General features: G+C 44.1%; 6 protein-coding genes, 1 long non-coding RNA gene and 1 pseudogene across 14 annotated transcripts in view; 3 read left to right on the top strand and 5 right to left on the bottom strand.

Moving 5' to 3' along the window:
* Nucleotides 1-709: 709 nt before the first annotated feature.
* On the bottom strand, nucleotides 710-62,240 carry LOC115201071 (formin-like protein 1). Of its 5 annotated transcripts, none has more exons than XM_029764309.1 (26): nucleotides 61,288-62,240; nucleotides 41,133-41,216; nucleotides 39,981-40,064; nucleotides 39,676-39,749; nucleotides 32,955-33,038; nucleotides 27,688-27,813; nucleotides 25,915-26,023; nucleotides 25,533-25,609; nucleotides 25,040-25,133; nucleotides 23,177-23,251; nucleotides 22,858-22,968; nucleotides 21,043-21,192; nucleotides 20,761-20,862; nucleotides 20,386-20,638; nucleotides 7,107-7,361; nucleotides 6,833-6,957; nucleotides 6,306-6,508; nucleotides 5,665-5,899; nucleotides 5,469-5,537; nucleotides 5,281-5,361; nucleotides 3,712-4,005; nucleotides 3,117-3,218; nucleotides 2,789-2,893; nucleotides 2,538-2,643; nucleotides 1,114-1,224; nucleotides 789-891 (listed from the first exon to the last, which is right to left on the bottom strand). In XM_029764309.1, exons 1-25 carry the CDS (start codon nucleotides 61,444-61,446, stop codon nucleotides 1,133-1,135), a joined length of 3,249 nt encoding a protein of 1,082 aa, XP_029620169.1. In that variant the 5' UTR covers nucleotides 61,447-62,240; the 3' UTR covers nucleotides 789-891; nucleotides 1,114-1,132. The 5 variants fall into 5 exon arrangements, with proteins under 5 accessions (XP_029620167.1, XP_029620166.1, XP_029620170.1 ...); XM_029764308.1 differs by having other exon boundaries at nucleotides 2,538-2,646; nucleotides 61,288-62,238; XM_029764307.1 differs by lacking the exon at nucleotides 1,114-1,224 and having other exon boundaries at nucleotides 710-891; nucleotides 61,288-62,237.
* LOC115201073 (uncharacterized) lies at nucleotides 50,922-53,011 on the bottom strand. Its single transcript, XR_003879678.1, has 4 exons — nucleotides 52,689-53,011; nucleotides 52,357-52,418; nucleotides 51,845-51,985; nucleotides 50,922-51,455 (listed from the first exon to the last, which is right to left on the bottom strand). It is a non-coding gene; the product is annotated as an uncharacterized LOC115201073 (long non-coding RNA).
* Nucleotides 62,241-65,718: 3,478 nt separating the features above from the next.
* Nucleotides 65,719-67,851, bottom strand: LOC115200838 (putative protein PTGES3L). The gene is made up of 7 exons (XM_029763965.1): nucleotides 67,676-67,851; nucleotides 67,459-67,572; nucleotides 66,958-67,024; nucleotides 66,651-66,752; nucleotides 66,237-66,326; nucleotides 66,084-66,146; nucleotides 65,719-65,954 (listed from the first exon to the last, which is right to left on the bottom strand). Exons 1-7 carry the CDS (start codon nucleotides 67,714-67,716, stop codon nucleotides 65,946-65,948), a joined length of 486 nt encoding a protein of 161 aa, XP_029619825.1. The 5' UTR covers nucleotides 67,717-67,851; the 3' UTR covers nucleotides 65,719-65,945.
* A 12,653-nt stretch (nucleotides 67,852-80,504) lies between these two features.
* On the top strand, nucleotides 80,505-83,310 carry LOC115200793 (alanyl-tRNA editing protein Aarsd1-like; annotated as a pseudogene).
* An 866-nt stretch (nucleotides 83,311-84,176) lies between these two features.
* LOC115201070 (glucose-6-phosphatase) lies at nucleotides 84,177-88,132 on the bottom strand. Its single transcript, XM_029764305.1, has 5 exons — nucleotides 87,825-88,132; nucleotides 87,456-87,565; nucleotides 86,339-86,450; nucleotides 85,839-85,954; nucleotides 84,177-85,724 (listed from the first exon to the last, which is right to left on the bottom strand). Exons 1-5 carry the CDS (start codon nucleotides 88,052-88,054, stop codon nucleotides 85,216-85,218), a joined length of 1,077 nt encoding a protein of 358 aa, XP_029620165.1. The 5' UTR covers nucleotides 88,055-88,132; the 3' UTR covers nucleotides 84,177-85,215.
* A 1,554-nt stretch (nucleotides 88,133-89,686) lies between these two features.
* Nucleotides 89,687-94,471, top strand: g6pc1a.1 (glucose-6-phosphatase catalytic subunit 1a, tandem duplicate 1). Its single transcript, XM_029764304.1, has 5 exons — nucleotides 89,687-90,033; nucleotides 90,218-90,327; nucleotides 92,487-92,592; nucleotides 92,948-93,063; nucleotides 93,580-94,471. Exons 1-5 carry the CDS (start codon nucleotides 89,816-89,818, stop codon nucleotides 94,086-94,088), a joined length of 1,059 nt encoding a protein of 352 aa, XP_029620164.1. The 5' UTR covers nucleotides 89,687-89,815; the 3' UTR covers nucleotides 94,089-94,471.
* A 12,646-nt stretch (nucleotides 94,472-107,117) lies between these two features.
* LOC115201068 (proteasome activator complex subunit 3) lies at nucleotides 107,118-113,036 on the bottom strand. Its single transcript, XM_029764303.1, has 11 exons — nucleotides 112,890-113,036; nucleotides 112,410-112,442; nucleotides 112,236-112,298; nucleotides 112,035-112,139; nucleotides 111,891-111,939; nucleotides 108,397-108,515; nucleotides 108,220-108,288; nucleotides 108,032-108,099; nucleotides 107,885-107,939; nucleotides 107,607-107,693; nucleotides 107,118-107,501 (listed from the first exon to the last, which is right to left on the bottom strand). The coding sequence occupies exons 1-11, from the start codon at nucleotides 112,929-112,931 to the stop codon at nucleotides 107,421-107,423; spliced, it is 771 nt and encodes a 256-aa protein (XP_029620163.1). The 5' UTR covers nucleotides 112,932-113,036; the 3' UTR covers nucleotides 107,118-107,420.
* Nucleotides 113,037-113,097: 61 nt separating this feature from the next.
* The window catches only part of LOC115201067 (next to BRCA1 gene 1 protein), a 9,456-nt gene continuing 657 nt past the window's right edge, over nucleotides 113,098-121,896 (top strand). Inside the window, exons 1-21 of one of the 4 annotated variants that reach the window (XM_029764300.1) lie at nucleotides 113,098-113,325; nucleotides 113,526-113,588; nucleotides 114,231-114,249; nucleotides 114,377-114,399; nucleotides 114,531-114,719; nucleotides 114,951-115,028; nucleotides 115,129-115,376; nucleotides 115,541-115,660; nucleotides 115,793-116,020; nucleotides 116,325-116,484; nucleotides 116,751-116,999; nucleotides 117,257-117,388; nucleotides 117,503-117,578; nucleotides 117,722-117,832; nucleotides 118,074-118,223; nucleotides 118,548-118,703; nucleotides 118,885-119,425; nucleotides 119,666-119,751; nucleotides 120,063-120,144; nucleotides 121,013-121,112; nucleotides 121,417-121,896. The exon at nucleotides 121,417-121,896 is cut by the window's right edge and continues 657 nt beyond it. In XM_029764300.1, coding sequence (XP_029620160.1) covers nucleotides 113,224-113,325; nucleotides 113,526-113,588; nucleotides 114,231-114,249; nucleotides 114,377-114,399; nucleotides 114,531-114,719; nucleotides 114,951-115,028; nucleotides 115,129-115,376; nucleotides 115,541-115,660; nucleotides 115,793-116,020; nucleotides 116,325-116,484; nucleotides 116,751-116,999; nucleotides 117,257-117,388; nucleotides 117,503-117,578; nucleotides 117,722-117,832; nucleotides 118,074-118,223; nucleotides 118,548-118,703; nucleotides 118,885-119,425; nucleotides 119,666-119,751; nucleotides 120,063-120,144; nucleotides 121,013-121,112; nucleotides 121,417-121,632 — 3,129 coding nt within the window. In that variant the 5' untranslated portion in view covers nucleotides 113,098-113,223 and the 3' untranslated portion in view covers nucleotides 121,633-121,896. Of the gene's footprint in view, nucleotides 113,326-113,525; nucleotides 113,589-114,230; nucleotides 114,250-114,376; nucleotides 114,400-114,530; nucleotides 114,720-114,950; nucleotides 115,029-115,128; nucleotides 115,377-115,540; nucleotides 115,661-115,792; nucleotides 116,021-116,324; nucleotides 116,485-116,750; nucleotides 117,000-117,256; nucleotides 117,389-117,502; nucleotides 117,579-117,721; nucleotides 117,833-118,073; nucleotides 118,224-118,538; nucleotides 118,704-118,884; nucleotides 119,426-119,665; nucleotides 119,752-120,062; nucleotides 120,145-120,637; nucleotides 120,832-121,012; nucleotides 121,113-121,416 lie in introns of those variants that run through there. The other 3 variants (XM_029764299.1, XM_029764302.1, XM_029764301.1) reach the window with 3 other exon arrangements.

The following is a 121,896-nucleotide window of genomic DNA, read 5'->3' as shown; positions in this document are numbered from 1 at the left end:
TATGAAGTCCATCCATGGCCAAGCCCTTACTCCACTAACATTATGTAGAAATAGGAAGTGTTTACTTCAGTAATAAAGCCCGCGGGGGTGTGGTATATGGCCAATATACCACGGCTAAGGGCTGTTCTTATGCACGACGCAACGCAAAGTGCTAGAACACAGCCCTTAGCCCGTGGTATATTGGCCATATATCACAAACCCCCGAGGTGCCTTATTGCTATTAGAAACTGGTTACCAATGTAATCAGAGCAGTACAAATAAATGTTTTGCCATACCCGTCGTATACGGTCTGATATACCACGCCTTTCAGCCAGTCAGCATTCAGGGCTCGAATCACCCAGTTTATGATGAGGAATAGAGTGTATTTACTGTAGGTGTTTGTTGTGGATCGGAGGGGTATTAGGAGACAGCACCTCACAGTTTAATATTCCTAAAGCTCTACTTAGAGGGTGGAGGTTTGCTGTGGGTAGAACCACAGGTAGAACCAATCACCTGCCATGCTGGGCTAAGCCTAGGGGAGCTATTTCAAGTTTGTGTGTGCTGTATGTCAATGAATTTAAATGAGGGTGATGCTTTGAATGGTGTGTGTGTGTGTGTGTGTGTGTGTGTGTGTGTGTGTGTGTGTGTGTGTGTGTGTGTGTGTGTGTGTGTGTGTGTGTGTGTGTGTGTGTGTGTGTGTGTGTGTGTGGTAAGCGTGTGTATAAGCGTGTAAGCGTGTGTATAAGCGTGTGTGTAAGCGTGTGTGTAAGCGTGTGTGTGTGTGTGTGTGTAAGCGTGTGTGTGTAGTGTTTCACAGGAAGATGTCGGAGGAGACTTGGAGCTTCTGTCTGGGCTTCCACTTGGCGCTGACTCGGGACCCGTCTGTCCGTCTGTACGGCTGGTTCCTCAGGTCTAGCAGGGATAGTGATGGATAACAACAGCACTGTGAGACCACAACACGGAACAAGTCTGGTCTAAACAGGCTTTTGTAGTGACACCGCCACGCAAACAAAGACAGACAGACAACTGCATCAAGAGACAGAGAGATCCACAGAGAAACATAGTGCTACACTCTAGTGGTGTGCATAGGAGACACAGGCATCTCCAGAGACTGAGAGAAAGCAAAAGACAGACCTATACAATTCTGAGGGGACTATGTAGGGCTGTCATCACTGAAGCCAGAGTCGCAGAAGAGGCGAGAGGAGCGCTTGCCAGAGCGAGCCGTGAAGGGCACAGCCTTTAGAGCTGAAAACCACAGAGAGGGAGAGCGAGAGCGAGAAAGAGAGAGACAAAGGGAGAAGAGGGTGACGGTAAAGACATAACCAAGGGGGAGGAGAGATATGCACAGGGGAATGACTGGGAATGACATGAAAAAAGGAGTGAAAAAGGGTGTGAAGGGAGAAGATGAATGTGGATGTGACAGATGCAACAGGATAATGTAGGTGGTGGTGGATATTGCATGACGACAGTTAGTTATAATGTTTTTGCGGAAATGGATAAAGGCTACAGAAAATCAAGCATCATCAGCAACCATCACTCCTGTTTTCCAGTGGCACGTTGTGTTAGCTAATCCAAGTTTATCATTTTAAAAGGCTAATTGATCATTAGAAAACCATTTTGCAATGATTGGGACAGCTGAAAACGGTTGGCCTTCTAGGCAGAGTTGCAAAGAAAAAGCCATTTCTCTGTCCAGTGACTGTTCTTTTGCCCATCTTAATCTTTGATTTTTAACTGGCCAGTCTGTGATATGGCTTTTCTTTGCAACTCTGCCTAGAAGGCCAACATCCCGGAGTCACCTCTTCACTGTTGACGTTGAAACTGGTGTTTTGCGGGTACTATTTAATGAAGCTGCCAGTTGAGGACTTGTAAGGTGTCTGTTTCTCAAACTAGACACTCTAATGTACTTGTCCTGTTGCTCAGTTGTGCATCGTGGCCTCCCACTCCTCTTTCTATTCTGGTTAGAGCCAGTTTGTGCTGTTCTGTGAAGGGAGTAGTACACAGCGTTGCATGAGATCTTCAGTTTCTTGGCAATTTCTAGCATGGAATAGCCTTCATTTCTCAGAACACGAATAGACTGACGAGTTTCAGAAGAAAGTTATTTGTTTCTGGCCATTTTGAGCCTGTAATCGAACCCACAAGTGCTGATGCTCCAGATACTCAACTAGTCTAAAGAAGGCCAGTTTTATTGCTTCTTTAATCAGAACAACAGTTCTGCTGTGTTGAGTTATGCTAGTTCAGCTGTGCTAACATAATTGCAAAAAGGGTTTTCTAATGATCAATTAGCCTTTTAAAGTGATAAACTTGGATTAGCTAACACAACGTGCCCTTGGAACACAGGAGTGTTGGTTGCTGATAATGGGCCTCTGATGCCTATGTAGATATTCCATAAAAAAATCTGCTGTTTCCAGCTACAATAGTCATTTACAACATTAACAATGTCTACACTGTATTTCTGATCAATTTGATGTTATTTTAATAGACAAAAAATGTGCTTTTCTTTCAAAAACACACACACAATGAGTGTACTGGAGACCTCGACCCATTATCCCTGACCCCACCTGTGATGATGTCCTCGATGGCTCCATCCTTGCCCTCCCGAACCAGGGGGGTCACCTGCCGCCTCTTCAGCTCCGCTATCAGATCCATCTGGGGCATCATGGGTACCTGCTGTGGGAGGGGGGGGGGGGGGTCAAAGGGCAGGCAAAAAGAGTTGGGGTCTAAATTATACACGTGTTGAAGGTAAGTGGAGTGAGTCAACTCTCCCTGTGTCTTATCGCTCCTACGTGGTTGGTAAAGTGTCACGGACTACCTTCTGGGATATTTCAGGCTTAGGCGAGGTCGACAGTGGCCTAGTTTTCCATTCTCTGGACAACACATCCTGCTTTTTCCTCTGCTCATTCTCCTGCTCTGCTTGCTGCCAGGGGGGGTGGGGTTATAAAGACATTTGTAATCATTTATGTATGGAACACTGTCACATTAATGCAACAGTAACTGTTTGATGTGTGGCAAAGAGCTCAGTTTGTCTACGTTGATACATGAACGTGCTTACGCTTTAATAGTCGGCTGTATAAGTACTGTATGAATGATTGAATGAATTGAATCAATGAAAAACGTAATCAGTCAATGTGGTGACTAACCTTATAGGCCTTGATGAACCTAACAAATACGGGGAAGAACATGGAGGGAGGTGTGGTTTTAGGGTTCTCTCCAAAGTACTCCACCGCTGATTCATACACATCCTAAAATGAGAGAAGAAAAAAAAAACGATCATACCTCGATTACACCGTACCTCATTGCTTTCTGTAGCAGTACTGTTTTCCAAATATTATTAGCCTCCTAAATTAATTTAGTATAGTGCAATAAAACTGTTAGCCACTGTGATTACTATTATTTGACCCTGCTGGTCATCTATGAACGTTTGAACATCTTGGCCATGTACTGTTATAATTTCCATCCAGCACAGTCAGAAGAGGACTGGCCACCCCTCAGAGACTGGTTCCTCTCTAGGTTTCTTCCTAGGTTCCTGCCTCTCTCAAGAGTTTTCCTAGCCACCGTGCTTCTACATCTGCATTGCTTGCTGTTTGGGGTTTTAGGCTGAGTTTCTGTATAGCACTTTGTGACATCGGCTGATGTAAAAAGGGCTTTATAAATACATTTGATTGATGTATTAGGCTGTACATTTTTCCACACTGATTGTCAATTTTTTATATATATTTAGTAGGGAGATTTGACCTGGGCTGTCTTGCCATCTCCTACTACAGAGTCCAGCAGGTCATTGTTGCTGGTGAGGAACTCCTGCAACACAGAGTTGTCTTCGTGTATGGCAAACTCCTTCCGGGTCACCTCCATGCCCCTCTCCAGGGCACGCACGTCCTGCAGAATGCTGTCCAGGGACACCAGAGCAGCCTTGTCCAAGAAGTACAACTCACTGTGGAAGGCTTGGAGCTCGGGGTATTTCTCCTGGATGATGTTCACTATGAAGTGAAGCAGAGTCTGTCTCCGGTCTGTGGACTTAGTGTCTAACAGCTAGATAGAATAAAAAGAAAGAAAGAAAGTTGCAAACGCTATACAGTATATGGTCCAAACTACATCATGGGTAAACCTAATAACCAAGAAGGTACCATGTTGCCAAAACTTTGAAGGTCAAATGCAGCTGTTTTTATTGAAATATCAAATACTTTCTGGGTAACAGTTAAGTACCTTACTGTGCTTGTCTACAATTAAAATGGTCAACAAGAAACAAAAATACCTTCTTAGCAAAGAGCAATTTCTCAAGCAAGAATTTAGTTAGGACTGCCTGGGAGTGGTCTGAGTGGGGAGGGGGAAAACTGAAAACTAGCTGTTATTGGCAGGCCAAAACTCCATCCCACCAAAACAGGCTGAAATTTCAGGTGCTCTTTTCAAACCACTCTTATAAACTTAAATAATCATCTTATAATAGTCATTTTCATAACTTCACAGTATTATTCCAACCTCATAGTGTGGAAATATATATATATAACACAGGAAAATCACGTTTTTGAGCCATATTAGTGGGAACCAATCGAGGGGCAGCAGGTATCTAGCGGTTAGAGCATTGGATAAATAACCGAAAGGTTGCAAGATCAAATCACTGAGCTGACAAGGTAAAAATATGTTGTTCTGCCCCAGTTAACCCACTCTTCCTAGGCCGTCATTGAAAATAAAAATCTGTTCTTAACTGACTTGCCTAGTTGAATAAAGGTATAAAAAAGGATACAAAGTCAAAAGGTTAGCCTGATCTCAGATCTTTATTCGCTTTAGGACAGTGGTAGTCAGAGGGGTCTGCGATAGCACATACAGATCTGAGATCAGATAATCAAGTGATACAGCACCCCATCAAAATGAGAAATACAGTGAGATCAAGAGCGAATGTGTCCAATCCTGATCATGTTGTTACTCGCCTCCAATGAAATCCATTTTGACATTAATTGATGCTTTGGGTAACTCTGCCTGCCATTGATTATCATCAGCAATCATTGTGAGTTGAGACATCCTCCACAGCTCCAACTCATTCAGTCACTGTGGCTAATTTCAGAGTAGGCCTGTCACAATCGGTTATCTCCGGATCTCTCACTGAGGTGGAGTCCCATTGGAGTATATTACTGTAGATAATCAATTAGACGCTGTGCTAATATGACATTCTGCTAACCCAAGTGAATCTTCCGTACTAGGGTTGGAGTACAAAACCCATGTGCCTCATCGTAGGAAAAGGAACACAAAATGAGCCTCTAACATTTGGTTGATAAATATAGTATGCTTTATGTTTGAAGTCTTTCTCACCAAGTCGAGACTCTGCAGGCGGAACCCATAGGCTGAGCCTCTCTTACTGCTGTTCATGTAGTTTCCGAAGGCTAGGATGATCTTAGGAACAGAAGAGGCATACCAACGTTGTGTCATCATACAAAACGAAACAATATAACCGCATACCATCCACGCAGTTTATCAAAAGAGCAGTCCCCTAACAGTACCTCAAGGATCTTCTTCAGCTTGCTAGAGGACTTGATTGACATTGAGGCAGCGATGATTGCATCGAGTTGCTGTTGGAGAGATGGGAACATATTATGGTGAATTCTGGTGTTATGGGGGAAGCTTTGCGCATCTGACTAGATTATAAAAAAATGGAAACAATCTTGAAGTAACATTGTTTTCAGTATTTCTACTGACCGGCTGGATGAGCTGGATGCTCTCTGGGAAGTTGCCCATGAAGGTGAGCGTACTGATGCGCTGGGGCAGGCGAGGGATCTTGCCAAAGCGTACCATAAACCGGTCCTCCTCGGGGAGCTCGTCCAGGGGCCTCCCGTCTCGCTCGTAGTTCTGGATGAGCTTGACTTCGTACTCTGAGGGGATGAAACGCTCCAGTAGCTCCAGGAAGTCCAGGCTCAGAGCTTCCTGGTTGTACCTGTAGGGAGGGGCAAGAGAAAGTGGAGAGAGCAAGGGTTATGTACAACTACTACTTAATACTACTTGTACAACTACCCCGCTGTTCATACACTTCGATTATTGTAAACTGACAATAGAAGTGCGTTATGAGTGTCGTGATCCTTCACACATTTCACACTGGTTATAAGTTTATCAGTTACTATCACATGCTTAGTAAAACCATAGCTACCTATACATTCCTCTCTCTGGCTGTGCATAGACACTACACAAAGGTATACATTTAACATTTTGGCCATCTGACCGCTCTTATCCAGAGCGACTTACAGTCAATGCATTCAACTATATATAGTAGTACTACTTCTAGTCTTACGCACAATTTACATGTAGTATAGTTTTCTTATAACAACTTGATAACAGACACATACGTCTCTATGGAAGTACAAATGTCTGAGGCGGCCATGCCTCCCTTGCGCAGGGTGATGGCGAGGTTCTTGGCTCTGTTGGGCTCCAGTAGGGACACCTTGCTGGGGGTCTTCTGAGCCACCTTCGCTCTCAGGGTCCCCACGTCAGCCGGGGCAGTCTGGGACTTGGTCTTAAACTGCTCCTCAAAGGCATCCATGTTTAGCTCCTAGGACATGGAGTGGAGAGGTGGATGACTAATGCAGGAGCTGTTGGTAACGTCCAAACTATGCGATTTACAGTGAAACAAGTCGTTGATTCGGCAGGAAACGTTGTCATACGACGGGAGACAGATCAGATAGAGGGAGAAATACCAAGGATTTCAGGATGACAGAAGAAAGAGAAACGAGAGAGCGGCTGAGACAGAGAAAGAGGGATGGAAAGACTGGAAGGAGAAGAGAGAGAATCAGCAGTCACATACAGACGAGGACAGATTGAGATGGACAAGAATACAGATTGTAAGCAGATAGCTAGTAGACTACTGTGGTCTCACCCCCAATACGTGCTCATCATCCAGCTCATTGAAGACGGTTCCAGACACCTGGTTGGGTTTAAGGGCCTGCCAGTTGAGTGAAGGCATACGGTACTTAGTCTGAATGGGCTTCTTGTTTCTGTTACCTGTCCAGAAGAGGAACACATCATTTTTTTCATTGTGTATAACCATTTCTAATGGGCCAGTCCTTGTTAGCGGGATCCAATTAACTGAACGTTTTGTCATTAGAAACACGACTGACAGAACTATCTTGGCCTATCGCGTGTTAGCTTACCAGTGTGTCCATCAGGCATACCCCCAAATGGTGGGGGCATTCCACCACCCGGAGGTGGTGGGGGCATACCACCCCCTGGAGGAGGTGGGGGCGGAGGAGGTGGTGCAGTCGAGCATGGAGGAGGAGGAGGTGGAGGAGGAGGGGGAGGAGGAGGGGCTTGTGCTGTGGCCTCTGTTGTACCAGGTAATTGTGGAGGAGGGGGAGGGACTACTGACGTGGGAGGGGCCACAGGGCCCTCGACAATCGTGATTTGTTCTGTGGATGCAGGGAAAATGAAACAATGTCAATTTTTTTATGATGAATTTGATTCCATAAACCAAACTAAAGGAATATTTAAAGAGTTTATTTCCAAAGCAATTTTTCACATTTGGGTTTTTCATCAGAAATTATTGCCGATGGGTACCTTCATTTGTGTGTAAATATGACTGTTCTCAGATTTTTTATTCATAGATTTGAGATGTGTATAAAAAAGGTTTACAAAACGCTACATATTCATTGTTTAGCTGGAATGTTTGTATCCTGTATATTTGACTGTGATATGTGGTTGTCTAACCTATCCATCATATAGGCTGAGTACAGTCAAAAACATGATTTCCTGTGTTTTATATACAAAATAATGGAAACACTTGAGTAAATGAGAGATACAAAGTATATTGAAAGTAGGTGCTTCCACCCAGGTGCGGTTCATGATTTAATTAAGCAATTGACATCCCATCATGCCATTATTTTGGCTACCATGGCTCTGCCCCCATAGGAAAACAATGCCCCCATACACAGGGCACGAGCGGTCCCTGAACGGTTTGATGAGCATGAAAACGATGTAAACCATATGCCATGGCCGTCTCAGTCTGTCGTGCTCTAGATGGCACGGTATAGTTCAATTGACAATGGAGACTGAAGTACTATAACTTTTACCTTTATAGCTGAAGCATGGTAAGAACTAACTCTGTGCATGCAGGCACACATTAAACTGCAAGACCGCTCATTTACATATCCCCTTGACCTTCAACCTCAAGAGTGATACTGATTGGCTGTTACACACAAGAGAGGTATGGACTATCATTAAAATGTGTATTCTCCATATATTACATGGAGAATAGAGCTTACAAGCAAACATACCTTTTTAACAATACTTTTTTTTAATCAAGAATATAGTATTTTTAATACTGCTGTAGAGTCAATGGTAGATGGTGGTCTAGTTCCACTTACAATGCCAGGTTTTACATCTGACTCACTCAAGCGCATAGTCCTGTAGCCTCGCTGGTAGTTTAGTACACCTGGCTGCTCTGGTGCACTGACTGGTGTGAGTCTTTATGACAGATGGTTCTGGTGCACTGACTGGTGTGAGTCTCTATGACAGATTGTTCTGGTGCACTAACTGGTGTGAGTCTCTATGACAGATGGTTCTGGTGCACTGACTGGTGTGAGTCTCTATGACAGATGGTTCTGGTGCACTGACTGGTGTGAGTCTCTATGACAGATGGTTCTGGTGGTGTGAGTCTCTATGACAGATGGTTCTGGTGCACTGACTGGTGTGAGTCTCTATGATAGAGGGTTCTGGTGCACTGACTGGTGTGAGTCTCTATGACAGAGGGTTCTGGTGCACTGACTGGTGTGAGTCTCTATGACAGAGGGTTCTGGTGCACTGACTGGTGTGAGTCTCTATGACAGAGGGTTCTGGTGCACTGACTGGTGTGAGTCTCTATGACAGAGGGTTCTGGTGCACTGACTGGTGTGAGTCTCTATGACAGAGGGTTCTGGTGCACTGACTGGTGTGAGTCTCTATTATAGAGGGTTCTGGTGCACTGACTGGTGTGAGTCTCTATGACAGATGGTTCTGGTGCACTGACTGGTGTGAGTCTCTATGACAGAGGGTTCCGGTGCACTTACTGGTGTGAGTCTCTATGATAGAGGGTTTTGGTACTCTGTCATTTGTCATGTTCTGTCTGTGTTCATTTGTGTCTCTTTGTGTCGCCTCAGTCAGTGATTGTGTCTTCTTCATTATCCCTGTACCTGGCTGTTCTGTCAGGTCTGAGATGCTTTCTGTTTCTGCGGTAGCGACCTCCTTCGGGTGTGATGATATCATATGATCTCGGTTCATCTCTGATTCTCACCACTGTTGCTGGCTGCCATCCTTTTGCCGTCTCCGTGCACACTCTCTCCCTCTCGAAACGAAGGAAGCGGTGACGCCATTTTGTCATAGCTCGTCTTCTGCTGCAGCTGTCTACGTTTCAAGCCATGCTGGACATTTTTGGGAGTCGCTGGCTGAAGGGCTGCTTTACTTGTAGTTAGGTTGGAGCATAGGACACGCCCCATGAGTAGCTGAGCAGGGGAGTACTGCAGACCCCGGGACAGGTGTGTTTCTCAGGTTGGGGAGAGGTGCGTGAGGGTCGACACCTGTCTATGATGCCAACTTTAGCACGTTTTTTCACTGACTGTTTCCGTTTGACTGGGGAAAACCATGGACTAGAATGAGTGATTTTGAAACCCTAGATATTTGGAGTAGTAGTCCACTATCAGAAGCAATGAGCGTCCTTGGAACTTAAACATATCAGCGGCGATTTTTTTGCCATGGAGTGTCAGGCACTGTGTGTGGTAGGAGTGGTTCCTTTTGGTTGCTAGGCGGTTTCTCTTGACAGGAAGTGCAAGATTCGACCATCATTCAGACATCATCAGCGAGGCCTGACCAATACATGCGAGCTCTGGCATGCGCTAAGGAGCGTCGAATGCCCCGATGTGCAATGTGGAGCCTCTTAAGTACCTCAGCTCTAAAAGTCTTTGGGAATGATAATACGTTTGTTTACCTGGGAGTAGTCCATCTTCAATGTAAAGAGAGTCTCTGATGTGCAAGTAGGTTTGCTCTTTCAGTGATGCACTTTTCTTCTTGTCTGGCCATCCATGTCCGTGTAGGTTCCTCAGCAGCCGCATCTCACTGTCTGCATCTGTGACAGCACCCTCCAGTGGCTGATGTGTGGAGACTTCCTTAATGACTTTCTCGTCACTGAGGTCGCACTCTTCATGTGTGGCAGTCTGGGGTACAGCCCTGGATAGCGTGTCTGCTATTAACATGTCTTTTACCTGGGGTGTAGACGATTTGAATGTCATATTTCTGTATTTGAAGCAGCATCCTTCAAAGCAAGGATTGGCAGGCGCCTTTCCAATAGGCTTGGTGATTATAGCCTCAAGTGGTTTGTGGTCAGATTGAACTCTGACCGGGAAACCACAGACATACTGGTGAAATGTCTTCAGTGCAAACAAGATTACCAGGAGTTCTTTTTCTATCTGGGCATAATTTTGTTCTGCCCCAGACAGAGCTCTGGATGCAAAGTCTATAGGCTGTTAACCTTGCATCAGAACAGCTCTAAGTCCCTCTTTGGGTGCATCAGCTTGTATTTCAATATCTTCCTGTGGATTGAAGAGTTTCAGCAGCGGCGTAAGGGAGATGGCTTTCTTCAGTCTCTCCAGTGCTGCTTGTTGTTCTGGGTGCCACTGTCATGTCATGTCCTTCCCGAGGAACATTCTGAGTGGTGCAGTGAGCGTGGCTTCATCTTGGATATACTGGGTTAGGAAACGTGTGTCATACCCAGTAATCTCTGTAGACGTTTTCTGTCTTCTGGTGGGGGCATCTGTGTGACTGCTGTCACCTTGATGACGGGCCCCATGCACTTCACTTCACTCACCATGTAATGTATCTTGTCAGCATTGAACCTCACATTCAGACGGATGGCTCTGTCCATCACCTGCTGTAGAACGCGGTCATGCTCTTCTTCGGTGGCTGCTGCGATTGTCAGGTCATCTGCAATTACACAGACACCATCAATGTCACCAAAACTCTCCGAGTTAAACTGCTGAAATACCTTCGCTGGCACTTTTTACGCCAAAAGGTAAGCGATTTTACCGGCACCTCCCCCATGGGGTATTAAAATGTCCAAAGATCAGCTGATTTTTGCCAATATCCCTCCTTCTCATCTAGGATAGTGAAGCTCATCTTGCCTGCTAGTTGGCATTGCACATCCTCTGAGGTGGGAACGGAGAAGTGTTGGCGCTGTATGGCCTTGTTCAGGTCCTTAGGATCCAAACACACACTAAGAGAGACATTTTTATTTTGTGTTATGACCAGGGTGTTCGCCCACGCTGATGGTTTTGTTACTTTGCTGACCACACCCCTCTGCTCTTCAATGTCCAATGTCTCTTTTAGCCTGTCGAGCACAGCATATGGGATTGAACAGGAGGGACTTTTGGATCAATGTAGATGTGGTGCTGGCCTGGAAACTCACAGAGTCCTTTAAACACAGAAGCATAGTGCTTGAGTAGCTCTTCCTTGGATCATGGCGGTAGTGGTGTGTCAGAAGCACTCAGGCCTCTCTGCCTAGTAGTGGTATGTCAGATGTACTCAGGCCTCTCTGCCTCGTAGTGGTGTGTCAGATACCCTCAGGCCTCTCTGCCCTAGTAGTGGTGTGTCAGATACCCTCAGGCCTCTCTGCCTAGTAGTGGTGTGTCAGATGCACACAGGCCTCTCTGCCTGGTAGAGGTGTGTCAGATGCACTCCGTCCTCTCTGCCTAGTGGTGTTGTGTGAAATGCACTCAGGCCTCTCTGCCTAGTAGTGGTGTGTCACATACCCTCAGGCCTCTCTGCCTAGTAGTGGTGTGTCAGATGCATCTGTAACACAGAACTGTAGATGGGCTTGTTTGTGCACTTGCTATGTCATTATGCCCTTTGGTTTAATGCGGGTGCCTCCATACGCTATGAGTACAGTCTAAGCCTCTTTCACTTTGAATTGCTTGGGCAATTTGTCTCCTATTGCGTGTTTCGGAAGCACATTGGCTTTAGCTCCTGTGTCTAACTTAAAGTTGACCGCCTGTCCCCCTTTTTTGCATGCTTGTGTCACTGCACCTATGAACAACATGTCTACTTCCTTGACCTCGGTTTTAACAGGAGCAACATCTGTCCCTGATGTACACACTGCTGCTAAGTAATTTCTTTTGCCATATTTTTTTACACTCAACGTTAAATGCAGGACACCTCTTTGATTTGTGTGTTTTTCCACATTTGCTACAAGTCTTTGTCTGCTGCTCGCTGGTGAAGTGCGCGGCCTGCCTTTGTTCTGACTGTGCTCGTGATTGCTTAAGATGGCGGCCCTTTTTTTCCATAGCACGCGCAAACTGTTCTGTGCTATTGCTAGCTGACAGAGCTATAGCCTGAGCTGATGTAACTTCTTTTGCACGGCAAACATCTATGGCCTTAGCTAGGGTTCAATCTGAAATGGAGAGTAGCTTCTCTCTTAGTCCACTATCTGTGACACTAAACACAATTTTGTCCCTTAGCATTAGATCGTCAGAGTTCAGACACTTAGTCTTAGTTCGGTTATACACTTGTCAATACCTGCCTGTTCATTGAACTTGTGTGCCCAAAACGGATGTCTCTGGAACACAGTGTTCCTGCGTGGAGTAGTTTTCAAACGCTTTCATCACCTGGGTCAGTTTCTTGTTTTCCGGGTCGGCATATGTGACCTCCAGCTTATTGTATATCTCCGGCGCGTCTTCACCGATGCAGTGTAGCAAAACTGCTATTGTCCTAGCCTCTGGCTTGTCATTTAGACCACTGGCTAAGTAGTACAAGTTCAGTATTTGTTCCCATTTCTGCCAGTTTTCTGCGAGGTTTCCAGTCAACAACAACGGATATGGTGGTGTAATTGACTGCATTGCTGCTAATCTCAAACTTGATAGCTAACAATATCAAAGTATGTTTTTTCCCTCACGTTAGCGTTAGCCTGCTAACTAGACACTCGTTTTAGTAGTCTGCTGGTGAAGTCATCATTCTCACTCATGCAGTTCAATCTACTGCCACTTCTGACACCACATCGTGCTCTAGATGGCACGATATAATTACATTGACAATGGCAACTGAAGTACTATAACTTTTACCTTTATAGCTGAAGCATGGTAAGAACTAACTCTGTGCATGCAGGCACACATCAAACTGCAAGACCGCTCATTTACATATCCCCTTTGACCTTCAACCTTAAGAGTGATACTGACTGGCTGTTAAACACAAGAGAGTTATGGCCTATCATTGAAAAATAATTATTGGACCTTTATTTAACTAGGCAAGTTAGTTAAGAACAAATTCTTATTTACAATGACTGTCTACCAAAATGCAAATGGCCTCCTGCGGGGACAGGGACTGGGATTAAAAATACAGAAAAATAGGACAAAACACACATCACGGCAAAGAGAGACACCACAACACTACATAAAGAGAGACCTAAGACAACAACATAGTATGGCAGCAACACATGACAACACAGCATGGCAGCAACACAACATGTCAACAACATGATAGCAACAACATGGCAGCAGGACAACATGGTAGCAGCACAACACATGTAACAAACATTACTGGGCACAGACAACAGCACAAAGGCAAGAAGGTAGAGACAACAATACATCATGCAAAGCAGCCACAACTGTCAGTAGGAATGTCCATGATTGAGTCTTTGAATGAAGAGATGTTTGTTGCAGCTCGTTCCAGTCGCTAGCTGCAGCGAACTGAAAAGAGGAGCGACTCAGGGATGTGTGTGCTTTGGGGACCTTTAACAGAATGTGACCAGCAGAACGGGCGTTGTATGCGGAGGATAAGGGCTGCAGTAGGTATCTCAGATAAGGGGGAGTGAGGCCTCAGAGGGTTTTATAAATAGGCATCAACCTGTGGGTCTTGAGACAGGTATACAGAGATTACCAGTTTACAGAGGAGTAATGCAGTAGTAGTTCTAGCTCTAAACCCTCAGAGGTAGTAATCACATCGGTTGGGAGAGGGGCATTCTTCTTACCAAACCACATGACCTTTGTTTTGGAGGTGTTCAGAACAAGGTTAAGGGCAGAGAAAGCTGGTTGGACACCAAGAAAGCTTTGTTGTAGAGTGTTTAACACATAATCCAGGGAGGGCCAGCTGAGTATAAGACAGTATCATCTGCATATACATGAATGAAAGAGCTTCCTACTGCCTGAGCAATGTTGTTGATGTAAATTGAGAAGAGCGTGGGGCCTAGGATCGAGCCTTGGGGTACTCCCTTGTGACAGGCACACTGCACTTCATACACTGCACTCTTTGAGAGAGGTAGTTAGCAAACCAGGCCAAAGACCCTTCAGAGACACCAATACTCCTTAGCCGGCCCACAAGAATGGAATGGCCTACCGTATCAAAAGCTTTGGCCAAGTCAATAAAAATAGCAGCACAACATTGCTTAGAATCAAGGGCAATTGTGACATCATTTAGGACCTTTAAGGTTGCAGTGACACATTCATAACTTGAGCGGAAACCAGAATGCATACCAGAGAGAATACTATAGACATCAAGAAAGCCAGTCAGTTGATTATTGACAAGTTTTTCCAACACTTATGACAAACAAGGCAAAATAGAAATTGGCCTAAAACAGTTAGGATCAGCTTGATCTCCCCCTTTAAATAAAGGACACCCCGTGGCTGCCTTCCAAGCAATGGGAACCTCCCCAGAGAGGAGAGAGAGGTTAAAAAGGTCAGAGATAGGCTTGGCGATAATAGGGGCTGTAACTTTAAAGCAGAAAGGATCTAAAGCATCTGACCCAGATGTTTTTTGGGGGTAAAGTGTAAGGAGCTCCTTTAGCACCTCGGAATCATTGACTGCCTGCAGGGAGAAACTTATTAGAAGGGGCAGGGGAAAAAGAGGGAGGAGCATCGGGGCTAGTGGGATTAGAAGGGGTGGGAGATGAGGAAATGTTGGACGGGCAATGAGGCATGGCTGAGTCAAATAGGAATCCTGACTTAATGAAGTGGTGATTAAAGAGCTTAGACATGTGCTCCTAGTCATTAACAGCCACATCATCAACATTAAGGGACATGGGCAGCTGTGAGGAGAAGGGCTTATTCTCCAGGTCTTTAATCATTTTCCAGAACTTATTGGGGTTAGACCCACTTAGAGAGAACTGCTCCTTAAAATAACTAACTTTGGCCTTCCGGATAGCCTGAGTGCAGTTATTTCTCATTTGCTTGAATGAGAGCCAGTCAGCCTGAGTATGCGTGTGCTGAGCTTTTCTCCAAATGTAATTCTTGAGGTGGAGTAACTCATCATTAAAGGTGTATAGCTCCATATATTACACAGTCACCAGATCTCAACCAAATAGAACACTTATGGGTATTCTGGACCAACGCCTGAGACAGCGTTTTCCACCACCATCAACAAAACACCAAATGACGGAATTTCTCATGGAAGAATGGTGTCACATCCTTCCAATAGAGTTCCAGACACTTGTAGAATCTATGCCAAGGTGCATTGAAGCTGTTCTGGCCAACACCCTATTAAGAAACGTTATGTTGGTGTTTCCTTTATTTTGTCAGTTACCTGTATATTCCATACTATGAGGTCGGAATAATACGGTGAAATTGCGACAAAATTATAATAATGCCCTTTTAGAGCAAGAGTTGTTTGAAAAGACCACTGAAATTACAGCCTGTTTTGGTGGGATGGAGTTTTGGCCTACCTGTTGACATAATTATTACAGCCTGAATTTAAAATGTATTACATTCAGATATTTTTGGGTCACTGGCCTACACACAACACCCTTTAATGTAGAAGTGGAATTATGTTTTCCGGTTATGGACAGGAGTTCCGCTAGCGGAACCCCTCGCCAATAGACAATGTAATAGCAGGGCGCGAAATACAAAAGAGCAAAAATCTCATAATTCAATTTTCTCAAACATACAACTATTATACACCATTTTAAAGATAATCTTCTCGTTTATCCAACCACATTGTCCGATTTCAAAAAGGCTTTACGGCGAAAGCAAAACATTAGATTATGTTAGGACATCAACTTCACAAGAAAAACCACACAGCCATTTTCCAAGCAATGAGAGGCATTACAAAAACCAGAAATGCAGCTAAAATTAATCACTAACCTTTGACGATCTTCATCAGATGACACTCCCAGGACTCAATGTTAGACAATACATGTATGTTTTGTTAGATAAAGTTCATATTTATATCTAAAAAAAAACTTTTACATTGGCGCGTGATGTTCAGAAAATGTATTGCCACCCAAAACTTCCGGGGAATGAGCACATCAATTTACAAAAATACTCATCATAAACGTTGATAAGCTTTACAACAGTTATTAAAAGAATTATAGATACACTTCTCCTTAATGCAACCGCTGTGTTAGATTTCAAAATAGCTTTTCGGCGAAAGCACATTTTTCAATATTCAGAGTACAGAGCTCAACCATCAAAGCAAGCTATACAGTTACCAGCAAAGTTCTGGAGTCAACTAAACTCAGAATTAGTATTATAAATATTTACTTACCTTTGCTGATCTTCGTCAGAATGCACTCCCAGGACTCCTACTTCCACAAGAAATGTTAGTTTTGTTCGAAATACTCCATGTCCAAATACCTCCTTTTGTTTGCGCGTTCAGATCACTATCCAAAGGCATAATGCGCGAGCGTAAATCCAGACACAAAACGTCAAAATGTTCCATTACCGTTCGTAGAAACATGTCAAACGTTGTTTACAACAGCCCTTAGGGTCTTTTTAACATAAAACGTCGATAATATTCCAACCGGACAATAGCGTATTCATTCCAGAAGAAAAAGAAGGAACGGCGTGCTCGTGTGCTCGCGCATAATCAAGTCCTTTGTCCTCAGGCAGTCCACTGATAGACTGAGCTCCTATTCTCTGCCCAGTAACAGGAGAAGGATGAAACAAGTTTCTAAAGGCTGTTGACAGCCAATGGAAGCCTTAGGAGGTGCAAGGTGACCCCACAGACACTGTAGTTTCGATAAGGATTCCAAAGAAAAACTACAATTCTCAGATTTCCCACTTCCTGATTGGATTTTTCTCACGTTTTTGCCTGCCATATGTGTTCTATTATACTCACAGACATCATTCAAACAGTTTTAGAAACTTCAGAGTGTTTTCTATCCAAATCTACTAATAATATGCATATCCTACCTTCTGAGTCTGAGAAGCAGGCAGTTTAATTTGGGCACGTTTTTCATCCGAATGTGAAAATACTGCCCCTATCCTTAACAGGTTTTAATAAAAAATGAAAAGCTGAAATGTCGTGTCAATAAGTATTCAACCCCTTTGGTACAGTTCAACTCAAAAAGCAGCCATTGAATATCCCTTTGAGCATGGTGAAGTTATTTATTACACTGTGGATGGTGTATCAATATGCACAGTCATTACAAAGATACAGGCGTCCTTCCTAACTCAGTTGCCGGAGAGGAAGGAAATCTCTCAGAGATTTCAACATGAGGCCAATGGTGTGTGACTTTAAAACAGTTACAGTGTTTAATGGCTGTGATAGTGGAAAACTGAGGATGGATCAACAACATTGTAGTGACTCCACAATACTAACCTAATTGGCAGAGTGAAATGAAGGAAGCCTTCACAGAATACAAATATTCCAAAACATGCATCCTGTTTGCAACAAGGCACTAAAGTAGTACTGCAAAAAATGTGGCTTAAGAAACTAACTTGTTGTCCTGAATACAAAGTGTTACAGTATGTTTGGGGCAAATCCAATACAACACACTGCCGAGTACCACTCTCCATATTTTCAAGCATAGTGGTGGCTGCATTATGTTATGGGTATGTTTGTAATTGTTAAGGACTGGAGAGTTTTGGAAATGGAAGAAATGGAATGGAGCTAATCACATGCAAAATCCTAGAGGAAAACCTGGTTCAGTCTGCTTTCTACCAGACACTTGGAAATGTATTTACCTTTCAGAAGGAAAATAACATAAAACACAAGGTAGCTACTTACCAAGAAGACAGTGAATGTTCCTGAGTGGTTGAGTTACAGTTTTGAATTAAATTTACTTGAAATTTACTTGAATTTGAATTTAATCTATGGCAAGACCTGAAAATGGTTGTCTAGCAATGATAAACAACCAATTTGACAGAGCTTAAATATTTTTTTAAAGAATAAATGGGCAAATGTTGCACAATCCAGGTGTGGAAAGCTATTAGAGACTTAAAGACCCAGAAAAACTCACAGCTGTGCTTCTACTGTCACGACTGTCGTATGAATAATTGGACCAAGGCGCAGCGTGAGTAGAGGTCCACATTTAAATGATAGTGAAATTTCCAAAACAACAAAGATATAACGATCATGAAATACGTAGCGCACATAGGCACTCCTACAAAACAATATCCCACATCGCAGTTGGGAAAAAGGACAACCTAAGTATGATCCCCAATTAGATGTAACGATTATCACCTAGTCCATCAGCTGGACTAGGCACTGGCGCAGAGGAAGGCTCCGGCCATGGAGCGGGACTGGACGCCGTGCCTGGACTGAGCACCGGCGCAGAGGAAAGCTCCGGCTATGGAGCTGGACTGGACGCCGTACCTGGACTGAGCACCGGTGCAGAGGAAAGCTCCGGCCATGGAGCGGGACTGGACACCGTGCCTGGACTGCCATGGCACCGGCACAGGAAGCTCCAGGCCGTGGACCGCCGCTGGAGGCTCCAGGACCGTGGACCATCGCTGGAGGCTCTGAACTGTGAACCGTCGCTGGAAGCTCTGGACTGTGAACCGTCGCTGGAGGTTCCGGGCTGTAGACCGTCGCTGGAGACTCCGGACTGTACACACACACTGGTGGACGAGTGCGGGGAGCCGGCACAGGTTGCACCGGACTGATGACACGCTCCTCAGGGCGAGTGCGGGGAGCCGGCACAGGACGTACCGGGCTGGGGAGGCGCACTGGAGGCCTGGTGCGTGTAGCCGGCACAGGTTGCACCGGGCTGGTGACACACTCTTCAGGGCGAGTGCGGGGAGCCGGCACAGGACGTACCGGGCTGGGAAGGCGCACTGGAGGCCTGGTGCGTGGAGCCGGCACGGGTTGCACCGGACTGGTGACACACTCTTAAAACGCCTGCGCTGCAGCATACTCCTAGCCAACACCTCTCTCCGATATCCTTCCTCAAACTGCTCCATCGACTCCCAGACAGTCTCTGGCTCTCTCCTCGGCTGACCGCCCCTTGTACCCCCCCCCCCCCCCCCCTCCAGCCTTGGGCTGTTTGTGGCCGCGGACCACGGCGTCGTTGCTGTCCTCCTTTACTCCTCGGCGACTCCCGCCAAGGAAGGGTCTCGCATCCACCTAGTATCTCTTCCCATGACCAACTCTCCTTCACCTCCTGGGCACGCTGCTTGGTCCTGTAATGGTGGGATATTCTGTCACGACCGTCGTATGAATAATTGGACCAAGGCGCAGCGTGAGTAGAGTTCCACATTTTAATGATAGTGAAATTTCCCAAACAACAAAGATATAACGATTGTGAAATACGTAGCGCACATAGGCACTCCTACAAAACAAAACAAAACAATATCCCACATCGCAGGTGGGAAAAAGGACAACCTAAGTATGATCCCCAATTAGAGGTAACGATTATCAGCTGCCTCTAATTGGGAACCATACACACACACCAACATAGAAATATAATACCTAGAAACCTGCCTAGTCACGACCTGACCTAAAACACCAAAGAAAACCCAGAGGGCTCTCTATGGTCAGGGCGTGACATCTACAAAGTATTGACTCAGGTGTGTGAATACTTATGTAAATGAGATATTTATGTATTTCAGTTTCAATAAATGTGCAAACATTTTCACTTTGTCATTATGGGGTTTTGTGTGTAGATTTAAAAAAAATCCAAACCTCTCTGCCAATAATAGCTAGTTTTCTGTTTTCCCCTCCCCACTCTACTCCTAGACAGTCCTAGCTAAATTATTGCTTGAGAAATTGCTCTTTTTATTTATTTTCTTACCATTTTAATTTAAAACAATCAAAGTGAGGTACTTAATTGTTACCAAGAAATGATTTGATATTTAGATAAAAACAGCTGCATTGGACCTTTAAGTCGCCTTGGATCAGATATTCTGCTGAATGACTAAAATGTACTTATTTGCTACTTTTGACTGTGAAAAACCTAGCAGTACTACTTATTTCTCTGAGAGTGAGCCGGGTACATAGCATTGATAACATGATCATTTGTCTCTCTGAAAATAACCAGTGATAGATTTAAACAAATACCTGTCTGTCATTAAACAACCCCATGCCATGACTAGATAGTGAAAAAAACACACCAATCTCTTTCATCATTTCTTTAAACAATAAAAGCTCATTTACCAACATTTAAATTAAAATTTAAAAAAATTAAAATTGATATCTAGCGTTTTGCAATGAAACTCTTGATTTCTGACATGGTTTCTGAGCCCATGTGTGTGGCTTGTAGCTCACCTGTTTTTGAAGGGATGGAAACAGGAGAGATGACAGGGACCACATGGAGGTCCAGGTGTCCCGAGGACGTGCGCTCCATTCGAATCAGCCCCTGGCACACAAGCCCCTGAACTTTCTCCTCCAGCTCCGCTAAGGCCTGGGCCGAACGATCTCTATCCCTCGCTCGCTCTTTTTCCCTCTCTCGTTCTATCTCTCTTTCTATCTCCCGCTGTTGTAGAATGGTCACCTGGTCACAGGACTCACGCAGACTCTCCTGTTACACAGACAAACATGTCTGTGTGTTAGCCCTCTGAGCTTTTGCCTAGGCATTAGCTCTGGATCTAACGCAAGTCTTCTTTGTGAATGTAATGGACCGTAGTTCGATGATAAGTCTACCTTTAGGAGCTCCACCTCCTTGGTGGTCTGGATGAGTTGTTTCTCCAGCTCAGACACTTTCTCCAACGCCTCCCTCTCACTCTCTTCCAGTCTGCTGCTTATCTATAACGCACGCATATGCACACACTTATGTAGCCGTACAGACACGTGTAGAAACGCACAGCACATCTACTTACTCTAAACCTTCAACGTGCGTACAAGCAAAGCGTCATGTTCACCCAGGTGCAACACATCAGAATAAAGGTTACATAGAGGACGTGTGTTCTTTTATGGTATGGTCACCTGTGCATTGTGCTCCTGCAGCTCCTCCATGTGTTCCAACAGGGCGTTCTTGGTCTCTGCATCCTCCAGCAGAGCACCCACATCAAACACGTTGTCTAGGTAGGCCTGGATCTGCACCAGCAGCCGGTCACTCTCCGTGAACTTTAACCTCTGTACATGACAGAGGGACACATACACACATACAGTGCATTTGGAAAGTATTTAGACCCTTTCACTTTTTCAAAATGTTGTCACGTTATAGCCTTGTTCTCAATTTGATTAAATAAGAAACGGAAATATCACATTTACATAAGTATTCAGACCCTTTACTCAGTACTTTGTTGAAGCTCCTTTGGCAGCGATTACAGCCTCGAGTCTTGATGCTACAAGCTTGGCACACCTGTATTTGGGGAGTTTCTCCCATTCTTCTCTGCAGATCCTCTCAAGCTCTATCAGGTTGGATGGGGAGCATTGCTGCACAGCTATTTTCAGTTCTCTCCAAAGATGTACGATTGGGTTGAAATCAAGGCTCTGCCTGGGCCATTCAAGAACATTACGAGACTTGTCCCGAAGCCACTCCTGCATTGTCTTGGCTGTGCGCTTAGGGTCATTGTCCTGTTGGAAGGTGAATCTTTGCCCCAGTCTGAGGTCCTGAGCACTCTGGAGCAGGTTTTCATTAAGGATCGCTCTGTACTTTGCTCATCATACCAGATAATCTTGTTTCTCATGGTCTGAGTCCTTTAGGTGCCTTTTGGCAAACTCCAAGTGGGCTGTCATGTGCCTTACTGAGGAGTGGCTTCCATCTACCATAAAGGCCTGAGTGCTGCAGAGATGGTTGTCCTTCTGGAAAGTTCTCCCATCTCCACAAAAGAAATCTGGAGCTCTGTCAGAGTGACCATTGGGTTCTTGGTCACCTCCCTGACGAAAGCCCTTCTCCCCTGATTGCTCAGTTTTGCCAGGCGGGCAGCTCTAGGAAGAGCCTTGGTGGTTACAAACGTCTTCCATTTAAGAATGGTGGAGGTCACTGTGTACTTGGGGACCTTCAATGCTGCAGACATTTTTCTGTACACTACCCTAGACCTGTGCCTCGACACAATCCTGTCTTGGAGCTCTACGGACAATTCCTTCGACCTCATGGCTTGGTTTTTGCTCTGACATGCACTGTCAAATGTGGGACCTTACATAGTGAGGTGTGTGCTTTTCCAAATAATTTCCAATCAATTGAATTTACCACAGGTGGACTCTAATCAAGTTGTAGAAACATCTCAAGGATGATCAATGGAAAACAGATGCACCTGAGCTCAATTTAGAGTCTCATAGCAAATGGTCTGAATACTTATGTAAATAAGGTATTTCATTTTTTTTTTTTTATACATATGCAAACATTTCCCAAAAGCTGTTACGGCTTTGTCGTTATGGGGTATTGTGTGTAGATTGATGAGGATTTTTATTTATTTAATCCATTTTAGAATAAGGCTGTAATGTAACAAAATGTGGAAAAAGTGAATGGGTCTGAATACTTTCCGAATGCACTGTATATATAGGCAAACAGAGATACATTACTATTGTTCTATTTAATGATGTGCCCACACATGCATAACTGGTTTACCTTCAAATGAAGTCTCCTATGACAACAAAAACATACTCATTGGAATTATGCGTCCTTAGGTTTTTGGTAATGATAAGGAAAGACAGCTGTACTAATGTAATCTCATAAGGTATTATAAGTCATATTCTTAAAAAAAACTGGGGGTATATGTGGATATTTTCTGAAAAAATCTGACCACGGGTCAGTGGTTAGGGGGCAACTTCTCTCTGTGATTCTGTATCACTCACCTCTAGATAGTCATCCAGGCCATGGTGGGTAAACTCATACTGCAGATGGACCCTAAAGTTCATGTTCTCCACTGAGTGGACCACAATGTTGATGAACTGCATGCACGCCACCTGGTGGACATAAACAGTAGGAGATGGCATGGTACACTGTGGCAAAACTATGCTAGCGTAACTTCAATGGTTTACATCAATGAAGTCGAGTTGACATATAGTATAACTTGATTATCAAGTCTGAGCATGATCTCGTCTGTGTACAGATGGAGATGGACATAATGAACACCTAACGAACACGAAGTGCGCACTTTGGAGCCAGACTCACCATAAAGTCAATGTTGCTTTCTTCATTGCAGAAATACTCCATGAGCTTCTCAAAGCGGCTCTTCTCTCCACATACCTTATGAACGACATGGATGGAAGGCGAAAAGGTTTTCGATTGGGCACTTAATTCTGCACTGCAACACCACAAATATGCACGGGGGGAGGGGGGGGCAGGGTATGCTTAAATACAGCCATCTGTACCCCATGCAGTCTATCTTTCACTTGGTATGCCTCTCCTCTCTCTCACTCTCTCTACCCCTAGGCTATCGCAAATGACTTCAATAATAGAAGTAAACTGACTTTAATAATGGAAGATAAAACATCAGCATTGCTCATACATACAGAAGTGGGTTCAGAACACTCTGCACTCTAGGAGTAAGTAGTGTGTTTGAAACGGAAATATATCAGTTGGACAACTCGATTGTGTGATGTCCATTATCGGCACCCTCTGAACATGTGTGATATGTCTTTAAGGACTAACGCCGCCTCCCCCCTACCCGCTCGTGTCCACTAAATAATGCAGGCCTGCACTTCAACCTGCCAGCCTGTACCCCAACAATGCCCACGCTCTGCCACTGTGGGCAACCGGAGCCAGCCTGGCACGCCGCATTCCCGCCTCCGCTACTTCACTCCTCTACAATGTGCTATCTGTCATCTCTCGCTCTCTCCCTCCATTAGTCTCTCACCCACACAGTCCCGCTGCGCCGTACCAAAACAAGGACCACTCACTGTGCCACTTTTGATGCCAGCTCTGTAACTGATACTAGGATACTACTCTAAGGTATTGCTTAAACAATGTGTGCGGTTGGATATGAGAAGGCGAGAGCTCTGGATACCGCAATTATTGATGACTTTTATCGAGCTGATTTGAAAGAGGGTAGAAAAACTCAATCCCTCTTTAAATATTTCACAACTTTGTGTGCATTGTTTACCCGATGCCTATCTCTGAGTGTCATATTATAGGTCTTGAAAAATACGGACTGTAAGTAACCAACACTGATATATCATGTGTTCTGATACTTCCTCAAGCCACCAGACATACGTCATAGGAAACGAGTGAATGTGAGACCTTTTGATAGAGAGTTGTCTGCTCTGGTCAATGTCCATGTAATTATCCGCTCTAGGGAGAGGTTTCACATAACTACTTGTCTAGGATCAGCTTCACTCACCCCATTCTTACTTATGCAAACCACGACTTCAAAGACAAAACTGACCACAGATCAGTGCTTAGGGGCAACTATCCCTAGGTTGCAGTGGGGGGCCTCAAGTACGAAGATCTAGCTTCCCCGACCTTGCCCATTGCTAATAATACCCAGGTCTACATCACAATGTCTGGGTAACCCTATTCATGGAGGTCTTTTTCTGTTGGCAACAGTTGCTCCCTTGACAGACAGTGATGAAAGGTCCACAGAAAGGTTCAACTGTCACGTTGCCAACAAATGTTACGAATGTTTGTGCTCCCACACCCTCCCGCCCCTTCCTTACTTTGTGTCTGCTTATAGGGGGCAACTGCCCCGGCAGCTGCCATGGGGGTCGATGGGGGTTGATGTGTGAAGGGGGTGGTGGGGTTTCAAACTGAGACAGGATGTCTTTGGATGGGGGTTGAGAGGTTGACTTGGAGTGTGCCGTGTTCACACTAGTGTGAGTCAAGGAAAGCATGCAGACGACTGATGGCCACATCCTAATTTTTGGAGAGATCTCTGCATGTAACTAATGTAAGCTTCGCATAAATTGTGCACTGACGTCAATGGGAGACTTGGGAAACTGGGAGCCTCTACGACATGTCATATGATATTGAGAGAAGGGTGTAGGGCTTGACAGGACTTGTTGGCGAAGAGACTGTCGCCTTGGATACCCCTCTAACCTCTTTGAAGTTGTCGAAGGCGGAGAGGATGATGTCATGACCCCCCCTCACTAGACACACGGCAGCCAGCAGCTCCAGCACCAGGGCCTTGGTCCTGATGGGTAAAAGTGTACATTATAATACCCTCATACACACACAAACACGCACGCACGCACGCACACACACACATTTGTTTTACTATCCTTGTGGGGCCCAAACAATTGGTTCCCATTCAAAATCCTATTTTCCATAACCCTAACCCTTAACCCCAAACCCTAACCCTAACCTTATTGTAACCCTGACACTAAACCTAACCCCTAAGTCTAACATAACCTTTTTCCCTCTGTGGACTGGCGAAATGTCTCCACCTCTGGTCCCCACAAAGATAGTCAAATTAAAAACACACGCACGCACACACATACACACACACTCAACAACAATGTTATTTTACACAACAGACAGACATACAGACTCAACACACACACACACACACACTAATAATACTGGTCCTCACCTGGGATTCCTGTTGTTGAGGCTGAGCGTGATCTCGTTCACACAGCATGGGTGGGTCATCACCAGGTTAAACCCAGACTGAACACACATACACACAGCTGTCAGTCATCACCATTGTCAGTCATATGACATATACTGCAGTGTAGACTTGACTCCTACTGACACAAAGCCTGTCAACTGTCACTTTTGTCAATGGACACTGTCTTCCAGCACAGGAGAGAGGCATCAAGTTAAGGTGTGAAAAACCACAAACTGTGAGGCTAAAATAAACGTTATTCCTAGCTAACTCTATTGAGTCACGCTGTTTTAACAGTAGACATAAAGGTGAATAGGCCTACCGGTTGAGTAAAGGTTAAATGAGGTTTCCATGGGGCGGTATGTACCTGGTAGTTCATGATGGCACGTAGACACATGATGCAGAGGTGAACGTCGTCTTTCTGACTGACAAGGCGTGACTTCCTCAGCGCTTTCCTGTTGTGGAGAGAGTTGAATCTGCCAGGTGAGAAACGTAGCTGTTATTAACATGTTATTACTAATGCATAGCGCTATGCATTGTGCAAATGTGGGGTTGTTACATAACACCAAAGCCGCAGTAGCCCATTTTCATTCAAAGCCCTTGCGGTATGTTTAAATAACTACACAATGTAAACTCTGGGTGTTTCTAATGTCTACACACTTCAAAATTGTTCATAGATAAGAGTTACTCCCTCGCCTACATTTTCAGCGCTAGAGTCATTCTTGTTAACGATGAACTAAGAAATGTGCCTTTATTCACATTCTCAACACCACAACGAGAGGCAGAATGGCGGTGTGCATGTTAATAGTCCCTTCAAAATGACAGCCGAGTTAGTAAGAGCGAGAGAGATGTTAGAGAAAGAGACAATCCAGCATGAGAGAGAGAGGAGGCGATGAATGAGACATGGTTCTTACACACCCCTCTTGGAAGCATCAATGACAGGCAGTGCCCCAAAATGGACGTCAAGATGTCTGTCGATGGGTGGAATGTCTGATGGTTTGGCCCTAGTCAGATATTGCTCACATGTACACAATGTTTACATTTAGACAGACTACATTGTTGAGAGGGAGGCACGCTGCATCCAACATTTACCCAACAAAACAGTTAGTGTGACAGGAACGTGGCTCCTCCAGATGAAAAGGATTATAGAGGTGTGTGAGTGTGTGTGAGTGTGTCCGTCCGTCCGCCTGTCTGTTGACATGGTATGTGTGTGTGTGTGTGTGTGACAGCTTGGGACAGATTGGGACGGCTTGACGCCACAGGTTAATCTACAGTATGTGCTCACTGTCTCAGCTGTACCAGTTGCGCCAAGGTTCTCATAATGTTAATGACCAATCAAAAACGTTCTAAGACATTTTGAGAACATTTACCACAGACAAAACTGAGATCACACTGTTCCAGGAATTCGAAGCACAGTGCAAAGGATTTATGTTACTTAAGAAGAAACATTGCCCAAGGTTTGCTTATGGCATAAGCTTTGTTCCATGGCAAGGAATGTTACACTGACCACGTTTACATGCACACCAACATCGCGTTATTATTCGGGATACTCAAGTATTCTGTTTTTGAGTTGACACAACATCATATCCCGTTTACAATAACCCGAAAAAGCTTGTATGCCGGTTATGAGAAACCCGGATAAGATGCCTGGGATATGCTGAGCTAAAATGGGATTAACATTTTATCCCGTTAACCGTTGTTTTTGCGGTCTGCGCAAGGTCAGTTTCGCATACCATGGGTCTTGTGTGATGATATCTGATTGTCAAAAAAATCACTTCAAAAAGTAGGCTACCTGCAAAATTCAATCCACCATAATAATTCCATAATAATTTAGCTTACTGTAATTAATATACTATCATTTAAATTAAGTTTCTGCTTCTAATTTCCGACATTTGGTAGGCCTTATTAGAATTTCGACATTTGTTAGGCCATTTGTTTTTCAACTCTAGTTTTATGGCAGGGGAAATGGTGTGTGTGTATGTCACAATGTGTGTGGAGAGGAGTGGGAGACATTGTTCTTTCCTCACAATTAATGCCCATGAATCTAGGATGCAAGAAGTACAAGTGTAGTCCAACCTCAGTCCCATCTGACAGACAGAAGCTCATGTCCATTCTTCTACCAATTCCTGCTAACACTCACCTCACAGTAAGGGCACGAGCAGCTTTAGAACCACCATGGGTTGGAGAGTTACTGGCACTCCTCGTCAAGTCCTCCACCGATTTTTCTGGTGTGGAAGTCCCATTGTCCAAACTTTCCATGTCATAGCTGAGAGTCCAAAGTAGCAGGAATTTGGACATGAATGGGAGAGTTGACCCAATATTATCAATGTGGAATATTAAAGTTATGTTAAATGTTAAATCTAAAGCTCTCAGATATGTTTCATTACTAAAGTGTCCCAAAAAGATGAAGGAAAGACCCAGAACTACCATAAAGACCTACGTAAAAATCGAAACATTTTCCTCTCAGATTGTCCCATTCACATACAAGTGCCTTCAGAAAGTATTCATAGCCATTGACTTATTCCAGATTTTGTTGTGTTACAGCCTGAATTGCAAATGTATTAAATCTATGTTTTTGTCTCTCCCATCTACACACAATACCCCATAATGACAAAGTTAATTTTTTTTGACATGTTTGCACATTTATTGGAAATAAAATACAGCAATATCTCATTTACACAAGTATTCAAACCCCTTTTCTATGGCACTCCAAATTGAGCTCAGGTGCATCCAATTTCCTTTGATCCTCCTTGATATGTCACTACAATTTCATTGGAGTCCACATGTGGCTAATTTAATTGTTTGGACATGTTTTAGAAAGAAACACACTTGTCTATATAAGGTCCCACAGTTGACAGTGCATGTCAGAGCAGAAACTATAACATGAAGTCCAAGGAACTGTCTGTAAATCTCAGAGATTATGATGAGTCATATATCTGGGGATGGATATGAATGTCACCGCCCTGATCTGTTTCACCTGTCTTTGTGATTGTCTCCACCCACCTCCAGGTGTCACCTGTTTTCCTCATTAGTCCCTGGGTACTTATTCCTGTATTCCCTGCTTGTCTGTTGCCAGCTCGTCTTTTTTTTGTCAAGTCAACCAGCATGTTTTTACCGGTCTCCTGCTGTTTCCTTCGCTCTGTTTTTGCTAGTCCTCCCGGTTGTGACCCTTGCCTGTCTGGACTCTGAACCCGCCTGCCTGACCATTCTGCCTGCCCTGACCACTGTGTACTTCCTGAACTCTGACCTGGTTTTGATCTTCTGCCTGTCCACGACCATTGTCTTGCCTACCCTTTTGGATTATAATAAATATCAGGGACTCAAACCATCTGCCTCTCGTGTCTGCATCTGGGTCTCGCCTTGTGCCCTTATAATGAATCAATTTCTAGAGTGTTGAAAGTTTCCAAGAGCAACATGGTCTCCATCATTGGTACGTATATATTGAAAAAATATGGAACTACCCTGACTCTGCCTAGAGCTGGCCATCTCACCAAACTCAGCAACCGGACAAGAAGGACCTTGCTGAGGGTGACAAAGCACCCAATGACCACTCTGACAGAACTACAGAGTTCCTTGGCTGAGATGGGAGAACCTGCATGAAGGACAACAGTCTCTACAGCACTTCACCAATCTAGGCACTTCAACACCCTTCTAACACCATCCATTTTGTCCATCCATTTTGTGAAGCATGGTGGTGGCAGCATCATGCTATGGGGATGCTTTTTAGCGGCAGGGACTGGGAGACTGATAAGGATAAAGAGAACAATGAATGGGGCCAAATACAGCCAAATCCTTGATGAGAACCTGCTTCAGAGTGCTAACAACCTTAGACTGGAGCAAAGATTTATGTTCCAATAGGACAATGACCCCAAGCATACAACCAAAGCAACGCTGGAATGGCTTCAGAACAAGAATGTGAAAGTCCTTGAGTGGCTCAGGCAAAGCCCAGACTTGAATCCCATTGGAAATCTGTGGAAAGACTTGAAGATTGCTGTTCACCCCAGCTCCCCATATATCTGTCACGTCCTGACCATAGTAAGTTGTTATTTTCTATGGTAGAGTAGGTCAGGGCATGACAGGGGGTGTTTGTCTGTTTTTCTATTTCTATGTTTAAGTTCTAGTTTTTCTATTTTCTATGTTGGGATTGTTTGGGTTGATCTCTAATTGGAGGCAGCTGATCCTCGTTGCCTCTGATTAGAGATCATATTTAAGTAGGGGTTTTTATTCCTGGGTTTTGTGGGTAGTTGTTTTCTGTTTAGTGTATGTTCACCTGACGGAACTGTTGTCAGTCGTTTTGTTCTAGTGTCTTCATAATAAAAGTGAATATGAGCACTATACACGCTGCGCCTTGGTCCCCTTTATACGACCCACGTTACACTATCTTAACAGAGCTTGAGGAAATCTGCAAGGAAGTATGGTGAGAATTTGTCGGTGATTGGAAAATCCGCCTTAACCATCCGTTCTACTGGCGAATGTGCAATCACTGTAGAATAAACTGGATGAGCTCCGTTTGAGACTATCCTACAAACGGGACATTAAAAACTCTATATTATGTTTCACCGAGTCGTGGCTGAACGAGGACATGGATAATATACAGTTGGCTGGGTTTTCCGTGCATTGGCATGACAGAACAGCAACCTCCGGTAAGATGAGGGGTGGTGTCTATTTGTCAATAATAGCTGGGGCGTAATCTCTAACATTAAGGAAGTCTCGAGGTTTTGCTCGTCTAAGGTAGAGTACCTCATGATAAGCTTTAGATCACACTATTTACCAAGAGTTTTTATCTATATTTTTGTAGCTGTCTATTTACCACCACAAACCGATGTAGGCACTAAGACCGCACTCAACGAGCTGTATAAGGCCATAAGCAAACAAGAGAATGATCACCCAGAAGCGGCGCTTCTAGTGGCCCGGGACTTTAATGCAGGAAAACTTAAATCCATAGAGAAAAAAACAACTCTAGAACACCTTTACTCCACACACAGAGATGCGTACAAAGCTCTCCCTCGCCCTCCGCTTGGCAAATACAACCATAATTCTATTCTCCTGATTCCTGCTTACAAGCAAAAACTCAAGCAGGAAGTACCAGTGACTTGCTCAATATGGAAGTAGTCAGATGACGCAGATGCTAAGCCACAGGACTGTTTCGCTTGTACAGCCAGGAATATGTTCCGGGATTCATTGGATGGCATTAAGGAGTCACTGGCTTCAACAATAAGTGCATCGACGATGTCGCCCCCACAGTGACCGTACGTACATAACCCAACAAGAAGCTATGGATTACAGGTAACATCCACACTGAGATAAAGCTGCCAGTTTCAAGGACACTAATCCGAAGGCTTATAAGAAATCCCGCTATATCCTTCGACGAACCATCAAACAGGCAAAGTATCAATACCGGTCTAAGACTGAATCCTACTACACCAGCTCTGACGCTAGTCAGATGTGGTAGGTATTGCAAACTATTACGAATTACAAAGGGTAACCCAGCTGTGAGCTGCTCAGTGATGCAAGCCTACCAAATGAGCTTAATGACATCTATGCTCACTCCGAGACAATGAGAGCACCAGTTGTACTGGATGACTGTGTGATCACGATCTCCGTAGCCGATGTGAGTAATACCTTTAAACAGGTCAATATTCACAAGGCCGCAGGGCCAGATGGATTACTAGAATGTGTACTCAGAGCATGCACTCACCATCTTTCAAAGGTCTTCATTGACATTTTCAACCTCTTCCTGACCGAGTCTATTTCAAGCAGACCACCATAGTCCCTGTGCCCAAGAATGCCAAGGTAACTTGCCTAAATAACTACCGCCCCGTAGCACTCACGTCTGTAGCCATGAAGTGCTTTGAAAGGCTGGTCATGGCTCACATCAACACCATCATCCCAGAAACCCTAGACCCCTTATTATTTGCATACCACCCCAACAGATCCACAGAAGACGCAATCTCTATTGCACTCCACACTGCCCTTTCCTACCTGGACAAAAGGAACACCTATGTGAGAATGCTGTTTGTTGACTACAGACCAGAGTTCAACACCTTAGTGCCCTCAAAGCTCAATACTAAGCTAAGGACAATGGGACTAAACACCTCCCTCTGCAACTGGATCCTGTAATTCCTGATGGGCCGCCCCCAGGTGGTTATGGTAGGCAACAACACATCTGACATGCTGATCCTCAACAAAGGGTCCACTCAGGGGTGCGTGCTTACTCTGTACTCCCTGTTCACGCACGACTCCAACACCATCATTAAGTTTGCCGACGACCCAACGGTGGTAGGCCTGATCACCGACAACAATGAGACAGCCTATAGGGAAGAGGTCAGAGACCTGGCAGTGTGGTGCCAGGACAACAACCTCTCCCTCAACGTGAGCAACACAAAGGAGCTGATCATTGACCAGAGGAAAAGGACGGGGCTGTAGTGGAGGGGGTCAAGAGCATCAAGTTCCTTGGTGTCCAGATCAAACACACCAAGATATTTGTGAGAAGGGCACCACAACACCTATTGCCCCCTCAAGAGACTGACAACATTTAGCATGGGTCCTCAGATCCTCAAAATGTTATACAGCTGCACCCTCGAGAGCATCCTGACTGGTTGCCTCACTGCTTGCTATGGCAACTGCTCGGCATCTGACCGTAATGCACTACAGAGGGTAGTGCGTTCGGCCCTGTACATCACTGGGACCAAGCTTCCTGCCATCCAGGACCTATATACCAGGCGGTTTCAGAGGAAGGCCCTAAAAAAGGCTTAACAGGTTCTACCCCAAGCCATAAGACTGCTAAACATTTAATCAAATGGCTAACTGGACTATTTTCATTTAATCTCTTTTTTACTCTGCTTTTACTCTCTGTTTATCATCTATGCACAGTCACTTTACCCCTACATGTACATATTACCTCAATTACCTTGACTAACCTGTACCCCGAACATTAACTCGGTACCGGTACCCCCTGCATATAGCCTCGTTATTGTTATTTTATTGTGTCACTTTTTTTCATTTGACATTTTGATAGTATATATTTTTTTGCAAATATTTTGTTACTTACTTTCCAAAAAATCTGCATTGTTGGTTAAGGGCTTGTAAGAAAGCATTTCACGGTAAGTATACCTGTTGTATTCAGCACATGACAAATAAAATGTAATTTGATTCTACAAAGTATTGACTCAGGGATGTGAATACCTATGTAAATTAGAGATTTCTGTATTTTATTTTCAATTACTACAAAAAATAAATCTAAAAACATGATTTCACTTTGTCACTATGGGGTATTGTGTGCAGATGAGTGAAAAAAACGGATTTAATCAATTTAGAATTCAGGCTGTAACACAACAAAATGTGGAATAAGTCAAGGGGTAGGAACCCTTTCTGAAGGCACTGTAGATGTGAAGGGCTGGTACTTACGTGACGGCACATTGGGCGAAGGACAGGTAGTCAACCAGGACGTCCAGACCTCTGTTCTCCTCACTGAGGAACTCCTGAGCCCAGCTGGAGAGGAGGGGAAACAGGAGGTGAATATTATAATAAGACACAACAACACTACAAGAACCAGATTTTACAACGGTCAGACGTAACTACAACCCCAATCAGACACACATTACAGACATCCAGACATAACAATACTCAGATTGGACCACAACAACGACTAGACATTACAATAACTACACATACGGTGACACTTTAAAACAACATACATTTACAACAATCAAACATAACGGTATTAATAAGGTTACAACTGGATTGTTGGTCTATCTAAGATTTTGTAACCACAGGTAAAACAACAATCTCACTCAACCAAACGGTGAAAGAATCTCATAAGCACGACGCCTTCATTCACACACTTAACAACAAACAATATTGGTGCATACGTCACAACAACAAAAATACTTACATCTGACTGTAGCTACACAATAGCATCTAACCCTGATGTTAGATCCTGAAAGCCTAAATCCAGGTCGTCGCTAGATAACGCAGCCAAAAAGTCAGAATTATGGCTAAATCGCGTCTATTTCTTCAATTTCTCTTATTAAGATCTGATTTTAAACCTAACCCTAACCTTATTCCTAACTTAAATGTTTGTTTTTTCCTGAATTTCTACGATATAGACAATTTTGACTATGTGGATGTGTTAACTAGTGGGAACCCTAAATCCAGCATTTTATGGTTTGCAAATTAATATCAATAATTGTACAGTATTTCAGTCCTCACAAAAGCTCTGTTAACTACCGTAAAGGAACCCACTGTTGTTAGTGCCACCTATGCTATTTATAGTTTCATATCAAGCTATCGTTTGGCTACATGTGCTCATAAGCATATGGGTATTGTCAATAGTAATCTTGTGCACATTTACCTCATTCTACTGATAGCTCTGCAACTTTGAGTCCAATCAGGAAGCCTATTGTGGCTAGCTAATCCAGTTCTATTGACTCTTTTGTCTCTATAGATACTCCTGCTGTTTTCAAATCTCACAGAGGGTTTGTACTTTCAGATGTGATAGACAAAAAAGGTTGGAGGGGTGGCCATTTATGTAAATCTTGTCTTGTGGCATCATGCTCTCTTAGCATCCCTGTCCCCAAAATATATGAGCTGTCGGTTAAAAAAGTGTCCATAAACCAAAATATGTCTCTCCTAGGCAATCAGCAATTAGTACAGGGAGGTGTGCTCTTCACCTCTGTTACGCAATTAGCGATTAGTGTTAGTATTTCAGTCTCCCCTGGTTTCTCAGTAGCAGCTGTAAGCAGCAGTCGTGTCAATCTCGTCGGTAAAACTAAGACTGTCGCCGAAACAAAGACGGTTCTGCCGAGTTGTTCTGTGGAGTTCTTCGAGGAAGGAGTTCCTCAATGACCTTTACACCTTAATTTCCTGACGATGGCTCACCGCTCTTCGTACTTGGCAACTTCAACCAACCGAAGTCTGCCTTCGATTCATTTCTTTCCAACTCTCTCTTTTCCCTCCTTGACTCATTTGACTTCACCCTTTCCCAATCCCCCCCAGCTCACAAGGCAGGAAATACTGTAGGCTTAATCTCATCTTTACTAGAGGCTGTTCCCCTGCTAATGTCACTGCAACCCAGGCCTCTGATCACTACTTTGTTTACTTTTCTGTCACCCTTTCCTCCAACCCTAGCCACTCAGCCCCTACCCAGATGGTCAAGCGCCGTCGAAATCTTCGCTCTCTGTCTCCCACTACTCTCTCCTCTTCTAACCTACCATCACTCCCTTCTGCTAAATCCTTCTCCCTCCTGTCTCCTGACTCTGCCTCTTCGACCCTACTCTCCCTTTCCGCATCCTATGACTAGCATTGTCCCCTTTCCTCCCGGCTGGCTCGGCCCTCCCCTCCTGCACTGTGACTGAGTGACTCAATGCGAGCTTACAGAACAGGGCTGTGGGCAGCTGAGGACCTATCATCCTTCTACTCCGACCTCTTTACCTTCTCTTCCTCTGTATCCGCAGCTAAAGCAACTTTCTATCTACATTTCAAGCTTCTGCCTCTAACCCTATGAAACTCTTTTCCACCTTCTCCTCCCTCCTTAATCCACCACCCCTCCCCCTCACTCCTACCTCTCTGTGGACGACTTTGTCAACCACTTTGAAAAGAAGATTGACGACATCCTGTGACTAGTGAGGTCTGGCCGCCTGACAACTTGCCCGCTCGAACCCATCCCCTCCTCCCTTCTCCAGGCCATCTCTGGAGACCATCTCCCATTCCTCACTACCCTCATAAACTCATCCCTGACCATTGGCTGCATCCTCTCTGACTTCAAAACGGCTCAAATCGCTCCCCTCCTCAAGAAACCAGCACTCGACTCATCTTATGTTAAACTATAGACCTGTATCCCTTCTTTATGTTCTTTCCAAAACACTTGAGTGTGCTGTCTCTGATCAACTCTCTCGTTATCTCTCTCAGAACGATCTTCTTGACCCTAACCATTCAGGCTTCAAGATGGGTCACTCGGTCGAGACTGCTCTTTTCTGTGTCATGGAGGCTCTCCACACTGCCAAAGCTGACTCTCTCTCTCCTCTGTTCTCATCCTCCTAGATCTATCCGCTGCCTTTGACACCGTGAAATAGATCCTCTTCTCCACCCTCTCTGTGCTGGGCGTCTCAGGCTCTGCACACTCTTGAATTGCATCGTACCCGGAAGGCCACTCCTACCAGGTGACATGGAGAGGATCTGTGTCTGCACCACATACTCTCACTACTGGTGTCCCCCAGGGCTTGGTTATAGGCCCTCTCCTCTTCTCTATATACACCAAGTCACTCGGCTCCGTCATATCTTCACATGGTCTCCCCTATCATTGCTATGCGGATGACACTTGACTACTTTTCTCCTTACCCCCTTCTGACACCGAGGTGGTGATACGGATGTCGGCCCACCACCTCAATCTCAACAAGACGGAGCTGCTCTTCCTCCCGGGGAAGGCCTGACCGCTCAAAGAAATCTCCATCATGGTTGACAACTCCAGAGTCACCCTCCCAGAGTGCAAGGAACATTGGAGTGACCCTGGACAACACCCTGTTGTTTTCTGAAAACATCAAAGCAGTGACTCACTCCGTAGAGTACAACATCCGTAGAGTACGACCCTACCTCACACAGGAAGCGGCGCAGGTCCTAATCCAGGCACTTGTCATCTCCCGTCTGGACTACTGCAACTCGCTGTTGGCTGGGCTACCCGCTTGTGCCATCAAACCCCTGCAATTTATCCAGAACGCTGCAGCCCGCCTGGTTTTCAACCTTCCCAAGTTCTCCTATTTCCCCCCGCTCCTCCGCACACTCCACTGGCTTCCATTCGAAGCTTGCATCCACTACAAGAACCTGGTACTTGCCTACAGAGCAGCAAAAGGAACTGCCCCTCGCTACCTTCAGGCTATGCTCAAACCCTACACCACAACCTGAGCACTCCGTTCTGCCACCTCTGGTCTCTTGGCCCTCCCACCCCTACGGAAGGGCAGCTCCAACTCAGCCCAGTCAAAGCTCATCTCTGTCCTAGCACCCCAATGGTGGAACCAGCTTCTCACTAAAGCTAGGGCAGCAGAGTCCCCGTCCATCTTCCAAAAGCACCTGAAACCCTACCTCTTCAAAGGGCATCTTAAATACTGTCATGTACTCTCAAACCTCCTCTTGATAAGAAATCAAGCCTAGGCCAAGGCTAGACACACTGGCTTGTTAGCTGATTAGCAGCTATTTAGGGAATTGAGAAATGGGTGCACTGCCTCTGATAAACAGGCCACATCAAACGACTTCCTTTAGCGATATGACAGACTCTGTTAGCGATCCCTCTAAATTCTGGAAAACCAATAATTCGCTGAAGCTGGGCAATTCCCTTTCCTCTACTTCCCTGCCTAAGCAAGTTGTTTTAGACCGCTGCATCATTACTGAAAAGGTTAAGATTTGATGCTTGTATCTCAGCTTGGTGGTCATACTGGTCCTGGCCTGTCAGTTGACTGTTCTTCCCACATACAGCCTGATTTTCAACCACTACAGAGGTCACTGTTGGATCTAAAGGTAGTGCTAAATGCAAACAAAACAAAAGGCATGTTTTTTTCTAGGTCCCATAACCCAGATTTGCATGAATTTGTAATGACTAGTTTGAACGGTACAGAAATTGTGTGAGTTCCTTCCTACAAATATGTTGGTATCTGTCTTGATGACAAACTGTTATTTAAAAAACATGTCACTGAGCTGGTGAACAAGTTGAAGTTCAAAGTTGGTTTATTTTACAGAAACAAAGCATGTCTGACTTTTGATAATAGGAAGGAAATTGTCCAGGCCACTTATGTCGATTTTAGATTATGGGGATATTATCTATATGCATGCAGCAGAATCTACACTTAAACACCTAGATGCTCTTTTCCATTGTGCCCTTAGGTTTATTACTGGTGATGGTTATAGAACTCACCATTGTGCCCTTAGGTTTATTACTGGTGATGGTTATAGAACTCACCATTGTGCCCTTAGGTTTATTACTGGTGATGGTTATAGAACTCACCATTGCGTTTTGTATCAAAAAGTGGGTTGGGCCACTTTGTATGTAAGTAGAGAGGAGCATTTTCTTGTGTTGATGTACAAGTTACTCATACAGAATCTTCATATGTATCTGCATCATTAATTCTATTTAGACTTACAAATTATCAAACCCGGCCACAGGATTGGATAACACTGGAGGCCCCTTCGGTCTCCACAGAGTTGGGTGAAGCTGATTTTAGTTTTTTTGCGCCCTTCATGTGGAACAACTCACCGAGATCTCTGAAATTAGATGTTCTGGTCCCCCTATGTCAGTTCAGTGAAATGAAAAGAGACCAATATGTTGATAAATGTGTCTGTTTTTCTTAATATCTTTGTAATGTTGTATGTTGTATATACACTGAACAAAAATATAAAAGCAACGTGTAAAGTGTTGGTCCCGTGTTTCATGAGATGAAATGAAAGATCCCAGGAATGTTCCATATGCACAATTTTTTTTTATCTCAAATGTTATGCACAAATTTGTTTACGTCCCTGCTAGTGAGCATTTCTTCTTTGCCAAGATAATCTATCTACCGGATAGGTGTGGCATATCAAGAAGCTGATGAAACAACATGATCATAACACGGGTGCACCTTGTACTGGGGACAATAAAAGGCCACTCTAAAATGTGCAGTTTTGTCATAGATGGCTCAAGTTTTGAGGGAGCGTGCAACTGGCATGGTGAATGCAGGAATGTCCACCAGAACTGTTGACAGAGAATTGAATGTTCATTTCTCTACCATAAGCCATCTCCAATGTCGTTTTAGAGAATTTGTCAGTACATCCAACTGTCCTCACAACCGCAGACCATGTGTATGGCGTCGTGTGAGCAAGCGGTTTGCTGATGTCAACGTTGTGAACAGAGAGCCCCATGGTGATGGTGGGGTTATGGTATGGGCAGGCATAAGCTACGGACAATGACCACAATTGCATTTGATCAATGGAAATTTGAATGCAGTGTAATGATCACAGACCTCTATGATGATAAAAGTCTTTTTTTTTAATGTTTAGTCATTCTGTATAGTGTTTGATTGTATTTATCTGTAAAAGAGACCCTAGTCTCAGCATGACGTCCCTGTCAAAATAAATGTTAAATAAAAAATAAATAAATAAAAAATGTATTTCTTTTACAGTATTAGTATTTTGTTGGTAGAGTTCATAGCTGTTTTATCATCATCAGTTATTTATGCTGTCTATTACTGAATGCTTTACTGACGGTTTTACTGCCTGTCTATTGTGTATTTTTTTATTGTTGTTTGTATGATATTTTTTAACCTATTTGTGTGTTATACTTGCTGCACCCTGACAGGTCATTGTAAATAACAATTTGTTCTTAAAGGTCAATTCCACCCCTTTTCAACCTCATTTTCATTATCTACAGCACAATACCAGTGTGAAAACTGTGCATTTCTACGTTTTGTAGAAGAAAAAAAATTATGTTCAAAAGTTCTACCCGTTGACATGTGGGGAACAAGAAAATATCCTCCCTTTGGCTAGAAACTCATTGCAGGTTTTGAAAATATTTTTTTCTTGCTTTTAATCCTTCCCTGTGATATCATAATGATGCATATTTTTAGGACCTTTCGTCTTATCTTTTCAAACACAGATCATAAAATGTAGACACTGGTATGGTGCTAGAGACACTAGCGGTTCTGGGGGGTGGGGGGCCAAAGGGGGCCAGTGCCCCTGTGACAACAATTTTGGACCCCCTTGTGGCCCCCCTAAATGTGGAGTATGAAATAATTTTTACATAACAAATTTTTGCTATCGTTCTTTTTTTACATCCGTTATTAGACAGTGGCAACGATGATGATTATGAACATGGTCTTTTGCCTGCTAATGCCTGCAATGAAGTGAAGAAAACGATATGACAACAATAACGTCTAATGTAACTGGCCCCTCTAACAGTACAACTGGCCCCAGCTTGGCCACCCCCCCCCAGTTGAAATGGTCTAGAACCGCCACTGGCTAGAGATAATGAATATGAGGTTGAAAAGTGGCAGAAGTGCCATTTAATTGACCTACCTGTATAAATAAATAAAATGAATGTAGCTTGTGTAAGGATCAATAGATGGAGTGGTGATGAAAGCAGAAAAGTTGGGTAAGGGGCGGGTCTCACCCGATATGATTGGTCCTCAGGGAAATCTCCAGCTCTCTTAAGACCTGTGTGGACTCCTGGACACGCCTCTTGAACTGTCATAACACGCACAGCAAGGTCATTATCGTTGTGGAGAAATGTTTGATGGTGTACAGCAAACAAAACAAGTGGTAACTTAGTTATGGACGAAACCAGTGTTTTTTTAAACATAGCTTTTGCAAATTCTGTTATATAAGTGATTACTTCAAGAAATGATGTTTTTGAAAGTATCTGAGCAGGGCCATAGCCCAGACTGGATCTCTTACAGGACTGTAATGGTACAGTACCTTGCGACTGACCCCTCCCTGGTCAAGATAACTTTTGAGCTTCAGTAAGTAAGCAGAGGGAGGATTCTTCACTTGGAATCGTTCCTGTAGGAATGACAGCAGACAGACAGACAGACAGACAGACAGACAGACAGACAGACAGACAGACAGACAGACAGACAGACAGACAGACAGACAGACAGACAGACAGACAGACAGACAGACAGACAGACAGACAGACAGACAGACAGATGTTAGAGCATATCTAATTATGTTGATTACATGGGTGCACTGTGGGAGAAGGGGACCAGAGGGTAGAACACAGCAGGGACTTCACAGCCTTGATGATTTTTTATTTTAACCCTTATTTTACCAGGTAAGTTGACTGAGAACACATTCTCATTTACAGCACCGACCTGGGGAATAGTTACAGGAGGGGGGGGGGGGGGGGGGGGGTGAATGAGTCAATTGGAAGCTAGGGATGATTATGCTGCTTAATTTATACAAGTATAACCAATGATATATCTGTTGGTGAGGCTGAGCCTTGCATGTCGGGATGCCAATCTATCATTCAATGCAAGGTCAGAGTAGAGATAGACAGCCTTTGATAACAATGGCTTTAGCTGTGCTAGATAAGGGAAGGGACAACATTGAACCATTGCAGGTCTGTGGTACAGTGACAGTGACAGGTGTCCTGTGTGTCACTCCCCTCTGAGCCACAGGAAGTTATCTGCCTCGTCAATGTTGCCACAGCAACGTACAATTTTGATGAGGTTCCCAGCAGGATGCAAAGTGTGCGTGTGTGTGCACACGTGTGGTGGCGGGTGGTTGTTTCTTGCGTGCGCAAGTGTGTGTGTGTGAGAACAACCACTCTCACTGCAATGGTGTGTCAATGGTGTGCTTTCCTAGAAACCAGGACACACAACAACAACAACAACAACAAAATGGACACCTCAACGCCTCTATACGAAGGTCTGTCAAGCTTAAAGGATGCAGTGCATATCACCAGGGCTTGATTCATTATGATAGAAGTTTCACATGGTTATCGTGTTACCTGAAGTTCCCCTAAGAACTGTGATTACATCCTGTTACTGTAACGTTATCCACTAGGTGTTATTGAAACGTTAACGGTACAGTAGACTGTTGTATTGTGCAGTGGAGTTGGAGTCCCACCTGATCACAGACCAGTTCCCACTTCTTCTCGTTGTCATATTGACACAGGATCTTCACCTTGTCTGGAGGCAGATTCATGGAGTTCTACGGAGAAATAGATAGAGAGAGAGAGAGAGAGAGAGAGAGAGAGAGAGGAGGTGGAAGGAGGATATAGGTACAAAGAGAGATACATTATCAATATGTCTGAAAACAGTTTGATTCCATGTGGTGTTGATGAGAACATTGTCATGATTTGACTGGAGTTGGATAAGCAATGTTGGCAAATGATGTTATGTTGCAACAGGTTCCATTGTAGCAATTTTAATGAGTTGACTTGATGAGCAAACGTTAGATCCACTTCAAAACATAATGTATGAGTTTATCTTAAAACCTTTTCTTACTGAAACTGAAAACTATAAACACAAATTGCTGGGTGACATTTAGCCTGCAGATATACTGTACACTGTGTGTACAAAACATTATTTTCCTAATATTGAGTTGCACCCCTTTTTTCCCTCAGAACAGCCTCAATTCGTCCGGGCATGGACTCTACAAGGTGTCGACAGCATTCCACAGGGATGCTGGCCCATGTTGACTCCAATGCTTCCCACAGTTTTGCCAAGTTTGCTGGATGTCCTTTGGGTGGTGGACCATTCTTGATACACAAGGTAAAACTGTTGAGTGTGAAAAACCCAGCAGCGTTGCAGTTCTTGACACACTCAAACCGCTGCGCCTGGCACCTACTACCATATCCGGTTCAAAGGCACTTGAATCTTTTGTCACCCTTTGAATGGCACACACACACACAATCTGTGTCTCATTTGTCTCAAGACTTAAAAATCCTTCTTTAACCTGTCTGCTCCCCTTCCTCTACACTGATTGGAGTGGATATAACATGAATAAGCGATCATAGCTTTCACTGGGATTCACCTGGTCAGTCTATGTCATGGAAAGAGCAGGTGTTCCTAATGTTTTGTACACTCAGTGAAACTCCTAACCATATGAATAGGCCATGTGAATAGACAGGCACACAATGTCCCTTGAATGCACAGTGCAGCCAGTTGCTATGACAAACTCGTCAATAATGCATCAGTACCTCAATGATGTCATTAAGCGTCGCTCAGCGACAGCAATCCTGTCCCTATACAGTCACCTTCTTCAGGGCCCCCATGACTCAGAGGTCAATTTCACAACTGACAGGCGACCCTAACTGCTGACAGATAGTATTCCTGTTACACCTGGGCACCTTGGGCTGTTGCCACAACACCAGAGAGTGTATTGCTAAAGAGACGTTGTTATTGGTCTGACTGCATGTTTCAAAAGGGAGGTATGGAGAGACAGGGGAAGGGGAAAGAAAGGGGGAACAGGAAGAGAGAGACAGAGTATAGTGTAACGTAGGGGGACTAATCTGAAATACTCAGGTTCTTTGCACCAAGGAGTGGAGCAATGGAATGATCGGGCCAGAAATTATGTGATTTGTTTTGGTATTTACTCAGCAACTCGTCCTTGGACACATCTTTGTTTCAGCAACATCATGCGCTCTCAGAACAATATGGTTATTTCAATACAGATTTAAAGCGTTCATCTTCATGTAATATTCCACTCCTAATCCCCACCTATATGTACATATCTACCTCAAATACTCCAGTATCCCTGCACATTGTACGTTTGGTATTGGCACTCAGTAAGAGGATCCCCTAAATGAATGAAAAGGAAATACATTTCAACCTTGGGCCACGGCCTTAATTACAATGAGGCACACCTGGGAACTAACAGGCCAAGAGGGTGTGTTCAAGACAGTTCCACAGTTCTACCCTGATACAATAGTTTACGTCATTCTGACATAATCTCGTAAATTCTTTCACTCACACGCGCTCAAAACAGTTGCTGGAAAGATTGGTAGAGAGCTACAAATCAAATCGAATCAAATTGCATTTGTCACATGTGCCGAATACAACAGGTGTAGACCTTACAGTGAAATGCTTACTTAACCAACGATGCAGTTTTAAGAAAATACCTAAAAAAAAAATATGTAAAAAGAAAGTAAGAGATAAGAAAAACAAATAATTAAAGAGCAGCAGTAAATAACAATAGCGGGGCTATATATGTGTCAATGTGCGGGGGCACCAGTGTCGAGGTATTTGAGATAATTATGTACATGCAGGTAGGGTTGTTAAAGTGGCTATGCATAGATAATAACAGAGAGTTGCAGCAGCGTAGTGGGGGGAGGGGCGGGGGCAAATAGTCTGGGTAGCCATTTGATTAGCTGTTCAGGAGTCTTATGGCTTGGGGGTAGAAGCTGTTTAGAAGCCTCTTGGACCTAGACTTGGCACTCCGGTACCGCTTGCCGTGCGGTAGCAGAGAGAACAGTCTATAACTAGGGTGGCCGGAGTCTTTGACGATTTTCAGGGCCTTTCTCTGACACCGCCTGGTATAGAGGACCTGGATGGCAGGAAGCTTGGCCCCGGTGATGTACTGGACTGTACGCATTACCCTCTGTAGTGCCTTGCGGTCGGAGGCCGAGCAGTTGCCATACCAGGCAGTGATACAACCCGTCAGGATGCTCTCGATGGTGCAGCTGTAAAATCTTTTGTGGATCTGAGGACCCATGCCAAATATTTTCAGTCTCCTGATCGGGAATAGGTTTTGTCGTGTCCTCTTCACGACTGTCTTGGTGTGCTTGTACCATGTTAGTTTGTTGTTGATATGGACGCCAAGTAACTTGAAGCTCTCAACCTCCACTACAGCCCCGTCGATGAGAATGGGGGCTTGCTTGGTCCTCTTTTTCCTGTAGTTCACAATCATTTCCTTTGTCTTGATCATGTTGAGGGAGAGGTTGTTGTTCTTGCACCACATGGTCAGTTCTCTGACCTCCTCCCTATAGGCTGTCTCATCATTGTTGGTGATCAGGCCTACCATTGTTGTGTCATCAGCAAACTTAATGATTGTGTTGGAGTTGTGCCTGCCCGGGCAGTCTTGAATGAACAGGGAGTACAAGAGGGGACTGAGCACGCACCCCTGAGGGGCCCCTGTGTTGAGGATCAGCGTGGTGAATGTGTTGTTACTTACCCTTACCACCTGGGGGCAGCCCACCAGGAAGTCTAGGATCCAATTGCAGAGGGAGCTGTTTAGTCCCAGTGTCCTTATTTTTGTGATGAGCTTTGAGGGCACTATGGTGTTGAACGCTGAAATGTAGTCAATGAATAGCATTCTCACATAGGTGCTCCTTTTGTCCAGGTGGGAAAGGGCAGTGTGGAGTGCAATAGAGATTGCATCATCTGTGGATCTGTTGGTGCGGTATGCAAATTGGAGTGGGTCTAGGGTTTCTGGGATAATGGTGTTGATGTGAGCCATGACCAGCCTTTCAAAGCATTTCATGGCTACAGACGTACTAAGTGCTACGGGTTGGTAGTCATTTAGGCGGGTTACCTTAGTGTTCTTGGGCACAGGGACTATGGTGGTCTGCTTGAAACATGTTGGTATTACAGACTCAGACAGGGAGAGGTTGAAAATGTCAGTGAAAACATTTGCCAGTTGGTCAGCGTATGCTCGGAGTACACGTCCTGGTAATCCATCTGGCCCTGCAGCCTTGTGAATGTTGACCTGTTTAAAGGTCTTAGTCACATCGGCTGCGGAGAGCGTGATCACACAGTCATCCGGAACAGTTGGTGATCTCATGCATGTTTCAGTGTTACATGCCTCGAAGCGAGCATAGAAGTTATTTAGCTCGTCTGGTTGGCTCGTGTCACTGGGCAGCTCTCGGCTATGCTTCCCTTTGTAGTCTGTAATAGTTTGCATGCCCTGCCACATCTGACAAGCGTCGGAGCCGGTGTAGTACGATTCGATCTGTTTTGACACTTTGCCTGTTTGATGATTCGTCAGAGGGCATAGCGGGATTTCTTATAAGCTTCCGGGTTAGAGTCCCGCTCCTTGATAGTGGCAGCTCTACCCTTTAGCTCAGTGTGAATGTTGCCTGTAATCTGTGGCTTCTGGTTGGGGTATGTACGTACAGTCACTGTGGGGGGGACGTCCTTGATGCAGTATTTGATAAAGCCAGTGACTGATGTGGTGTACTCCTCAATGCTATCAGAAGAATCCAGGGAACATATTCCAGTCTGTGCTAGCAAAACAGTCCTGTAGTTTAGCATCTGCTTCATCTGACCACTTTTACATAGACCGAGTCTCTGGTGCTTCATGCTTTAATTTTTGCTTGTAAGCAGGAATCAGGAGGATAGAGTTATGGTCAGATTTGCCAAATGGAGGGCGAGGGAGAGCTTTGTACACGTCTCTGTGTGTGGAGTAGAGGTGGTCTAGAATTGTTTTCCCTCTGGTTGCACATTTAACATGTTGATAGAAATTTGGTAAAGCTGATTTTAGTTTTCCTGCATAAAAGTCACCTTCCACTAGGAACGCCGCCTCTGGATGAGCGTTTCCCTGTTTGCTTATGGCGGAATACAGCTCATTTAGTATGGTTTTAGTTCCAACCTCGCTCTGTGGTGGTATGTAGACAGCTACGAAAAATACAGATGAAAACTCTCTAGGTAAATAGTCACTGTGGGGACAGCATACAGAGACAGACTGCCTGTAAACACTATTACATCGTTCACCATAATGAAGTATTCTGTATAAGTCCTGTTGTTCATGGTTTACTGTATGTAATGTTATTAAAATATGAACATAGTGTATTATAATGTTTAACATTTTTACTTTATATATTTATACATTAATAAGCAGATTGAAAGCCGACTTTTAGAATTAAGTCAGATGTGAAACAGTCCCCAATCTCACTGATATTAAACCTCAAAAGCCATTCATATGATTCACTGTTTTGATGTTTTTACTGCCTACAGTACAGCACCCATTCATAAAGGAATCATTGTTCATTGTGGTAACATAGGTGCTCAACTTTTTCATTTATTTGTATTTTTAAACAGTAGTTGTTACCGTAAACATGTTCTCCAACACATAAACTCTACTCTTGCATAAACATCCTATTTCATGCTACCTAGACTAAGCCTTTACCTTGCAAGTCACAGCAGCAGGTGACCAGGAATAATACCACTACTACCTGAGGACTTCTAGCCTGATCCCAGATCTGTTTGTGCTGTTAGTCACAATGACCATTCTAGTGGACAAACAGATCTTGGACCAGGCTGGATCACTTTATCATTCCCTGAGCAGAGCCAACCGATTGTTGTTGGTGAGGTTGGCATCTGCTATGAGAAGTCAAGTTATGTGCATGGTAATGAATTGCAGACTGTCAGCAGAATATACAGTGGTGTCCTTGTCAGGCCAAAGTCTCTCACGGACTCTTTCCAACTCCCAACTTTACCTCTGGTGACAGTGAGAGTTATGAATGAGAGGCACAGCAGAGGGGATCCTTCAGCCCAAGTAACACACACACACACACATGCATGCAACCCACATACCCCATATTCCTCATGTTCATTAACACACCCACACTGTCCTATATTATTGTTGGGCCTCCGGCTTCAGCTACCTGCCCTGCCCCAACCAAAACACCTCCCTCCTCACACACACACACACACACACACACACACACACACACACACACACACACACACACACACACACACACACACACACACACACACACACAGACACACACACACACACACACACACACACACACACACACACACACACACACACACACACAGACACATGCAGGACATCCTTCTGTACTAATTATAGCCCAACACAGCCCTGCCACCCGGTAAAACTGGGCTAGACGACAGGAGACTGCCACTCAAGGACAAAACATATTTATATTTTTACCTCGCCAACCCACTCATCCTCCTTCCCCTCTTCTTCCTCCCCCTCTTCTCCTCCTGTTGTCTCTATAAGTTTCTGTAACTCTGTACAAACGTTGGCCCACCAGTAGCGGGGTATTGTTCTTCACAAGGTCACTCACAGTTCACTTTTTGGTAAGCCTCCAAAGCAACACATTTTTCTCTCAGAATTGCTACTTGTTTTGTTTAGATACAACGAATTGCTAGGTACGCCCAGACAAGGGCTTCTCAGGAAAGTTTATGGTCTGTGGATGCTTGGTAAATGCAATCTCAGTGGAACAACTCACATGACCAGTCAGACATAAGTTAATGCTGAAGGAGGCTAATGGCTTTTTGGTTTTGATGCATCTCAACAAATATTTTTTGTAACCACATCAGGTCGGTCAGTTAAAAGTTATTTGTGTCACGCACAGGGGTGTGAAAACTGATGCACAACTAATAGCGAACAGCATCCTAAATCAATGGTACAGCCAGTGCTCTGATAAATCAGGCTTGATAAATTATGTTGGATCAATAAACTGGGATTAGAGTTGGCTGGTGGCTAGTCCTGTACAGGGACACGCAGAGGAGAAACCTACTGGAATTTTACGGTAGTGTACATGCACAGAGAAGAAACCTACTGGAGTTGTATGGTAGTGTACATTCACAGAGAAGAAACCTATTGGAGTTTTACGGTAGTGTATATGCACAGAGGAGAAACCTACTGGAGTTTTACGGTAGTGTACATGCACAGAGGAGAAACCTACTGGAGTTTTACGGTAGTGTACATTCACAGAGGAGAAACCTACTGGAGTTGTACGGTAGTGTATATGCACAGTAGGGGAAATATGGCGTCAAAGTCACCTGTTTTCTTCTCATTGATATCATGAAGCTAGAGTTACATATGAGAGATGTGCATTTCAAAATCTGGAAAATACCCTGGTAATTCTCTGTAAAAAAAAAAAAACGTGCACACCGGTACTTAATACTGTAGGTCCATTTGTTACCGTTAAATTGGGCCACCTGTCTCTCCAGGAGCTCTATCTTCAAAGACAGTAGTGACGAGACAAACTGCACTCATCCCATTTCAGACCCTATTGATTAGACCTCCCCCTTGCTCTCCTCCCTCACATATACAGTACACATACTCCTACACAAGGATACACAGAAACAAACACATAAGGTACCACTGCCAGTGACACACCCTCTTTGCTGTGTGATAAAGTAGATTGAATGTTACAGTTGGTTAGGTTTTTTTTACGCGCATATGGGTGGAGTGCAGGGGAACAAGCGCAGCGTGCATTCATGCAGACTGGTGGGACCGCAGACGGCATAGTATCAAATTGCTCTCATTGTCATAACAAAGTAAACGTGGCACTCAGACGTTAGGCTTCCCTTCCAATTCCGTCATTCACTTTAAAAAGGCTTCTCAGCTCTAGATCCGTAACTCTCCGAGGACGCTGTCTGTCTCGGCTATCAGGAGGCCTCAAGAAGTGTGGTTGAGGCTGCCATGTCAAGTAGCCTGGGAGCATGTCGCTTCCTTCTGTTTTAATTAAGCTGCCATGTTTAACAGAGGCCCACTCAGAAGGTAGGGCAGTTAGCTCCTATCCGTCTCTGATTAACTTTGGGAGTTGGGGAAAGGCTAACAGTCAGTATGTGAGAGGCTAAATTCCGCCAAATGGGTAAACAGTACTACAGAGAGGGTGGAAAAGGTGACAGTGAGAATACCTGCATTGCGTGCTATTTGTTAAACTAATAGCAAATTACTTTCTTTAGGGCATGGAAATTGATAAGCTGTCAAAGTCTTTCCGAGGGTGAATTCAGGTGGAGTTGAGACATTGTCATCACTACGGTCTCTACTCAGTCTTGTTGTGCTGTACCTGGCAACCAAACAACCTTTAGGGGCTTTAGTGACAAAGGTCCTTTGTATGAGATTCTGTAATTGATACCTGGGTTGGCTCCCACCAACGTGGGGTCTGTGGAGCCATCTTGGCTCTCCGGCCTCAGTGGAGCAGAAAACAACATGGCCGTCAGTTTCTCAGAGGCACTCTATAGTTTCATACAAGCATGTGTACACAAACATGTTCAAAGTAAATTCACACACATTTGATCAAATCCAAATCCACAGATGCACATTTACACATCCAATCACATTGAACAGTGGGAAATATGCATAGTGGTATGCAAAGTACAGAGGAAAGACGCTCAATATAAATGTGAATAGGGAGATGGAGGAGGGTTGAGCCAAGGCCTCCCTTTGAGCACCTTGTTATTATCACCACTTATATCATGCTGATCTCTGCGGTATAGATGCTAATCTGATTCAGCACTTAACACTATCAGCCCATCATTATGTGACAAACGGATTGTTCATGGAATATGAACCCGGAGGGAGCATAGTGGGTCACACACACACACACACACACACACACACACACACACACACACACACACACACACACAGACACACACACACACACACACACACACACACACACACACACACACACACACACACACACACACACACACACACACACACACACACACACACCCTTGTGGGGGATTGACATCTGACACTCTGGTATAATTTAGTAGTCTGAGTCTCTTGTCTATTAACACTGGGACAGTCTGGCCCCTAGTGCAGACTGGGCCATGATAGTTTTACAGCTGTACTTAAAGGGAAACTTCAGCGCAAGACACTATTTGGGGTGTTTTTTTGCTGTAAAAGGGCAGTAACTACAGTGGACTGTGGTATTTTGGATGCAGTAATTGTAGAGTAACTGCAGCGTGGGCCTCCCGAGTGTCGCAACAGTCTAAGGTACTGCATCGCAGTGCTAGAGGCATCACTACAGACCCGGGTTCGATCCCGGGCTGTGTCACAACTGGCTGTGATTAAGAGTCCCATAGGGCGGCGCACAATTGGCCCAGCATCGTCCGGGTTAGGGGAGGGTTTGGCCCGGGGGGGCTTTACTTGGCTAATTGTGCTCTAGCGACTCCTTGTCGCAGGCCGGCCACCTGCAGGCTGACCTCGGTCATCAGTTGAACAGTGTTTCCTCTGACCCATTGGTGCGGCTGGCTTCCGGGTTAAGAGGGCAGGCAGGTGTTAAGAAGTGTGGTTTGGCAGGTCATTCGGAGGACGCATGCCTCAAGGAAAATAATTGCGGGACCAGCAAGCTGCGGTGGCATCCTAGACCAGGACTCAGGAAGGCAAATGACAAACAAGTAAGCTGTTTAGCTAGCTCGCAATATAAGCTCTCTTTTTACTGTTCAGTACAGTACAATTTTGTTAAGCTAGCTATGTTTGCTATACCTAAAATGTACTGTAGTCTTAACGTTATAGCTAGCTAGCTAACTAGCCTAGCTAACCTAAGTGCATCTCATCAGGAGCAAAACTGTTGAAATGTTTAGATGATGATGACAAAGAGTAAAGGAATGACTTTGGCTTTATGACTCATACTAGTCTTGGGAGTAAGTATACCTGTGTGGTGTAGCTAGCTAACATGACTTTCAGATGTCTCATATTATACATCATGCTGCTACAGTAGGAATACAGACAGTACACGATTGTCCATGAATGTCTAATAGCATTTTTTGTCTTTCTCTCAGACAATACTACTTGGTTACAAAAAAGTTGATGACGCTCAATAGATGTGAAGGGTCCCATAACAACAATCTCCACTTATATCAACGTGACTGCGAACACCTCACTGCACCACCCAAACACACCATATGCAAGTATTTCCTTTTTTTTTTTTTTTTTTTTTAGAACTGTAGTATTTATCATAGGCGTTAGTGGTATATTTGTATTCTACTGTATATATGTCATACATTGCCATAACTGTTCCTGCATACTGCTGTGTAAACTCACCTTGGTCTCCAGAGCAAATAAAAGTTGTTTTGAAAACAAGCCATGTTTACTTAGTTGCTATATTGACAGACTAATCTACTGTTTTATTGAAACATGTTTAGTTGCCAACAAATTCAAGTTTAAATGATACACCGACTCCCTGTATCATTTGTTTTAGCAGTAAGATTGTAGTTAGTTTATTAAAATGCAAAGGCATGAATATCACAATGAAATGATCCAGAGGCTGAAGTCGACACTTTATTGGTTTCTGATGCAGCTGGAATCATTTGGTCACTTGTCAGTACACTTATAAAACATATATAAAACACCATTAGAACTAGCCATGTCTATACCACAATGCAGTTGTGAGCATACTATGTATTCTATATTATACTACAACAACTCTAACTGAATGTTCCAGGCAGGTTCCAGAATGCTCTTCAGCTGGTGCACCTCTTCTTGTGTTGGATAATGGCAGCTGGTTTAGCAGGCTTTGGCGCTGTGGTGATGTTGGCAGAGATGTTGGGTTTAGGGAGCTGTGACTCTGGCTCCTTGTAGACAACCGTCTGGTCCTTTCCGCACTCCACAACCAGGTGGACAAGCCTCTCCCTGAATGAAGAGGTGGATTCTAGGCTTGTACACTTTCTTCACCACCCACTGTTTTTGACCTCTTGCAGAAGATTTGTTTGTACTGTAAGTCTCCTGGAAAGACATGAAGACTGATCATGAGGATGTGTAAAACATAAAGACTGATCATCCGTAAACAAAAAAGGGTCCTGTGTACTGGTAAGTGTTTTGTTACACTCAGAGTCAATGTGGGTCATTGAGATGGACTGTTAACAAAGATGTGAAAAGTTCGAGAGGGCTTGACTTGTAGACTTCTAGTCGTGTATCGTTGTGTATGAGCACCTACAGTTGTGCTGTTGAGTAGACAAGCACTGCCAACAATAGAGTGAATAGGCTAGAAGAGTATACTAACAGGCCCTTTTCCCAATGCCAAAGAACTGACTGCAAGGATCACTTGGCTTGTAGACAGTTTAGTGTATTTGTGATTCTGTTTTCTCAAGAGGGTATTGCGCTTTTATAAATACCTTTGGCTGTCCTGGCTTGTTTCAGAGTCAGATGATGTTGAGCTTGAGCTTGTTCCCGGCTGAAAGCTTTCATCCAAATAGTACAGGCTCTGTACTACCAAAGCTGGTGTCAAGGTCCTTGTTATCAGCAGCAAGATTAGTCTGTAGGACACACAGTAGTCCGTGATTAGCCAAATTTGACTGCTTTGTCACCATTACTACACACTCAACAAGGTACTACATCCACCCAGCCTCATGTCAATAGAGCATGCATACTAATCTTCACACACACACACAATACCCATCCCTAACAGACACCAGTCAGCCACCCATACCTAACAGCTCCTTTTCTCCAATGTAGACTTCAACTAAGCCTCCATAATACAGCGAAAACTACAGTAGAAGTTGAAGCGTAACGTTACTTGTAAACACACCAACTATGACAACAAGACACAGACCATATGTATGCCTAGCTCCAGGATATTTATTTGCTCACCGTGGAGTTCTGGAAATATTTCGCAAAGGTGACTTACTGTATAGTTCCTGGTGCTGAGCCTGATGTCGATGCCGCTGCAGATGTTGATGGGATCGGACTCTAAATAGAACACACAGTCACGTTAGCCTCTGTGGTAGTTAGTTAGCTAGCTAGCTAGTGTTTAGACACAGTCCGGTAGGCTGTAGATAACAAAACCTGAAAGCTAACATTAGCTTGCAAAGTTGCAAATCAAATAGCAGCTGGCTAATTACATTGATTTGCATTCGAATGTCTAGACAGCGTATTATGAAAGCTAGCTAGCAAGATTTTGATTTAGACAAACAAATGTAGTTCTCTACCTAGTTAGCTAGGTAACGTTAGCTACGTTACCTCAGCTTGATTTATTTTCTGCTGTGCTGATGTTGGCTGATTGGATGCCTTCCTCTTGGAAGTGAAGTGGGAAATGTATGGAATAGCATCACTTTAACATTCGATGACCTGGCAACCAGTTTCAAAATCCTCTGGCTGGAAGTGCTGGCTACAAAACACAGACATTTTGATATTTCTCCACATCAACTGATGTGGTACTAACGTTACGTCCTGGATATCGTGGTAAATGTAGATGTCCCGTGGAAATGTAGACGGCCCGTTTCTAAAGGTGCGATGCAGAAACACTCGTATTTGCGTGTGGTTGGAAAATTATGGATTTTTATGACACATACACTATCGTTCAAAAGTTTGGGGTCACTTTGAAATGTCCTTGTTTTTGAAAGAACATTAAAAAAAATTGTCCACAGCGTTGTACGAGATCTTCAGTTTCTTGGCAATTTCTCGCATGGAATAGCCTTCATTTCTCAGAACAAGAATAGACTGACGAGTTTCAGAAGAAAGTACTTTGTTTCTGGATATTTTGAGCCTGTAATCGAACCCACGAATGCTGATGCTCCAGATACTTAACTAGTCTAAAGAAGGCCAGTTTTATTGCTTCTTTAATCAGAACAACCGTTTTCAGCTCTACTAACATAATTGCAAAAGTGTTTTCTAATGATCAATTAGACTTTTAAAATGATAAACTTGGATTAGCTAACACAATGTGCCACTGGAACACAGGAGTGATGGTTGCTGATAATTGGCCTCTGTACGCCTATGTAGATATTACATAAAAAATCAGCCGTTTCCAGCTACAATAGTCCTTTACCACATGAATAATGTTTACACTGTATTTCTGATCAATTTCATGTTATTTTAATGGACAAAAAAAAGTGTTTTTCTTTCAAAAACAAGGACATTTCTAATTGACCCCAAACTTTTGAACGGTAGTGTATGATAAGTTAATAACATATTAATGGGCATATGTAGTGAAATCGAGCAGCGGTGACATTTCCCTTTAATGTCTTTCTCTGTAGCACAGAACGCCCACTGTAGAAAGATCCCTGCATACCAACCTGCCTGCTCGCTCTACAGTCGGAGTAGGACGTCTGGCCCATCTGAGATTTGCTATGCACACTGAGCATTAGATGAGAGGGGGTGGGTCCGGGGGCGTCGGGTAAGGGTGTGTGTGGTGGGGATGATCTATCTTTCCTGCTCCCCACGATAGAGTGATGTAGCAAAAAAAGGAACAGTCCCATACCACAGCAGAATGTGCTTATATGCACCTTATATGTACAAACATGAATTTACGAAAACAAGCTGACATGTTGGTACATGTATGTTATATGCAAAACATACCGTATACTTAGTACTCACATTTGCTCCACACACACACACACACACACACACACACACACACACACACACACACACACACACAAAGACAGATGTGTAGCACAGCAGCTGGCACCGGATGTATGCCCAAGCCCTTGAGCCTTGACCACTGCCAAGTTGATTCATTACAACAACAACTCTGATCTCTAGATCTCACTCCAGACCAGTGTTCGATTTCTCAAGAACACACACGCGTCCCGCTACTGCCCTACAGTAGCTGGCCCCCCTATTCCTCCCTGTTTCTGAATCATGGAGACTAATTCATTAGACATGAACTGTAGGGATAGAGTACACTGTCCAAAAATCATATACAGTAGCATGTATGGAGGGATAACATTGAATATTCTTACCACATATTAGATTATCCACATGATTTGAACTTTAGTAGAAATCTGTTTATATCTCAGGTATGAGTTATGGAGTAATACAATGCATTTATTCAACTGCTTATGTAGCAACTTATGTAAATGATGGACTTTTATTAATGACCAGACAAAGGTGTTCTATAATGTAGACTCTTTAATTTGATTGGAGTCATATTCAATTACAGAGCAAAGTGGGGTTGGGAGTTGTCTGTGCACGAGCAAGGTTTTTGGATGAGTTCTCAGTGTAGCCTACAAATAGTCTTCATTGGAACTGAGTGTAGAAGATAGATGAGTTAGGCAGTGCATGCATGTAAATGAATCCAAATGAGCGATCAAATAGCTTTACCCTAGCAAATCAAACAAGGTTGACAGAGACCAATGGGCAAGAACCACATACGATCAGTGGTGGAAAAAGTACCCAATTGTCATATTTGAGTAAATGTATAGATACCTTAATTGAAAGATACTCAAGTAAAAATAAAAGTCACCCAGTAAAATACTACGGAGTAAAAGTCTAAAAGTATTTGGTTCTAAATATACTTAAGTATCAAAAGTAGAAGTAGAATTTTATTTTTATTTTTATAAATAAATAAATAATAATTTAAAAAAATGCATGAAATGAAATGTATGCGTTCACTACTGTAAGTCGCTCTGGATAAGAGCGTCTGCTAAATGACTAAAATGTAAAAATGTAAATTCCTTATTTTAAGCAAAGCAGATAGCCAGGGGCCACACTCCAACACTCAGACATAATTTACAAAATATGCATTTGTGTTTAGCGAGTCTGCCAGATCAGAGGCAGAAGGGATTAATTACCATGTGTTTTCTTGATAAGTGAGTGAATTGGTCCATTTTCCTGGCCTGCTAAGCATTCAAAATGTAAAGAATACATTTGGGTGCCAGGTAAAATGTATGGAGAAAAAAGTACATTATTTTCTTAAGTTAAAGTTGTCAAAAATATAAATAGTAAAGTAAAGTACAGATACCCCCAAAAAAAGACTAAAGTAGTACTAACTTGAAGTATTTTTACTTAAGTACTTTACACCACTGCATATGATTTTACTTTGGTCACCCTATTTAAGGAGAACTTTCCTGCAATAGAAACTTGTAGTGTATTTGAGGTTAAAAAGGCTTCTGAAGTTTGTAATTTCCACTATGAAATTTCAGACTTGATTTTCCCTTCGGAAAAATGTATCAATCCCTACAAAAATGTCCATTAATTATAATCCACATAATAATTCACATTTCCTGTTGCTGCAGGATTATTTCATGCTGTAGCAAACTGGCTCATAGTAAGATCCTACATCTGTATTTAAGAGTATAGTCTAGTCCCACGTACATAGTTCTGAGCTTCTGTCAAGGTATCTACCTCTCTCCAAAGCCTAATACACTTGTGGAGTTCGGAGTTCACAATATTGTGAATATTGTTACTACAAGCCCCAAAAAATAACTAAATAAAGAAAAAAGTTATATTTTCATGAAGATAGTAAGCAGTGTAGGCATGTCTCCCACATGGTGAGTCACTTGGCTAACATACTTAAGGCCACATCTCATCCTCATGTGGTGGCATGACTCAGGTAATTATTATGGTGGCGATAGCCCCCACAATAGTATATGCATTGGGTTGAAGCTCAATGTTAAATTGAGATTTACCTACTATCATATCTAAGCCAATATGACACAAATGTCTATGAAAATTCGCAAATAAAGTTGAATGGAGGTACACAACACCCCGTCTCTCGTCATGGTCCGTCCGGCCATTACTGAGAACCACTATACCGGATTTTTGACAGGGCCGTTAGCATTAGGGTCGTCAGACAATTTTTTGGCCAAACCTAGGTCAAATTCTAGACGTCGGATTAAAAACGAGGCAACAGCGTCCATAAGGTGACCATTAGACTTGGATTCATTTAGACTTAATGCGTTTGTAGGTGCAACAGTTTTTATAAACTGTATAATCTATCACTCTCATGTGCATATTTCCGTCCATTAAGAACCAACTATGTGCTACCTTTTTGTAGCATTTCTGACAACGCTAACATATTTTCAGCCGAATCTCAGGGTTCTAAAACCTGACCAAAGCACTTGGGTTCCACATCAACAGTGCTAGTAGCTAACTACCAGTCAGATAAGAGGCAAGCTACGTTCAAAGGAAGCTAGCTATAGTAAAAGTCATATGTGGAAACTGTTGGCCTTGACACTTGACACTTGTGTCTAATAAGCACAAATAAGATAGCAAACATACTTGGCTGCTATTACCAACTAATCAGACCTGGCGCAAGGATAAAGTGACTAAGGGGACAGTTGAAATCGAAGATGGGGCACAATTTTGGCGGTTTCTTGTTTTGGAATTATATTGAATTCTGCTTATATCACACTATACCACAATTAACATAAAGTTCAAATGCTGAGACTCCGAGATCACTGAGTACTTTTGAAGTGACAGTCCGGTTGGTGCAAAATCTGTAGCCTATCTCCACTGTATCAGCACAATGACAGCACCTTACACTAAAGCAACTCAGTTTTGGTAATGAATATAGGCTACAAGAATGATAGGCTGTTTGTAATAGGTGAATTACCCTATGTGAATGCAGCCATACACACAGATGTCAACACCAAAATAATGCAAACTAAATGCTGAAAGTAGTAGCCTAGTTATTCATGCATGCAGACAAAAATACTGAATAGCAATTTGTCTTAGAATACCGACAGAACCTCAAATGCGAACAAGTGAATGCAAACAGAACAAAATAGAGGCATCAAGTAGTAGGCCTAGTAAACAAAATATCAGATCAATAAAGACATAATCTAAATATATATATATTTTTTTATACCTTTATTTAACTAGGCAAGTCAGTTAAAAATATGCCTTCCCTGTGGCTCAGTTGGTAGAGCATGGTGTTTGCAACGCTAGCATGGTGTGTGCAATGCCAGGGTTGTGGGTTCGATTCCCACTGGGGGCCAGTGCAAAAAAAAAATTAATAATAATAATTAAAAAACGAATGCATAAAATGAAATGTATGTATTCACTACTGTAAGTTGCTCTGGATAAGAGTGTCTGCTAAATGACTAAAATGTTAAGAACAATTTCTTATTTTCAATGACGGCCTAGGAACAGTGAGTTAACTGCCTTGTTCAGGGGCAGAACGTTACAGAGTTCCACCTCAAAAAATGGAAGCAGCAGGTAATCAGGCCCCAGACGGTTGATGAACAGGGATACCTACTTCATCAACACCACGACCAGCTGGCGCAACTGGGGAAGGCTATGGAAGAGGTTCTTCTTAGTCTTCAATGTCTCGAACATGCCCAAGAGGCCTTGATCTAGCGGAAGATACTCTGTCACCAGTCGACCAAGTGAGCCAGCACACCCGTCTACTCAGCAGTCCACCCAGGTCAGCGTTGCCCGTCTGTCCCTCCCGGATAAATATGATGCAACCCCATCGAAAGGCTGTGGTTTCCTAATCCAGTGGTCCCTCTATTTTGTGCACCAGATGGGAGCTCCCACCACTGAGAGGTCCAAGGTTGCCACGGTTATTTTTCTGCTGACTGGGTGGGGTTGGAGTGGGCTACGGCCGTCTGGGAGAGATGAGCTGGATTTGAATGAGGGGTTCATGGCTCTGATCAGAGGTATCTTTGATCATCCACCGGAGGGCAGAGAGGGGGGTTAGTGCCTATTCCAACTACGGCAGGATGACCAGACCGCTGCCGAGTACACGCTCACCTTCCGGACTGTAGCAGCATCCAGCGGATGGAATGAGCCGGCACTCCGTGCACTTTTCAGAAGAGGACTGTTCGAGGAGGTCCAGACGGAACTGGCATGTCGAGATGACAACCTCTCCTTGGACACACTCATTGCGATGGCCACCCATCTGGACAACCTACTTTGGGAGCGTCGGTACCCTCATCGCTTCTCTCCCTCCCTCAGTGACCACTCTGTATCAGAGCCCGAGCCCATGGAGGTAAGGGTCACTCTCCTCCCCGTGGCTGAACGACAGCGCTAGTGGATTCTGGTGCCGCTGGGAACTTTATTGGCCAGACCCTTGCCTGCTTTCTTAATATCACCTCATAACCACTCTCGTCTACGTTTCCGGTCCAAGCCCTTGATAATAAACCAGTATAATCCGGGAACCATCACACACATCACCACACCGCTCACCCGCACCATGGAGTCCATTCATCAGGAGAATATTCCCTTCCTCATCACGAGTGAACAAGATCCAACGCCCTAATCCCACCATTTCATGGTCGAGGATGAAAGTACGGACTGGTCACCCAAAAGCTGGAGGACCTGCTTTCACGTTCCATCTCGCGTCGTATCCCCTGTGGTCTGGGACATAGATGTGAACATTCGCCAGGCTCTGGAGAGGGAACCCGTTACCACTACCTGTCCTCCTGAACGCATCTAAGTTCCCACAGGGATAAGGGAGGGGCTGTTGACCTGTGCACACAGCTGTTGTCACTGGACATCCTGGGATCACCCGTTCCATTCAATCTCTGAGAATTATTGGTGGCCCACCTAGGCGCAGGATGTTATTCGTTACATCAACTGTTCTGTGTGTGCTTAAACTAAGTCCTCCTGGCACGCTCCAGCAGGGAAGCTCCTTCCCGTGCTTCAGCATCCCTGGTCTCATCTGTCCATTGACTTTGATACCGATCTCCCCTCTGACAGTTTCACCACCATTCTGGTGGTTGTGGACAGATTTTCAAAATCATGCTGGTTTATTCCTCTCTCTGGTCTCCCCACAGCTCTCCAGGTCGCTGAGGCACAATTCCAGCAGGTCTTCCGGGACAATGGCCTTCCGGAGGACATTGTTTCAGACCGTGGCCCCCAATACACGTCGCGGATCTGGAAAGTCTTTATGGAAAAGCTAGGGGTCACGGTCAGCCTCACATCCGGGTACCGGCCTCAGTCCAACGGGCAGGTGGAGAGGACCAACCAGGAGCTGGGGAGGTTCCCAAGGAGTCACTGCCAGGACCGGAAAGGTGAGTGGGCCTTGTTCTTCCCTGGGCGGAATATGACCAGAACTCACTTCGACACACCTCCACCAGGCTGACTCCCTTCCAGTGCGTCCTGGGATATCAGCCGGCCCTGGCTCCATGGACTCCGAGCCAGACCGAGGCCCCTGCAGTGGATGAGTGGTTCCGGTGCGCAGTGGAGGTGTGGCACACCACCCACGTGAGGCTCCAGCGCGTTGTCCGCCGTCAGAAGGATCTGGCGGACCGGCACCGCAGTGAGGCTCCAGTGTTCCATCCTGGTGATCGCGTATGGCTCCCCACCAGGAACCTCCCGCTCCGCCTGCCGGAAGCTGAGCCCCCGGTTTGTGGGGCCCTTCAAGGTCCTCCACCGGGTCAACGAGGTAACCTATCGTCTCAAACTCCTGCTCCCTCCCTCCGGCGCTCGATGTCGCCAATCTACTAACCAACGGTCCTGGCTTCATTATTACGCACACCTGTTCCCCATCATTATGCGCACCTGGTTGTCATTCCCTCCTTGATTACTCCCCCTTTATTTAGCCCTCAGTTATCCTCAGTCTCTAGGTGTTATTGTTTTCTCTCAGGTTCTGTACGCTCCTCATGTTTGTTCATCCGTATCGGTTCTTTATTAAACTCACCTTCTGCACCTGTTTCCTGACTTCTGGCGTGTATGTAACACCTTCCTCACAATAACACCATGTTCAGATATTGTTTCTGCAATCTAGTCAACATTCTAGATTGCTTTCAATTACAGGAGTAGACATTGATTTTGACCGAGTAAAATGAGCCATGAGACTGACATTAATTAATATCATAGCATGCATATCAGTGTCATCTGGCAGCTGCAATTGCACATTGATTGACACGTGCACAAACTACTGTGCTATCTCACTAATGTAATTTCTATGAAAAAGTAAAGTTAGCCTATATAAGTGTTTAACGTGACATCATAGAGAAGGTTTCTAAGGACACATAGTCCGGTAGCTCTCTTCTCTTTCACCATCTATTTGTTTCTATATCTATGCTGCAACTCTACAGGGCAAACGAATAGGTATGGACCGAGGAGATAAAGCTAGATGTGCGAGACTAAAAACAAGAATGCATTTAATGGTATACCATGGTACTGATACCCCTGAGAAACGTATCAAACGTAGCTGAGCCATTGTTGCCCAATTTGGTTTTTGGCTGTCAACATGACCACGAGTTGTTTAGCCTATAATATGTTTTCGCAGACCGAGGACAAATAGGCCCAGTGAAGGGAGTCACAGGAACATCAAGTTATGGAGTCGGAATTCCCAACTTGCGATCGGTTGAATTGTCACCGAGTACAAGGAAATATTCGTGTTAGGAAGTGAATGGATGGGTTTTCTGTTAATATTACTACAGTGATATTAAAATGTGGCTTGCCTAACGTTTTAATACTACTGTAGATCAAACAAACAACTGAAGTTATAAAAGTGAAATTGTACAACTAATTGGGACTAGGGGATTCATGAATCTCTTTGACCTACAAACTTCAACAATAGAAATAAACCGTGTGTCACAGGCTCACAGTTCAGGTGGGGTAATATTTGTTTAACTTTTATTATACCTTATCCACTGCAAATATGGATTAGAACTTCCTCTTTATCCATCCCCAAATGACCATACAATGAACTCAAGACAATGAAGGACTTATTATTTGTCCTTCCACAGTCACATTATGTACCCTGCTCTTTGATAAGCCTGTCCTGGGGATGTGCACATTTTCAAAATGTTCAGTATTCTTTGTTTCTTTGTAATTGTTTCGCTTGTTTCTGTATGGGAGTGTGTACAATTGTATGTGTGCCATCACAGGCTCCATATTCTGGGCCCTGTGTGTGTGTGTCATCAGCAGTCAGACTCACCAGCACTGCATTGAAGCGCTCCTCTAACTCCTCCTCGGCAGGCATGTGGAGCTTGGGGCCTGCCGCCTGTTTCTGGGGGGCCCCTGAGCCTGGGGGGGGCGACACCGTCTTCAACTCCTTCCCCAGTGGCACATCCATGCTCCCAGCGGCATTGCCCATGATTATCTATCCCAGATGCACAGACCCAGGTACTCCACAGCTACTTCCACACAGTCACAAACACCAGTAAACCCACAGGAGTCCAGTCTGTCTTCACAGTTAAGACAGTACTGGAACTCAAATGTTGAGGTGAACCAAACGTATTCTTCCACTAATTCTCCTGTTGAGATGAGGCTCTATGTGGCATTGAGTGGCGACCATTGACAATTTCCTTAACCCCAGGGGAGCAGGCCAGCCCAAAGTATCATCTTCTCCAATGTTCCTGCTCCTTCATCCTCTCAGACAGGGGAAGTGGTGACGGTGATGCAAAATTACTCAAAAGCAACAACGAAAAAGTGTCAGACCTGTAAGCAAGGTCCCTGTGCGGCATGAACAACCCTCAAGAGATTGCGAGATGGAGAGAGAGAGAGAGAAATAGGGAGGCGACAGGAGAGTATGAGCGTGACACAGTGAAGACTCAAATTCAAAAGGTAGAGCTCCTGTGTCGTCCTGTGAAGGAGAGGTGCAAAAACTCCTACTATGCAGAGAGTAGCCTAGTTCCTTAGTGACAGCAGTAGCTGGCCAAGAGAGCTGGGGGTCTTAAAGATAGGAGGTGGGGGCCACTCTCTTCTGACTGGTGTCCACACACGGTGCTGGGGCTAACCGGTCTCCTGGCAGCCATATCGGAGGAGGAGAGGAGAGGACGAGGAGGCATAGGTCCACAGCCAACTACTCTATCATCTGAAACAGGGACAGACAGAGAGGGGAGGCAACATCAGCATATGCAGCTCTCCAGAAAGAGGGAAGGAGTGGAGAGTGATGGTGTTTCCTGGGTCCTAGTGCCTTTCAGTTCAGGAACAGTCAACTTCTCAAAGCCAGACTATCCACTGGGCACACACTGGTTGAATCAACGTAGTTTCCACGTAATTTCAATGAAATGATGTTGAATCAACATTGAATGGACGTCTGTGCCCAGTGGGTAGTGTGTTTTATGACAAAGACAGAGTGAAGGAGGCCAGAATGAGGAAGAGATGGAGAGAAACCATCCTTCAATTGGATGACAAACAGTGCTACAAGTCCATCATTGATTGTTTAACATTACCAAACGGTTACAGTCCCGTATAAACTTCTATTAAATTGCATATGAAATGTTTGTTTACGCGCGAGCTGAATAACGTAACAATAAGGGAATGTTCTGTCGCAGTAATAAATCGAAGCCTGCCTTGCCAGAGGTAGAGCGGAGGTACGGCATAACTTCTACAGCTTGTTGAACCACATCTAACGTGGATCAAAGCCGTATTCAAACTAGCTCATTACATCATTGTAAATCTCACAATGCCCAAAGTCTACAAAAACAACCACACGTTGAGAGGTGAACTGAAGCACGCTGCAAAACAGGATCAGGGATTTAATCAGACTCAAAAGTCCTATAGCAGTGACATAACTGTACTAGGCACTGCTCAGAGTAGGGCGTAGGGCAGCTAATAATCCAGGCATTGGGCCCTGACTTACCACTATAGTGAATGGTTGTTTTCCTGAAAGGTCTATTACCTGGAAGCAAGGCTTTAATAAGTAATGACGGTTATGCTGATACCTGTAGGCCTTACCACACCGGGTCAGCACAGGAGATCTACATAAAACCAAGGATATATAATGTAGTATTACACCCTAGTACCTAAGGTAACAATGATATTATGAAGAGTAAGTTATAGAAGAATTTTGGGCAACAGGATGAATTATAAAAAATAATTCCTTGTTAAGAGTTTTCAGACTGCATTTTAAAGTGCAAAACAGCTGGTTGCCCATGTATTGTTACTTACTTATGAACAATACGACAATGTCTGGCTAATACCAGTAAGCAATGGTGGTGTTATTAGCCCTTGATGGGTTGTGCTTGTATATGAAAAGGGCCATAAAAACAAAAACACTTCAGCGTTCACACCGTAAGGGTGCCACCTACTGGTAGTGGCAAGACACTACATTGTAATGGGATACATCGTCACATGTAGAATGGTCATGTCAAAGACAAGAGTGTTCTAATTGCGCTCGTACTTTCTAAACATTTTGAACTGGATCATTTAAACCGTTTACATCACGCTGCTACTTAACAGTCCTATATTGTCTTGCGATTACACTGACATCTGTGTCTGAAAATGTGACCGAGTTTCCGTTTTTACTGTAAATGTGTAGATATCTGTATGATTTGAACCTCAATATGAGGATACAAAGGGGGAAAAAGAATTAGGAACATTGGGAAGAGCGTACCACTGGAACACAGGAGTGATGGTTGCTGATAATGGACCTCTGTACGCCTATGTAGATATTCCATTAAAAATCAACTGTTTCCAGCTACAATAGTAATTTACAACATAAAAAATGTCTACACTCTATTTCTGATCAAGTTGATGTTATTTTAATGGGCAAAAAAATATGCTTTTCTTTCAAAAACAAGGAATTTTATAAGTGACCCCAAACTTTTGAACGGTAGTGTATATATATATTTATATATAAACACTCAATTACAGCAATACTATATTGCAATGATTAAGTATAGATTGTACTTAGTAAAGTTATATTTGTGGTTTATATACCCATAATTGTATTGTATTTCATAGTTGCATTGACAACCTGTAGGCCTAGGGCTCCCAAAAGTAGACAAGTTATAGGTTTTCAGTTATAGCGTTACAGGGTGAGATACAGCATATGGCTTGCATTTCAGTTTAGATGATTAAGTCAAATACTGCAATAACTGTTTGTGCATTTATTTAATTGATGTAGGTTTATACTTCTGTTGGTGTTAAATAGACACTGAACAAAAATATGAACACAACATGCAACAATTTCAAAGATTTTATTGAGTTCCAGTTCATATAAGGAAATAGTCAATTGAAATAAATTCAATAGGCCTAATCTATGGATTTCACATGATATGCATATGTTGGTCACAGGAAAAAAAGTAAGGGCATGGATCAGAAAATAAGTCAGTATCTGGTGAGACCACCTTTTGCCTCACGCAGTGTTCCACATTTCCTTCGCAGGGAGTTGATCAGGCTGTTGATTGTGGCCTGTAGAATGTTGTCCCACTCCTCTTCAATGGCTGTGCGAAGTTACTGGACGTTGGAGGGAACTGGAACACGCTTTCGTACACGTCGATCCAGAGTATCCCAAACATGCTCAATGGGTGACAGGTCTGGTGACTATGCAGGCCATGGAAGAATTGGGACATTTTCAGCTTCCAGGAATTGTGTACAGGTCCTTGCAACATGGGGCCATGCATTATCATGCTGAAACATGAGGTGATGGCCGTGGAAGAATGGCACGACAATGGGCCTCAGGATCTCATCACAGTATCTCTGTGCATTCAAATTGCCATCGATAAAATGAAATTGTGTTCATACCACAACCCCACCGCCACCATGGGGCACTCTGTTCACAACGTTGACATCAGCAAACCGCTCGCCAACACAACGCCATACACGCTGTCTGCCATCTGCCCGGTACAGTTGAAACCAGGATTAATCCGTGAAGAGCACACTTCTCCAGTGTGCCAGTGGCCATCAAATGGTGAACATTTGCCCACTGAAGTTGATTACGATGCCGAACAGCAGTCAGGTCAAGACCCTGGTGAGGACGACGAGCACGCAGATGAGCTTCCTTGAGACGGTTTCTGACAGTTGGTGCAGAAATTCTTCTGTTGTGCTAACCCACAGTTTCATCAGCTGTCCGGATGGGTTGTCTCAGACCATCCCGAATGTCTGGGCTGGCGTGGTTACACGTGGTCTGCGGTTGTGAGGCCAGTTGGACGTACTGCCAAATTCTAGATAATGACGTTGAAGGTGGCTTATGGTAGAGAAATTAACATTAAATTATCTGGAAACAGCTCTGGTGGATATTCTTGCAGTCAGCAAGTCAATTGCAAGCTCCCTCAAAACTTGAGTAATCTGTGGTATTGTGTTGTGTGACACAACTGCACATTTTAGAGTTGCCTTTTATTGTCCCCAGCACAAGGTGCACCTGTGTAATGATCATACTGTTTAATCAGCTTCTTGACATGCCACACCTGTCAGGTGGATGGATTATCTTGGCAAAGGAGAAATGCTCACTAACAGGGATATAAACAAATTTGTGCACAAAAGTTGAGAGAAATTAACTTTCTGTGTGTATGGAACATTTCTGGGATCTTTTATTATAGCTCATGAAGCATGGGACCAACACTTTACATGTTGTGTTTATATTTTCATTCAGTATATTAATAAGAGGTTACATATCAGAAAAGTAGAAACAAGACTTCAGTTGATTTAATAAATAACATTTAATAGATAGTACTGAAAATTACACGGACAACAGCACCAGGAAAAATACCTAGCAATTCAATATATTAATTCACATCGCATTCACAGCAATCATCAACAAATACACAAATCCATCAACATGACATGATCTTTGATGAGTCTTCATCAGCGATTTTCAATGCACATCAAGCTATCCAATGCAGAGGAAAGCTCTCTTCAGAAAAGTATTCAATCACTCTGTGGAGGGAGAAAACAACTCATTCGATAAACTTCATCACTTGCTTTACTTGCTGACAAGTCAGGGGTAATATGTCTCTAATGATTGTTGTGAAATGCGAATTGGAGGTGGATTCTTGCTGTACTAACCAGATCATCAAGATCATCCATCGCAGGTGGCCCTCCTTTCTTGTTCCCCATATCCTGAATCATCTAAAATGGAAAACCATTCATTAAAGCCACACTGATGTGCCAACCTTCAAACATAGGCATAGGATAAGCCCATTTGGCAGTTACACGTACGTCAAAATATTGCTCGTACTCCGCCATTCCCTCGTCCTCTTCATTCTCCCAGTCTCTCCAGTTATCAAAGTCTACAGCCATCCAATTTGGCTACAAGGGACAGCATAATGTTGGGAGAGAGAGCATGTTGATACGCATATTGTCAGCTAGAAGGTAGACTCCGCAATATGGCTACCACAGCGTAGCATGGCGACTTTCTGCTTTCAGTAGTCAACAATAACAACCTTTGAATCAACCGAGTCTATTGGCTCTTTCCGGTGTGAGCATGCCCCAAGGGAGGGCACAAATTGCCTTGGTCGCCCCACTGCTCATGATGACGTCATATTGCTGAGTCTACCTTTAACACACGAAGCATTAGTCTAACCTTACACTGCTCTTCCCTCCTCTAAGTGGAAGATCAAAATGTTCCAGTACCTTGAGATCGCCGTCTTTCTGAAGACGAGGCCATGCTACATTTTCTTTAGCCTTCCTAATCAAGATGTGGATACTGCGGTCATAGACTTTCACTTGGGAGTCCTGTTAGATAAATGTACAAAGCTTACTTTTAGCATGATGTACTGCAGTATCCATAATGCTCTGTAACGTGGATCCATTTTTTTGAATACATTACCGTGCTGAACATTGAAGCATGCTGCATATTTATACATCTTTACAACTGTTATCTATGTTAATTGTGAGAATCAAATGAACTTTGAATAGACAGAGAAATGTGAATGCTTACAAATTTGATGACTTTGTCATAGAAGTAAATGTGATTGTAGATGCTGTTGTCACCAACATCTTTGCAACTGTCATGGGCACAAATCCAGAGACAAATAATGTTATTAAACGTAGGTTATAATGAAACATTTTGCAGTAACAACATATCCTATTCGTCAGAGCAGTCATTATAGAGTGGTAACACAGGCCTGCTTAATAAATCAATGCACATTAGAATAGTTGCCCCCCCCCCCCAAACACACACACACACACACAAACGCGCGCTCTCGCTCTCTCTCTCTCTCTCTCTCTCTCTCTCTCTCTCTCTCTCTCTCTCTCTCTCTCTCTCTCTCTCTCTCTCTCTCTCTCTCTCTCTCTCTCTCTCTCTCTCTCTCTCTCTCTCTCTCTCTCTCTCTCTCTCTCTCTCTCACTCACACACACACACACACACACACACTATTTATTTAGACTAAGAATTTTCTATATCATGCACACTTCAGGGTTACAAATAAATCAAACTCACCTTAAAACTATAAAGGTATCCTGAATATCAACCTCAACATCCTTGGGGTTTTGCACCACGAAATTAATGATGACATATTTTTTCCGGTCGTACCATAGAGCCTGTGCTCCTTGACTATTGTTAGAAGCAGAGAAAACATAATGAAAATATTGTTATATTGCATTTGTAGATCTAATCTGTCAATGAGAAAATGGCTTCACAGCAATACAGTACATACCAGTCCTCTGGCCTGGGAAGGTTTTTCGGTAACATAGCCATCTTGTTGGTTCTTTGTTGGTTCTAGGGAGATAATATGCTCTTGGACATTTATAGTTCTTTTGTGGTTGACTGACAGAGCAAGTAGCCTACTCAGAATAGTTAGCAGCCTATCTGTTAGGCCCTGTTCTATTTTAAGATCAGATGTTATCAGCTGCTAGGGCTACATATCTCTCCCCCCATAGGCTGTAGTGGAACTCTCTGGAAAGAAGGGGCATTTTCAGTTTTCACTCCAGGACCACCCCACCTTCTGTGAACTCATCTGCATTGCTTACTGTTTGGGGTTTTAGACTGGGTTTCTGTATTGCACTTTGTGACATCTGCTGATGTAAAAAGGGCTTTATAAATACATGTGATTGATTGATGGGGGAGGGAGATGAAAAGCTTGCCAGAAGAAAGACAGAAACTGAAAGCTGCTTAATTTCTTCATTTTTTTCAATATTTTATTTTTGTAAACAATACAAAACATATACATACAAACGACATCACACAAACATCAACTACATCACCCTCTGCCCAGGCCCACATGCTCACACACACACATCTCTGACGCCTGCACCCCTGCATACCTTTTTAAATGATTTATTTGGTGGAGTAGTTGGTATTACTGAGAATAAGCATAACAACTTTCGGAGACATGCTATTCTGAAGAGGTCTACTCTACCTGTCAGATTTATGATCAAATTGTTCCATTTAATTAGGTCTCCTTTCATATTGTTGAGTAATGGGATAAAGTTATCTTTATATATTTGTTTGTTGTCACTTATTAAGCATCCTAAGTATTTGGTATTTTTTGTGGTCCACTTAAAGGATTGTTGTAGATCATGAGTTCTTCTTTTTCAATGTTAATTTTACACCCTGAGATTGTAGAGTATTCTGAAAATATACTTTAGCAAGCGGGTGCATTGAGTTTTCAAAATTGGTCAGGTATATCAGATCATCTGCAAATAAGTTTAGTTTGTGTTCATGTATACCAATACCTGTTACATTTGGGTCCTGTCTAATTATTTCTGCAAGCGGTTCAATTGCCATTGCAAACAGGAGGGGAGAGAGAGGACATCCCTATCTTGTGTCCCGTTCTAAAGCAATTTAATTCAATAGTGTATTTGTGTATATTTTTGCTTTAAGATATTTTATATTTTTATTAGATGTATTATTTCAGCTGGAATGTTTTGAATAGAAAAGGCCATTTAAGACAGTCAAACGTATTTTCGGCAACAACAGCCATTCAATCTATATCTTGTTTTTTAGCGTATTGTATTCAACTGAAACATGTTCTTGTATTCGTTTGTAAGTGTATATTTGTAATACATCCTGTTTGATTGATATGTATCAAGTCTGGTAAAACTTTAGCCAGTTTATTGCTGATGAGCTTTGTTATTTTATTGTCACAATTTATTAAACGTATGGGTCTGTAATAAGTAGGGGACTGTCCAGCTTTTCCTTGTTTTAATATAACTGAAATAACGGTTTGATACATGGAACTAGGAACCACTGAATTGAGTGACATGTGTGTTGTCATTTGTGTAAATAGGTGTGCTACTTTTTCCCAAAATATGAAATAGAATTCTATCAGAAAGCTGGCCATTCCTGGTGCCTTTCTAATATTTAATATTAGTGTCTAATATTTATTTTTGGGCCATCTCTGTTTTTAGTGATACTTTTTTGTCTGCTGATAATTGCTGCACGGTTGTTGAGTCTAAGAAGACTATAGGATCAGTCCCACTGTTTAATTCTGATTGATATAGATTTTCAAAGAAGCTTTAAACATTTCCATTAATCACATTGTTTCTAATTAACACATCGGAATCCTTATCTTTTAAGATTATAACTGGTTTGGCATGTTTTGTGAGCGCTGTGAGATGTTTACCAGGTTTATTTGCCATTAAGTAGTATGCTTTATTTGAGTTTAACCTGTAGTTGTTGGCTATCTTCAAAAGTAAAATATCATATTCCTGCTATAACCCATTCTCGCATGAAAAGTCTTTTCAGAGGCTTTTATTTAGAAGGCAGAAGCTGAAATCGGAAATACTAGCTACTGTTGCTTTTATTTCTTTGCTGCCAAAAGAACGCAGACAGTTCTGGCTATTGAGCTACTGCGTAGACCAGTTAGTTTCGTAAACTCATCCATATTACAGGGATCTAAAATAGAGCTACTGAGTGTACCTTGGATTTATGACATTATATTTCTTTAAAAAGGTGCAATACGCAGAAATCGCTCCGCCATTTCCTGGTTGCTAAATTTCTAATAGTTCGCCTAATTTCAGTTTATGAGTCAAAACAAGCAAGTATAGTGTAGAGAATCATTGTACCGTCTAAACTGCAGTGAAATTCTTTTCCATAACAGAAAACATTGTATTTTCAGCTGTTTGAAGCATGTGTATTAAACCGAAAGTAAAAATGCAAAAATTCTACTTAAGCACAGGAAGCATAGAAATAGTGCACATAGCACTGATCTACCACTTCTTAGACTTGCTTTCAATGAGAATGGCAGATCTATAACTGACACTTCTATGTCAATTTAGTCGGGTCGCCCAAAAAGTTACATATTGCAGCTTTAAATATGGCGTTTCAGTGTCAAAAGGACTTTACATGTAAGAGGTTTGAGAGAGAGTAACATAATATTTGTTTACCTTGTGCTTTTTTAAGACTTAGCTGGCATGGTCAGGAGCTTACTAGCTGAAAAGTAGCAAACCACCATTAGCCTACAGTTAGCATGAGCTAGCTAGCTAGCTAACGTTCTTACAGTAACTTGTCCTCTTTTTGTGTGTAGCTTACTTTAGTTAGCTAGCTAGTTGTTGAAAGGCAGTGTGAGACATTTCTTACACAATGTCTAGTCTTCCAATGCCATGATGAAATGTCAATCAAAAAGCACATTAGCCACACAGTAAATCAATCTAGCTAGCCAGACCTAACAGACATGGGTCTAGTTGTGTTTAACGTCCCAACGCACGTGCTCATCCAATGACATTTTGTGAGTAGTAACTGCACATTGGCAATGAAATTAATAATGTGTCAGATTTTTCACTGACAAATTTATGCATGCAGTAGCCTAATCGCAGTTAGATGTGTGCATTTGCTCTGTTTTTCTGCTTCATGAAATTTAATGTAGCCTAGTCCTGGTAATGTTTAGTAGCCGAACAGCCACAAGTGGGCGCTGGTTCATTCATAGCTGTCTTTTTGATGTATGAAACAGATGTAGGATCTTCATTTGAGACAGTTTTCTACAGCAGGAAAGTAATCCTGCAGCAACAAGAAATGTTCATTAATATGTGAATTATAATTAATGGACATTTTTGTAAGTGTTGACACATTTTTCGTAAGGAAAATCAAGTCCGAAATTTCTAAGTGGAAATTACAAGCTTCAGAAACCTTTTTAGACCTCAAATACACTACAAGTTTTACATTTCCTTCATTGCAGTAAAGTTATCCTGTCACAGAGTGATCAAATTAAAATCCTACATCTGTAGCTACTACCGGCCACTGTAGAATCTGAACCAATTGTCGGTTCTGTGGCTACCACTGTTCGGGCTAAATGTTTACAAAGGCGAGAGTCCTTGGCATAAATTAGGTGTTTTCAACTGACCGTCATCACAATGTTGATGTTGGCAAACTGTCTTTCTCTCTGCAGTTTGTCACCTCAGTGGTGGCCTGCTCACCTGGTGAACTGAAAGAAGAAATCAATGGGAAGAAAGTTGACCGGCTGATAACCCAACACACATTGGAATGGTGACATGTTGGTGGAGGAGTGGCGCAAAGAGTTCTGAGCCATTTCGGCCCATGGCACGAACCTTGCCCACTCCCCTGGCCGGTCCTGGCAGTAGGACCGCAGGAACCTGCCCACCTCCTGGTTTACCCTTTCCACCTGCCCATTACTTTCGGGGTGAAACCCCGAGGTCAGACTGACCGAAACCCCCAGTCGCTCCATAAACGCCCGCCACACTCGGGACGTGAACTGGGGGCCTCGATCTGAGACGATATCCTCGGGCACCCCGTAGTGCCGGAAGACGTGGGTGAATAAGGCTTCCGCGGTCTGCAGGGCCGTAGGAAGACCGGGTAACGGAAGCAGACGGCAGGACTTAGAAAACCTGTCCACAACGACCAGGATCGTAGTGTTGCCCTGAGACGGCGGGAGATCGGTCAAGAAATCCACCGCCAGGTGGGACCATGGTCGTTGTGGAACCGGGAGGGGTTGTAATTTCCCTCTAGGCAGGTGCCTGGGAGCCTTACTCTGAGCGCACACCGAACAGGAGGAGACATAGTGCCTCACGTCCCTCACCAAGGTGGGCCACCAGTATCTCCCACTAAGACCACGCACTGTCCGCTCAACCCCTGGGTGACCCGAGGAGGGAAGCGTGTGAGCCCACCGAATCAGCCGATCGCGAACACCGAGCGGAACGTACTTACGACCCACTGGACACTGCGGAGGAGTAGGCTCCGTCCGTAACTCCCGCTCGATGTCCGCGTCCACCTCCCAGACCACCGGTGCCACCAGGCAGGAGGCTGGAAGTATGGGCGTGGGATCGGTGGACCGTTCCTCGGCGTCATGGAGACGAGACAGTGCGTCGGCCTTAGTGTTCCGGGAACCTGGGATATACGAGATGTTAAACCGAAATCTCGTAAAGAACATCGCCCACCTGGCTTGACGCGGGTTCAGTCTCCTCGCCGTCCGGATGTACTCCAGATTGCGGTGGTCAGTCCAGATGAGAAAAGGGTGACGCGCCCCCTCAAGCCAATGTCTCCACACCTTCAGGGCTCTGACCACAGCCAACAGCTCCCTGTCCCCCACATCATAGTTATGCTCCGCCGGACTCAACTTCCTGGAGAAGAAGGCGCAGGGGGTGAGCTTGGGGGGGCGCCCTAGCGCTGGGACAGCACGGCTCCTACCCCAGCCTAGGACGCGTCCACCTCCACTATGAAGGGCAAAGAGGGGTCCGGGTGCGCCAGCACCGGAGCGTCGGTGAACAAAACCTTCAGACAACTAAAGGCCCTGTCCGCCTCCGCGGACCACTGCAACCGCACCGGGCCCCCCTTCAACAGTGAGGTAATGGGAGCCGCCACCTGCCCAAAGCCCCGGATAAACCTCCGGTAGTAATTGGCAAATCCCAAAAACCGCTGCACCTCCTTCACCGTGGTGGGAGTCGGCCAATTACGCACGGCTGAGACGCGGTCACATTCCATCACTACCCCTGATGAGGAAATGCGATACCCCAAGAAAGAGACGGCTGGTTTGGAAAACTCACATTTCTCAGCCTTGACGTATAGGTCATGCTCCACCAGTCGCCCAAGCACTTTACGCACCAGAGACACATGCTCGGCGCGTGTAGCGGAGTAGACCAGAATGTCATCGATGTACACCACTACACCCTGACCGAGCAGGTCCCGGAGAATCTCGTCCACAAAGGATTGAAAGACTGCGGGAGCATTCTTCAACCCATACGGCATGACGAGGTACTCATAATGGCCAGATGTGGTACTAAATGCAGTTTTCCACTCGTCCCCTCCTCGGATACGCACCAGATTATATGCGCTCCTGAGATCCAATTTCGTGAAGAAGCGCGCCCCGTGAAATGACTCCATCGCCGAGGCGATGAGAGGTAGTGGGTAACTGAAACCCACTGTGATGGCATTTAGACCTCTATGGTCAATGCACGGGCGCAGACCTCCCTCCTTCTTCTTCACGAAAAAGAAGCTCGAGGAGACGGGTGAGTGAGATGGCCGAATGTATCCCTGCCTCAAGGACTCAGTGACGTATGTCTCCATAGCCGCTGTTTCCTCCTGAGACAGGGGATAAACGTGACTACGAGGAAGGGCAGCGCCCACCTGGAGGTTTATCGCACAGTCTCCTCGTCGATGAGGTGGTAATTGGGTCGCCTTCGTTTTACTGAAGGCGATAGCCAAATCGGCATACTCTGAGGGAATGCGCACGGTGGAGACTTGGTCTGGACTCTCCACCGTAGTCGCAACGATGGAAACTCCTGTGCACCTGCCCAAGCACTCATTTGACCACCCCTTAAGAGCCCTCTGTCCCCACGAAATCTTAGGGTTGTGAGTGGCTAGCCAGGGAATCCATAGAACCACTGGAAACGCTGGGGAATCGATGAGGAAAAGACTAATCCGCTCCTCATGACCCCCCCCCGCATTACCATGACCAGAGGCACAGTGACCTCCCTGACCAGCCCTGACCCTAGTGGTCGACTGTCTAGGGCGTGCACGGGGAAGGGTTGGTCCAACTGGACCAGGGGAATCCCTAACTTAGCCGCGACCCCACGGTCCATAAAACTCCCTGCTGCGCCTGAATCGACTAGCGCCTTAAACCGGGAGTGAGGGGAGAAACAAGGAAAAGACACTGACACATACATGTGACGTACAGGGGGCTCTGGGTGAGGCTGGTGCTGACTCACCTGAGGTGTCAAAGGAGCGCTCTGCCTGCCGTCTGGACTCCTAGGGGAGTCTCCCCAGCACCGGTCCACAGTGTGCCCTCTGCGACCACATGAGGTGCAGGAGCGACCTCCCCCTCCAGTCTTCCTGGCTGCTGCCCCCCTATCTCCATAGGCGTGGGAGCAGGAGGGCTGGAGGGTGGAATGAGCAGGGCCCGGGTCGGACGTCCGCGGGCGGCCAGCAGATTGTCCAGTCGGATGGACAGATCCACCAGTTGGTCCAGTGTGTGGGTCGTGTCCCGACAGGCTAATTCCCGGCGGACGTCCTCCCTCAAACTACAACGGTAGTGATCTATAAGGGCCCTCTCATTCCACCCTGCTCCCGTGGCCAGGGTCCGGAACTCGAGAGCGAAATCCTGAGCGCTCCTCGTCTCCTGCCTCAGGTGAAACAGCCGCTCACCCGCCGCTCTCCCCTCCGGGGGATGATCGAATACTGCCCGAAAGCGGCGGGTGAACTCTGGGTAGTTGTCCCTGGCTGAGTATGGACTGTCCCACACGGCGTTTGCCCATTCCAGGGCCTTACCCGTGAGACAGGAGACGAGGACGCTGACGCTCTCCTCCCCCGAGGGAGAGGGACGAACGGTCGCCAGGTATAACTCCAACTGGAGTAAGAAGCCCTTAAACCCAGCAGCCGTTCCATCGTACTCCCTGGGGGGAGCGAGTTTCACCCCGCTGGTACTGGGGGCTGTGGGTGCTGGGGGGGGGGCGCAGGCTGTTGGCCTGCCGCGTTCGGGGGGCCGAGAGCGCGTCGGTCCCAGCTCTCCAGGCGCGCCAACACCTGATCCATGGCGTTCCCCAGCCGGTGGAGCAGGGTGGAGTGTTGGTCTACGGTTTCCTCCATGGACATGGCTGGTGCTGAAGCTCCTGCTGACTCCATTAAGTTGCGGTACGTGATTTCTGTCATGGGCTGGCTCGAAGAACAACAGGAGAGGTAGAGTCAGGCGCAGGAGACAGAGAGTTCGTGACCACACTTCTTTATTTGAAGCAACTGGATGTGGTCGTCAAAGTATAGGGGCGCAGCCCTTAAATATTCTGCGATGGTGTACACAAAGAAAATAAACCACTGGCAGAAGGAAAACTCAGTACACGTTCTTTTCGCACACAAAAAACCCGAACAAGCAACACAATCACGTACAACCACATACATCCTACGCTAACCTAAATAACCCCCCCTTACTAATGACTAACCCAAAACAGGTGCGTGCCTACCTAGACCTAACCAAACGAAAGTGAAACAAAAAGGGATCGATGGTAGCTAGTAGGCCGGCGACGACGACCACCGAGCTCCGCCCGGCCGAGGAGGGGCGCCACCATCCGTCACAGTCGTGACATATACAGGTTTGATTTATCATTAAAATTGATCAATCAGTAACATTTGGTTTTTGCAAAACCCATTCAGTAATCCAGTACTGACAGAAGTCCCGCCCCAGCGGGAATCCCATGTGGCTTCGGCCCAAGGAAGAAGTGTACCATAGTGGGGAGTGTTCCCAACATTTGATCTACTGTTTACACTTATGATATCCAATCAATGGAGATTGTATGGATTATCATCTCATTCAATTTAATAAGTTAAATTGTTGAACATACCTTAATGTTCTTCCAATCAAATGAGACACTTTTAAAACTTCTCATATTAACCTGGATGAAGCAACCTCTAAGGTTAATTGAAGTTTAATACCCAGATAGCCTACCCAGGTAGGATTAATCATTGGCATTGATTAATTCATTCAATTTGGTTTTGCAAATTCATTCACATCCAACTTCCACATTACTGGTACAGTACTGATGTTTCGTCAACATCTATAAATAGATTAAACTTGTCTTTGCAGCTTCCAATGAATTCCAAACCCAAACATTGAAAAAAATAGGAACATTTTTCCTCTAAATTTTTCTAATAATGTGCAAGTTACCAAAGGAGGTGGTCACCACTCCTCCGCTAATTAGGGAACCTCCACCCATAAAAGGATTGATCTCTGACCTCAGCAGCGATACCAACCCTAATTATGCCATTAGTGAAAAATCAGCCGAAATTGCGAACACTGTCCAAAATCAACCATCAAACACAGGCTTTGTGACGGTTCTCTTCACTTTAGCACTTATGTATCGCCATCAAAGGTTGGCATCGATCCAATACCACAGTGCACAGCTCTCCACACAGGTGGAGAGAACTGAGCAACTATTGACAAAAGCAGGAAATGAAAACATTCTGCTAGTCAAGGAACTGCGTTTGAAATCGGAACAATTAAAAGTAATTGCAAATACTTATGACGATGAACGAGCACAAGCTCTTCAACAAAATCATATGCTACAGGAACAACTCGATTTAGCCAAAACTAAATACGATGATGTCCACGCCAAACTAGATAAATCTGAAGAGTTATCTACAAACAGGAGCGCTCAACTTGACAACATGCATGCTGTTTTGTTGAATGTTACTCAAAATAACACGGTGCTCCTCAAAGCGCTGCAGACCAAAGACGATCAGTTAATGAACACAGTGACAAAGTTGGATGATAAATCAGCAGAACTTATTGAAGTTGCTGACCAAATGAATGATGAGAGAACTCAGGTGATGAGGATGGACATATTGATTTCTAAGCAAGCAGAGGAAATCTCATCACTGAATCTCTCGCTCCGTACTCGAGACCTCTATCTGCAAACCATGACAGATAAGTTTGAGAGCGAAAGGAGCAGGTGTGACACTCACGTGTCCAAAATTGGTACTCTAAGCGCTCAAGTGGACTCTGCAATGCAGCAGAAGACCACCTTTAGGTACCATCTGGAGGAAGTCCAGAATGGTCACGCTCTACAGCATGACTACCCATCCAAGCAACCGGAGTCCGGTACTCAAAGGAGTGAAGACGATAGGTTTCAGACATTGCCTCCATCATGTGTCCCTCAGTCTTCTCCTCTTGGCTATTCGGCACTGAGTAATATGGAGCCTCTTGGCCAACAAAGCCAAAGCTTGGCTTCTCCTCTTGGCCTTTCGGCCCCAATTTCTCCACAGGATGAAGCCAATCCTCTCCGCCCGCTTGGCGCGGAATACCTTGACAAACTCGTCAAGAATTTCCCCACCTTTGACCCCGTTCCAGGTCAGCCAAACGATACTGAGATGTTCCTAGCTGACATAGAGGACGCGTTGGGTGGCTACCCGAACGCTACGGGTTCTGACAGGGTTTACCTGTTGAAGCGAACGTCGAATAGACACGTGACGAGGTTCATTCGCCTACAACAGCAACACGTGCTAAATGACTACGCTAAACTTGCCACAGCTTTGAAATTAGAATTCAGTGGTTCTGCGACTCGCAAACACGATAGCTCACTGGCTAACACGGTCAAACAAGCTCGGAACGAACACCCACAAGCTTTCTATCATAGGCTTCGTTCAGCTTACTTTGGCCTACTCACGGAAACAGGAATGGAAGAGCTGTTACCATTCAAACAAATGTTTCTGTCGAACATGTATCCCACCTTCATTACCTACTTGGGCCCTGCCGCCCACGTTGGCTTATTTTCATCATTGACACAATGATGAAAATAATCATGGCCTCTAAACCTTCAAGCTGCATACTGGACCCTATTCTAACTAAACTACTGAAAGAGCTGCTTCCTGTGCTTGGCCCTCCTATGTTGAACATAATAAACGGCTCTCTATCCACCGGATGTGTACCAAACTCACTAAAAGTGGCAGTAATAAAGCCTCTCTTGAAAAAGCCAAATCTTGACCCAGAAAATATATAAAACTAATCGGCCTATATCGAATCTTCCATTCCTCTCAAAACTTTTAGAAAAAGCTGTTGCGCAGCAACTCACTGCCTTCCTGAAGACAAACAATGTATACGAAACGCTTCAGTCTGGTTTTAGACTCCATCATAGCACTGAGACTGCACTTGTGAAGGTGGTAAATTACCTTTTAATGGCGTCAGACCGAGGCTCTGCATCTGTTCTCGTGCTCCTAGATCTTAGTGCTGCTTTTGATACCATCGATCACCACATTCTTTTGGAGAGATTGGAAACCCAAATTGGTCTACACGGACAAGTTCTGGCCTGGTTTAGATCTTATCTGTCGGAAAGATATCAGTTTGTCTCTGTGAATGGTTTGTCCTCGGTGTTCTTCAAGGTTCCGTTTTCACTATATATTTGACCTCTTGGGGATGTCATTCGAAAACATAATGTTAAATTTCACTGCCATGCAGATGACACACAGCTGTACATTTCAATGAAACATGGTGAAGCCCCAAAATTGCCCTCGCTAGAAGCCTGTGTTTCAGACATAAGGAAGTGGATGGCTGCAAACTTTCTACTTTTAAACTCAGACAAAACAGAGATGCTTGTTCTAGGTCCCAAGAAACAAAGAGATCTTCTGTTGAATCTGACAATTAATCTTGATGGTTGTACAGTCGTCTCAAATAAAACTGTGAAGGACCTCGGCGTTACTCTGGACCCTGATCTCTCTTTTGAAGAAGAAATCAAGACTGTTTCAAGGACAGCTTTTTTCCATCTACGTAACATTGCAAAAATCTGAAACTTTCTGTCCAAAAATGATGCAGAAAAATTAATCCATGCTTTTGTTACTTCTAGGATGGACTACTGCAATGCTCTACTTTCCGGCTACCCAGATAAAGCACTAAATAAACTTCAGTTAGTGCTAAATACGGCTGCTAGAATCCTGACTAGAACCAAAAAATGTGATCATATTACTCCAGTGCTAGCCTCCCTACACTGGCTTCCTGTTAAGGCAAGGGCTGATTTCAAGGTTTACTACTAACCTACAAAGCATTACATGGGCTTGCTCCTACCTATCTTTCCGATTTGGTCCTGCCGTACATACCTACACGCACGCTACGGTCACAAGACGCAGGCCTCCTAATTGTCCCTAGAATTTCTAAGCAAACAGCTGGAGGCAGGGCTTTCTCCTATAGAGCTCAATTTTTATGGAATGGTCTGCCTACCCATGTGAGAGACGCGGACTCGGTCTCAACCTTTAAGTCTTTACTGAAGACTCATCTCTTCAGTAGGTCCTATGATTGAGTGTAGTCTGGCCCAGGAGTGTGAAGGTGAACGGAAAGGCTCTGGAGCAACGAACCGCCCTCTGCCTTGACTGGTTCCCCTCTCTCCACTTGGATTCTCTTCCTCTAACCCTATTACAGGGGCTGAGTCACTGGCTTACTGGTGCTCTTCCATGCTGTCCCTAGGAGGGGTGCGTCGCTTGAGTGGGTTGAGTTACTGACGTGGTCTTCCTGTCTGGGTTGGCGCCCCCCCTTGGGTTGTGCAGTGGCGGAGATCTTTGTGGGCTATACTCGGCCTTGTCTCAGGATGGTAAGTTGGTGGTTGAAGATATCCCTCCAGTGGTGTGGGGGCTGTGCTTTGGCAAAGTGGGTCGGGTTATATCCTGCCTGTTTGGCCCTGTCCGGGGGTATCATCGGATGGGGCCACAGTGTCTCCTGACCCCTCCTGTCTCAGCCTCCAGTATTTATGCTGCAGTAGTTTATGTGTCAGGGGGCTAGGGTCAGTCTGTTATATCTGGAGTATTTCTCCTGTCTTATCCGGTGTCCTGTGTGAATTTAAGTATGCTCTCTCTAATTCTCTCTTTCTTTCTCTCTTTCTTTCTTTCTTTCTCTCTCTCGGAGGACCTGAGCCCTAGGATCATGCCTCAGGACTACCTGGCATGATGACTCCTTGCTGTCCCTAGTCCACCTGGCCGTGCTGCTGCTCCAGTTTCAACTGTTCTGCCTGCGGCTATGGATCCCTGACCTGTTCACCGGACGTGCTACCGTTCCCAGACCTGCTGTTTTCAACTCTCTAGAGACAGCAGGAGTGGTAGAGATACTCTCAATGATCGGCTATGAAAAGCCAACTGACATTTACTCTTGAGGTGCTGACTTGTTCCACCCTTGACAACTACTGTGATTATTATTACTTGACCATGCTGGTCATTTATGAACATTTGAACATCTTGGCCATGTTCTGTTATAATCTCCACCCAGCACAGCCAGAAGAGGACTGGCCACCCCTCATAGCCTGGTTCCTCTCTAGGTTTCTTCCTAGGTTTTGGCCTTTCTAGGGAGTTTTTCCTAGCCACCGTGCTTCTACACCTGCATTGCTTGCTGTTTGGGGTTTTAGGCTGGGTTTCTGTACAGCACTTTGAGATATCAGCTGATGTAAGAAGAGCTATATAAATACATTTGATTTGATTTGATTTTGCACTTGTACACTAAAGTAATGCATTGGTTGACCATTAAATTAAGTGACCATTTCTGCATCGATCTTTCTCTTCTATTGGCATGTTACAGGGAGATAGGGCATCAGCGCAGCACCATAGAGCTGGACACCACATGAAGCCGGCCTCAGATGGAGGCCCTGGAGGCAGCCGTCAGCGAGAAGATTCGTGCTCATGTCCCCATCACTATTCAGGTCTTCTGCTTAGACGACCCTGCATTGGAAAAAGTGGGCATCATGCATATAGAGTAAACACTCAAACATGCACCAGAGAAAAGATTATCAGTTTAATACAAGTCATTACTCTGCCGCATTATTTCTCCATAACTCACGTCACTTGCCTTGTGATGTATTAACCCATGATCTGTGTACAGGGAATACTGTACATTTTAAACTGTTAGACCATCTTGAGACAGGTTAGTTCTACCCTACTGATGATGTGTTGTTGCAATAGTGAGGAGTCGTGGTCTCCTGGACAATGCAGCAGGGCCTATCCGGATCATCAACATCGAGGGCGTTGATGCTAATGTGCTGTGGGACTCACGTGTCCAGCCTCAGTCACCCTCAAACTAAACACTGTAAACTTTGTCTTAAACTTTTTCTATGTACAGTATGATATGTTTATGTCATAACTACACCACCTCCTCTCCTACTTTGCTGATGGATTTAATATGCGATACGATATAACTCACCTCTTATGTTTTTACGTGGCTTTATGGATGCAATTGTCACACCCTGGTCTGTTTCTCCTGTCTTTGTGATTGTCTCCACCCCCCTCCAGGTGTCATCCATCTTCCCCATTATCCCCTGTGTATTTATACCTGTGTTCTCTGTTTGTCTGTTGCTGGTTCGTCTTGTTTGCCAAGTCAACCAGCATTTTTATGTCAGCTCCTGCTTTTCCCCAGTCTCTCTTTTCTCGTCCTCCTGGTTTTTGACCCTTGCCTGTCCTGACCCTGAGCCCGCCCGCCTGACCACTCTGCCGGCCCCTGACCCTGAGCCTGCCTGCCGTCCTGTACCTTTCCCCCACCTCTGGATTACCGACCTCTGCCTGACCTGACCCTGAGCCTGCCTGCCTGCCGTCCTATACCTTTGCCCCTGTTGCTGTAATAAACCTTGTTACTTTGACACGGTCTGCATCTGGGTCTTACCTTGATATCTGATAGCAATGCTTCTCTCACATTTGACAGATTGAATCTGATGCGGTGATTCAATCGGTCAAAAGTGAGAGTAGCATTGCATAAACTAATAAGCTATAAATTATGTATATAAATGATAGTGATTTTTAAATACTATACATGTGTTAAGAAATAAAGTCTCAAACATTTGATTTGACTGTGTTTGACAGAACAGGACCAGATGATCATGTGGATGCAGGGGACAAGGTCCAGAAGACTGAGAGCTACAGAAGGTAAGCTACTGAAAACTTCCTGTTACTCTGAAGTTCCCTTTTTCTGCCTTCAAATGAATCATTGACCAAACTGTTTTCATTTGACAGAGTAACCTGGGACTACTGAGAGACATGGCCGTGCTAATAGCCCAGAACTTCACAAGCAACCCAGAGAGAGTCAACTTCTTCACCTTACACAAATGAGGGTCTCTCCACACGTACTCCTATTTTCAGATGGACAGATGATATGACTGGGTTGGTAATCTGTCATTAAAAACATATCAGTTTATTAAAATAGTAAAGATAATGTTCCATTTTCTCCCAATTTAGGAAAGAAGGTGACAACAAGGTCATGAGCATCATAGCCAATGAAATCGTCTTTACTGAAATGCATCTAAGGTATTAGTAGCATTAAAAACTGGGTGGTTCGAGCCCTGAATGCTGATTGGCTGAATGCTGTGGTATATCAGACCGTATACCACGGGTATGACAAAACATTTATTTTTACTCCTCTAATTACATTGGTAATCAGTTTATAATAGCAATAAGGCCCCTTGGGGGTTTGTGATATGGCCAATATACCACGGCTAAGGGCCGTGTCCAGACACGCCGCGTTGCATCATGCATAAGAACAGCCTTTAGTCATAGTATGTATATTGGCCATATACCACTCCCCCTCGGGCCTTACTGCTTAACTGTACCATGACTGATTACATTGAAAATTGAGTTGTTCTGTTGTATTATGAAAACCTAATAAACCCTCCTGTTTATTTGTCTTATAGGAGACGATAGTGTTCCTGACTGTTGGAGAAGGGACCAGGGCTGTTCCTGTGGGAAAGTGTCTGAACTGAGACCACGGTAAGAACTGAAAGGGCTCTGCATTGGGAAATCTATGACTGGCCCCTGTTCAGGAGCTTGGATGTTTTGAGTTTTGACATATGTAAAGTGGGTTCTTGCAGTGAATTAGTCACCAAGCCAAAAAATAGACTATGGAAGAATTGCTTGTCAGTATTTCAAAACAGATTTCAAACTCAAACAAATACTTTATCTGAAATTTGTAACAACTTGGTACTGTATCTGTCTGTATTGCAGAATGCTGGAGATGCTCCAAGGCAAAGGGGCTGTGAAGAACGGACGCTTCAATGGCAAAGTCAACAGCATGGCACGCTGAAGGGAGGTGGAGGCCCTACTACAGGAACACTGCAAGAGTGCGCTGTAATAGATGACTGGAGTGTCTGAATACCCCCCCCCCCAGAAACACCAACCTGGTCTCAGAGCATAATATTCTGTATGTAAATCCGATTTAGTATGATATGTTACATTTCGTATGGTATGTATTCATTTGTGATTGACATGTCACCGATGACAATTTGCATTATATGTTAAGAATTTGCAAAACATACAATATGTTACGAATTTGCCAAAAGTACTTTATGTTACAAATTTGCCAAATGTATGATATGTTACAAATTCTAGCTAGGTGGCTAACATAGTTAGCTGGTTAACGTTTGTTAGGCTATGGGGTTAGGGTTAGGGGTCAAGGTTAGGGTTAAGTTTAGGAGTTAGGTTAAAGGGTTGAGGTTAGGGTTAGGGTTAGGGGATGGTAAATGGGTTAATATTAAGGTTAGGTCCAGGGGAAGGGTTAGCTAACATGCTAAGTAGTTGCAAAGTAGCTAAAAAGTAGTCAATGCTAAAGTTGTCAATGATGAGATTCAAACTCAGTCTTTAGGTTGCTAGACGTTCACGCTATACGGCTACTCATCCACCCCAACCATCCACCCTACTTTTGTTTTTGCCTTAAGTAACCCTCGGTCTTATGTAACCATACTAAAGAGCTCAGTGACTTTCAACGTGGCACCGTCATAGGATGCCACCATTCCAACAAGTCAGTTTGTCAAATTTCTGCCCTCCTAGAGCTGCCTCGGTAAACTGTAAGTGCTGTTATTGTGAAGCAATGCCAAGCATCGGCGGGAGTGGTGTAAAGCTCGCCTCCATTGGATTCTGGAGCATTGGAAATGCGTTCTCTGGCAGTCCGACGGACAAATCTGGGTTTGGCGGATGCCAGCAGAACCCTACTTTCCCCAATGCATAGTGCCAACTGTAAAGTTTGGTGGAGGATGAATAATGGTTCAGGTAAGGCCCTTTAGTTACAGTGAAGGGAAATCTTAATGCCACAGCATACAATGACATTCTATGCTATTCTGTGCTTCCAACGTTGTGGCAACAGTTTGGGAAAGGCCATTTCTTAATTCAGCATGACAATTCCCCCGTGCACAAAGCGAGGTCCTTACAGAAATGGTTTGTCGGGATTGGTGTGGAAGAACTTGACTGGCCTGCACAGAGCCCTGACATCAACCCCATCGAACACCTTTGGGATGAATTGAAATGCCAACTGCGAGCCAGTGTATTTAATAAAATAAGTTTGGACATTAATTTTTATTGTGTCTGCTTTGAGGCTAGCAAATACATAACCAAATGCATAACAAAAAGCAGGCCAGACTCTATCGATTAAAAACCCGGCAGTCAAATATTGATGGTTCAGCCAAGGCTGTCAGTTCTAAGTACTTGCAGGGAGTGACGGCTGTGTGACGTGTGGACCTATGTCATCCGTGATTATCAGTGAGCATGAGGCCAAAGGTCAGGGCTCCATATAGGGTTGATGACCACTGGTTTGGCTCTGTTTATATGTACTGTACAAATAGTATTTTTTTTGTGTGTGTACTTGTTTTGTAGACGCATGTCACTGATAGTGTGATGATTTTAGTTTTACCACTGCTGCAGTTTTAAAGTGTTGTGGACTTGCTGATAGTTTATCAGTAACGTGTCATTAATGATAGGAAACATTTAAATTGAATGTAGAATGATGTGTGTGAACCAATCCCTAAATATATGCATAGTAGTGTTAGCACATAGTCAGTGATATATTTTAAAGATTTGTATTATAAATATCTGACAGAATTTCTAAAAATATATTAAAACAGGAAAAATACAGTTACAAAACAAATATTAACAAAGTTATTCATGTATAACATATTCTTAGAACGCACTGTAAAGTCCCTGAGAGAGCTTTTGGGCTCATTTTCTCCTGGATTTGATTCGGCTTTATCTCGTTTCTAAATGGGAACATTAACTTGCTGGACTCCTGAGTTCGCACTGAACTACTTATACATTATCAGTTTTGATACAATCAAACCACAGTGTCTAAGGTGCCACTGAGTAATTCACTGGATAATCCTTTCATTTTAGTGTTCACACTGTGTGTAGATAAGGAAATAAGACCATTACAGTGAGTGACTGGATGAAAGTAGTGTAGACAAAGACCACAATGGCTTGTTGATCGCTTGGGCAGTTTGGGAAGAAAGTCAATGCATGGAATGATTAAGGATTACAGCACGGTTCAATTCTGGAGTCATATCCGAATACATTAGTCTATGTGCATGTCGGCCGCCATAGACCTCACAAATGCTTCTTGCTCTGTACGCTGCTCAGAGCTCCAGACACGCAGTAGGGGATGATGCTGACGGTGGCCAGGGGGACAGTGGCGCTCTTACAGAAAGACAGCAGGTAGAAGAGGGCGGCGGTGTGCGTGGGGGGCTTGAAGGAGTCAAAGAGGTGCAGCAGGAGCAGCGAGGTGACGATACATCCCGTCCTAAAGAGGGTGGTGCTGCTGTTCTTCTTGCTCTCGGTGTAGAGGGGCGAGTGCAGGCCCAGGCCCAGGCCAAACAGGGTGCCCATGTTACGCAGGAGGCTGGCGAATGGAGTGGAGTCCATGTGGACCCACTCAGCTCTCACACACCACTTCTGGGCTTTCTCCAGGGTCCACAGCAGGTCCACGCCTAGAGCCTTCAGCAGCACGTAGAAGCCCACAGCGATGGAGAGCAGAAAGAGGGTAGTGTAGAAGTACTTCTTCAGACTGGCTCCGTAGATCCACTGGGTTCTGTTGAAGGCCTCGGCCACAACCATACCTGGAAATCAAATAGAAAACGTAATATTAGCATCATGAAGTTGAACAATCTGCACATTTTGTGCCATATTTGTGAGGGTTGTTATAAGGGCTGGTATAAGGGCTTCATACTGACCTGTGATTACGCCACAGATGACTTGGTGGGGGAAGTGGGCAGCAATGAAGACTCTGGAGAGACAGACACAGACCTGGACCGCCCAGAAGAACGCCCACAGAGTGCCCCGTAGATACCTGCCCAGACAAGGGAAGAGAGAGAGGAACCATCAGCAAATGCATCTTTAGGCGTTTTGAAATCTGTCTGGCTGCTAAGAGACTGTATAAGAAACCTTGAATACCAGTAAATGTGCAAATAAATATTATTCACAGCAGGGGAATTTGTGTTTCCTGTGTCACTACAGGTGAATAGGCTTCTACTGCTACACATAATCCTTTTAATCGACTGAATCTTTTGCACATCCCCTTCCCTTCGACTAACTGAAGTTAGTTTTCAGGGTGAATCATCAACTACATGCTGCATAGACAGGTAGGAGAAACTGACAAGCACTGAACAAAAAATGGCAAACAAGAACAAGATCATTGAGGACAAGAGGAGGGGTTGAATGTTCTGGAACTTACAGGCCCTTGGAGGAAGATCTCGTCTTATTCTTGGTCAGAATGATGGCTAGGATGGAGGTAACCAGTGTGTAGTAGACGCTTGCAGCTCCCATAGCGTGGCCAGAGGGACTGCCTACCAGGTACGCAGACAGAAAGGCATACTTCAGCCAGTGGTCATAGCACTTTATTCAAGTAAAATGAAAGTCCAACACAATACTGTACAATATCGTAAACCATGAATATTATCAACATCATTACTTATAAAACGTTGGCTATTTTCACTGAATCAGAGCATATACACTCCCATAAACATTAATTTCGACAGTGAAGCGAAAACTTTTAATTTGGCTCTATACTCCAGCATTTTGGATTTTAGATCAAATGTTTTGAGACAAATGTTGGCTCATATGAGGCAACAGCACAGAATGTGAACTTTTATTTGAAGGCATTTTCATACATATTTGTTTTACCGTTTAGAAATGAAAGCGTTTTTGTTGAGTGACTCCAAAATTACGCAATACATTATTTACCATTCATTTCTATTGGGTACAACATAATCTAAAACACAACCAAAAACTGCAAATGCATCCAAAGAAATTGCAGAGTCACAAGCTTGATGTAGTCATTGCGAGCTAGAAGTACGGGACCAAATACAAAACTTTTGATTACATACTTGTTGGATGCATTTGCAGTTTGTTTGGTTGCGTTTCGGATTACGTTGTGCCCAATAGAAATTAATGGTAAATAATGTATTGTGTCATTTTGCATAACATTTTTTGTGAAGGGCTTTCAATAAAGTGTTTTCATTTCTAAATGCTAAAACAGCTATGTATGAAAATACTCTCACAGTGAATTTGTCCAAATACTTATGACACTTTGAAATGGGGGGACAAGATACATAAAGTGCTTTCATTTCTAAATGGTTAAACAGATATGTATGAAAATACCCTCAAATAACAGATGACAATCTGTACTGTCACCCCATATGAAAAATCTGATCTCAAATCCAAAATGCTGGTGTATAAAGCCAAATGAAAAGTTGTAGCTTCACCTTCTAAATAAATAGGTAGGGGAGTGTATATTTCATGTCATAAGGCACTACGGTAAAAATATATGGAAGTAAAGTGTAGCTTCTTACCTGGGCCAGTTTCACAGGTCATGGGGTACTGTTCAATGTGAGGTGCAGTGGTATTGCTGTAGTAAGGTGTTTCATGGACCCACCAATACGGCCTCTCGCCAAACAGAATCCTTAGGAAGGAAAGCACAAGCCACTTAGAATAATGATCAATGTGGGAAATTTCAGTCTGTTGCATTTTAATTGAATTAAATTGACAGGGACTGTGCACATTTATCAACATGTCAATGTGCCAGATGTAGCCGAAGGGACACATTTGATCAAGTTCTGAATTGGTATCCCAGTAACCGTTTATTTGAAGGGTACCTATATAATGACTTCATAACACATACATAAACCATACATAACACATTCATAAACAGTACGACTCACCACTTGAAGACCAGGTTGAGCCAGTCTCCGATCACTGCCACCCAGATGAGCTTGATGCCCACTGACTCCCGCAGGTGGAACCAGAGAGGAAAGAAGATGAAGAAGGTGTTCCTGAGGTCAGCAGCCCAGGACACCCACAGGAACAAACCTTGTGCATCCTTATAGTTGGTCTGGAGGTAATTAGTGGTGCTCACCCCATGGCCCTGCATGGCATCCATGACTGCCTCCATTTTCGAACTGTCCCTAGTGAATTGTCAGTCTAGGAAGTCAATGTGAGATGTGGTGGGGTATGAGAGCACTGTATGTATGAGTCTGCCTGTTGTTTATATACCAGAGGGACCCACCACCCAAAGGCATGTAAGCCTGATCTTTGGACCTTGCACGTGTAATAAAACACAGCGGGGCAGGGGTGTTTGGGAGGGTTGTACTAAGGATAGAGACCACATAAATAAGTACAAAGGACAGGTAAAACAATAGTCAATCAGGGTCTCTGTGTCTCTCACCCTGTAATGGAGCCAAAAATACTTAATTTATGATTGACCGGTGGAATTCAAATTAAAAGCCAACAAATAGTCTACACAATACAATTTGTGGCAAAACAAGCCAAGAAAGGGGATGCGTGGACAACGGCATTGCATTTACTTTTCTCTATTGAAATGAAAACCCAATGTTTTACTACACTACAGTCTGCTTTATCTGTAATACAGTAAGATGTCCTTGTAAGACCATGAAATGGATAAGATAGGGACTAAAAGAGTCACACAAATGCACAGACTTCACTAAGCCCACTTTTTGGCCAGTTTTAAACAACACATTTAAAAAATAAGAAAGAAAAAAAACATTTTAATTAGAAAAAGGCAAATATATATATATATATATATATATATATATATATATATATATATATATATATATTGACAATACGCTAAATATGCCCATCCTTCGACAACTTGCAGACCATAATCTGTCAGTTATATAATACATTTCAGTTATATAATACATTAGAGTCTGGCCAGAATCCTGCAGCTAGCCCCCCTGGTCGGTTACGTAAAGGAATCAATCATTAAATTGTTTGGGACTTACTCAGGAGATGCTGAGAAGATAACTTACCAATAACACTAGGTCCTAGATATGGTACTCACTGTACTGTAAATAAGTCCAATAAGGCAACCCCCAAGCCAGGGTTTTATCTCGGAAGGAAATAGCCAATGAACTGTTATCATTATAGCAGGTCACAAAGTCAATAGTGAATTTTCATTCGTCCATTCGTTTCACATATTGATGATGGATGTGGTTGAAGTAGTAAGATATAAATAGGCCAATCAATTTTCATTGGACTGCTTAAAGTGTCCTTGCTACAATCCTCACCAAGAGACGTATAGTCCTGAAGTGGAAAAACGTTCACTCACCATTGCACAGTCATCCTGTTTCAGGGGCTAGCGTATCACTCCAGAGCAGACCACCTCTGTTTACCGCTTTTTGGAGCAGGAGCTCCATGGAGGGGTGTAGGCTCAGTGGCGGACTTACCATTAGGCAACCAGATATAGTATGAACATGGCATTAGTCAAGGCAAAATGTGTCGAATTTCCGGAAATTAGCTTTAAAACTGCAACATTTTCTTTACTCATAGCAAAATGTGTAGAATTGCTGGAAATGTACTTTAAAATTATATATATTTTTTTATCTCCACCGCCATTCAAATGTTTTGCCCACAAGGTGGGGTGGGGTTAACCAAATATCACTTAGGCCGGGGGCCTCAGACTGGCCTCCAAATCACCAAGTCTGCCCATGTGTAGGCTAAAGGTTAGGGAGTGTGTCTGCAACAACCTCCTGGAAGCAAACAAATGCCCTAACCTTGAATAAAGTCCAGTGGGAACAACAGACTGCATGACAGTCCTGGAGCTCAAGAGGACTGCTCCTGACCATTCTCCAATCCTCGCCCAGCTTTGGTGTACCTTCCCTGGGGACTGATCTGGATCCACACCACAGTCATGGATCTTTTCCACAGCTGGGGGGTGGAGGTGGCCGTCCATCTGCAGACCCAGTATGGGCATTATGAGGGCTGGTTTAGCCTAGCCTCTACAGTGGCTGACCTGCATACCACCTTCTTTTGTTTCTTCCCAGTCTGGTTCTATCTGCGTAGGGACGTGGGTGTAAAGCTCATCTGGGTGGCTGTCATCGGGGACTGGCTCAACCTGGTCATGAAGTGGTAAGGAACGGATTAGATTGGTTTTCTGTCATTTGTTTTCCATGGATTTTGGTACACATTGCGATTTAGTACACATAAACAAAAACTTACGCTGACTTAAACATCATTTACATTTGAAATTGTCATTATATATTACAAAGTCAGGACTTTCAAAGAGTTGAATGATGTTCTCTCTCCATGTCAGGGTTCTATTTGGAGAGAGACCCTATTGGTGGGTCCATGATACCCGCTTCTATGGGACAGATCCAGCCCCTGCCTTAAAACAATTCCCCATCACCTGTGAAACTGGACCAGGTAGGCAATGCCATAGATAGATGTGTGCCAGAGTCTAGCACTGATTATCACTCACTACACCTCAAGATATTAGCAGTCTTGGCAAGTGGAAGCGTTATTCAAAACAAATGTTATTTGTAACATGTGCCAAATACAACAGGGGTAGACCTTGCCGTGAAATGCTTACTTACAAGCCCTTAATCAACAATGCGGGGGGGGGGGGGGGGGGGGGGGGGGCGTACGCACTATCCTTATGGTCAGGCGCCGAGCAATTGCCATACCAGGCGGTGATGATCGGTCAGGATGCTCTCAATGGTGCAGCTGTAGTACTTTTTGAGGATCTGGGGACCAATGTCGAATCCTTTCAGTCTCCTGAAGAGGAAAAGGTGTTTCGTTGCGCTCTTCACAACTCAAATCAAATCAAAGTTTATTTGTCACGTGCGCTGAATACAACAGGTGTATTACAGTGAAATGCTTACTTACAGGCTCTAACCAATAGTGCAAAAAAGGTGTTAGGTGAACAATAGGTAAGTAAAGAAATAAAACAACAGTAAAATGACAGGCTATATAAAGTAACGAGGCTACATACAGACACTGAGCTGTAGCTGAGCTGTAGCTGTAGTCAATGAACAGCATTCTCACATAGGTGTTCCTTTTGTCCAGATGGGAAAGGGCAGTGTGGAGTGTGATTGAGATTGCATCATTTGTGGATCTGTTTGGGCGGTATGCAAATTGGAGTGGGTCTAGGGTTTCCGGCATGATGGTGTTAATGTGAGCCCCTAGGGGCTGGGTTTCCCTTTGTAGTCCGTAATATTTTTCAAGCCCTGCCTCCGGATTAGTGTCCCGCTCCTTGAAAGCAGCAGGTCTAGCCTTTAGCTCGGTGCGGATGTTGCCTGTAATCCATGGCTTCTGGTTGGGATATGTACGTACGGTCACTGTGGGATGACGTCGTCGGTGCACTTATTGATGAAGCCGGTGACTAAGGTGGTATACTCCTCAATGCCATATTCCAGTCTGTGCTAGCAAAACAGTGCTGTAGCGTAGCATCTGGGTCATCTGACCACTGACGTATTGAGCGAGTCACTGGTACTTCCTGCTTTAGTTTTTGCTTGTAAGCAGGAATCAGGAGGATAGAATTATGGTCAGATTTGCCAAATGCAGGGCGAGGGCAAGCTTTGTATGGGTCTCTGTGTGTGGAGTAAAGGTGGTCTAGAGGTATTTATCCTCTGGTTGCACATGCTGGTAGATATTAGGTCAAACGGATTTACGTTTGCCTGCTTTAAAGTCCCCGGCCACTAGGAGCGCCGCTTCTGGATGAGCATTTTCTTGGTTGCTTATGGCGTTATACAGCTCGTTGAGTGCGGTCTTAGTGCCAGCATCAGTTTGTGGTGGTAAATAGACGGCTATGAATAATATAGATGAAAACTCTCTTGGTAGATAGTGTGGTCTACAGCTTATCATGAGGTTTCTACCTCCGGCGATCAATACCTCGAGACTTCTTCAGTATTAGACATCGCGCACCAGCAGTTATTGACAAATAGACTCACACTCCTGCACCTCGTCTTATCAGATGTAGCTGCTCTGTCCTACCGATGCACGGAAAAGCCAGCCAGCTCTATATTATCCGTGTCGTCGTTCAGCCACGTCTCTGTGAAACATAAGATATTACAGTTTTTATTGTCCCGTTGATAGGATGGTCTCAATCGTAGATCGCCCAGTTTGTTTTCCAGTGATTGCATGTTGGCCAATAATTCGGAGGGAAGTGGTGGTTTACCTACTCGTCTGCGAAATCTTACAAGGAATTATTTGCTTGGCCTGTATGTCATAAATGACTACTATAGGGCCATAACAACCTGTGCACTTATAGATTCCCGTTCCGCAGGGTAAATACATAGAGAATAATCTTACCTGGAAAGGAATTCAGTTGGTAGTGTAGTGTATAATTTTTGTTTATCTAATTACATCTTCAGGGTGTGTGTCCACTGTCTAAATAAGACAACAAAACAGGGATGGGAAAGAGGTCGAATGTGATTATGGGAAAATAATGCGGACAGTAGCTTCTGAACAAAGGGACTTTGCCAGGATATTCATCATATCCCTGGTAGACAGATATGTGTGTGCTTTAGCTCACTCTTATATCCGAAATGGCCCATGAAGCCAAAGTGTGCTGTTTGTCATAGGAAGCCCTTCGGGTCATGCCATGGGCTCGTCTGGGGTGTGGTACGTGATGATAACAGCTGTCTTCTCAGTGGCGGCAGAAAGACGGTTCCCCCCTCTCCTGTACAGGTGGGTCAAAGAGAAGTGAAGTCAATGGTGTTGTTACTGCTTATACCCAATTCAATGCTTTCAGATCCACACAAAGTGCCAAGGGGTTAGGGCATGGGTGGGAAAACTACGGCCAGCCAGCCGATGTTATGCGTCCCGCGAGGGAAATTATTATTTTGGTTTTAAAAACCACTAAGGCTATTCTTGAACATCTGAAACTCCTGTAGATAGAAAGTATGTATATTTTCAATTAACTGCCCTTTTTCTAGACCTCAAATATATTTTTTGAAGGACAAATCTGTAAACAAAAACTTGGTTAGGGGGTAGAATCTATTGTTGTTTTGGAGCAAGGCCTTACTGTCTTGTTCTTCCCCAGGTTCTTGCAGGTGGGGCTCTGGATGCTGCTGTGTACAGTAGAGCTGCTGGTGTGCATGTCCAGAGTCTACATGGCTGCCCACTTCCCGCACCAGGTCATCAGTGGGGTCATCACAGGTCAGAGAACCAGGGCTTGACCGAGATTTCAAGATGCAGCTTGTACCCCTAGCAGGTTCTGCTGACCTGAACCGTACTGTGCTGGCTTGGTTGTTTTCCTTTCACGTTGTCGTCCTTTCCAAGAACTGTGGTGAATGCGCAACCAGGCCAGCACAGTACAGCTCGGATTGGCTCAGTTTGGATCAGCAAGTATAATGTAAAATAATCCTGTTGTTTTTACAGTAACTTACTGACAGACAGTAAACTTCACAGTAATGTACTGTTAAACCCAAGTTTATTTTGAATTTACAGTAACATACTGTACCTTTTACAGTAAATATTTTTTCTAAAACTTTACAGCAATGTGCTATTAAACCAAAGTTTCTTTCGAATTTATGGTAAAATACTAAAACTTGTATTTTACAGTAACTGGCTGCCAGTAAGTTACTGTAATACAACTACATTGTTCTTTACAGTGTAAGAGGGGTATCGGGTTTTGATTCTGTTCTAAAATGTTCTTGTTTATATCCATGGCAGGTATCATGGTGGCTGAGTCCTTCTCCAGAGTGCAGTGGATCTATGGAGCCAGTCTGAAGAAGTACTTCTACACCACCCTCTTTCTGCTCTCCTTTGCTGTGGGCTTCTACGAGCTGCTGAAAGCTATAGGCGTGGACCTGCTGTGGACCCTGGAGAAAGCCCAGAAGTGGTGTCTGAGAGCCGAGTGGGTCCACATGGACTCCACCCCCTTCGCCAGCCTCCTGCGTAACATGGGCACGCTGTTTGGCCTGGGTCTGGGCCTGCACTCACCCCTCTACACTGAGAACAAGAACAGCAGCATCCCCTTCAGGGTGGGATGCATCACTGTTTCTTTATTGTTGCTACAGATTCTGGATGGCTTGACGTTCTCCTCTAGAGACCAGGCAATGTTCTATGTGTTGTCATTTAGTAAGAGTGCTGCTGCTCTCTTCATTCCCACAGCTCTGGTTCCTGGAGGACTCTCCTGGATCTTCCCAGGTAGTGGGGCGGCTAAGCTGAAATATTCATAACAACCGTTCACTTTATGATAAAAGCACCACATTTTGCAGAGGTAGATTTATGTATCCTGAAATTATTTACATATCAGGCCATTGCAGCCATCTTACAAAATGGCCACTGAAAGTAACACAACATTTTACAATTCAGAAGTAGTGTTTTGATATAACTGCACCAAATGTGTTACAGAGGTAGATGTATGTACCCTGAAAATATTTACAGTATATTTGGAGCCCCCACAGATTTGGCCCTTGGGGCCACAGCAGACATTTTACAAAATGCCAACATAATGTAACACTGTTTAACAATTTGGAATGACTGTTTTGAGATAACAGCACCAAATATGCTACATAGGAACATTGATGTACCCCGAAAGGATTAAGAAATGGAAACCCCACAGATTTGGCCCCTGGGGGCCTCCACGGGGCCATGTCAGTCATTTTACAAAATGGCAACATATTGTAAAATTGCTTTACAATGCAGAAGGACTGTTTTGAGATAACAGCACCACATTTAGTACAGAGGTAGATGTACAGTGCCTACAGGCAGTATTCATACCCCTTGATTTTTTACACATATTGTTGTGTTATAGCCTAAATTGAAAATGGATTACATGTATTTATTTTTATCTCACACAATACCCCATAATGACAAAGTGAAAACATATTTTTTTAAATGTTTGCCAATGTATATTTAGGCTTGCCATAACAAAGGGGTTGACTCAAGACCATGTGGTATTTTGTGTAGGCCAGTGACCAAAAATCTAAATTTAATCAATTTTAAATTCAGTCTTTGACAAAATGTTTTGGGAAAAAGTCAAGGGGTGTGAATACTTTCTGAAGGCACTGCATGTCAGGGATGTGCAACATTGATGGGGGTCTGGAGTCATTATGAGGGGCTGCAGTGGCTCGTAGGTATGCGTACCCACACATCCACACTGTGGCGGAGAGAAGATTTTGCAGTTGTCGAGCTCATTTCAAGAAATTCTAAACATTTTGGCATAGGGTGGAGGCAAAGGTTTGCAGTTTTTAATATGATGACTTATGATCAATGGGCCTCTCCCCGGTCAGTAATTGCTTACTACAAGTTCAGATAGCTAGACTAATTTACCAATGACATGAGCTAATTAAGTGACTGCTGATGCACAACTAAATTCCAAAATTGTACCTTGTGTATTGTATTATTCTAACTCTCAGTTGAGACCCTGACTGAGTCCCCCCCCATAATTTTAAATTGGTCCGCGGGCCTACAAAAGGGGTCCACGGGCCGTATGCATCCCGCGGGCCACCAGTTGCCTATCTCTGTAGATGCTGCAGTGTAGCTTTTGATGGAATCCTATACATTCAAGACTTATAGATGGATATGGTTATACACAGGTGGTGAATATGATCATGCATCTGAAAAGTTTGTAATATTCCAGGTAACCTGGTTGATTTTAAGAAGTTAAAGTGTTTGACAATTTTTGTATTTGTATTTACTAGATATTGTGAACAAGTTTGCCGAGATTGTCTGATTTTACTCATTAGATAGAGGTTTTTATCATTTTGAGTTTGATTGTTCTTCCGAGAAAGATTCGGTCCAGCTTTTCTTCTCTGTGTCCTGTTTTTCCAAAATGCCAATGCTGATTAATTTTCACCAGAGCCAGGCATTAAACATTAACTACTAGGCCATCATTCCTCAGCTCAATACATAGCAACACCTGTTCTCTGTACCTCATGGCCACTGATGTTGGGGGTTTGGGCATGGCGGTTCAAAAAGCAATACTTTTTGTGTGCACCACGTGTATCTGTCTATTAGTGATACATACCCAGTATACTGTTTCAAACAAACATACCAGCAATAATCAATAAAGACGGGACTTTACTGTGCATTGTCACATGTCAACACTACTGTACAAAATCACCTTAACTTGACCCCAATATCAAGTCAGTGACAATCCAGCCTATCAGAGACAAGTATTGTGACAGACATGCATATTTCCTATGGTGACATAATACTATACATCCACCCATCCTAGGGTTGCAAAGATACCAAAATTACTGGAATGTTTGGTAATTAATAGGTCATCTATGGTAACTGGTCATTTATACATTAATAACTTTTTTTTATTATTATTCATACCTACTCATTGTTTATATCTGTGTCCATAGTATCCATGAGTTTCTAGTGGATAGACCATATGGTTCAAGAGAAAATTGCCTAAATAACCCTTTAGACCCGAAAATAATTCTAGAATGCTGCTGTAGATTAATGAGAATTTTCAAGTTAAAGCTAATTTTCTTACACATTTCAAACAGACAGATATAGCTCAAAAACAAAGAACAAATGACAATTACAAGATAAGTTAGTTTTAAATTGCACAACCTCTCCTTTAACATGACAACACATTCATGTCAATAGGAATAACACAAATGTTGTCTTCAATTGTGTAAAGACACTCACTTCCAAAAAACTATTAACGCACAACACAAAACTCAAAAATATTTAAATCAAATCAAAGTTTATTTGTCATGTGCGCTGAATACAACAGGTGTAGACCTTACAGTGAAATACTTACTTACAGGCTCTAACCAATAGTGCAAAAAAGGTATTACGTGAACAATAGGTAGGTAAATAAATAAAACAACAGTAAAAAGACAGGCTATATACAGTAGCGAGGATATAAAAGTAGTGAGGCTACATACTGACACCGGTTAGTCAGGCTGATTGAGGTAGTATGTACATGTAGATACGTATGGTTAAAGTGACTATGCATATATGATGAACAGAGAGTAGCAGTAGCGTAAAAGAGGGGTTGGTGGGTGGGACACAATGCAGATAGCCCGGTTAGCCAATGTGCGGGAGCACTGGTTGGTCGGCCCAATTGCGGTAGTATGTACATGAATGTATAGTTAAAGTGACTATGCATATATGATAAACAGAGAGTAGAAGCAGTGTAAAAGGAGGGGTTGGGATGGGGAGGCACACAATGCAAATAATGGGCACTCCGGTACCGCTTGCCATGCAGTAGTAGAGAGAACAGTCTATGACTGGGGTGGCTGGGGTCTTTGACAATTTTTTGGGCCTTCCTCTGACACCGCCTGGTGTAGAGGTCCTGGATGGCAGGCAGCGTAGCCCCAGTGATGTACTGGGCCGTTTGCACTACCCTCTGTAGTGCCTTACGGTCAGACGCCGGGCAGTTGCCATACCAGGCGGTGTTGTAACCGGTCAGGATGCTTTCAATGGTGCAGCTGTAGAACCTTTTAAGGATCTGGGGACCCATGCCCAATCTTTTCAGTCTCCTGAGGGGGAAAAGGTTTTGTCGTGCTCTCTTCAAGACTGTTTGGTATGTTTGGACCATGATAGTTCGTTGGTGATGTGGACACCAAGAAACTTGAAACTCTCGACCCACTCCACTACAGCCCCGTCAATGTTAATGGGGGCCTGTTCGGCCTGCCTTTTCCTGTAGTCCACGATCAGCTCCTTTGTCTTGCTCACATTGAAGGAGAGGTTGTTGTCCTGGCACCACGCTGCCAGTTCTCTGACCTCCTCCCTATAGGCCGTCTCATCATTGTCGGTGATCAGGCCTAACACTGTTGTGTCGTCAGCAAACTTAATGATGGTGTTGGAGTTGTGTTTGGCCACGCAGTCGTGGGTGAATAGGGAATACAGGAGGGGACTAAGTACACACCCATATGAGGGGCCCCAGTGTTGAGGATCAGCATGGCAGACGTGTTGTGGCCTACTCTTACCACCTGAGGGTGGCCCGTCAGGAAGTCTAAGATCCAATTGCAGAGTGAGGTGTTTAGTCCCAGAGTCCTTCGCTTAGTGATGAGCTTTGTGGGCACTATGGTGTTGAACGCTGAGCTGTAGTCAATGAATAGCATTCTCACATAGGTGTTCCTTTTGTCCAGGTGGGAAAGGGCAGTGTGGAGTGCGATTGAGATTGCATAATTTGTGGATCTGTCAGGGCGGTATGCGAATTGGAGTGGGTCTAGGGTTTCTGGCATGATGGTGTTAATGTGAGCCACTCGAGGCTGGGTTTCCCTTTGTAGTCCGTAATATTTTTCAAGCCCTGCCACATCCGACGAGCATCAGAGCCGGTGTAGTAGGATTCAATCTTAGTCCTGTATTGGAGCTTTGCCAGTTTGATGGTTCATCTGAGGGCATAGCGGGATGTCTTATAAGCGTCCGGATTAGTGTCCCGCTCCTTGAAAACGGCAGGTCTAGCCTTTAGCTTGGTGTGGATGTTGCCTGTAATCCATGGCTTCTGGTTGGGATATGTACGTACGGTCACTGTTCCTTTTGTCCAGATGAGAAAGGGCAGTGTGGAGTGCGATTGCGATTGCATCATCTGTGGATCTGTTGGGGCGGTATGCGAATTGGAGTGGTTCTAGGGTGTCCGGGAGGATGCTGTTGATGTGAGCCATGACCAGCCTTTCAAAGCACTTCATGGCTACCGACGTGAGTGCCATGGGGCGGTAATCATTTAGGCAGGTTACCTTCACTTCCTTGGGCACAGGGACTATGGTGCTCTGCTTGAAACATGTAGGTATTACAGACTCTGTCAGGGAGAGGTTGAAAATATCAGTGAAGACACTTAACAGTTGGTCTGTGCATGCTATGAGTACACGTCCTGGTAATCCGTCTGGCCCCGCGGCTTTGTGAATGTTGACCTGTTTAAAGGTTTCGTTCACATCGGCTACCGTGAGCGTTATCACACAGCTGGTGCTCTCGTGCATGCTTCAGTGTTGCTTGCCTCGAAGCGAGCATAAAAGGCATTTAGCTCATCTAGTAGGCTCGTGTCACTGGGCAGCTCGCTTCTGGGTTTCCCTTTGTAGTCCGTAATAGTTTGCAAGCCCTGCCACATCCGATGAGCATCAGAGCCGGTGTAGTAGGATTCAATCTTAATCCTGTATTGACGCATTGCTTGTTTGATGATTCCTCTGAGGACATAATGGAGTGTCTTATAAGCGTCCGGATTAGTCTCCCGCTCCTTGAAAGCAGCAGCTCTAGACTTTAGCTCGATGCGGATGTTGCCTGTAATTCATGGCTGCTGGTTGGGATATGTACGTACAGTCACTGTGGGGATGATGTCATCGACGCACTTATTGATGAAGCCGATGACTGAGGTGGTGCATTTCTCAATGCCATTGGATGAATCCCGGAACATATTCCAGTCTTTGCTAGCAAAACAGTCATGTAGTGTAGCATCCGCGTCATCTGACCACTTCCATTTGAGCGAGTCACTGGCACTTCCTGCTTTAGTTTTTGCTTGTAAGCAGGAATCAGGAGGATAGAATTATGGTCAGATTTGCCAAATGGAGGGCGGGGGAGAACTTTGTATGCATCTCTCTCTGTGGAGTAAAGGTGGTCTATGATTTTTTCCCCCTGGTTGCACATGTGACATGCTGGTAAAAATTTGTTCAAACTGATTTAAGTTTGCCTGCATTAAAGCGCCGCTTCTGGGTGAGCATTTTCTTCCTTGCTTATGGCCTTACAGAGTTGGATGAGAGCGGTCTTCGTGCCAGCTTCATTTTGTGGTGGTAAATAGACGGCTACGAAGAAAACAGATGATTACTCTCTTGGTAGATAATTTGGTCTGTATCTTATCATAAGGTACTCTACCTCAGGCGAACAATACCTTGAGACTTCTTTAATATTAGACATTGCGCACCAGCTGTTATTGACAAAAAGACACACACCCCCACCCCTCGTCTTACCAGAGGTAGCGTCTGTTCTGCTGGTGCATGGAAAATCCCTTTAGCGCTATGTTGTCCGTATCTTCGTTCAGCCACGTCTCGGTGAAACATAAGATGTTACAGTTTTTAATGTCCTCTTGGTAGGATAATCTTAATAGTAAGTCATCAATTTAATTTTCCAATGATTGCACGTTAGCAAGAAAAATGGAAGGAATTGGGAGTTTACTCTCTCACCTCCGGATTCTCAGAAGGATCCCCGATCTGCGTCCCCTTTTCCTGCGTCTTTTCTTCACGCGAAAGGTGTGGATGTGGGCCTGTTCCAGTGAAAGCAGGATATCCTTCTCGTCAGACTCGTTAAAGGAAAAGGTTTCTTCCAGTCCGCGGTGAGAAATCCCTTTTCTTTTGTCCAGAAGTTATTTTCAGTTATAAGAGACGGTAGCAGCAACATTATGTACACAATAAGTAATAAAATAAGTTACACAAAACGCAAAAAAAAAACTAAATAGCACAAATGGTTGGGAGAATGTAAAACGTCAGCCATCTTCTTCGGCGCCATTTTCTAAATTTTTGTACATTTGAATGTATAAATTACTCACTCAAAATGTATCAAGTATAATATATTATACTTATAAATATTATTTACATATAAATATTTTTAAAAGAATCCAAAATGTGACCAGAGGACAATACCCTAACCACAAAGTAGGCTATTTGATTGACAACAATTATTACTTCTGTAACAATGTAAAAATGCAAACAACTATTCAGAGACTATTTCAAAATGTTGATAGCCTCTCTCAATAAGATTCATTTCAGCCTAAGCCTGACACAAAATGTAGAAATAGTGGCCTACTTTGACAACAACTCAGTGAATTGGATGTGGTGGCAGACAGGTTGGTATTAAACACCAGATCTGAAGAAAAATAACTCCTACCACTTTTAAAAACATCTCCAAAACCCCTGCTACTGTCACTTTAGGCCCAGTCTGTGTAGTACAAGGGTGAACGATGGGACTTCGGGCAGATGCACTCCATGGAAACGTAGGGTGCTCTCGTGGGTGTGCTCTTCCTCCCCCTCCCCTTCTGCTTCCTCCCCCTCCCCTTCTGCTTCCTCCTCTCCATGTTCCTCTCCCCCCACTTTTCCACTCTCCCTCCACTCTCCTCTCGCTCTACTCCTCCCTCCTCTTCCTCCTCGCTCCACATCTCTATCCTTGCCGTCATCTCTAACTCCTCTTCCTCCTTTCCTTCTGCTACTGACCCCTGACTCTCCACATCACTTCCCTCGCTATCACTGACAGAGATAGAAGGAGAGAGAGGGAGGGGGGAGGGGGCAGAGCAACAAATAGGATACAATTGTGGTTAGGAACATAATCTCTCTCTGTCTCTCTCTTCCTTCCTCTCTTTTTCTCAACCATACACATACTCTCTTCCTAATAATCACCTATTAGGGGTTTCCATAATAAATTGTGTTATACAGTAACATGTCTCCTAATCCACACACACAGTAAACCTTAAACAGTATCATCATGATGCTATACAGCACTTTCAATCAATCAAAATTATTTTATGAAGCCCTTAGTTGACAGATTATTTATCAGATCATGGTGTGCATATGTATGTCAGACTGATGGATAATCCAACATGAGAGTAGACAAAAATACGCTCATGAATATGTTCATAGACGTTCAGATTATAACCATAAAGGCTATACAGGGTTGACACTTCAAACCCCACGGTCAGATTACTTTTCATAGATGGTAAGAAGTCAAAGTATGTGGCACAACGGTTTACAGATTCAACACATCAACTATTGTTTATTTATTTAGGATGTTGAAAGTAAAAGATGACAATTGTGCAATTTAGCCAAACAGGTTTAGAATAATTCTTCATCTACTTCGATTGGCATAGTTAGCTGGTTGTCTTTGTAGGGAGGGAGTGAGACGATCAAGTGACAGCATCGCGACCGAAGCACTGTCGTGTCCTGACTATCCTGAATGCGATGACGGCTATTCATGAATTTTGCGACATTCAGAATGAGACTTATAAGGTAACAATTAGCAAATGATTGATGGATGACGGCAATGATATTTAGATATTCTGATCGATATGAGTTAATTTGGTACAAACGTCACGACAGTACAATGTTGCATCCAACTCTCGTTTTGCCAGTGTTAGCTAATTAGTCACGAAGCTGGGACAGTTTCCATCGGTAGAAACAGGACAAAACAAGCAGCTTGTAGCTGGCTATGTAAACAAATAACGCTGCAACTCAATATCATATGAGCTCCACTGCGCAGGCATCTACCCTAACACTACAGCTAAACTGTCAAATAATAGAAAACAAAGCAATGTATAGCCTATGAATATCTTTCCCTAGCGAACATGACAAACTATGACCTAAACACAACAGATAAATTACTCTAATCTCCATTCCGGTGGCTAGTTAGCTGATTTTCTCTGAGCCTAGCTTGTGAAAGTGACAGTTGAGGTTGACGCAACGCAAACGCAGCCCAAATGTACCGCCACACACTTTTCCTGTTTGGCAGAGCTAGCTAACTAGCAATAGCAAGCAGCCATTACCATATGAATTACATAAGTAGAAACAAGACAAAATAGCCAACTAGTTAGCTGACGATATAAAGCTAAACACTGCAACTATGTCCAAGAGACAGAGAGCAGTCCTGCTCCACTGCTGATGAGCTCGCCTGTAGGCAACCAAGTGATCATGACAGGATTTTCTAATCTGGGAGCTATTCCCAAAACTTCACATCATCAAACTTCAACAACAGTGTTTAAAAAGTGCAAGGAGGACGTGTTCCGAATCCGTATCATAAACCAAAATACACTACATTACCAAAAGTAATGTAGTGTAAAATCATGGACATTAATATAGAGTTGGTCCCCCCTCTATAACAGCCTCCACTTTTCTGGGAAAGCTTTCAACTAGATGTTGGAACATTGCTGCGGGAACTTGCTTCCATTCAGCCACAAAAGCATTAGTGAGGTCGAGCACTGATGTTGGGTGATTAGGTGTGGCTTGCAGTCGGCATTCCAATTCATCCCAATGGTATTCAATGGGGTTTAGGTCAGGGCTCTGTGCAGGCCAGACAAGTTCTTCCACACCGATCTCGACAAACCATTTTTCACTTTGTGCAAGTGGCATTGGCATGCTGAAACAGGAAAGGGCCTTCCCCAAACTGTTGCCACATCATCTAGAATGTCATTGTATGCTGTAGAATTAAGATTTCCCTTCACTGGAACTAAGGGGCTTAGCCCTAACTATGAAAAACAGCCCCAGACCATTATTCCTCCTCCACCAAACTTTACAGTCGGCACAATGCAATGGGCCAGGTAGCGTTCTGCTGGCATCCACCAAACCCAGATGGTGAAGCGTGATTCATCACTCCAGAGAACGTGTTTCTACTGCTCCAGTCCAATGGCTGCGAGCTTTACACCACTCCAGATGATTATAGGCATTGCGCATGGTGATCTTAGTCTTGTGTGAGCTGCTCAGCCATGGAAACCCATTTTATGAAGCTTTTGACGAACAGTTCTTGTACGTTGCTTCCAAAGGCAGTTTGGACCTTGGTAGTAAGTGTTACAGATGATTTTTACTCGCTACGCTCTTCAGCACTCGGAGGTCCCGTTCTGGAAGCTTGTGTGGCCTACCACTTTGCGACTGAGCCGTTGTTGCTCCTAGACGTTTCCACTTAACAATACCAGTACTTACAGTTGACAAGGGCAGAAATTTGATGAACTGACTTGTTGCAAAGGTGGCACGTTGAAAGTCACTGAGCTCTTCAGTAAGGCCATTCTACTGCAAATGTTTGTCTATGTGTTCGATGTGTGCTCGATTTTGTGTGCTCGATTTTATACACCTGTCCCCAACAGGTGTGGCTGAAATAGCCAAATCCACTAATTTGAAGGGTGTCCACATACTTTTGTGGACTTGTCCGTAGGGCTCCGAGACAGGATTGTGTCGAGGCACAGATCTGGGGAAGGGTACCAAAATATTTCTGGAGCATTGAAGTTCCAAGTACACAGTGGCCTCCATCATGATTAAATGGATAAAGTTTGGAACCACCAAGACTTTCCTAGAGCTGGCCGCCGGCCAAACTGAGAAATCGGGGGAGAAGGGCCTTGATCAGAGAGGTGACCAAGAACCTGATGGTCACTCTGACAGAGCTCCAGAGTTCCTCTGTGGAGATGGGAGAACCTTCCAGAAGGACAACCATCTCTGCAGCACTCCACCAATCAGGCCTTTATGGTAGTGGCCAGATGGAAGCCACTCCTCAGTAAAAGGCACATGACAGCCCACTTGGAGTTTGCCAAAAGGCACCTAAAGGACTCTCAGACCATAAGAAACAAGATTCTTTGGTCTGATGAAACCAAGATTGAACTCTTTGGCCTGAATGCCAAGGGTCACGTCTGGAGGAAACCTGGCACCATCCCTACGGTGAATCATGGTGGTGGCAGCATCATGCTGTGGGGGTGTTTTTCAGCAGCAGGGACTGGGAGATTAGTCAGGGTGGAGGGAAAGATGAACGGAGCAAAGTACAGAGAGGTCCTTGATGAAAACCTGCAGAGCGCTCAGGACCTCAGACTGGGGCGAAGGTTCACCTTCTAACAGGACAACGACCCTAAGCACACAGTCAAGACAACGTAGGAGTGTCTTCGGGACAAGTCTCTGAATGTCCTTGAGTGGCCCAGCCAGAGCCTGGACTTGAACCCTAAAAATAGCTGCGCAGCGACGCTCCTCATCCAACCTGATAGAGCTTGAGAGGATCTGTAGAGAATGGGAGAAACTCCCCAAATTCAGGTGTGCCAAGCTTATACTGTCTTACCCAACTCGAGGCTGTAATCACTGCCAAAGGTGCTTCTTTAAAGGGTCTGAATACTTATAACATTTACATAGTTTATTTATTTTTATACATTTGCCAAAATGTCTAAAAACCTGTCTTTGCTTTGTCATTATGGGGTATTGTGTGTACATTGAATAGGAAAAAACCTATTTAATCCATTTGTCCAATTACTTTTTAGCCCCTAAAATTGGGGAGCTATGTATAAAAATGGTTGTAATTCCTATACGGTTCATACAATAATTTTCACAAAACCCTTAAATTAAAGATGAAAGTCTACAAGTAAAACACATCTGGATTGTTTCCTTTCAAATCCATTGTGGTGGTGTACAGAGCCAAAATGATGCAAACTGTGTCCCTGTCCAAATACTTATGGAGCTGACTGATTTGTTTTCTTTTAAAAGTAAAATGACAGCATACCTTTCCGGTTTCTGGTTGATGACAACAGCCACGCGAATACGACAACAGTTTGTTAGAAAGTACATTTTGCGACACAGATATTGTTAGAAAAACAAGGCCGTTCGTGGCCGCTATAGTAATTTAAAGAAAGGCCGTTGATGGCCACTATGGCTTCCAAAGAGTTTTTAATGAAAAAATGATATAAATCAACAGTGGCATTAACTTCAATTAGCTCTGCAACACTTCCAACTATTGACTTTTTTCACAACTGCCACCAGTGTGGCGCGAAAACATTTACTCCAAAGGCATTTTGACATGCAAAATAAATAAGAAGCACGTAAAACATATACAGAGTGTACAAAACATTAAGGACACCTGATCATGTGACATATTATTCTTGAAATAGAAGCCAGGTGTGTGTAAGGCAGATTTTTTTTTGTTTTCAAGTTAGATTTTTGCACTTTCTTGCATTTGATTTTTTTTGTGCACCAGTTTTTTTTAGAAACATTTTTATTTTGTATTTAAGCCTCAGTTTTGAATGTATTCCTTTTTTCGACAGTGTGCAGACTCGATCTTTTCCAGTATTCTTATTTTGACTCCTACGCACCTGGAACAGACACTATTCAGTAGTAAGGACCTTAAAAGAGCACAGATGGCCTCATCATTAATATACATTGTTTGAAAGGTGGATATAATTTCCTCTGAATACCTGAATACCTGTCTGTAAAACCCATGTATTGCATGTTTGTTCTCTGATCTTATGTTCACAAAAAGGGACCTTTTCCAATCAAATAATCAAAACATAAGGTCCGTTACGTAAGTGATCAAGATGCAGTTCGGTCGAATCAGATGTGTGTTATTATAAATGTAAATCATGATTATTGATTTTTGCACTGCTGGAGATCTTCATTTAACACCAGCCTTACATGTACTATTTAGCGCTATCTACTGGGTGACAAGTGCATTGCTAAAACATGGGTTATGGGACGGTATGGTTATGCCAATGGTATATGTGAGCAGAAATGACTGTAACGATGTCTAATATTGCATGATCCATTTCACCCCTGAAGAACATCAAGCATGATGAAACATACTGTTTAAAAAATGAAACTATTCCAAATGCCTTCTTACAATATCATTCAATTCAGGAAAATTAGTTGAAGAAACACCTTTCTAGAGTTAACAGCATTGTTGTAGTTCATCTAACAAGGGCCCTTACAATGTCTCTGACTTTTACTGAGGAACGGGTTTGTTTTTTCATGATCGTGTTTTGTAAGTTACTTATCTTCAATTGCTTGTAAATAGTATTTTTATTGCGTTGGAATTGTAAATGTGAATGATTGTGTGCGGGATGCCCTTGTAAAAAAATAATAGAGGCCTTGGTCTCAATGGGATTTCCTTGTTGAGACCCCATGTGGGGAAAATGGCGCAGCATAGCTTAGTAGTCGCCAAAAGTTCTGGAACGTCTTTAAATACTTTAAGAAATATCAAAAAATAAAATTCAATCAAAACAATCTTACATTCTGTTTAAAGAGATACTTCTGTATACTTAACCAGTAGTTCTGAACGTAGCACTCATGAGCCGAAACTGCCCCCGAAAATTGCATTCTACGTCACATATATCCGCCACGTCATTGCTCTCTTACTCTGCTGTGTTTGCGCCTCTTGCTAGCCGTCACTCAAATGGCGAGGAGCTGAAGCTCATTGGCTTGAACTCGTATTGCTAGGTGGCTGGCCCATGTGGGGAAAATGGCGCAGCACAGCTTAGTAGTCGCCAAAAGTTCTGGAACATGTCTTTAAATACTTTAAGAAATACCAAAAAATTAAATTAAATCAAAACAATCTTACATTGTGAAATAATTGTTCTGCTTTGAGTTCATAATATCCAGCATAAAGTCAGTCGGCCATTACCACTATCACCAGGGTAATTAAACACGCAGCTGCTAAAAGCACTTCCTCAGTGACCTACAAGGGACTTGTCTCCTATCACAGCCATAGAACACATTCGATAAAGCAGTAGACAGATAACAAAATGGTCAACGCCATCTTGGACCAATCCAAAACAAAGCTGGGTCTAAATAAGTTCAACAAAAGACAGTGGGAGATGCATGGGCAAAATGTTTTTTTAATTACATTTTTAAAAATACATAGCACTTCTTTTCTAGACCTCTCTCTGTTCGTCGAGCAATCTCATAACGTATTCTTGAAAGGGTTTTAAAACAATGACGATATTTTACAAATCAAAAACGAAAAAAATACATGTGTGGTTGTCTACTGGGGCTATGGTATCTGGATTGTACTGATCTGGATGTGATGGTCTAGCTCTAGTCTGTCAGACGACCCAAACCCAGGCTTTGGGGTACCGTAAAACTTGACAACATGGCAGGGGAAGGGTGGTTGGGTCAGTCTTAGTACAACGCCTCAGCATTACTGCTCCTAGGCTTCTTTATCTTGTCAATGTTCTTCAAGATCATGTCGTGTAACGTTACCTGTAGCAGAGCAGAGTTCAGGTTTAGAACGCAATGTGTTAACTTGCGGGTTGAAATGGATGGCGAGGAAAACTATTCCTGTGTATAACAGGACATTTGACTCACGTATTGATTTCGCAGCTCTGAAACTATGATCTTGAGGCTGATGTATTCTTTCTCATCAATCTCCGTCACTGTGCGCCGGTAGTCCTCCTGTTTAGCGACAGAGTGACATAAGGTAAATAGTAATGTAGGTGCAGGTAAAATAATGCATACTAGGGTTGGGACGATATCCAAATGGCCATACCATCGTTTTGCCCTCAGTGAATGCACACACTGTGTAGATAGGTTTTTGCCTGGAAGAAGATTGCCAACCAGACCTGCAGTTAGCAAGTCACACTTACCACATGTGGGTATTTTGCTATTTTGGACACCAGCTTTGCTCTTGTGATGTAGTATCTATGGGCAGATAGGAAATAAGATGTTCCCATAGTCTACTACAGTAAGAGTGCTCAGTGTAAACAAAGTAAAGACTGTGTTGAGGTTGGTACCTGGATATCTGGTCGAGGTAAGATGCTGCCTCTCCCTCCACTGTTCGGAGTTCAGCAACTGTCTCCTCCTGCAGAGGCCAAATCAGTAATTGAGTAATGGTTCAATGTAGCTATACACTTCAATAAGACCTTAGGTACAGACAGCAATAACATTTGACCTTTTAATACATTTAAAGTAAACATGGCACCTGAATTGAAACTCCAAAGTTGTTGCCATCTTCTATTCTTGGGATAAGCAACTGAACCCACATTTTGACCTGAAGAACAAGAAAGACGGAATATTAGATCGTGGGTGATAAGTAATGAGTGACATGAGCACCCGCCCAAATAGATTAAGGAAGAAACGGTGGGATAAAGCTACGTACCGTGTTACATTTCTCTATCAGTGTCCTGATCTCTGGCTTGACCTTCTCGATCAGGTCCACCAGCTTGGCATTGCTCTTCATCATCCCACCGGGCATGACAAAAACCTTGGTGCCAGCCACTGTAGAAGGGGAAGAGAAGATGAACGAGAGAACAGAGGTCTTATCACTGGACTTGACCATTGGTGCCTGAGCAATGGAGCAAATGGAGCAGCTGCAACCCCACTTTCAGAATAGGGGTGCAAACATGTTTTTGCATCCCCACTTTACTAGAAAAATATCATGATACATTGGGTAATTTGTCATTTTCAATAATTAGTCATGTCTTCGGCTAGGTATTAAAATAGATATGGCCATTGTATATATGATATAATAATATACAGATTGCATTTTGCACCCACCCCCCATCACCTCAAGATGAATGGTTTTGACCACTAAAGTTTTGGTTCGCTCCCGCGCACACTGCGTTGGGTCAGTGCAGTTAAAGCACTAGTTGTACCACCGATGCTTAAAATGAAAAGGCACCTGCAATAATACAATTCTTTATCCATTTTGTTGTGCTCTTACATTTGTATCGTTGTTTCATATCCGATGGCGTTGGTCCAATGGTATTGTTACGCATCATTTGAGCTGCATTCACCACAAGCAAATTGATTGTAGCGTTTCACTTTGCCTGTAAGAACCATGACGAGCACAGGCATGTCCGATTTCGCCGGAGCGCAGTAGGACTGAGTAGCCTTCCACCAGCCTACAAAAGAGCCGACGCACCCTTCAACAACCGCCGCCGGGGTAATGGCTCCACAGCCCCTTCCACTTCTGACAACTCTTGGATCAGAGGAGGCGGACCAGGTTAGAATCTTAACCTAGCCGCAGGTTTTCTGTTGAAAAACGTCCATGTAATAGCAACCGGTTCATAGGAACAGAGTGGCTGGAATACTGGGTTTCTGCAGATGCGTCATTTTGGTTCCCATGTCAAAAGTTCAGTATTGGGTCCACGGCTTTTGTCCAAGGCTGGAAATTCTAACTGGATGCATGCTATTGATAGAACCAAAGGATTCACTATGCACGCATCAAACAAGGAGCATTTGAAATGCACTGCACTGTGGAAAGAAAAACAAGTTTGGAGTGCAATGGGAACGGAGGTGTCAACACTTGTTAAATGATAGGCAGCTGGCAATAACTTATTTTCCACTGACAAATGTCTTAAGTCAGCACAGATGAAGCGTGCTACAACTAAGGAGAGCTCAACTAATCCAACTGGCATTTGAGGGGGATCTTACAAGACGATTTCAGGGAGAATGAAATGATCAATTACTCAGGAAGTTCGACAGAGCATCAAGAAGACTGCAACTCTTCTGTGAAGGGACGACACAAACATACGCTGAACTAACATACGCTGCCGGCATTGTGTTGGTTCATATTCGCAGTTGTGTCAGTAATCTAAGACAAGCTGCTATTTAGTATCTTAGTTTGCATGAATAACTAGGGTACTACTTTCAGCATTTAGTTCGCATTATTTTGTTAAGACACCCATGTGTACGACTGCATTCAGTCATTTTGTTCAGTTACAAACAGCCTATCGCCCCGTAGCACTCACTTCTGTCATTATGAAGTGCTTTGAGACTAGTCAAGGATCATATCACCTCTACCTTACCCGTCACCCTAGACCCACTTCAAAATGTGCTTATTGCCCCAATAGATCCACAGACGATGCAGTCGCCATCACACTGCCCTATCCCACCTGGACAAGAGGAATACCTATGTAAGAATGCTGTTCATTGACTACAGCTCAGCGTTCAACCACATAGTACCCTCCATTCTCATCATTAAGTTTGGGACCCTGGGTCTGAACCCCGCCCTGTGCAACTGGATCCTGGACTTCCTGACCCTCCGCCCCCAGATGGTGAAGGTAGGAAACACCTCCACTTCGCTGATCCTCAACACAGGGGCCCCACAATGGTGCGTGCTCAGCCACCTCCTGTGCCCACGACTCAATCATCAAGTTTGCAGATGATTACCAACAATGACGAGCCTACAGGGAGGAGGTGAAGGCCCTGGGAGTGTGGTGCCTGGAAAACAACCTCACGCAACATCAACAAAACAAAGAAGCTGATCGTGGACTTCAGGAAACAGCAGAGGGAGCACCCACCTATCCACATCGACAGGACCGCAGTGGAGAATGTGGAAAGCTTCAAGTTCCTCGGCGTACACATCACTGACAAACTGAAATGGTCCACCCACAGACAGTGTGGCAAAGGCGGCGCAACAGCACCTTGGCACCTAAAACCTAAACAAACTTTTACAGGTGCAATATTGAGAGCATCCTGTTGGGCTGTATCACCGCCTGGTACAGCAACTGCACCGCACACAACCACAAGGCTCTTCAGGGGGTGGTGCGGTCTACCCAATGCATCACCGGGGGCAAACTACCTGCCCTCCAGGACGCCTACAGCACCCGATGTCACAGGAAGGCCAAAAAGATCATCAAGGACAACAACCACCCGAGCCACTGCCTGTTCACCCCGCTATCATCCAGAAGGTGAGGCCAGTACAGGTGCATCAAAGCTGGGACAGAGAGACAGAAGCTGTTTTTCAATCTCAAGGCCATCATACTGTTAAATAGCCACCACTAGCACATTAGAGGCTGCTGCCCTATATACATAGACTTGAAATCACTGGCCACTTTAATAAATGGAACACTAGCCATGTTAATAATGTTTACATAATTTGCATTACTCATCTCATATGTATATACTGTATTTTAGTCTATGCCGCTACGACATTGCTTGTCCAAATATTTATATATTCTTAATTTCATTCCTTTACTTTAGATTTGTGTGTATTGTTGTGAAATTGTTAGATACGCCTTGTTAGATATTACTGCACTGTTGGAGCTAGAAACGCAAGCATTGGCTACACCTGCAATAACATCTGCTAAACATGTATGTGACCAATAAAATATGAGGGCTACATATTTCCCGCCAACCAAAAGCACTCAATAGTCTGAGTCTCTGCATTTGAACTTTGTTTGTGGTATAGCGTGATAAGCAGAATTCAATATAAATTCCAAGAACACCCCCCAAAAAAACTGTGCCCCCTCACCAATTTCAATTGTCCACTTAGTCACTTTATCCTTGCGCAGGGTCTGTTTGCATTACTTGATAAGTATTTTATTTAACTAGACAAGTCAGTTAAGACCAAATTCTTATTTTACAATGACGGCCTAACCCGGACAGCGCTGGGTCAATTGTGCGCCGCCCTATAGGACCCCCGATCACAGCCGGTTGTGATACAGCCCGGGATCGAACCAGGGTCTGTAGTGCCACCTCTAGATGCAGTGCTTTAGACCGCTGGGCCACTCGGGAGCAGCCATTACACCAAAGCTTTTCCACCCCCACTTTCAGACAAAGCCAGGCACCCATACACTAGGCTTGTGGTAAAAAAATAATAAACACCAGAAAACTCACACGTGGTAAAAATGTGTGTGAATTACTCACCCTTGTCCTCCCCAGAGCCATCTTCCATCTTCCTCTTTTTGGCATTTTGCTTTGAAGAGGATATCAAGTTGTTTACAATGAACACATGCAATCACAGATGGCATTTGGTAATTACAGGGTGTTATATTCCATTCCAAGTCTCACCGCTTCAAGTCCATCGTGGAGGTTCGAGAGTATAATGGGGTCTGGCACAGTCAAGTTGATTTCTGAGTGTATTTCCTTCAGTTCACAGATGTTTAAGCCAGGATCCTGCAACAGATGACCAACACCACATACACACACTATAAAGGGAAGTCAGAGGACATTTGACTAATCATTTCATTCTGATGACATAAATATGTTTACCTTGAGGAAATGGTCAAGTTCCAATAACTTATTTGGGAAAAAACTTGCAACTAACTCCTCCGCCTGTGAAACAAAGAGTTGAGTTGGAAAATGACATTCAGATCTAGATACAGGTAGCTAGCTACAATATTTGCTTTTGTCCCTCAATGAATAAACCACCGAAAGGAAACTCACCTCCCCAGTAATTCGTTCTCTGAAAGCATCGACCTGAACAAATTACAACCAAACTACTGTTATATCACAGGCAAACAATTCAATAAATCAGTAAGTCTGTTTAAATACAAGTGAGTAGACTAGACTACTGTCTGCAATATGATACCAGTCATCAGTTGATCAACGTCATTTCAACATGCTTACTCTACTGACTAGGCCTAAAATTGAGCCGAATTGAGTTACCGGTACCTCGACACGGTTAGCTCGCACCGAAATATGCGGCACAGCAACCCTTTTGTTCAGGGAGGGGCACCCTGTTGTTAGACAGTTTGCCTTGTCCGTTATGACGGGCGCAGGAAGATAAAGCAAATTACCTTAAACACTTGGCCTCATTCTGATTCATATAATTGCAAGCTAGGTCACGTTAGCATTACATTAGCTAGTTAGCAACTTTCCCCCATTATGTCTCGTGACATGTGGCGTTGATAAATCATGTTTTACCTTAGTTTTGAGTTCATTGTCCACCTTGAGGAGAGAATTCATCTTCTTTAACCACAAACGGGGGGAAATTGATTGTCCTCAATTCATTCAATTCGGGGCTAAACGTGTGGTTTTCCCACTCCCGTCAGCCACACTTGTGAGCTTAAAAATGACGTATTCAACATGCGACAACACTACAAACGAATACGCATGCGCATTAGGTATGCACTGAACGCGTCATCGTATTTTCCTGAATGCAGCTGAAGATGTAAACAAGAGGATTGTCGAGTGCGAAAGCTCGTTTTGTCCACTATTACCTTCCATGATTGTCCTTATTTAATCGCAAAAAGCAGCCATGGGGCTCCCTGTTACTATTAAAGTGAATTTCAGGGGAAATGTAAAGAGATTTGTGGCTCCAGATTTGGACAAGTCGGAATGGGAGTCGGTGGAAGCCTGGGTAATTAGCGCTGGCGCAGTTTAGCTAGCCTGGGTTCTTCGAGGCCCCTTGCCTAGCAGGCCTAGCTAGCATAACATTACACCACACGAATGACATCTGTCTGCAAATGATCTTTCTAACAACACAAATGATGATTATATGTGATGTTATCTTGTTATGCTGATCCTCAATCATCATGCTTTTTTAAATTGAATCTGCAGATAAAAGCATCATTTGGAATAAGCCATTTTCAAGTGAAATATTTTGATGAGGACAACGAGGAGGTGAGTTCAAATGTATTTTGTGCTACTGTGTATTATTTCAACGAATGCAGTGCCAACATTTCTGATGTACATACAACAACAGTAGTAATAATAACACACAAGAGATAAATTAGCAGGGGGGGGGGTGTTCTTATATGTATCCTCTTACATACAAGTGTAACTCCCCCAGAGAGTAGGGTCACGACCAGGGTCGCCATGCGTTGTACAGCGCCGATGGAGCAATTAAGGTTAAGCGCCTTGGCCGCAGCAACAGATTTTTTTTCACCTTGTCGAATGAAATCGCATTTTATTAGTCACATGCGCTGAATACAACAGGTAGACCTTACAGTGAAATGCTTACTTACAAGCCTCTAACCAACAATGCAGTTGGGGGAAAAAAAAGAATAAGAGATAACAGTAATAAATAATTAAAGAGCAGCAGTAAGTTAACAATAGCGAGACTATATAAAGGAGGGTACCGGTACAGAGTCAATGTGCTGGGGCACCGGTTAGTCGATGTAATTGAGGTTTTGTCCACTATTACCTCTGCTCCGGTATTCGAACCAGACTACCTGCCGCCCCAATATTAACAATTGTTTATTATTCAGTATACTGAATACAGTAAACAATACGGTTTCTGTATCTCCTTTTTCTTTGATCCAGGTTTCCATCAATAGCCAAGGTATTTAAATAAAGTGTTAACTTAATAGGCTTTTTACATTTTTTTGACTGTTATTAAAGCCTTACAGTTCATAATCTTAACCAACACAGATGTATTCTCTGATCTCTTTTGCTTGTCTGTGTTTCAGAGGAATATGAGGAAGGTGTGAAGGTATTCAAACTTACATGTTCTTTCATGGGTTTCAATAGCTACATTTTTTATTATTTTAACTTTTTCTTCCAGCGTGTAGAATGCTGTATGTAATTACTGAACGTGGTATGTGGTGTATGTATTTCCTCCAGAGTGCAGAGAAGCAGGGGAACCAGTTGCACATGAACGTTTACAAGGCGAAGCAGGGTCAGGCTGGCACTGGGCCGGTCAAGACCCAAGAAGTGAAGGAGCTGAAGGGGGAACTCCGGCCGGCCCCGCCGTACCCCTCCAGGGTCAAAACTGTGGACAAAGGCACACAGGTCACCCCTGAGAGAGATGCTGTAAGAGCACCACTCACGGCTTTCAATGTTGATGTAATGTTGTCTGAATGTAAGAAAAGTGTTGTCAGGATGGTATATTTTTGCATGAGCGATATAATCATTGTCTTCATGAAATGTTGTGCCAATGTAATAATACAACTAGAGCTAAGATTTGATGAACACACACTTTGGTTTCATAGTATGAATTTGACTAATCATCATGAGTTTAATGTCGATCGTTTGATTTTATAGGTGGTTGTGAAGGACAACAAAGTGACTAAGCCAGAGGATAAGCTTCCCCCAGCTTGGTTTAGATCTTACATGGAAAAAGTAAGTCCATATTGAAATTATAAAGGTAAACGTCCCTAAAAATCAACTTTAAAATAAATAAATGGAAGAACCTTTTTTAACGGGATCCCTCTCCTGTCAGTTCAAGGATGAGGTGGTGAAGGAGGTAGTGGAAAGGATGTGCAGCGACTTCTCTGGCCAGTGCTGCACCCACAAGGCCCCCAACCCTGATGGGCCTCTCGAGGCCCTTGGAGCAGTGGGCGGAGTCAATATCAAAGGCCCAAAGGTGAACTCCTCCTCCACCGGCCCCCCCGCCTACTCCTCATTGGGCTACACTCCAGAATGCAGCAAATGCAAGAGACCAGCCACCGATGGAGCTTATCAGTGCAGGTAAACGCATCACAACAGTAACAGATCAATGCTATTATGTTGTTAATGACTAACTGACAAGTTGAAATAGTATAAAATCTTTATTTCACTTATCCCTCATGAAATATGTCACTTTCAATTAGTAATAGAAGTAACCTTCTTTTTGGTGTCCTGTTTTTCTACAGAGTGTGTCCGTCCTGTATCTTATGTGAGCTGTGTCGACACAGCCACGACCCCAGCCACAACCTGGTGAGAACCAAGACTCCCCTCTCCATCCCTGAGCATGGCATGTCAGGAGAATTAAGGTTAGTCCGCTGGATGGAGAAGCCTGCCTTTACTGTGATGTTGTCTATGCATTATTTTACCGATCTTACTTTCTTGTATTGTCAGGAGATGCTCAGCCTTCACACCGCTCTCTATATTTTGTTTGTGCCCAGGTTTCCAAGGCGAGGAGACCGGACCGTGCGCAAGGCTGAGCGCCAGCGCCTCAAAGCCGAGAGGAGGCAGCTCAAGGCCGAGGTTAAGGAGATTAAGAAGAAGCTGAGGCTGGAGAAGAGGGGCCTGCAATGGAGCGGCCCTGCCTCTACCTCCGCCAGATCCAACGTGGCCACCACCCAGGCCCCTGCTGCTACCCAGGCCCCAGACCCCCAGGCCTGCAGTCCAGAGTAAGCGCCACCCCGGGAGGGCGTCAGAGTGCTGGGTGTCTCTAGGCCCAGCATGGAGCAAAAATCAAATATTTTCTCAAGAAATAGGCCATCTTTGTAATAGTTGTAATAGAGTTTATCGCTGGTGGATGATGGAACTACCTCACGTGTGAATCTGCTGCTGCTGCTTCATATATTTCTAAACAAAAAAAATTGCTTTGAGCTGCAAAAAAGGATCCTGCTTTTTTGATGATTCATAAAAAAACAGGGATGGGTCTGAAGCCGGGGCTGTTTTCAACAATGCTCTGTACACTTGAAATACTAGGGGTCCCGAGGTCTCCCACACCACCTTGGTGCCCACTATGGCTGCCTTGTTTCTGGATGAAAATCTGCCCGACGGGACCCGCCGAGAGCCCGGCACCAAGTTCATCAAGTATTGGAAGATGAAGAACTCAGGCATCATCAACTGGACCTCAGAGACCAAGGTACCACCCAAGAGGAACGATCTCAGTCCCTAACCCGCATACTAAAACGATCTCAATCCCTAACCCGACTACTAGCACTAACCCCACCTAATTGTAACTATTGATTACTTGTAATTAGTACTTACCCTGTCTGATTAACCAGACCAGTGCTACAGCCTTTTGTGGATTCAGTGTAAGTTCTCCGTTTAACTGTTTGTGTCTGGTTCCTTGGGTTTGTGTAAATGTCTGTGTCTTCTTTGCATGCCTGTGTCTTTGTGTGTCTTTAGCTGAAGTGCATGTGGGGTAACCTGGCACTGGCATTAGAGGAGAAGCGTGAGGTGGCCGTGCCCCTCCTGCAGCCGGGCCAGGTGGGCGTGGTCAGTGTGGCCTTCATCGCCCCGGTGATGGAGGGCACCTACACCTCCCACTGGCGCCTTGCACACTGCGGAGAGCAGTTTGGCCCTCGCGTGTGGTGCAGCATTGTGGTGGCCCCCAGCACCAGCCCACACGCCAACTGTCCTCAGAACAAATGCCTGGCAAGTCAACCACCTCTGTGTCCCATTCACATTTCTTTACCCAGTACATACACTAGTGCAGGGACGGATTTACTTAGCAAATTTGACACCAGGTACAAAGCAATAATATTTATTTAGCTAATGCAGACACTTTTATAGGGCTGGATTTAGGTTCAGTAATAAAACCTCAAAATCCAGCCTATTTCCACCACTATTAGTATCATTATATAATTCCAAGCCTTGCTCATGTTCGGATATTCTTCCACACTGTACTTCAGGAGGTGGAGCCCAGGCCTGTGGTTGTGGAGGGGATGTCGAGTAACAGCTCCAGGGACAGTGGTCTGGCCATGTCTGTAGACTACTGCCACAGAGACTACCACTTCCCCTCTGTAGACCTGCTCACTGCACAGGTGAGGAAAGGTCAAGGAAGAGTGCGTTGGCTTTGCCATAAAGGTAGACATCATCATACACCATGGGGCAACTTCATGCTTTATTCAATGACTCAACAATTTTTTTATTTTTAGGATCTGTTGTCCTTTGAATTGCTGGATATTAACATTGTGCAAGAGTTGGAGAAAGTTCCGAACAACACTCCAGTCGGTAAGAAATAATATGATGCCACAAGGCATGTCAAGGTTTTTTTGGTGGGGTGTCTTTTTCCCTTGATATTCAGAGCGTTTAAAGACCTAATGCTTGTCAGACTTATGATGACCGAGATGAGTTTGTTTTTATTCCGTTGGTAGATCTGACCCCCTGTGTGTCCCCTCTGCCCCACAATGGCCCTCTACTGGAGCACCCAGGCACCGACCAGATCGAAAACAACACTGAGATGAACCGGGTCAACAACCTGCAAGGTAAGGCAGAGGTGAATGTCGTGGACTTTCACCATACTGAGTTGTACAGTAAATAAGTGAAAACAATATCAAATTGTGAGATGTTGTGTTGCTTATGAATGTAGACTAGACTTGAGGCATTATGTTAACTAGGGGGACGTGTCAGCTTGAGTAAAAGAAGTTGAGAGAAAAGAAGCTTTGATCCCAGTGATGACCCTGAATCGGGCACGGTCCTAATCTTTGTATTGGGTGTTGTGGTCAGGAGTGAACGAGGACCCACCTGGCCACGAGGAGGAAGACATCAGCGGGACTCAGTTTGTGTGTGAGACGGTAATCCGCTCCCTCGCCCTCGAGGAGGCTCCCGACCACAAGCCCCCTCGCAGACATCAGCCCAGCTACTGCAAGCCCAAAGGTGAGGCGGCCATCTTGTTTGGTTGAATTTCCCAACAAAATGTGAAAACATGTAAACATCACTAAGTGAAAATGATATGAGACTCAGTTGAACGATAAAGTATGGTTGTTCTGCCCACTCACTATCTGTGGTATTTGTTATGACTGTCATGCAATACTCTGTAATGCTAGGGTTGAGGGTTCGATTCCCACGGTGGACCAGTATGAAAACATATATGAAAATGTATGCACTCACTACTGTAAGTCGCTCTGTATAAGAGTGTCTGCTAAATAACTAAATAGTCTAAATTGAAGTTAAAAACTAAAGTTGTTTTAGTTTTTGAAGCTGTAGCCTCGGGCCCTGTCGCTGGCTATGAGAGGAAAGTATTTGACACAGCATTAAGAGTGACAGGACCAGAATTGCTGATGATGGGGGTTATGAGAGATCAAGCTTCACCCCCAGGCCTTCCCCAGATCACACTTTCAGAGGAGACTGTTACAGGTAAGGAACAGCTCTCACTGCAGCCTGTGTGCTTCTGTTTACAGACTCTAGTAACTCAAGTCAAAATGCACCAAGTAATGTTCTCACCTTTTACACATTGGCAATTGTAAATTAGCAGAAGCCATGATTACGAGACATAATCAGAAAAAGGTTGTTTTTTTTCTCAATGCATTGTCCTCAGAGGTTGAAAATGTGTGCATGGAGCTGTATGCAATGAATGAGGAGGACATGGAAGACAACAAAGCCAGAAAGGATGTGAAGGACCAGAAAGCCGAGGATAAAGAAGATGAGAGCTACGTTGAGATTGAAGAGGAGAAAGAACATGAAGAAGAAGAGCGAGCGGACTGGGACGAGGTGAGCAGCCAAATCTCCACCTTGTCCTCGTCCTCCTGCGAGGACTACGTCATAGTCCTGCCGGACTGCTTTGACACCAGTCGTCCGCTGGTCGAGCCCACGTACAGCTCCGCCCTCTCGGAGCCTGTCACTACCGCAGCCGTGGAGCAGGAGCTGGCGCCAGACTCTGAGCCTGAGGAGCTGGACAGAGCCACCCCAGAGGGGGAGAGGCAAGAGCGGGGCGAGGCTGCAGTCACGGAGCCCACCATTCACAGCAATGTCAACCAGATGCTGTGTGCCTCCCAGACGCTGGATGCTGTCCCCCTTACACCTGAGGTGGTGCCACCGCCGGTCTCTCTCCTGCCCCCACAGGCCCTGTACACACACAGGTGAGAGGGCTCTCTGAGGCATTAGTAGGCTATCAGCTTAGCTATTACAGGGGACAATGATATCACGACCAATGATATGTTACTGTTCAATCACACATGTTTGCAGTGTGTTTTATTGAAGTAAAGTGTGCAAATTGTTCAGTATCTTCTGCAGGAGGACTATCAGACTCATATTATACTCTTGTCCACTGTCCCTTCTCTCTCTGATCAGTATACCATTATTTTTGGTGTGTTTTCCAGGTCCGAAGCAGTCCATGTTGCAGAGCCAACACGTCAACAAGCGTCTGGACCAGTAGAACCATGCCAACCAGCGGTCCATTTAAATGGTGAGGGTTAGACACACACAGCAGGTTGGGAAAATGTCTACAAAATACAGCCTTTTCACTGCACGAAGCAGACGCCACGTGTTTTTTGGAAGCTCTGATCACACAGTCAGAAAATGTGCAATTTAACTAATGTGACTAGCTAGTCTTGTTTGTTCAGTCGTGTCTTTTGAGGATGTGTTCACTTCGCTGTCTGCGGCCACTGACCAGAAAGGAAACATGTGTCTTTTGAAGAGACGGGAACAGGAAAACGTCTCAACTGTTCTATATTAGCTCTCTCATCCAGTATGTCCCCCCCCCCATCTTTATTTCAGTATCTAGTTCAACCAGACCGTCAGGCTTAGCCAGTGCCTTTGAGACGTACAGCTCCAGACCCTGCAGCTCCCTGCGCCCAAGGTGAAACACCTACACAATATTAAAAGACCCACTCCAGCTTCCCTAGTACCTCATTTATCACCTGATTTTACTTAACAAAAGTCGCATCTCAATAGGCGGTCCAGGTCTCCTCGTGATATGGCAGGTGGGCCTTTCCTCTTTGGTCCTCTATTGCTTCTCCATTTTTCCCGTAAGCAAGGGGGAGGCCGATGCCGTGAGAGTACACCCATCAGACCAACTCCTTGAATTTAGCAATTGTCATTTAAAAAAAACAACACTATTTTGCTTCAAACATTTTAGTGTTTGTACTTTACTGTATTTATACTTGTAATATCGCTTTTCAATGGTAAAGTTTCCCCAAAAAAGGTTTGTCCTCATTTGTCTTAGTTGAAACACTTGGTTTCTGCAAACAAATGAATATTTGAATATGAAACATTTCAATATCTACTAATCATTCATTGTTAATAGGCACAGTATTTTTGACACATGACAAAACATTACATTTACATTTTAGTCATTTAGCAGACGATCTTATCCAGATGAGGGTTAAGTTCCTTGCTCAAGGGCACGTCAACCCATTTCACCTCATCGGCTCGGGATTCGAACCAGCAACCTTTCGGTTACCGGCCCAATGCCCTTAACCACTACGCTACCTGCCTACAGGTAGATATCAGAAGATACAACTGTAGATGATAAAACCGCAATAAAGAGAAGATATTTAAAGACCTTCATGGTGTGATGTCATTGGTGATATAACAATGTGACACAACTTTTTGTTGACACGCTTTGTGGCATTTTGGGTCTTGTGAAAGCATTGCTAGCTCCAAACCACTGGCCCTGGAACAAATTGTTCCCCATAGTGGCTGACAACATCCTTCCTGTTCTATAGGGGCCAAGGCGGTATCACGGAGGGACTAGTCAAGGGGGTTCTGTCAGTGGCAGCGTCCGCCTACAAGGCTCTCTTCACTGGACAGAGCTGCTCCACACAGGTAGGTCCCACATACACCACAATACGTCACCTGGTCACACACTGCCATGAGATAAAACTTGACGTAACTTTTTAGTATGCTCCGATGAATGGTTATAACATCATAACGATGAGTGATTATTTCATACCACTGTGATAAAAGTTGCTGATCTATTTTAAAGCGTTTTTGGCTCAAAAGACGATGGTGATGCATGTCTTTTACAGTGCGGCATGTTCAGTATTATTGTATAACCCCTGTGCACTTTAACATGACAAACCAGAACTAACCTTTTGACCTGGCTCCCCCCCCACCCCCTTCGCTGCAGCGTGGTGTGGACCCGGCCAGCCAGGACGCCTCCATGATGGCCGTGCTGCTGGAGATGGGCTTCAGGGACCAGCGGCTCAACCAGTGGCTGCTGAGGAAGCACAAGCACAACCTGCTGCACACTGTCAACGAGCTGGTCGCCATGGCCGACAACTCACTACTGACGGGCCGGTCGGCCAATCAGCCAGGCCGCTACACGACCCCTGACACCCAATGAGAGAGCGGGGGGTTTTCATTTTGGCACTGATGTCAGGTCATGGGCCTTACCTATTGACAGGGCCAGTGTTGGTTCTCTGTTCCCAAAGAGAATGGAGGTTGTGGGTATTGAATGTAATCAGAATTCCAATCTTCTCCATTGTGTTGGGTATTGGGACTACTCTTGTTCATTTGAAGGACTTACATGGTTGAGTCACAGGGGGATTCAATTACATGGGAGTGCTAAAGAACTGAATGTCGGATTTCTTTTAGATATAGTGGTGAA

This window comes from Salmo trutta, chromosome 10, assembly GCF_901001165.1.
Source record: "Salmo trutta chromosome 10, fSalTru1.1, whole genome shotgun sequence".
In the NCBI taxonomy this organism is placed as follows: domain Eukaryota; kingdom Metazoa; phylum Chordata; class Actinopteri; order Salmoniformes; family Salmonidae; genus Salmo; species Salmo trutta.
This window is presented reverse-complemented; position numbering and strand designations above follow the sequence as displayed.

What these genes read in the sequence shown, in the direction of transcription:
- LOC115201071 (XM_029764306.1), bottom strand. Translation starts at nt 61,446, where the DNA reads ATGGGCAATGCCGCTGGGAGCATGGATGTGCCACTGGGGAAGGAGTTG. An exon ending in AAAGCAACATTGACTTTATG is followed by an intron (nt 22,969 to 23,176) that starts GTGAGTCTGGCT and finishes TATGTCCACCAG; the next exon opens with GTGGCGTGCATGCAGTTCAT. An exon ending in AGCTGAAGAAGATCCTTGAG is followed by an intron (nt 5,362 to 5,468) that starts GTACTGTTAGGG and finishes TCTGTTCCTAAG; the next exon opens with ATCATCCTAGCCTTCGGAAA.
- LOC115200838 (XM_029763965.1), bottom strand. Translation starts at nt 67,716, where the DNA reads ATGGCTATGTTACCGAAAAACCTTCCCAGGCCAGAGGACTG. An exon ending in CTTCCCAGGCCAGAGGACTG is followed by an intron (nt 67,573 to 67,675) that starts GTATGTACTGTA and finishes TTCTAACAATAG; the next exon opens with TCAAGGAGCACAGGCTCTAT. An exon ending in AGAAAGACGGCGATCTCAAG is followed by an intron (nt 66,327 to 66,650) that starts GTACTGGAACAT and finishes TGTCCCTTGTAG; the next exon opens with CCAAATTGGATGGCTGTAGA.
- LOC115201070 (XM_029764305.1), bottom strand. Translation starts at nt 88,054, where the DNA reads ATGGAGGCAGTCATGGATGCCATGCAGGGCCATGGGGTGAGCACCACT. An exon ending in CTCAACCTGGTCTTCAAGTG is followed by an intron (nt 87,566 to 87,824) that starts GTGAGTCGTACT and finishes TTCCTTCCTAAG; the next exon opens with GATTCTGTTTGGCGAGAGGC. An exon ending in GACCTGTGAAACTGGCCCAG is followed by an intron (nt 86,451 to 87,455) that starts GTAAGAAGCTAC and finishes CGTACCTGGTAG; the next exon opens with GCAGTCCCTCTGGCCACGCT.
- g6pc1a.1 (XM_029764304.1), top strand. Translation starts at nt 89,816, where the DNA reads ATGGATCTTTTCCACAGCTGGGGGGTGGAGGTGGCCGTCCATCTGCAG. An exon ending in CACCTGTGAAACTGGACCAG is followed by an intron (nt 90,328 to 92,486) that starts GTAGGCAATGCC and finishes TGTTTGTCATAG; the next exon opens with GAAGCCCTTCGGGTCATGCC. An exon ending in CATCAGTGGGGTCATCACAG is followed by an intron (nt 93,064 to 93,579) that starts GTCAGAGAACCA and finishes TATCCATGGCAG; the next exon opens with GTATCATGGTGGCTGAGTCC.
- LOC115201068 (XM_029764303.1), bottom strand. Translation starts at nt 112,931, where the DNA reads ATGAATTCTCTCCTCAAGGTGGACAATGAACTCAAAACTAAG. An exon ending in TCCACGATGGACTTGAAGCG is followed by an intron (nt 111,940 to 112,034) that starts GTGAGACTTGGA and finishes TCCTCTTCAAAG; the next exon opens with CAAAATGCCAAAAAGAGGAA. An exon ending in ACTTTGGAGTTTCAATTCAG is followed by an intron (nt 108,100 to 108,219) that starts GTGCCATGTTTA and finishes TGGCCTCTGCAG; the next exon opens with GAGGAGACAGTTGCTGAACT.